A 131,782-nucleotide genomic window follows, 5' to 3' on the forward strand; every position below is an offset into this window, starting at 1 on the left:
AGAAATCAAACCAAAGGTGGATCCGTACCTCACACTGCAGATAAGCGTAAATTCCAAAAGGATCGAAGATTTGCTTGTAAATAAAGGAAACCACAAAAGTGCCATAAGAACACATGGGAAGCTTCCTTTATAAGATTGGAATGGGAAACCAAACTAACCATGACTCAAAATCGAAAAGCCATAACGAAAGATAGATACATTCATATATGTAAAAAGTCTTCTTCGAGGGGGAAGAAAAAGAAAACAAAACAAGGCAGTAGAGCAGTAGAAAGTATTTGCAACTCAAATCAGGAAGAATTTATCTCACTGACATGTAGAGAAACCAACCTAGAAAAAAGAGGGAATTCCCTAGCAGTCCAGCGGTTAGGACTCCATGCTTCCACTCCTGGGGAGGTGAGGAGGGTTGGGTTTGGGGAACTAAGATCTTGCAAGCCCTGTGGCACAGCCAGAGAGAAGGGAGAGAAAAGAAAAGTGAGCACAGGATATGACCAGACAGATCAGAAGGCTCTTAAACAATGAGAAGATGCTCAATCTCAAGCCCTAATAAGAGAAATGCAAATTGAAGCAAAACTGAGATAACTTTAAAAAAAAAAAAAAAAACTAACAGTTTAGCAAAGAGCAAAATTTGACAAGCATGCTTTGTTGATGAAGCCATGAAGACCCAGGCCATCTCATACAAGCTGGTGGGAGTGCAAGTTAGCACAACCAGGCATGGAAGCCACTTGTCAATAACTAGCAAAGTTGCAAATCTCTGTGCTCTTGGCCAGTTTCCCCTAGAAACATCAACAGGACATAGGGCTCCCCGTGTGCCTTGGTCCTACACTCAGAGATTCTGATGTAGTTCATCTGAAGTATGACTTAAGGGGTGGGATTTTTTAAATCCCCTTTCATCATTTTCATGTGCAACTGTAGCTGATGGCTGCTGCTATAGACACAGTCAAGTAATCATTGAGAAATCATCATTCAAGTAATCACTGACTCAATGGATGAGTTTGAGCAAGCTCCAGGGAGTTGGACAAGGAAGCCTGGAGTGCTGCAGTCCATGGGGTCGCAGAGTCAGACACAACTGAGCAACTGAACTGAACTGAATCATTGAGCTTTATTGTTAGTAGCAGAAGTCCCCCATCGATGGAGAGCTGGATGAAGAGATAATGATACAGGTGTGCCATGGAGAAATCTGAAGCTGGGAAAACAAAGAGAGTAGGGGGCTTCTCTCTATGCACTGTTACTGATAGGTCTACAGTCTACATTAATGATAGAACATTAATGATAGAGAGGCTACATCATGATGGAACAAAGCAAAGTCCAGAACAGTATGCCCAAAACACCTTCTTGTGCGGCTACCTTTTTAAAGTCGGGGGAGGGAGTACAGAGATATTTGTGTTCGTTCATAAATGCCTCTGGAAGAACACACAAAAGAAAAATAAAAAGAGTTGTACCTGAGATGGAGATGAGGAAGGAAGCCAGGTACAAAGGGAAGAGGAGAAGAGAGAGATTTTACCATATACCATTTTACCTCTACCTATTCTGTTCTGTTTTTGAGCATATGAATGCACTATATATTAAGAATGTTGAGCAACAACAACAAAGTGGTTTCTAGTCTGGATTTGATTCCAGAGTTCAGGGACCCTGCCTGGGTGCCTTGACGATTCCACCTTTAACTGTGTTTCTCCTATTCGTAGTTGCTGTCGCCCTCTACTGGACTGAAAGTGTAAACAAAACCTGATTTTGAGCATTGTGAGGTCAACATGCCCAGCTAAGGCAGAACAATAAACTGCACACCAGTAATAAATGCGCTGTGTGAATATTTGTTTAAATCTGAGATCCACACAATATAAAAATCAATCTAATCAAACTCACATTTCTTTAGAAAAAAATCAAATCAAAATATTTGACATATATTATGTGCTATGATATACCTAGACAGTGTAATAAAAAGCAGAGACATCATTTTGCCAAACCATCACAAAGATCCTTATAGTCAAAGCTATGGTATTTCCAGTAGTCATGTAAAAATGTGAGAGTTGGACCATAATGACAGCTGAGTGCTGAAGAATTGATGCTTTCAAACTCTGGTGCTGGAGAAGACTCTTGAGAGTCCCTTGGACAGCAAGGAGATCAAACCAGTCAATCCTAAAGGAAATCAACCTTGAATATTCATTGGAAGGACTGATGCTGAAGCTGAAGCTCCAATGCTTTGGCCAGTTGATTCGAAGAGCTGACTCATTGGAAAAGACCCAGATGCTGGGAAAGATTGAGGGCAGCCAGAGAAGAGGGTACAGAAGATGAGATGGTTGGATGACATCACTGACTTAATGGACATGCGTCTGAGCAAACTCTGGGAGATAGTGAAGGACAGGGGAGCTTGGCAGTCCAGTCTATGGGGTCACAAAGAGCTGGACGCAACTTAAGGGCTGAACAACAACAACAATGTGCTAGCTACTCTGTTAGGAATTGGGAAAGGGACTTCCCTGGTGATCAGTAGATCTGTACTTCCAGTGCAGGGGGCTTGGATTTGATCCCTGCTCGGGAAATAAAGGATTTCCCTGGTGGCTCAGATGGTAAAGCATCTGTCTACAGTGCAGGAGACCCAGGTTCGAGCCCTGGGTTGGGAAGATCCCCTGGAGAAGGAAATGGCAATCCACTCCAGTACTATTGCCTGGAAAATCCCATGGCCAGAGGAGCCTGGTAGGCTACAATCTATGGGGTTGCAAAGAGTCGGACACAACTGAGCGACTTCACTTCAGGGAAATAAAATCCCACTTGCCACATGGTGGGACCAAAAAAAAAAAAAAAAAATTGAGAGCAGGTGTAAATTCATTCATTTGTTCATTCACTTATTCCTGGCACTGGGCCCATTGTGTGTCTAAAGGGATCACAAACACACTTGCCTGTAGGGGGCAGGCACGTAATGTGAATGAGCCAAGTACACAGTCCAAGAACATTTTTTCCTGAAGGTCATTCTCCTCTGGGTGTCAGCTTCATCTTCAGAACTGCCCTTTAAAGAGGGCCGCTGGTTCTCAGATCTGTCCCAGTTGCTATGCAGGAATCTTGGCATGATGAGCCCAAGCCTTCCAGTTGTCTAAGAAGAGCAAAAAATCTGAATCTTTTTGTGAAATCTCATCTCTAGATTCTTAAACTTGAGCAGTAACAATGTTACATGTAAGAGCTGCCTGCATGCATGTTTGAACTAGACAACATGCTTGGTGCCCTCATGGGAATCACCGTCTTGGAGGGAGACAAGCCACTTTGGCGTGGATAGTCTTCTTACTTGTTAACGCGTGAGTGTTGGTCGCTCAGTCGTGTCTGATTCTTTGTGACCCCACAGACTCTACCCACCAGGCTCCTCTATCCATGGGATTCTCCAGGCAGGAATACTGGAGTGGGTAGACATTCCCTTGTCTGAGGATCTTCCTGCCCCAGGGATGCAACCCAGTTCTTCTGTATGCATTGTCTGCATTACAGAGGGATTCTTTATCCTCTGAGCCACCAGGGAAGCCCAAATGAAAACTCAGTTCAAGTAGGCCTGGACAGTGGAGAGAAAGCAATGACTCTGTGCTGGGAAAGCCCAGAGTTAGTAGAATTCAGGCAAGTTTTAATAAAAATAAAAGACAGGTAACCAAATTTAAAAATATTGAAAGGGGACCTCCCTGGTGGCTCAGTGGTAGAGAATCCGCCTGCCAGTATAGGAGACACAGGTTCGATCCCTGATCCCAGAAGATTCCCACATGCCACAGAGAAACTAAGCCTGTGGGCCACAACTACTGAGCCCGTGCTCTGGAACCCAGGAGCTGAGACTGCTGAGCCCTTGTGCCCTGGAGCCTGTGCTCCGCAACAAGAGAAGCCACCGCAGGGAGAAGCTCGCTCACCACAATTAGGGAAAAACTCACGCGGCAATGAAGACCCAGCACAGCCAAAAATAAACAAATAAAATTAGTTTTTAAAGTAATAAAAATACACAAAGAAGGGAACTTCCCTGGTGATCCAGTGGCTAACACTCTGCACTCCAAAAGCAAGGGGTCCGGATTTGATCCCTGGTTGGGGAGTTAGATCCTACATGCCACAACTAAAGATCACATGCCACACGTGTCAACCCGGCCCCAATGCAGCCAAGCAAGCAAATAAATAAATAAATAAATAAATATTTTTATAAATGGGACAAGCTAGGACCCAGCCCTGTGATATTAGGCAGGGGAGAAGAAGGGGACAGCAAGCGGTGAGGGGCAATGAGACAGTTGCTGCTGCTGCTGGTAAGTCGCTTCAGTCATGTCCGACTCTGTGCGACCCCATGGACGGCAGCCCACCAGGCTCCGCCGTCCCTGGGATTCTCCAGGCAAGAACACTGGAGTGGGTTGCCATTTCCTTCTCCAATACATGAAAGTGAAAAGGGAAAGTGAAGTCTCTCAGTCCTGTCCGACTCCCAGCGACCCCATGGACACAGCCCACCAGGCTCCTCCATCCGTGGGATTTTCCAGGCAAGAGTACTGGAGTGGGGTGCCATTGCCTTCTCTGAATGAGACAGTAGACAAATAAATTTTTAAGTCTGTTAATGACCCAGAAAATGGACAATGGTCAGAGACCAGTGCAGGCGGGTTCCCCAGCAATTCACTGGTACTGCCTCTTTTGAGTGCCACCATTAAGCCAGATGGGCAACTTATATAATTTATATAATATATTGATATATTATTAATACAGCACCTGTATACCCTATTCATGATATAGTAACTATATCATGCAGTATTAAGGATAGTAATCAGGGGGCTTCCCAGGTGGCTCCGTGGTAAAGAACCTGCCTGCCAACACAGGAGACAAGAGAGACACAGGTTCGATCCCTGGGTCAGGAAGATCCCCTGGAGAAGGGCATGACAACCCACTCCAGTATTCTTGCCTGGAGAATCCCACGGACAGAGGAGCCTGGTGGGCTACCTTCGATGGGTTGCAAAGAGTCGGACACAACTGAAGAGACTTAGCACTCATGCAGAGTAAGTAATAGCTTCCTATGGGTTGTGTTCTCCGTGCTGGCCACCATGCTAAGTGCTATACAACCATTTTCTCAAGTGATTCTCACGTCAGCCCAAGAAGACAGTGTCACTGACCACCGCAACATAAAGGAGGGAACTGAAGCGCTGAGAGGTGCCACCATCTCCCCAGGTCACACAGCAAGAACCTTACAGAAACACTGTTAGAACCCAGGCGGTGTGACGTCAGGGGTCTGAGCCTCCCCGGGAAGAGGCAGAGTCTGGACACAGTGAAACTGACCCAGAGTGACTCAGCCAGGTGTGCTCCATGCTAGAAACACTGTGCTGACTTTTTAAGACCATCATTTTTGCATGCACTTTGTTTCTGTCATTGCAAATAATAACCTACAGAATTTTGAAGGTCAGTGTCCTGGATCCCACATTTTCCTTGGGGCTCTACATTAAAAGAAGGAAAGGAAGAAAGAAATCCCATCTCAGCTGTAATTAGAGATGGAAATAAAACATAAGCCTGAAATTTGCTGTTCTCAGCAAGGTGGTTGTCTCAGCAGGTGCCTTACATGGAATAGATATTTATAGAAAATGGTATTTATAGAATCGGTGCTGAGCTCACTCATTGTCAAATCTCTGAAAAGAGGGCCCCTGAGCTTTTGGGAAGTGAAGGTGGTGAGCTATTGACAGAGGGAATGTAATACCTACCTCCTCCCAAATGGTCTTTCTCAGGAACTGTGAGTCACTCAGAGAGAACTCCGCTTGGACTCCAGCAATCCAGCAAGAAGACACTGGAAGGGCAACGTGATCTAGGATTTTATCTACCAGTGAGTAAGGGCAGGGTGGGTCCAAGCCTCTGAGTGGGGCAGTGTGGTCTAATGGCTGAAGGTTCAGAAAATTTCTCTCCCAAACCCTGGCCCTGCCATTCCCTTCCTGAGCCTCAGTCTCCTCTTCCATGAAGTGAGGACCACATGTGGAAAATCATATCAAAGGCAATAAAAGTAACTACTTAAAAAAAATTTTTTTTTTTAGTCGCACCCATGCAGCATGAGAATCTTACTTCCCTGACTAGGGATCAAACCCACGCCCCCTACATTGGGAGTAGAGTCTAAACCACTGGGCCACCAGGCAAGTCCCAAAAAGCAGCTGATATTTTAAGTGCCAGCCACCCTCCCCTTCCCCTTTCCAATCAGTATGAAATTTTAAATTGCCTTACTAGAAGTAGCACACAAAACTCCACCGGGAAACAGAAACTGTATATATAGATCTCATTCAGCAAGTGGAGGAGTATATAAGCAGGAAGAATTGAATGCAGGATATTGACTACAGCAGAGAGCAGACAAGTCCAGCAGGTTGGTGAAGCTCTCCAAGAAATCAGCCACAGCCCAGAGATGGGTGACCAGCCCTGGGTCAGAGAGACAGGGTCAGGGGACACTAGAGTAGAGCTGAGATTACCCAAGGGATTCTGCAGCTCAGAGAAGGCATGGCTACTGGAGATCTGCTCCAGAGAGGGGTAGAAATACCCCTGCCGCTTCTTCCCTCCTGCCCTCCACTCTCTCACCAGGGTCTCCCACTATCAGACCCAGCAACCTGCAAGGGGGACCCCCTTCTCCCACTCCACCACCATCCCCCTAGCCCTTCAGGGTCAAGGAGGGTAGTTAGGAGGAGGCGGAGGGTAGTTAGGAGGAGGCGTTCTAATGTCCAGAACCAGGGAAGAAGACGTGGTCGAGCTGGTCAGACCACGCCTTGAGAATTGTGTTCTGATGTGGGGATTGTGCTTAAAGGAGGACCCCAGCAGACACTGGGAGGGATGAGAAGCCACAGATGTGGTTTATCCTGTAGGAGAGCGGTTTTGTGGAGGATAAGGGAACTGCCCCTTCACTTGGGAGGAAGTCCCTCTTACAGCCGATAATAGTGTTCTTTTAAAAAAAGAAAGAAAGAAAGACTTGGCTGCACTGGGTCTTTGTGGCTGCGCACAGCCTTTGTCTAGTTGCAGCGAGCAGGGGTTCCTCTCTTTGTCTAATTGCTGTGCATGGGCTTCTCACTGTGGTGACTTTTGCTGTGGCTCGCAGGCTCCAGAGGTCAGGCTCAGTAATTGCGGCACTTGGACTTAATTGCTCTGTGGCATGTGGGATCTTCCCAGATCAGGGATCAAACCCACAACCCTTGCATTGGCAAGCAGATTCTTGACCGCTGAACCAGCAGGGAAGTCCTGAAGGTAGTCTTATATGACCCTCCTGGGAGCAGATCTAACCCAGTTACAGGAAGACAGAGTTGCAGTCAATATAAAGAAGCTCTTTCTCTTTCATAGAAATTAACACAACATTGTAAATCAACTATACTTCAATTTTCAAAATATATTGATTAAAAAAAAAAAAGGAGAAGAAGAAAACTCTTTTCTGATGGAAATGAATTTGGCTTTCCTGGGAGGTAGGGAGCTCCCCATCACAGCAAAGCATTTGTGAGAGTTATTTCTTGATCTAGTGACCGTTGCTATTTTGAACTAGCTTCTACTTTTGACATGACAAAGAAGTTTCAGTAACCCAGGGGATCTGGTATTATCAGTTAAACTTTTAAACTTGCTTTGTGAAAACCTGTTTTATTTCCCCTGGTGTGGTATGATGTGTTTAGTCGTTCACGGGCTGTAAGTTTCTCACAGACAGGAACATGTATGTAGATCCGCCTGACTTTAAGCAAATATAATATGTGAAAATTTTGGTTCTTGGTTCCACTACAAACAAACAAACAAAAAGCTATCATTTAATTCCTTTAAACAATAATTTTCCCTAGGACATTTAAAATATAATTTCAGGGTCAAATGAAATTTTTCCCAAAGTGTTTATTTTATGCTGGCTAAGGGAAACTATTATCCAGAGAAGGTCTATAGAGAGGAATAAATTAATGTGAACAACATGCAAATAAAAAGCCACAATTTTCTGTGGTATTTGTTAAAATAAGCATCTTTTTGGCTTTTAGCACCCCGTAACAGCAGCCTGCCAGAGAAGGCAATGGCAACCCACTCCGGTACTCTTGCCTGGAAAATCCCTTGGGCAGAGGAGCCTGGTAGGCTGCAGTCCATGGGGTCCCGAAAAGTCAGACACGACTGAGCAACTTCACTTTCACTTTTCACTTTCATGCATTGGAGAAGGAAATGGCAACCCACTCCAGTGTTCTTGCCTGGAGAATCCCAGGGATGGGGGAGCCTGGTGGGCTGCCATCTATGGGGTTGCACAGAGTTGGACACGACTGACGAGACTTAGCAGCAGCAGCAGCAACAAGTATATGTTTACGTTCTTCTTTGAGCACAGGCTGGCTGAAATACACTAGAGTATTTTTTTTTAAGTGAAGTATAGTTGATTTACAATATTGTGTTAGTTTCAGATGTATAGCAAAGTACTTGTTATTTTGTATCTACTCTTTTGCAGATTCTTTTCCATTGTAGATTATTATAAGATATTGAATATAGTTACCTGTACCAGATAGTAGGTTCTTGTTTACCTGTTTTATATAGTAGTGCATATCTGTAATCCTAAATCCCTAATTTATCCCTCCTCCCCCTTTGGTAATCATACATTTGCTATGCCTGAGTTTGTTTTGTAATAAGCTCACTTGTATTATTTTTTAGATTGCAGATCAGTGATATTACATGGTATTTGTCTTTCTCTGACTTAGTTCACTTAGTGTGATAATCTCTAGGTCCGTCCATGTTGCTGCAAATGGCATTATTTCACTCTTGTTTATAGCCGTGTATCTTTCTTCTTGCATGGACCTTCTGTAACTTTCTACTATGATTTCTTGTTTCCCATTCTTTATGGTGGTTAGAGAACCTAAAGAATCTTTCAAAACCATCAATGTGCAGAATGAAGCCCTTTACCTGGAGTTCACAGTCCCTTCCACCTTCTCTTCCCTGGTTTCTACAGTTCATTTGATGTCCATTTCCTTAATCAGTGGCTTCAAGTTTTCCCAAGTTTCATTTCAGTTTTCATAGAGACAATATTCTTTCTTTTTACCCTCATGTTTCCATGATTTCTGTAACATTTAACGGAATCAATAATTGATGATAATAAACACAACTGCCATACACAAGTTTGGGAGCAAACACACTGACTCTGCCTAAGGGTAGAGGAGAAAGGTGAGAAAGAAGTATGCGGGTGGAGAGTTCAGTGTGCACGTGTGTTTCACAGAAGAAATAGGACAAGTTCATTAACCTAGTGAGTCAGTTAAATGAAAGCTAGTTAAGAGAGTGTCTTAAAAAATAACTATAAAAATTAAAACTTTGAAACTCAAGTAAAGCTTTGAAAAAAATTAAAAGCTTTGAAACTCAAAGTGCCTTTTGTGTGTGTGTGTATTAGCTCATATTACTTGGTCATCCATCATGTGCTCTTTCATTCAATAAATATTCCTTCTGTGATCTCACAATACTAGACATATTGCTGGCTACAGGCTGATTGGTAGGGTCACTCTATTATACCCATTTTATTGGTGGGGAGACTGAGGCTCAGCCAGCTGACATTGCCACACACATTTAAGGATAAGTGCCAGGTCTTTTGGTTGTACATCCTCATGTACTTTCTACCATGTAAGGTGGAGGGTTCAGGTTTCTCTTCCCCTTAAACCAGAAGTTCAGGTTCTCCATGTTGACAGTATGAGGGAGAAAGCAGATTATTCTATAAGCCATTTTGGAAAACTGACAGATAAATAGATTGAAAGGCAAATTTTCCCAGTGTTTGGAGTCAAGAGTGCTGACAGCAAGCAGAAGGGACATTAGATGGATTCTGAAGAGAATTTATTTTTTGAAATAAGTGTGTATGTATATATCTATGTACTTATTTACTTATTAGGGCTTCCTGGGTGTCTCAGCTGTAAAGAATCTGCCTGCAATGCAGGAGACAGAGGAGTTGCAGGTTCAGTCCCTGAGTGGGGAAGATCCCCTGGAGGAGGAAATGGCAACCCACTCCAGTATTCTCCCCTGAAAAATCCCATGGTCAGAGAAGCCTGGTGGGCTACAGTCCACGCAATTGCAAAGAGTCGGACATGACTGTGCATGAGAATACATTTATTTATTTGGCTGCACTGGGTCTTAGGAGGGACACTCAGGGTCTTCAGTCTTCATTGCAGCATGCAGGGTCCCTTTTTAAATTAATTAATTTTAGTTTTGGTTGCACAAGGTCTTCATTGCAGCACGCGGGCTTCAGTCGCGGTGAGCAGGGGGCTATTCTGTAGTTGCAGTGCATGAGCTTCTCATTTTGATGGCTTCTCTTCTTGTGGAGCACAGACTTTCGGGTGTGCAGGCTTCAGTAGCTTAAGCACAGGGGCTCAGGAGTTGTGGCTTCATACTGTATGTAGGATCCGTTAGTTGCGCCTGTGGGATCTAGTTCCCTAACCAGGGATCTAACCCGGGGCACCTGCATCGGGAGTGCAGAGTCCTAGCCACTGTACCAGCAGGGAAGTCCCTGAAAAGAATCTAGGGACTATAGGGAGCTCCCCACCTCTCTCCTCCTGCCCTCCAGTCTCCATCTGGTGCCTCCCCCTGGTTGAACCCAATAGGAAGTCACAGGGGAGGGAGCCCAGGTGATGCTTTCCGTCAGGGTCAGACTTCTAGGACACACAGAAAGTGAAGAATTAATCTGAGCACAAGCAGATGGGTAACAACCAGAGCCCACCCCACTTGCCAATTGGCATCACTGATATAATTCTTTTTTCCTTTATGGTGTTAAGAATTCTCTGAGACTGATTCAGAAGAAAGGGGCAGGGGAAGGACATTTCAGCCAGGGCCGTATTGGTACCAGCTCACCAAGGGGGTCAGAGGGAGAGGGGAGGGGCAAGGTCCTACAGTAGACACAGGGAACTGTATTCAATATTCTGCGATAAGCCATAATGGAAAAGAATGCACATACACATATAGCTGAACTACTATGCTGTACAGCAGAAATCAATACAACATTGTAAGTCGACTATACTTCAATAAAATAATACATACATATATACACAAGTAAAGCTACTTCAACCACCCTAGCCAGGCGCCCAGCTCACTGCCAAAGGGTTTCTGTTTTCATAGAGTCCAGCTTTCCCTCCATGGACCCCTGCAAGCACCCCATGTCCAGCCAACCCGAGTTCCTCCTCAACTGTCCACTGCTTCACTCCTCCGGGTCTTTGCACGGGCTGCTTCCTCTGCCTGGGACCCCCTTCACCACTCTCATCTGCCTAGAATCTCCCACTTACCCTTTCAAACACAGCTCGGGGGTCACTGCCCCACAGTTTTGTCATGCACAGAAAAGCTTTATCTCAGGGGTGCCAGGGAAGTTTAGCATTTGAAAAAACACATTGTTCATTTCTGGAATTAACCATGCCAACAGAACAAAAAAAGAGAAAAAAAAAAAAAGTATCTGGGGACCTGAAGATGTATGTGTGAATGAAAATATCAGTGAGCCAGTATCACACACAGGTCATCATGCTAAGACCTCTCCGTGGAAGGGGAGGCAGGTAGACTCTACTGTAAACCTCATTTCTCAGAGGAGGAAAGCAAGGTACAGAGGCTGAGTAATTTGCCCAAGGTCACACAGCTGGCAAGTGGTAGAAGCAAGGGCTGAACTCTGGCATCTTCACACCACGTGTTGCAACCACGTGGCATACTGAATGAATGACTGAATGAATGCAACCACCAGAACCAGAATGATGGTCGATCCAGAGAGAGGACAGCCCTGCTGAGTCAGGGTGGGCTGTCCAGGTCAGTCCCTGCAGTGGGGGAGAACAAGGCAGGGACAGGCAGTTCAAAGATGGAGAAGGATGACACCCCTTCCCATGGAGCACCCCCTTCCCTGGGGACCTAGTGTTCCTCCTCCGCTGGGTCCCGACAACTGCAGGCCAGCCTCCAGCCTCCCCTTATCTCACTATATTACAACTGCGAGTTCATGTGTCTCTCCCCCACTTCGGATGCCAGGCCCGGTTTCACTCAAACGTTTCTGGCCAGGACTATTTGGCCACCTAGGGACAATCCACTTTTCTTGAATAAAGGAGACAAACGATATTCAAGACTGCAGGAGCCCTGGTGAGAACACAGCCGGACCCCACTCCAAGAAGCATTGGAGCAAGAAGCCAGTTGCTGACAGGAAGTCAAAGCAGGACCAGCTGCTTGGCTGACAAGGTATCAACCAGGCACTTGCTCTTTTCCCTAAGAAGGGTCAGGCTTGGGCCTGAAGTCTGAGCTTGAACTCTACAGACAGGAACTAAGGGGGCCTGCAGCTCATGGGGGAGCTTGGAAGAGGTGTTGAAAAGGATGTGTCTGAGAGTGCTGCTCCATGCTGTTCCTAGAATCCCATCAGTATCTCTGGGCTCAGTGGGAAAGTGCTGTGATCAATTAGCAATATCTGCCATGCGTACTCTACCAGACGTAGAGGTATGTGTGCTATCTGTTTACCATCAGGTGGCAGGGGTGTGGGAGAAGGGGCTGGGAAGATTAGTAGTCATAACAGAATGAACATTTCTCAAGAACTTGGAATGTGTCCTGTTAAATGCTTTGCCTGTTCTATTTTATTTAATCCTCAAGATAACTCTTAGAGATAGGGACTCTGGTCCCACCCCTATGGCAGCTCTATAAGAGTCACAATTTTACCTACTTATATACTTTTTCATATTTATTTATTTATTTGGCTTCGCTAGGTCTTCGTTGTGGCACATGGGATCTTTAGTTGGGGCATACAAACACTTAGTTGTGGCATGTAGGGTCTAGTTCCCTGACCAGGGATGGAACTCAGGCTTCCTACATTGGGAGCATGGAGTCTTGGTCACTGGACCACCAGGCAAGTCCCACCATTTTATTTATCTGTGTTCATTTTGGAGATGAGGAAACTGAGGCCCAGAGAGACAAGCAACTTCCTCAAAGTCATGCAGTTAATAAGAGCTCCTCTAGGGCAGCATCTCTGGAATGTTCTGAGAAATGGCATTGTTCTATAATCTGTGCTATGCGCTAGCTACAAGTGACTAGTCAGGACTCGACATGGAGGTAAGGCAACTGAGAAAGTGAATTTTAAATTTCGTGTAATTCTAACTAATTGAAACAGAAATGGCCCAGCACAGCTCTAGAGCTTGAGAGCTCAACCACCTTAGACCGATACCAAATACCAGGTCCAGGTTTTCCAAGTCAAATGAAAACACCGAGAGTTTTTTCAGTTATAATTCCATCAGGAAGGGCAGGGGGGTGTAGCAGTGAATGAATCACGAGTAATTGTACTACTTATGTGGTTCTCCTGGCCACACAGTTCTGCGAAGGCTTTTATCCACGCACTGGGTTTCACACGAGAGGCTTGAAGATTCCAGGGGAGATGTGGCTAGTCAGGGTTATCTGCTGACCTTGGACCACAGCCAGCTGTGCAAGCCTGAAATGCCAAGCATTTCATTTTCACAGCTGGCAAACAGGGAACCAGGGCAAACAGAGTTAAGCTGTGGGCAAGGCCAGCTTCCTTAGAAACCTCAGCAGTAAGTGACCAGCAGTTCTGATCTGACAGGTCCCAAGTCAGCATCAGCTCCAGGAGAAGCCGAGACACGCAGGAAGCTTCGGGTACATTTAGTGCCTCATATCTGCCTCCCCTCCCCTCTTCTCTCTAACCTTCTTAGGGGCTGGCTTCTTCCTTTCCCTCTAGTCATGAAACAACATGATCTTGAGAAAGCGCCTGAAGCTGATGAATGAATGCTGAGGTATCAATGACTCAGAATCCATTTTCAAATGATTTCTATTTTAACAGGAAACAAAGTCTTCAGCTAAGGAAGAGTTTTCTAACTGGTAGACAGGCATCATCAACAAAAGTTCAAATTTATGGAGCTTTGTGCATGGGGTTTTATGCTTCCTTGGTGGCTCAGATGGTAAAGAATCTGCCTGCAATGCAGAAGACCCGGGTTTGATCCCTGGGTTGGGAAAATCCCCTGGAGAAGGAAATGGCAATCCACTCTAGTATTCTTGCCTGGAAAATCCTGTGGACAGATGAGCCTAACCGTTTACAGTCCATGGGTCGCAAAGAGTCAGACACAACTGAGCGACTAACATGCACGGGGCACTGCTGGAAGTAGTCAGCATGTATTAATTCATTTATTATTCATTCATTCATTATATCATTCATTCATCATGTATTAATTTGTCAACACCACAAAAGGAACAAAGGCTACCCCATTTGGAGGTGGGAAATGGAGGCACATGGTGCAGCTGGTCCAGTTGGCACCAAGCCAGGGCCCAAATCCAGGCACAGCTGGGGAGGCAAGTTTTGTGGAGAAGGAAGCAGGAAGCAGAAATGCCAACTGAGGGAAAGAAAGTCTTTTCTCTTTTAATCTGAGATTAGGGACGACCAAGGCCTGGGCAGCAAACCTCTGTGGCTTCACCCATTTACTGGTCTGTTGCTTCTTACCCTCCAATCTAAACAGTTACAAATTTACTGGAGGGACAGAGCCAAGAATTCCACTTGCAGACGTGATCCAGGGTGGCCCCCAGGCTGGCTCACTTATGCTGGGCTGCAATTTTTCTAGATTACTCAGCCTTTGGGAGGAAAGCTGGGCCAAGGACAAACCTCTGGTGAGAAGAGTGTTTAGAGAGCCGCTTGCCTCCTCCTTCCCTCCTCCTCCAAGAGACTCAGGGACCTGGAGGCTCCCTGGGGAGGTAGGGCTGCAGCTGCAAGGAGCAGTTCTCCTAGGCCTCACCCCATTCCCAACACCACCTCCCTCCCTATCCCTCCCACCCGCCCCCCACCCCAGGCCCAGCTGTTCTTGGGACAGGGCTGGCAGTTCACTGACACCTCTCCAAAGGGCCTGCACCACACAGAATCACATGCATGCATCCGTGAAGAACACAGGCGTGCAAAAACACAGGGCTGCTCTACACTTCCGCACTGACAGCTGTTCTCCTCGACTGGGTAATGTTTTCCCTTTTGTGCTTGTCCCTTTTGATACTGAGTACTTCCTTAGTTTTTATTTATTTTTTAAATTTTGTTTGTGCTCTGCGGCTTGTGGGATCTTAGCTCCCCAACCAAGAATCGAACCTGCTCCATGGCAATGAAAGTGCCGTGTCCTAACCACTGGACTGCTGGGGAAATCCCAAATCCACCCTTTCTAACTGTACAATTCAGTGGTTTTTCATCTATTCAGAGTTGTGCAATCATCATCATGACCGAATTTCAGAATATTTTTATCACACTCCTGCCCAAAATCATCCCTTAACAGCCACACCATTTCCCTCAACATCCCAGCCCTGCTACTGCTACTAAGTCACTTCAGTTGTGTCCAACTCTGTGCGACCCCATAGATGGCAGCCCACCAGGCTCCCCTGTCCCTGGGATTCTCCAGCCAAGAACACTGGAGTGGGTGGCCATTTCCTTCTCCAATGCATGAAAGTGAAAAGTGAAAGCGAAGTTGCTCAGTCGTGTCCGACCCTCAGCAACCCCATGGACTGCAGCCTTCCAGGCTCCTCCGTCCATGGGATTTTCCAGGCAAGAGTACTGGAGTGGGGTGCCATTGCCTTCTCTGATCCCAGCCCTGAGTAACCACTAATTTCCTTTCCATCTCTATGGATTTGCCTGTTCTGGACAATTCATATAAATGGACTCATACAATACCCGTTCTTCTGTGTCTTTCACTTAGAATAATGTTTCCAAGGTTCATTCAGGCTGTAGTGTTAGTTAGACAATGATAGATCCGTAGTGGTTAAAGCTCATTTATTCCTCAAATAAGTAGTTAAGAGGCTACCAGGTGCCAGCCTTGGGGCTGGCAGCAAACCCTGCCCCGAGGGTTTCCAGGTGGGGAGAGAGAAGAGTAAGTCAAATGAACAAGGACTGATTGAGAAGAATTAGACGGAGGTAAGCACAGAGCTCAGAGAAGGCAATGGCACCCCACTCCAGTACTCTTGCCTGGAAAATCCCATGGGCGGAGGAGCCTGGAAGGCTGCAGTCCATGGGGTCGCTAGGAGTCGGACACAACTGAGAGACTTCACTTTCACTTTTCACTTTCATGCATTGGAGAAAGAAATGGCAACCCACTCCAGTATTCTTGCCTGGAGAATCGCAGGGTCGGGGGAGCCTGGTGGGCTGCCGTCTACGGGGTCGCACAGAGTCGGACACGACTGAAGCGACTTAGCAGCAGCAGCAGCAAGCACAGAGCTGTTTGGTAGTGAAGAGAGGAATGGTGACTTTAACACAGGGGGGCAGCGAAGGCCTCGGTGTAAGTGAAAGCAATGGGGCCGGCCGAAGTAAGGCTGGAAGAGGGTGAAGGTGCAAAGGTTCCCCCGCCATGCCCCCTCCCAGCACTCAGGTCCCCCAGGCCCGGGATCTCGCCTGTCTGGTCCACGCCGTGTCCCTGCGCCTGGGACGGCGGTCGACACCCAGGAAGCAGGTCGCGATGCTTGACTCTTGAGTGGCCCGCCGGGGCCGCGAGCGAGTCCCCAGGTCGAGGATGTGTGCGGGCCGAGGAGTGCGCGAGGACCCCACGCAGGCCCGGACCCGCGCAGGCCCCGCCCCCGGCGCAGGCCCCGCCCCGCGCAGGCCCCGCCCCCGCGCCGCCTGCGCCCACCCGCTCCGGGACGCCGCCATTGGCCGCGCGCGCCTCCGCCCTCGGCCTCGCACTTCCTGGCGGAGCCATGGCCGCGCTCCCGGCCGGCCCGCGGGCTCCGGCGCTCCGGCCCCGCCGCCCCGCCCGCTCGGCCCCGCCGCCGGGGGTCCCCGCGCCGCGCCAGTAGCGCGCCCTCCCAGGTGGGCCTGCGCGCGCGCCCCGCTCCTGCGCGGGCCGGGGCGGAAGCCGCGCGCCGTCCGGGGGCCGGGGCGGGAGGCGGGGGGCGGGCCTGCTTCGGGAGGGTCGCCGGCGCCGCGGTTCCGCCCGCGGGAGCCCTTTGTGCTCGGCGGAGCGCCGGTGAGGACCGCGGGGCTGGGGAGGGGGCCGCCGCCCCCGCAGGTGGGACAGGTACGGCCTGCGCGGCGGCGCGCGGCCCAGGTGGGCGAGCGTCCCCGCGTCCCGCCGCCGGCGCCCTCCCCGGGCGCCAACCCGCTCCGCGCCCTCCCCAGCCTCGAGGCCGGCGCGAGCCCGCCCGGGCGGCTGTTGTGCCGGCGGTTCCGCCTAGCGGTGTCGGGTCCGAGGAAGCCACGGCGGCGTCCGCCGAGAGCCGGGACCGGTGAGTGCGGGCGGCCGTCCGGGTCCACCTCCACCTCCACCTCCACCTCCACGACGCGGTTTCCCCCACTCCCCGAGCGCCGCGGTCCGGCAGGTTTCAGGGCTGAAACCCGGGCTCCCTGGGGACCTGCCGGCCGCCCGGACGTGGCGTTACTAAACCGTTCCGTGTTTAGTAAAAGACCTCTCAGCGCCTTACTGGGTATCGCCACCGTCCCTGCGGATGGCCTTGACCCCTCACCTGCTTGCAGAAAGCACAGGAGGCACCTGACATCCACACTCCTGGACCAGCTGGGCCCCCGAACCGCTTGCCCGCAGACAAAAGGGAGCCTCCGCACGGGGAGAACTCTCTCTAGAAAGGTTGGCCTAGAAAACAAAGCTTTTAGCACTGAAGGCAGACCTGAGACCTGGCTGGCTGCCTCGGGTGGTGGAGACCGTCTGCTGCGGGTGACCTTGGGCAGGCCCCACGGCCACCTGAGCCTGGGCATCAGGAGCGGCGCTGACACCTGTCTCGGAGGGTGAGGGTGAAACAAGGAAGTCAGGGATGAAGTGTAGGATGGATGCTGGTGTCCTTCCCTTCCGTCTCTGAGCCCCCAGCACCGTAGGGGCAGTCAGAAAGGATTGGGGGGAGGGCTACAGCTGGTCTTTGTCACAAAGTTGCTGATTTGCTGAGAGAAATCTAGTTATCCCTTCCTTCCCCCCAGGAAACTGGCAGGGTGGACTGCACCGGGATGGCCCCCACCCCCTACTCCCCCGCATCACTGGAGCCCCCTCTTGTCTTCCCTGATTATCTTAACAGCGCTGGACTCCTTGTTGCACTGTTATTTAATAGCAAAGGCTGACTCTTCTCAACTCGGATAGCAGGGGATAGATCCCTCTGTAAACCCTCTGTCCCAGTATATGACTTGTGCTCATGTTGCTGGTTTAATCCTTCCTCCGTGTGCTCCCATCCTCCGAGGTCCCGCGGAGCCCGGCTCTGTGCTCTTAGTGAGTTATTGACATTTCGAAAACTGGAAGAAGCCTGTCATGGTGTGGGTACACCAGCCCTTGCCATAGACTCCACCACGAAGTGTGTAGAAAGGTTAAATTGCTGGTTCAAGTTTATCTTGGATGTTCCAGGCAGGGCACACCCCCATCCCCTCCCCCCATTCTCTCACGGAGGTTTCCTGCCTCTGCGTGTTTGTTTAATGGCCAGGTGGAGTAGCCTAGGGGTTGAGAGCGAGCAAGCCTCCATACCTTGGAATCCTGACTCTGTTGCTGCTTCCTGAGTGTGAAGCTGAGCAAGTTCCTTCCCCTCCCTGTGACAGCTTCCTCCTCTGTAAACTGAGGGTAATAATAGTGCTGGCCTCCTGGTGATGTTGTGGGGCTTAAATCAGTGAGAAAGAAAACAAGACAGTGCCTGTGTCCAGAACATATTTTATACTTGGCAGTCATCACTGAACCATATCCTGAATGTCACGAAATTTTACAAGGATGAGACTCTCAAAGCCTAGGCCCCATTCAAGGGCCCGTGTCTGTCCAGTTTTGAAGCTGAACAGATTCAGGTTTGATTCCCAGCCATTCACTAACTTTGTGACCTTGACCTCAACATCTTCATCTGTGAAATGGGTTAAGTGACATCAGCTTGGTCAAGCCGGATGGAAGTTTAATGTGATAGCAGGTGTCAGTCCCTTAACTTAGTCCCAGGGTCATAGTCTGGGTTCTAAAATGACAACTGTTGATATTGTGGTCTTGATCTATTGGAAAGACATCCTTCTGATCAAACATCCAAAGGTAGGTGTTTGTAGGTGAGCTTAGCGACAAGACGTGGTGGGACTTCAGATGAGAAGGGAACACTTCCTACGTGTTCTGTCTGATTTTAACACCCGAATGTTTTCAGCACTCGGCATGACAGAGTGCTTGGAAGTACAGTGTTCTCTCTCTCTCCCCTCCCTTCGCTCTTGCTGTCACTGACACCTGCCAGCAGAGCCTGCGATTTGTGAATGACCTCGAGTTAATACTCCATGCTCAGAAACCCCGTTCTTGTCGTAGGGCTGCGATCTCGTTTATGATGGAGGGGAGCCGGCAGACGCGAGTGTCTCGGCCGTACAAGATCAGCGAGTCCTCAAAGGTCTGTGAACGGGTCACTGTGCCGATTGCCCCAGAAGCGTGAGGGTTTTCTAACAAGCTCATTCTCATTGTACAGGCTGATTTTCTATTCTTGGCATTGGTGTTAATCTCCTTAACGATGACTAGAGGTGGCACAGGCAAGGAGTGGAAAAATCATAAAATCAGAGAGAGTGAGGGTTGAAGGGAGTGGTGGATGTTAGAAACACAACTGGACTCCTTTATCCTGCACCTCGACCCTGAGAAGTGTACAGGACAGGGTGGATGACATGGGATTACTGTTTCCACCTGAGGCTCCAAAGATGTCTGTCAAGAAGCCAGCCCCCAGCCTTATAGTGGGGGCAGCACTTGGCATACCTGATGTGAAGGGCCAGAGCCTTTCCTGGTCGTGGCTTTCTGGGACCCTAGGAGTGAGTGAGGGTGGGCCCCCAGGGCGCTGCTACCTACCTGTGTCACGCTGACTGCATCAGACTCGTCTTGGGAAGGGGGAGGGGGCAGGTGTCTCATTGGAAGTACATGTACCCAGCCCCACCCCAGACCTGCTAAATTCAAGTCTGGGAGCAGGACCTGGTAATCTGTAACCTTTAGCAGACTCCTCAGGTGACTTGGAGTGGCCCTTGACCCCACAGCTGCTGTAGATAAGGTTCAGGGGACCAATTTGTGGGACAGTCCCCATTTATACCTGTCTCTTTATAAATATCAATAGTGTCCTTTTCTTGAAAAGTCTCCTTTTTTGACGATTAAATGTCATGGTTGGACTATATCATGCATGCTCCATGGAGCTGACATTGCTCACAAGGAACTGCAATGTGTTCTTGAGGGTGTGGAAAGAATTTACTCTTTCAAAGTACGTATAATATGTGCCCAGATATATAGACTGTATATTGTGTGTTTAAATGACATAGCAAGCTAGTAGGGAAAAAATATTTTAAAAGCAGACAAACGAAGAAAGATGAAGAAATACCATTTTAGATAAAGGGAGCTGTGAGCAAATTATAGATGAGGACAAAAAGAGGAGTGAGGTTCAACAGATGTGTGAAAAGGAAACATGGGGTGTAATTTTCAGGGGAGGCTGATCCCCCTGAGAACTCTCCTGTTTCCATTTGAGCTGACTGAGAAGGCTCTTGGCAAGCCTGGCTTTATCTGCTGTGAAAACCCAGAAAGGTCTCACTGCTGCCTCAAAGGGGCTTTGTTTTGGAGCTTGGCTGCCGAGACAGCATAGCTTTCTAAGTTCGACAGCGCCAGAAACCTTTGTCCCTTCAAGCCAGATTCTGAGCCTGTTTCTCTTTGAATTGAAGCTTTCAGGAATAGGCTTCTCTATCCCTTGGTTCGTTGTATTTATGTTCCTAACATTTCATATTTACCAAGTGCCCAAATCATAATGTGCCCTTGAGTTTCTAGACATTGATCACACCCGTGTGGCCAGAACCTGGATAAGTTAAAAAGAACATTACCAGACCCCTCCGGGTCCCTGCAGTCAGGAGAGCCACTCCCCCAGCTTTCAGCAGTTTCACCTGCCCTTGAACTTGTATGAGTGGAGTCAGGGGTGGGTGTGTGTGCTGCTTCGGAGGGTCACCCCAATTAATGCTTGTGGTGGTTCACCTTGCCTGTCTCAGATCAGTGGAGTCTTCCATTCTGTGGCCCCCACTGCTCATTTATCTACTCTAAAATGTGCCGCTCCAGTTTGATGCTGAGTTCCTTATTCGCCAATGTTTATTTGTTTATTTTGGCTGTGCCACGTGGCTGTGGGGCCTTAGTCCCCCACCCAGAGATTGAGCCCACACCCCATGCAGTGGGAGCGAGGAGTCCTAACCACTGGGCCCCCAGGGAAGTCCCTGGATTCTCTTTTAGTATCAAGTACCCCATACCTCAGACTCCCTGGAGGCTCAGCGGCAGAGAGTCCACCTCCCAGTTCAGGAGACACGGGTATGATCCCTGGGTTGGGAAGATCCCTGGAGGAGGAAATGGCAACTGTTCTAGTACTCTTGCCTGGAATATCCCATGGACAGAGGAGCCTGGCGGGCTACAGTCTATGGGGTTGCAGAGTCGGACACGACCTCACAACTAAACAGCAACAACCCCGTACCTGCTTCTGTTCACCCAGCATTAGACCCTGAGTGCCTGTGTTTCTTCACCTTGCCTTGCCTTTGATGAAGGTGCTAAAATAAATGGAGGAATGAACAGGGTTCACGTCATGGGAGAAAGTCGAAGGCCAGAGTTTCTAAGTTATGTGAAGTGCTGCAACTCTGTTACTGATGACCCTTTAAAGTCGGGAAGTCACGGTTGTCTGTTTTCAGTTCTTGTCTCTGCTGCTACACTAAACATCTGGAAACAGGCTGTGGCAGAGACCCAGGTGAAGAACTAAATGAGCCCACCTAGCCTGGAGGCCCAGCTGTAGAAGCAGTGAAGCCGTCTCTGCCCTGGCTGCCTGCCTCAGATGGCCCCATGGCGGCTCTCCTCCGGGGTTCTCCCTATCCTTGCCCCTCCCCAGGGCTATTTCCTTTTCACGCCACAGCTAGGGGCCTTTGTACCCCTATTTAACGGTGATAGTGCCAGTGCCCCCGCCAGCTTGGAAGCAACCAGGAGACCAGGGTGGGCTCAGAGCCCGCCTGAGGCCCCTCAATTGCTTCTCAAGGCCACTAACCTTCACTGTCACTTGATAGCCCACTCCTGTGGTGCCTTTTTATTTCCTCACTTCAGTCTGCACCCAAGAGGGGCCCCAAGACAGCTTATGCTGGAGCCCAGACCTTTCCTGCTCAGTTATAAGCCAAAACCAGGCTAGCCCAGCGCGCTCTGGATAACCAGAATAGGCAGAAATATCCATGTGTGGACCTCCAAGAAGCCACCCTGTAATGTTAGGCAGGAGAGCCTGGCTCTGTGGACTTGGAAGAGAAGGGAGCTGTAGGGATTGGCTGCATGGTGTCCTCAGAATGTGAGGATGTTGCCTGAGACTTATGTGGATGGAGCCATGGATGTTGGAACTGGCTGGACGGGAAGGACCATGGGGAAATAAAGTGGCCCATTACTGGTGCATTGGAGGTGGTAGAGAGCAGATTTGGAAGGGAAGGAAAAACCAAGCCCCTGCCTTAGAACACACGTTGAGAAGTAACCTCTAGGGACCTGTGTGCAAGTCAGCCAGCTGCTTGCACCTGCCCAGCCTCACCACCCCCACCTCCCACACACTAGACTTAATGCCCAGCCCTTTTTCCCAATCACCCTTGAATCACCCTGTTTCTGAATGGTCTGTTTTCTCATATGTTGAATCATCTTGTTGTTTTTATAGGAAGTAAATAGAGCAGTGTGAAATATCCTGATTACTCCATCCAGGACTTAGAAACTGTTATGTAAATTCTGAGTTTTCTTTGTATCTTTAAAAGCCCAGGGCAGGCAGACAACAGTCAGTCAGTCAATGTCCACCAACCTGAATGTATTGAATTAACTCCTATTAATTATTCCTATCAATTGATTTGTTAATTCCTGTGTAGCATGGTGATTAAAGGTTTGGGCTCTGGAATCAGATATAGGTTCAAATCCCAGCCCTGCGTCTCAGTCACTGTGGGATTTTGGACAGATGTAGTCTCTCTGAGCCTGACTTTCCCTCATCTGGAAATATAGTTGACGCTCCCTTGGAGGGTTCCCATGATGCTCGAACAAGAGCATGCAGTCATGTGTCCAGGGTGATGTGTAGCACAGTGTTCCTGCAGTTTACATACGTTTCTTTTAACCCTGGCCATGACTGCTGAGGCCGTGTTTCTGAAAGTAAGATTGCCCAGGCACGTTAGTCTCTGGGCCCCATGACCTTGCTGGATGGTCTCTGTGGCCTAGGTGTCAGCACTGCACCTCTGTGGGGACTGAGGGGCCCAGCAGGTGACTCTGCTGCCACTCCCATGGGGCCAGCTCTGTGCCAGGTTCTCTCATGACCCCCACAAACCTGGGTGATAAACACACTCAGCCTCACTTGTGAGACCCGGAACAGAGGCTCGGAGGCTGCAGAGCTGGGGCTCCACCAACTCCTGTCCCACTGGAGAGGCTCCGCCCCACATAACTTCACCCTCCCCACAGGACAGTGTTTGCAAACCTCTGCCATGACACACACTTGCTGAGAAGGACACAGAGACGGGAAAGGAGGGAACGAAGAACACTTGGGGAAATTCTGTCTATAGAGGAGGAGGGGGGCGGGAGATGAAAGGAAAAAAGGAAGATTGAGTAAATTTTATTTGTAAAGAAATGGAACTAAAACTTGCTCAGTCATGTCTGACTCTTTGCGACCCCATGGACTGTAGCCCACCAGGCTCCTCTGCCCATGGAATTCTCCAGGCAAGAATACTGAAGTGGGTTGCCATGCCCTCCTCCAGGGGATCTTCCTGACCCAGAGATCAAACCCTGGTCTCCTGCATTGCAGGCAGATTCATTACCATCTCAGCCACCAGAGAAGTCCAGTACAAATATATAGCCACACAGACACACACACACACAGAGACACACACACCCCCACCCCCACTCCAATTTCTGCGAGGTACTCTGGCACTTTATTTCCCATTCTCATTCTGCTGTGTGTTAAATGCTGGTCGGGTGGTGCTAGGTGGGTCCGGGGCCCCCTCCCCTCCTGACAGGCGCTCTCGCCACTGCAGGTGTACCGCTGGGCTGAGCACTCGGGCACGGTGCTGCAGCGGCTGAACGAGCAGCGCCTGCACGGCCTCTTCTGTGACGTGGTCCTGGTGGCCGACGAGCAGCGCCTGCCGGCCCACCGCAACCTGCTGGCCGTGTGCAGTGACTACTTCAACTCCATGTTCACCCTGGGCATGCGCGAGGCCTTCCAGAAGGAGGTGGAGCTGATCGGCGCCTCCTACATCGGGCTCAAGGCCGTGGTGGACTTCCTGTATGGCGGGGAGCTGGTGCTGGATGGTGGCAACATCGACTACGTGCTGGAGACGGCCCACCTGCTGCAGATCTGGACTGCAGTGGACTTCTGCTGCGAGTACCTGGAGCAGGAGGTGAGCGAGGACAACTACCTGTACCTGCAGGAGCTGGCCTCCATCTACAGCCTCAAGCGGCTGGACGCCTTCATCGACGGCTTCATCCTGAGCCGCTTCGGCACGCTGTCCTTCACGCCCGCCTTCCTGCAGAACATCTCCATGCAGAAGCTGTGCGCCTACCTGGGCAGCAGCGAGGTGCAACGGGAGTGCGAACACGACCTGCTGCAGGCCGCCCTGCAGTGGCTGACGCAGCAGCCTGAGCGCGAGGCCCACGCTTATCAGGTGCTGGAGAACATCCACTTCCCACTTATCCCCAAGAACGACCTGCTGCACCGTGTCAAGCCCGCCGTGTGCTCGCTGCTGCCACGCGAGGCCAACTGCGAGGGCTTCATCGAGGAGGCCGTGCGCTACCACAACAGCCTGGCGGCCCAGCCCGTCATGCAGACCAAGCGCACGGCCCTCCGCACCACCCAGGAGTGCCTGCTCTTCGTGGGCGGCGAGGTCTCCGAGCGGTGTCTGGAGCTCAGCGATGACACCTGTTACCTGGATGCCCAGAGTGAGCAGTGGGTCAAAGAAACGCCCCTGCCAGCCCGGCGGAGCCACCACTGCGTCGCCGTACTGGGGGGGTTCATCTTCATTGCCGGCGGCAGCTTCTCACGGGACAACGGAGGGGATGCGGCCTCCAATCTCCTTTATAGGTATGACCCCCGCTGTAAACAGTGGATCAAGGTGAGATTAAAGCCAGATTATTTCTTTACTCTTGAGGACTTTGGATCTTCTTAATCTTAGTCGTGACTGCCCCCTCACCCCCTTCTCTGAGGCCTGGACAGCCGTCCTGCTTCTGAACTAGGTGTGATGATAGAGTGACGAGCCCCATCACAGCCCCCTGCCTGGTTAGAGGCGGTGAGGGCTGACTGGCCACCTTCTGCAGGGATGGGCCACACCTAGAGCACCGCTGCCCCGTAGAGCTCTGCGCCCGCAGAGCAGTTCTGTGGCTCTGCCATCCCGCGGTAGCCACCGGCCATGTGTGGCAGTTGAGGGCTTGAAGTGTGGTCCATGGGACTGAAGAACTGAGTTGTCAGTTTTATTTCTTCACGGATTTAAACGTGAGTGTGAATGGCCGCGTGAGGCTAGTGGCTACCATCCTGGATGGCACTGGTCTGGATACTTGACCCATACTTCTGACAGCCTCCCCATGTCTCGGAGTCTCCACCAAGCTCCTCTTTGGGACAGGTTTGGAGGTGGTTCAGGGAGGCTGCAAAGGCTCATGCCTCGTAGGAGCCATGGCCCCTTGGAAGATGTGGTGGCTAATGCTGGGAAGGGCTTGGGTCTTGGTATCAGACCCAGGTTCACGGCTTGGCAAGTTGTAGCTGAGAGTTTCAGGCTGGTTCCACACCCGCTCCAAATCTTAGCTTCTCCCTCTGGAAACGGATCAGGGGACGTTGACCTCCCAGGGTTGTGGTTGTAGCTCACATGGTTGGGGGGTCGGGGTTGTGCTCCTTTCCTCCCCAGAACCACAGTGCCACCCACGAGAGTCTGTCCCAGTCTTTATATTCACATCTCAGTCTCCTGACCTAACTTGGCGGTTTCCTGAGCTCAAGGTTCAGAAGGGACTCAGATGACTTTTCTATTTTATTCTCAAAAATCTAAAACCAACCACTTTGCAAGTCTTGCCACAAGAAGGAGGCTCCCAGCCTTGAAGGCTGGCCTCCAGACCTTCATAGCGGTGGCAGCCTAATCATATAGGCTGCTGTGGGTCCGTGTTCATTCGAATGTCTTGCTTTTCTTTAAAAAAGAAAAAAGAAGCTTGGGTCTCCTGTTGTTAATTTCCTGCTGAGTGCCACTTTCTGCTCGCCAACACAGATGGCAATCAGTACTAATTTTTAAAATATATGATTGTGGGGGGCAAGGGGAAAGGTGAACTTCTATTTTAGGAAACTAATCCATCAGCGGCTGGGACCCGTGTGTCCTGCAGAATTCTAGTGCACGTGTGGCCAGACAGGTTTGGGGAAGTGAATTCTCCATGCCCCTCATGGGGATTCATGAGCTCTTGAGGGTCCCACCCAAAGAGCCCCCCTTTCTTCTTCCAGTTTGGCTCCCTTCCCCAGACTCAGGTGGCCGCTGCCTTACCCGGCTGTGTCTTCATGGAGCATGCTGGGGACACAGTGCTGGGTGTTGATGCTGACCCAGGTTTGGGAATGGGGAAGTACAGGTGTGTCGCCTCCACAGGTGGCCTCCATGAACCAGCGCCGTGTGGATTTCTACCTGGCCTCCATCGAGGACATGCTGGTGGCCGTCGGCGGCCGAAACGAGAACGGAGCACTCTCCTCGGTAGAGACCTACAGCCCAAAGACCGACTCCTGGTCCTACGTAGCCGGCCTGCCAAGGTGATTGGGGTGTGGGGGCAGAGCTACAGACGCTGAGGCTCCGGGGTGGCCGTTGAGCCCACCTGCCTGTCTGGGTTTCTTGGCCTCCGATTCCAGGCAGTCTCCTGGCTTGTGAATGACAGCGCGAGGGGCAGAGGGCGTAGTGCCGGCGTGTCGGGGCGCCTGTTCTGGGCTGCCCGAGTGCTCCATTGCCAAGTCTCCTCACTGCCTGGGTTCCAGGGAGTGGGTGCTGGGTTCAGGGGGTGAGAGACTCACTGAAAACCTCTCAGCTTCGGGCAGGAGGAGTTCAGAGGGTGGGGGTTGTCTGTGCTCCATCTGACTTGAACAGGTGTCCCCACCCCGTGCTGTCTCTGCTGCTTCGTCTGTGAAGGGGGCGTGATGACTGTCCCACCCTGTCCAGATGTCCGTTCACTGTGATTAGCATCACAGGCTTAGCAGAAGGGCCTGTTTATCTGACCAGCCCCCTGCGATTGAACCTGCAGATGCACCCTCTGAAGCAGGCTTGCTGTGGAACACGTCTGAGTGTCTAGGGGACTTTGTCCCTGGACGTTAGAGGAGGGCATGGGGTGAGCGTCTGGGTGTGGATCCCAGCGCCTCCACTGAGCCACCTGGGAAGCCCTACCTGGACACCTGTGAAAAGACGAGTAGACAGTCATGGTAGTAGCTACTGATGACCATGTGCCAGCCTGGGCCTCGTGCTTCACGTGATGAGTTGAGTCCCTTGATCCCCAAAATAACTAGCAGGGTGGATTGTAACCCACGTAGGACGGTGGATGAGGAAGCCGACTGTGGAAATCTTGACCTTGTCCTAGGCAAGCCCTGAGCTTCCTCTCTCCCTCTGTCCGTCCGCCCGTCCGCAGGTTTACCTATGGCCACGCGGGCACCATCTACAAGGACTTTGTGTACATCTCCGGGGGCCACGACTACCAGATCGGCCCCTACCGCAAGAACCTGCTGTGCTACGACCACCGGACGGACGTGTGGGAGGAGCGGCGGCCCATGAGCACGGCGCGCGGCTGGCACAGCATGTGCAGCCTGGGGGACAGCATCTACTCCATCGGCGGCAGCGACGACAGCCTGGAGTCCATGGAGCGCTTCGATGTGCTGGGCGTGGAGGCCTACAGCCCGCAGTGCAACCAGTGGACGCGCGTGGCGCCCCTGCTGCACGCCAACAGCGAGTCGGGCGTGGCTGTGTGGGAGGGCCGCATCTACATCCTGGGGGGCTACAGCTGGGAGAACACGGCTTTCTCCAAGACCGTGCAGGTCTATGACCGTGACAAGGACAAGTGGAGTGAGGGCACCGAGCTACCCAAGGCCATCGCCGGCGTGTCGGCCTGCGTGTGCGCCCTGAAGCCGCGGCTGGAGGACAAGAAGAAGAAGGGCAAGGGCAAGAGGCCCCAGGACCGTGGCCAGTGACCCCCGGTGTGCCGACAGACCAGCAGCCACCGGGAGAACCCCGACACCATTATGTACGACCTAGCAGCTTTTTTTTTTTTTTTTTACTTTTATGATTCTTGGTATTTCTATGGTATCACAGTAACCAATTAAATATTCTATATGACTTGACATACCATCTTGCTTGAGTAATTAACCTGGGGCCCAGGCAAGAGTGGTCCCTGCATCTGTGCGGGGCATCTTCCCAAGTTACCAACCCCTGTGGGTGCCCCCGGGTGCCCCCCACACCCCCCGGCCATCCGGCTGAGAGCAGCCAGGGCAAGAGTGACGCAGAAGTTTCTGTAGTGGAATGAAGGGCTCCGGTGCGACAGTGCAGGCCCCATAGTCCACTCCTCCCCAAACCTGGCTGAGCTTTTCAAACACCAGGTTCCTGGGCCCCACCTCAGAATTAATGATTCTGAAGGGGGCTGAGAGGGAGGCTGAAAACTACTGTCCTTGGAATGACTGAGCATCAGCCACGCTTGGGAATCACTGGCGAGGTGGTTTTTTACAGGCAGGGCACAGAGACTCCTGGAGAGTGACTGAGGGTCACCAGCAACCCAGGCAGTCAGGTGAGGCGTGGGACCTCTCACCAGGGAGGTCTCCCCACTGGGCTTTCTTCCTCAGGTGGCCGTTTCTCCCAGCTGGTCATCGTCTCAAATCCCCAAAGGGAACAGGTAGCCAAGGGAGAAAGGGAAATGGGCACGAGGCTCTTGATAAGCGTTAGTCTGTAATTTGTGCTTTGGTCTTTTTCCTGTCTCTTCTGGAAGCCACTGTCTCTTAGATTACTGATGTACTGAGCCCTGCCAATCTCCATTTATCACTCAGGAAGGAAGGGAGGTGGAACGTGCCGTTGTGTTCCGTGACCCCTGCTCTGAGACGCCCCAGGAGGCTCCCACACGAGGGAGGGCCCCGGGACCCCGACCAGAGAAGGCTGTCGGAGCATCTCCCCAACTCCGGTGCCAGATCCTACCCCGCCCTGCCGTCGCCAGGTAGCCCTGTGCTGGGGGCACACTCCAGCAAGTCTTAAGCTGCTGCCCACCTCCTCAAGGACGGATGAGACCCTGGCCAGGCCTCCTCCCAGGGGTCGAGGTCTCCCAGTCTGCATGAGTTGTGATGGTGGATTCTGCACCTCCTCCTGAGATGCGCCACCACCCCCGCTGGTCCTGCAGTTGCCAGAACTGACAGCAGCAGTATGTGCCCTTTAAGGAGCATTCGAGACTCCTGCCCAAGCCACCTGTCACGCCAGGACGATAGCTGTGGAGCGGGTTTTAATCACCAGCCAGCGGAGGCATTAGTGATCCTGCCATGGCAGAGATCTTACTGCAGAGACGAGAAGGCCTAGTGATTTATCGTTAACATTGGCATTAGAATAAGAAGCTCAGTGAACTTCTTTCTCCTTTTCCTTTTTTTCTGTCTCTTTATGGCCCTTCCTTCCCCTTCTCTTGAAGGTTCACTGTGGTTTTGGTTGGTCTGTTTCCATAGTGACCAGGAGAGCTGAGAGCCAGCTGAGAGTTGAAAACTTGGTACCCAAACGACCGCCACCTCTCAAGAGATGGGTGACCTGTCTGCATGTTTAGCCTATGGAAGTTGCTAAAGGCTTACAAACCCCTGAGAGGTTTTGCAAGGCATGCAAATAATCAAACCAAAAAACTGTCCACCTTCTTGGAGCTCCTTAATACAACATTTCAGTGTATTAAAGGCTCTGAGAAGTCCTGTGTCACCTGTTAACTCTCCATCAACCCTGCACCTCCAAACTGCATTGAAGCTGCAATCCTTCTTTCATCTCAAACTTAATCCAGCCCTCCCCGGAATCCATGTTACGGCACTCCTGCCAACTGTGGGAGAGCTTGCCTTCCTCCTATTCCAAGGCAGGTTTCATTGTTCCCTGAGAGGCACTGAACCCGTGGTCTGTTCTCCCCAGCTCAGCCCAGATCATGAGCAAAGAGGCGATCATTCAGCCAGAATCCAGGGCAGATTTGGCTGAGCACATAGAAAGACCATGTTTGCTGTGAGGAGCAGGAAGGCTTTGACCTCAGGAGGACAGCTGTGAATTTTTAGCCTAAGCTAGCTGTTGTGCTTTTGACAATAAGGTTGTACTGCTGGCTTCTATTCAGATTTTCTCGTGCCTTGATGTCTCTCTTGCCGCTATGCTATGAAGGATGTTTGTGATCTGTGCACCTTAAAATCTGATACGATTGAGGTGTGGGTGTTCCTTTAAAGGTAGGGTCGATGAGGAAAATTTCTTCTTGTAGACCCACTTCAAATAGTTAATGGTGGCTCCACTGTTCTAAGAAAGGTTTTTCCAAGCTCCTCGGGCTCCATGGAGAGGAGCTTTGTGACCTGGGGCCAGTGCCTGCCTGGGTGTGGGAGAGCGCAGTGGTGGGATCGTGGCAGGTTTCTTCTGTCTGCGCTTTTAAGGTGGAAATCAGTGTGCTGTGCAATCCAACTAAAACTAGAAGAAAACTGTCTAACCCAGGTGGGCAGAGCTTTGGGGCACACTTAGCAGGTGGCTCTTTGAACTGCAGAATCATAATAATGACTTCCAGCTGCAGTGACAATAGCTTGGGGTCTCCTGGCCACCACGTTGAGACGGCAGCTTTCCCCATCATGTCAGCACTCCCAGCTATTCGCCTTGAACTTTGACAACACCTTGATTGTCTTATTTTGATCTTTCAGAATGATGGGCTTTTATTCAGGTTCTGGTTTTTTTTTTTTTTTTTCTTTTAAAGAACTAGAGTTTTAACTTCATATGAGTGGTAGGTTTTGAATTTGATCCTCACCCAAGTTGGAATCCTGTTTGCTTAAGACGTTAGTGTAATGACAGAAAGAAAGCAGAGTAGTAAAGGTGAAGAGTCTTTGTTACTTACAGTGGTCTGTCTGCTGTTTAAAATATACAGAGATTATCTTAGCACCTTGCTTGTGTGTATGGCTCAATCTGTATTTCTAACATCCTACTGCTTTTAGAAATCTAGACTGCCAGGTGGTAGGTCTACGTCTTTCTAGGTCTTAATCTGAGCAGAAAACCTCATGTGTGTATTTCTATTCTGAATGCCCTTCCCTTTGCCCCTTAAATCATAAGTTGGCCACATGGTGACTTAGTGGGAACTGCAGAAGTCAACCCTAAAGGGTGTTTGTTCAGTGTTGGATGGCAACCCAGACGCCCAAGGGAAGTGGCGTCCCTCGCAGGTCTAGGGTCCCACTCTTGAGTTCAGGTGAGTTAAGGGCCTGGCCTCTAAGCCAGCAGGGACCTCTGGGTGACAGGCAGCCATGTGGGAAGTGAAGGACTCCACCCCCACCCCTTGTAGACCTAGCAGCCTCCTCCTCCTCTTACCCTTTCCTCCATGCATGCGCCTCGGCCAGCATCTCACTGAGCTTCTGGCTCTCAGGTCTTCTGGTTAGAATTCGAGACCCCTGTTCCCACACCTGGAGGGGCAGTTCCAGCCCTGTGACGTGGACATCCTTGCTGTCTCCATGGATTCTGAGCATCTTCAGAGGGGAAGGGGCCGTGTCCCTGGCCTCCAGGATAAGCCTCTGGAATGTTGGGCCGCTCTCCAGGTGCTCGGAGAGCCCATCCCCTGTGTCCGCCAAGCCTGGCAGTTTTTAAAGTTTTTTGAAATGTTTTGATACTTTTTGATACCATTTGCTAATAACCGTTTTGTAGTTGCCTGCTGGGGTTTTCATTTTCCATCTCCCCACCACAATCCCCCCCGAGATCAGCGCCAGAGTCTTGTCATAGCCACCTCCATGGCCATGACGCTCTGCCATAGCTGCGATCTGATCCGTGCTTTTGAGTTGTATGATGTCACACATGGCCCAGGAGTGTGACTGTCTTGGGCCCCCAGCTGAGCAAAAGGGCAGTGGTGTGTGATGAGGATGCGCCAACACCCTGAGATGTTGAACATTTCTTCCAAAGCTCCTACCGCAGCAGAGTGTGCAGAGTTGAAAAGATCCCTGAAGGTCGATCCATCTGTCACCTTTCCAGTATGGGTCATTTTTCAACACAGGGCCTGGCTGGGTCTCGAGTCACTCTTGTTTGTCCGCCCTTTCTTTTATAAAGACGCATTAACATGAAATCCAACAAAAGCTGTAACCTAAACCATCCTGCACTTTACAGAGTTTTGGAGATTGCTCATCTTTTTTTTTTTTTTTCCTTTTTACATGGGCAGAATTTGTGGCTTTGCAGGGTGTTCAGTTTGGTGGTCTCAAGAAATTGTATTTTGGTTGCCTTAGAAGAATCAATGAATGTACAGATTTGGGGGAGGGGGGCCGGAGGACAAAAACCTTCCTGTGTCAGTTTTCTTTGAGAAAAGGAACTCTACTTTTCCAAGTTACTGGAGCCGTCTTTACAGGTTTGCTTGTGATGGAAGGAAAAAGTCCTTTGGATCAACTGAAATCCATCATTACCACCGGCTCCCTTGCAGAATTAGATCTTTGATGATTAAGTATTGGTAATTCACTGGGTATGTTCTGGCTGCTAATGCTACTGAAGCTGGTTATCATGTGTGCTATTTTTTTCACTTGTTGCTTTTGTATTGTAACTGTATGACACCCAAAGCTTTTCTGTTTCTTATCTCGTTAATTTCCTGCACGTTGAATTTTTTTTCCCCTTCTGTTTGTAACTCCATAAAGTATTCAATTCTTGAAACACATTAAAAATGATTTGCCTGCTAAGGTATGGCTTATTTTATAATTAAAGCCCTAGTCTTGTGTGGTTATTGTTGTAATCTTCAGTCCTATTTTCTCTGCCCAAATGAAAAAGAGCCCCTTTGCATGTTGAGCCCAAATATAATTTGGAAATTAACCAGACTGCCTTTCGGTGTCATGGGAGGCAAGGGCATTCCCAGTCAGCTCTCACTGTGCTCCTAATTACTGTATTTTACCAGAAGTTTCATTCAGTTTCTTGATGACAGCCCTAAGTCCTGTGACCTGAAATGAAACTATTTGCTTAAATTTGTGTCAGTTCGGATAATCTGATTAGAAAAGAAAAACAAGCAATGGGTTATCTTTATCAGAAAGATACAGTAGCATTTCTGTAAGAACAGAGTTGCTTTACCGCCTTGAGGGCCCAAGAAGAGGCAGATAGATAGCTCTGATGCCCTGCAGGGGTTTCAAAGCCTCCACCAGCAAGCAGCCAAGCCAACACCGTGGTTGCCTCCTTGAACCTTTGGTAATTCAGCTTTGGGAGAATGGTGGGAAGAACCTGCCTCAGATTTGCCTCTAAGCCACTAAGCTGCCCCAGATGGAATACCAACTAACAGATGGTAAATTCTCCTGGATTCTTTAACTTCCAGAAGAATCTTAGGTTAGAAATGAGATGCCTCCCATTTTCCAGATGAAGCACCCAAAGCTCGAACTAATTATATTACCCACATTGAACTACCTCACCTCCCCAGAAGGTCCACATCCATTTGGGTCCTCTTGAACGGAAAGAGAACCTTAGACAAGGACTTGGAGGCAGGTGGCTGACCTTGGGAGCTGGTCTCATGGCCCAGGAAGCCCAGCGAGACCAGGAAGGAGGAAAAGCTGCTCACAGGGTGCTTTAACTATGGCTGAGTAGTGAGTCACCCCAAGCTGTGGCTTAAAGCCATAGCAGTTATTTTTGGTGACGAATCTGAGGGTTGACAGGGCTGATGGAAATAGCACTCTCCTGGGTCTCAGTCACAGCCAGATAGGAGCTCCCCGAGACTCACTACATGTCAGGGCCTGAGACAGCTGGGGCCCCTCCCCACTCATTTTTTTCCTTCTGCTCTGCTCCCCCGATCCCACTGGTCTCTCTCTCCCCCAAAGCAGTAGGGTTAGTCGCTCAGTCTTGCCAGACTCTTTGCAACCCCGTGGACTGTAGCCCACGAGGCTCCTCTGTCCATGAAATCCACCAGGCAAGAATCCTGGAATGGGTTGCCATTTCCTTCTTCACGGGATCTTCCCAACCCAGGGATCGAACCCGTATCTCCTGCATTGCAGGCAGATTCTTTACTATCTGAGCCACCAAAAATCTGCCTTCTCTGTCTCCAGGTCCTTCTTTACCAAGTTTCTTATATGGAAGCCAAAGTCTCCCAGAGCAAGTGTCCCAGGTGTGACTAGCAACAGCCACATGGCTGCCATATCCTGCTCCTTGAGGGCATCACAAGTGGCCCCCGTGGACTCCCCTGGTAGTCCTATGGTCAAGACTCTGAACTCCCCGTGCAGGGGTCATGGGTTTGATCCCTGGTCGGGGAATTAAGATCCTACATGGGGGCAAAAGCAAAGATGCCCTAGGTTGGAGGTTGAGGGGTGACAGGTGGCACCTTTTTCAAGGGGTATCAGTGAATTGGAAAGTCCCACAGCAGCCCGTGTGTCGTCACACATCTGCCCAAGGAAGGAGGGTGAGCCCTCCCAGAGGCCCTGGTGACGTCCATCCAGGGCTGCCCTGCTCACAGAGCCAGCTGTTCAGAGAGCTCCCACCCTCCTTCCCTGGGGCAGAAAGAAGCACCATGTGTGACGCAGGGGCATCCTGTCAGCGTGCGGCCAGCCCTGAAGCAGAATCAGAGGAGGGCAGAAGGTCCATGTTGGACCCCAGAGGCACTTGCTACTCCTGGAGCTTGATTTTAACCTAAGTTGGCCAGCTCACACCCAGCTCTTTCAACTGCTTGAAAATGGCCACCATGTACATTCCCTGCATGGGATGTTATGCCCCCAGAAGGCACTGCTGGGATGCAAATACCGGATAATGGAATATTACTCAACCACGAACAGGAATGAAGCTCGACACTGGTGACAGCACGGACGAAACCTTGAAAATACTATGCTGAGTTGGAGAAGCCAGGCACAAAGAACACCACATCGTGTGACCCGTTTACAGGCAGTGGTCAAACAGGCAAACTCAGAGACAGAAAGTGGGTTAGTGTTTGCTTAGGGCTAGGGGAGGGGTGTGATGAGAGGAGACAGGGGTGCAGGAGTTAAAGGATATGGGTTTCTTCTGTGGTGATGAAGATACCCTAAAATTGACAGTGTTTGTGGTTCCACATGTCTGTGACTGTATGAAAAGTCATTGAATTGTATGATGTATGAATTATATCTCAGCACATTTGTTTAAAATATCAAAGCAATACTTCACCCCAGAGACTTTTCTGGCAATCCAGTGGCTAAGACTCTGAGCTCCTGATGCAGGTTCAATCCCTGGTCAGGGAGCTACATCCCACAAGCTGCAGCTAAGAAGTTTGCATGCTTCAACTAAGAGTTGACATGCTGCACCAAAGACCCAGCATAGCCAAATAAATAAATAAATATTTTAATTAAAAAATGAAAATAGTAAGTAATTCACCCCATTCTCTGAGTTTTCTGTATTGGTCTCCCAGATAACTACAGGTTGAGATTCAGACTAGAAACCCCCGTCCTTGGGTTCTAAAATTGGGGTTCTAAAAAAGTAAGAATAGGACTTCCCTGGTAGGCCAGTGGTTAAGTCTCCGAGCTCCCAGTGCAGGAGATACAGTTTCTGTCTCTGATCTGGGAGGATTCCACATGCCACGGGGCCATAAGCCTGCGCGCCACAACTACTGAGCCTGCAAGCCCTAGAGCCTGAGTTCTACAATGAGGAGCTGGAGCACCACATCTGAGACTAACTCCATGGAACTAGAGAAAACCTGTGCAGCAGCGAAGACCCAGTGCAGCAAGAAATAAATAAATAATATTTTTAAAAGGGTAAGTGAAGTCGCTCAGTTGCGTCCGACTCTGCGACCCCATGGACTGTAGCCTACCAGGCTCCTCCCTCTATGGGATTCTCCAGGCAAGAGTACTGGAGTGGATTGCTATTTCCTTCTCCAGGGAATCTTCCCGACCCAGGGATCGAACCCAGGTCTCCCGCATTCCAGGCAGATGCTTTAATCTCTGAGCCACCAGGGAAGCCCCTTTATAGGGTAAGCATTCTTTTAAAAAGAATTTTTTTTAAAAGGGTAACATTAAAAAAAAAAAGTAGCCTTGATTTCAGGCCTGCCAAGAGAGCAATTCTGTGTGCACACCTTGGGGTATCCTTCAGAGGGCGTTCTAGAGCAGCAGTCCTCAAATAGTGGTTCTTGGATCAGCAGCATCTGCATCTCAGGAAACTTGGGAACGCAGATTCTCAGGCCCCACCCCAGATCCACTGACTCAGCCACTCCTGGGGTGGAGCCCAGCAATGTGTGTTTTCATGAACCCTCCTAGGAAGTCTAAGGGGCTTCCTTGTAGCTCAGTCAGTAAAGAAGAATCTGCCTGTAGTGCAGGAGACCCGGGTTCCATCCCTGGGTTGGGAAGATCCCCTGGGAGAAGGAAATGGCAACCCACTCCAATATCCTTGCCTGGAAAATCTCATGGACGGAGGATCCTGGTGGGCTGCAGTCCATGGGGTTGCAAAGAGTCAGGCGCGACTGAGCAACTAACACTTACTTAGGGAGTCTAAGGCAAGCTTGACTGAGGATCACTGCTCTCTAGATGGTTTTGTCTCCTTTCTGCCCCCGCAGGCTTTCCTGAGCTACGAGTCTGCCAGATCTCCAACAGCTGTGCCCGGTTTGCACTGACCAAACCTGAACTATGGGGTGTCCCTCTGGTTAGAGTCCAACTCAGCACAGGGGTAGCCAAAGACTTAGGCTTGAGAAGTCTGGCGAGGTCTCCGAGCAAACCTCTGCAGGGCCACATACCTGCTGCATCCCAGGGAAAGTGATCCTCGTCTGTGCACTTCCTGTTGATGGGAGGCAGGAAGTCCTAGGGTGTGGCCCGACCCTTTGAATCGTCTCCAGCATCCGCTGGTGCTGGGACTTCATGCTCGGCTTAAGTGGAATCTTTTGACCAGGCGTGCCATAGCAGTGATTCATCTTCCCAGGGGTCACCTAAAGGCACTAAAAATATCACTCTTGTCTGCAGTTTTAAGTGCCTCAATGCTGCGGGCTTTCTTTTTTTTTTTTTTTTTTTTGTTCTTTTTTTGTTCCAGACTGAAATTCAAGAGACCAGGATTCCAGTCTGATCTTCCTAACTAATTAGCCTCAGACAAGGCTGTGCTTGGTGTCTCCTGCTTTTAGAACAGGGACTGGATCTCACCTCGGCCACATGGACGGAGCGCAGGGCTGTGCTTCAGGAATGTGGTTTTTTGCTTTCACTCTGAAACACGCCACCTGGACAAGAGATTTTATCTCTTAAGTCTCAGTTCCTTATACTGTGGATGAGCTGTCCCTGAGAGCGTGACCTGCCTCACCCTTATCTCCTATGCGGCTGCCCCAGAGGAGCTCTGGTCAGGAAATGTTCAGGGAACTCTGAAGTGAGATCTTCCTCTTGGAGACTCACAGCAGGCTACATTTGTATATTATAGCCTCTGAAAGTCCCATTAAAGACACCTACCTAACTTTGGTTAGGACCCTTCCCTGGTGGCTCAGATAGTAAAGAGTCTGCCTGCAATACAGGAGACCCAGGTTCCATCCCTGAGTCAGGAAGATCCCCTGGAGAAGAGCATGGTAACCCATTCCAGTATCCTTGCCTGGAGAATCCCATGGACAGAGGAGCCCGGCAGGCTATGGTCCATGGGGTCACAAACGGTTGGACGTAGATATGCAGATGACACCACCCTTATGGCAGAAAGTGAAGAGGAACTGAAAAAACCTCTTGATGAAAGTGAAAGAGGAGAGTGAAAAAGTCGGCTTAAAGCTCAACATTTAGAAAACAAAGATCATGGCATCTGGTCCCATCACTTCATGGGAAATAGATGGGGAAACAGTAGAAACAGTGTCAGACTTTTTTGGGGGGGGGCTCCAAAATCACTGCAGATGGTGACTGCAGCCATGAAATTAAAAGACGCTTGCTCCTTGGAAGAAAAGTTATGACCAACCTAGATAGTATATTCAAAAGCAGACATTACTTTGCCAACTAAGGTCCGTCTAGTCAAGGCTATGGTTTTTCCAGTAGTCATGTATGGATGTGAGAGTTGGACTGTGAAGAAGGCTGAGCGCCAAAGAATTGATGCTTTTGAACTGTGGTGTTGGAGAAGACTCTTGAGAGTTCCTTGGACTGCAAGGAGATCCAACCAGTCCATTCTGAAGGAGATCAACCCTGGGATTTCTTTGGAAGGAATGATGCTAAAGCTGAAACTCCAATACTTTGGCCACCTCATGCGAAGAGTTGACTCATTGGAAAAGACTTTGATGCTGGGAAGGATTGGGGGCAAGAGAAGAAGGGGACGACCGAGGATGAGATGGCTGGATGGCATCACTGACTCGATGGACGCGAGTCTGAGTGAACTCTGGGAGCTGGTGATGGGCAGGGAGGCCTGGCGTGCTGGGATTCATGGGGTTGCAAAGAGTTGGACACGACTGAGCGACTCAACTGAACTGAACTGAGTAACTAACACAGCTTTGGTTAACCCGCGGTTTCTCAAGCTTGTTTGTGCCTGCCCCCCCACCCCACCCGCTCCTTGCTAATAACTATAGAGGGCTTCCGTGGTGACTCAGGGGTAAAGAATCCACCTGCCAATGTAGAAGACATGGGTTCAATCCCTAATCTGGGAAGATCCCAGATGCCTTGGAGCAACGAAGCCCAAGTACCGTTAACTATTGAGGTGTGCTCTAGAGCCCGGGAGCCACAAGCTTTGAACCCCACACACCCTAGAGCCTGCGCTCTGCAACAGGAGAAGCCATCACAAATGAGAAGCGCTTGCACCCCGAAGGAGAACAGCCCCTACTCACCGCAACTAGAGAAGAGCACATGCAGCAAAAAGACCCAGAACAGCCAAAATTAATAAAGATTGTTAAAGTAAACAAAAGTAACTGTAGAGATTTTATGTCATCATAACACCTTTTAGGAAACAGGAAGCTAAAAGATTTCTGTGTCTCATCCACTCTGACAAAGATTTGGTGATATTCCCATCACCCATTTGGAAAGATGTCACAGAGATGTCAAAGAATCCTCCATAGGGTTCCTCACGGAGGACAGTGGCATGATGTGGTTACTCTGTTTTAAGGTCTGGCTCTCAGTTTTGTGTATCTGGAATCTTGGTCTGGTTAATGCATGTGTGATGGTTAATTATAGATGTCAACTTGGCTGGGTAACAGTGCCCAGATATTTAGTCAAACATTACTCTGAGTGTTTCTGTGAAAGTGTTATTTGGATGACGTGAACACTTAAATCGGTGAACTTTGGGTATAGCATGAGGCTCTTCGTCCTGTGGGTGGGCCTTGAATGAGGTGAAGGCCCAACTAGCACAGAGACCAACCTCCCCAGAGCAAGAGGGAATTTTGCCAGCAGACCGCCTTCAAACCTGAACTGCAACACTGGCTCTTCTCAGGGTATCCAGCCTGCCAGCCAATCCTGCGGATTCGGGGCTTGCCAGCCTCTGTAATTGCATGAGCCAATTTCTTAAGATAAATGTCTCTCTATATCTATATCTCTATCTACACACACTTTCTATTCGTTCCATTCTCTAGAGAAGGCTAACATAACAGCCCCAAGAAAACAGACTCAGGGAACTGACTACCTGAGCCAAATTCTGAACGAGTTCAGCCTAGGGTCCCGTGTGTGCTGTCTATCCTTTCCCCTTTTTAAAACATCTTAATATAAAATATATTCAAGCCTGCAGGTGGCCAGGGCTCTGCATACAAAGCTTTCTTTAGTCTTTATCAAACTTGCTTTGCTACCACCGGTAAAACGGCAGTGGTTTTGGAAAAGCAGCATTTTTTTTTGTTTTCTTTTTTGTCTGCCTGGCATAGCATGTGGGAGGTCTTAGTTCCCCGACCAGGGATTAAACCCTTACCCCTGCAGTGGAAGTTCAGAGTCCCAGTCCCTGGACCACCTGCAGTGGGGGCAATGTGGTCAGGTGCCCCTCTTCTTTCCTGCCCTCCCCAGAACCTGCATATGCTGATAGATTAAAAAATTATTGTATAACTAATATATCAATACTTCTAATAGTGGCAACACTAACTTATATGCAAAACACTTTTATTTAATCATAGAGCAAGCACAGCATAGTAATTACCTACCCAATGGTAATTACCCTTTTATTATTTTTTAAACTTCTGTGAAAAGAAAGCATCTTAAATTGGAAAGAAACAATCCATGTCACAAGCCAGTTAGTCAAAAAATGTTTGTCTCTTTGGAGAACCCAGAATGATCATGGTAATTTCCACCCCTTATAAAGCGCTTATCATGCACCAGGCATCATGCAGAACCCTTGGGCTTTGATGTGTCTTCACGGCCTTGATGGAGATGCATCTCATAAATCATGATTCGAGATGAAGAAACAGAGATAGAAAAACTAAATCTCTTGTTGAGGGTGGGGGCAGAACTGAAATTTAAGCCTTGGAGCATTCAACTCAGAAGTAGAGCAATGTGAGCCAGCATGTGGCCTAGTCAGTACGGGTGTGTTCTTCACAAAGCCCTGTTGATGAAAATAAAGAAAAAGATGAGGCACTGTGCCTCTGAACGAGAACTGTGAATCCTTTGGTTTGTGTTTCTCTCTCTCACCAGACCAAGCAACCAGAGGGGTTCTATTACCGAAGGCAAGTTCGCGCGCCCCACACAGTGAGGTCAAGCAAACCAGAATGTCAGAGTTTGAAGCAGAGAAAGATGAATTGTAGGGCCAAGCAAGGAGAATAGGTGGCTCATGCTCAGAGAAACCCGGACTCACTGATGGTTGTTAGGAGAATTCTCATAGGCAAAATTTAGGTGAGGGTTGCAGGAGTCATGACTTTCTTCTGATTGGTTGGTAGTGAGGTAACAGGGTGATGCTCCAGGAATCTTGTGTCCAGCCTGAAGTTATCCACCTGGGTGGGGGCCTTAGTTTCTGCAGAAGAACCCAGAGACATTGTTTGAGGGGGAACCAGGACCCTACCCCAAGTCTACACTACTGCTTCTTGGCTGCTCCTTGCTTGTTTCTGTATCCCCTGGGCTTCCCTGGTGGCTCAGATGGTAAAGAATCTGCCTACAATGCAGGAGACCCAGGTTCAATCCCTGCGTCAGGAAGATCTTCTGGAGAAGGGAATGGCTACCCATTCCAGCATTCTTGCCTGGAGAATTCCATGAACAGAAGGGCCTGGCAACGCACTTTCTTTCCCTTCCCGGATAGGCAACTATCTAAATCTTCCCTTTGGAACTCAGGGAAGGTCAAGAGGGCTGAATGAAGCCTATTTCTTACAAATAAGAAATGATACAGAAAGGATGTGTACCATGGAGGGCGCCACTGGGTCCTACTCCGTTTCAGTTCTAATTATAGTTAAACACCTCATCTTAGACTGTTTCCTCTACCCCTTAAAACAAATCAGAAATCCATATGGCATTAGGATCACATTGCCTCTCTTACCTGTGACATCAGCTAACAGATTCCATCACATCAATGTCTTTCCATTATTTCCCCTGTTAACTAGCTCCTCTGTAGCATCCTGTTCAGGATGGCTTAATTGGGAAGGCTATGAGCTTTCTCTAGCTTCAGGCATGGCTGTATCCAGGAGCTCACAAAGTGTCTCTGGGGGACTCAGTTCATGTGGAAACCTGAGTTGTCTGGAGTTTCAAGCTGCTGTATCCAGGGGCTCAAGAAACGCTGTCAGCTGTCTCTTACCCCTGTCTTTGTCTCTATCTCGCTATCTCTCCATCTTTTATCTCTGCTGAAATCTGCTTTTTTTTAATTGACGTGTAGTTGATTTACAATATTGTGTTAGTTTCAGGTGTACAACAACGTGTTCAGTTATACATACGTACACATTCTTCTTTATATTCTTCTGTATTATGGTTTATTGTAGGACGAGCTTCCCGGGTGACTCAGTGGTAAAGAATCCACCTGCCAATGCAGGAGATGCAGGAGACGAGAGTTCAGTCTCTGGGTTGGGAAGATCCCCTGGAGCAGGAAATGGCAACCCGCTCCAGTGTTCTTGCCTGGAATAATCTTGTGGACAGAGGAGCCTGGCAGATTACAGTCCATGGGGCTGCAAAGAGTCAGACATGACTGAGCGAGTAAGCACGCACGCTATTATAGGATGTTGGTTATAGTTCCTGTTTGGCTTCTTCTAAACACAAGCTGCCCACCCATTAGAACCTTGGTGTGCCGTGTGTGGCTGCATTACAAGGCTGTCTTTCTCACTGGGCTCTGATCTATCTTGGTGTTGCTGAGTCTAAGCTCATACTGCTTACCACATGACAGGTCAGCAATGAAGAGATGAGTTTTTGGGACAAAGAATAGCAACTTTACTTGGAAAGATGGCAAACCAAGAAGAAGGTGGGCCCACTTGTGCACCGAAGAACCATTTTGCCTGAGTTAGAATTCAGACTTCTTTTACACTAAAAGGGGAGGGAATAAAGTCAGACACTTCCTGGTTCTGGGCTGTCTCCGGAGGGGTGTGTTAATTTCTTCCTGCAATCATTCACAGGTGGGCCTGATCAGGATGTTTCCTATGGGCTAAACAAAGGTATTAAAAATATATATTTGTGACATGCTTAATCTTTAGACTTGGCATGCAAACTTTTAGTTGAGGCATGTGGGATCTAAGTTCCCTGACCAGGGATCGAACCCAGGTCCCCTGCATTGGAAGTGCAGATTCTTAGCCACTGGACTACCAGGCAAGTCCCCCCAAAACTCTTGCATTACAGTAATCAATCTTCACTTGACAGTAGAAAGGATACTTATTTTTCTTGGCTAAAGAAGACTGAAAGAAAGCTATCCTATCTCTCCTCCAGCACCAGCTGTCTGTTTTGCAGAAAAAAAAAAAGTTAGATGAATATCAATGAAAAATAAGAATTTCTTGGATGAACAGGAAAGGTTGGTAGGGGTGACTGGATCAAGAAACATGAAAGGGTATGAAATAGTGCTGTCACCACTCTAACTCAGTGGTAACATGAACGCGTGGCAGCTAATGGATTAGTCTACACGATATAAGCTTCCTTTCATCATGCCAGTCCATTTCAGTATCTATCCTGTAAGGCTGGCAGGACACATTGGACTCTCCTCCTATATGAGAACTGAGTTATAGAAAATCAATGATTCCTCAGAGATTCAGAGTCAATCCAGACCCTTGGTACTTCTTACCTTGGCTTACTCCTCTTCTTGAGCACTTTCCCCCTGGCCAAGGTCCTTTAAGATAGCAGCACCTGTTCTGTGGTCTGGAGACAGTGCCCAACCCTGGGTAGGGCAGAGATGAGGAAATAAGTACGACAGAGGAGAGAGGAAATACATTGTGTGGGTGTTCTGCTCCAGAAGAGACTTCAACTACATGAGTTCTGCCACTCAGAAGAAAAGGGCAAAAGGAGAAGAAGTAAACGCATGAACACGCCCTTTGAGGAGCTGATGAGAGGCAGCAACCTGCATTTCCTGGTCCATCTGCTCCCTTCCTTCCTCAGGCAGGTTGCTGGGCTGAATCTGATGTCAATGTTTAAAGATTAAACATACTTGAGATAACATGCCCTGCAGAGCAAGCCATGATTAGGGGAGCTCCAGGGGGACAACCTGAGGCTCCATTCTGTTCTAGGGTGAAAAACCCCCAGAGCTGATTTTATTAAATGACACAGAGGGAAGAAGGCCACGTGACAACGCAGGCAGAGCCTGGACTGCTGAAGCGCTAGGCCGAGGATCCGCGGCAGCACCAGAAGCTGCAGAGAGGCCTGAAATAGATGCTCCCTCAGAACATCTGCTTGTCACAGCAGCCTTAGGAAACTCATACAGACACTAGGCAGATTCTTTCCTTGCCTGGAACAGGAGAATGAGATTACTCGGATGCACAAATTTGGCTCAAGGGCTTTTACCCAGCCCTTCCCCATCCCCACTCCTGCCCAGGGGACAGCCCTGCCAGGCACCTGTCCAACTCTCTCCCCGCTGCCCCCAGCCCCTTCCCACTTTCCCTCTTGCTTCTCAGAGGACCTAACCAGATACTCCCGTATCTTAGATTTAATGGCTCTCAAGATTTCATCTTGTTTGCTTCACTTACTCCTTTTTCCTCCCTGGTTTTTTTTTTTTTTTTTTGCCTTAAACATTTTTCAAGCAAACCCTATACATCCTGTCATTTCACCTGGATATATTTCAGCACGTGTTAGTCGCTCAGTAGTGTCCAAGTCTTTGTGACCCCGTGGACTGTAGCCTGCCAGGCTCCTCTGTCCATGGAATTCTCCCAGCAAGAGTGCTGGAATGGGTAGCCATTCCTTTCTCCAGGGTATTTTCCTGACTCAGGGATCAAACTCAGGTCTCCTGCAGTGTAGGCAGATTCTTTACCATCTGAGCCATCAGGGAAGCCCATATCTCAGCAACATCCCTTGAAACAGGATGTGGGGTTTTCTAGAACAGCCCCAATTTCACTGGCACACCCAATACATTTGTTGGCAGTTAATTCCCTGGTCTCCAGGCCTTACCCACACTACTAGATTGTCTCAACAATGTCTTTTTGTGTGAAATAATGCCATTTCCAGCAACATGGATGGACCTAGAGATGATCACACTAAGGGAAGTTAGAAAGGGAAACAAACATTATATAATGTCGCTTTTATGTGGAATCTAAAATATGACACAAATCACCTTATCTACGAAACAGAAACAGACCCTCAGACATAGAGAACAGACTTGCAGTTGCGGGGGCGGGGTGGGGGAGGGGCAACTAGAGGCTTGGGGTTAGGAGACACAAGCTGGTGTATAGAGAATCGATAAATAACGAGTCCCCAGTATAGAACACAGGGAGCTATATCCAGCATCCTGAATCAACCACAGTGGGAAAGAATATGAAAAAAGACTCAGCTATATGTATAGCGGAATCCCTTTGCTGTACAGCAGAAATTAACACAACATTTTAAATCAATTATACTTCAACAAAATAAAATTTTTAAAAAGAGAGAGAGGGAAAAAAAGGATTTTCCTGGTGGTCTAGTGGTCAACATTTCATACTTCTGCTGCAGGGGGCACAGATTCAATCCCTGGTCAGGGAAGTTCTGTGTGCCACATGGTGGGACCAAAAAAAAGAAAAAATGTGAATGTCTTTTTATGGTTTGACTCAATTTCCAAATCAGATCCCAAGCAGTCTTTTGGCAAACCTATTTTTTTTTTTTTCATCAAAATCCACCCCACTTAGAAGTGGTGATTTGAAAAAAAAGAAAAAAGAAGTGGTGGTTTGGGCTTCCCTGGTGGTCCAGTGGTTAAGGATCTGCCTGCAAATGAAGAGACATGGGTTTGATCCCTGGTCCAGGAAGATCTCGTATGCCATGTGACACTAAGCGCATGTGACAACTGCTAAGCCTGAAGGCTGGAGAGCCCTTTCCCTGAAACGCAGAATAGCCCCCCTTGCCACTACTAGAGAAAGTCTGCCCGCAGCAAGGGAAGACCCAGTGCAGCCATAAATAAATCTACCTTAAAAAGCAAAACCATAGTTCTATCTCATGAAACTGCTTTAAAAACCAAAGTGGTGGCTTGACTTCTTTCAGCTTTCAATACTGGACTGGGTGGCCTATCCCTTCTCCAGTGGATCTTCCTGACCCAGGAATCAAACTGGGGTCTCATGCATTGCAGGCGGATTCTTTACAACTGAGCTATCAGGGAAGCCCCTCTTTCAGCTTCCTCAGCCCCCACATGGGGAAACCAATAATCTTCATTTCACTGGGCTTTGTGAGAATTAAAAATGGTCACTTCTTCATTCATTCATTCATTCAAAAAATATATATTGCAAGGTTGCCAAACATCTGGAAGGGTTACAGGTGTGTAAAAATATCAGGGAATAAAGGTAAGCTTCCTGGAGCTTAGAGTCTAGTGGAGGAGATGGATAATCCACACCTAAAATAAATATTCTGCACACTGTCATTTAGTGAGAAGTGCTGTGGAGGGGAAAAACAAAGAACAGGAGAGACTGTGGTTGGGCAGAGAAGAGGTCCTTTCAGAAAAGTCCTTTGGGGGCTGGTGGCCATCAGAACCAAAGATCTGAGGAAGTAAGTAAGGGGAAAGGAAGTTCCAGGCAGGCAGAGGGGCATGTGAAAAGTGAAGTGGGAGACTTGCCTGGTGCCGAGTTGTCCTTCTCAAAACTCTTGTTTTTTGTTTTTTGTTTTTTTTTCCTGCATTGGTTTGTCACTGTTTTTCGAGGGCTTTCTCTAGTTGCAGTGAGCAGGGGCTACTCTTTGTTGCGGAGTGAAGCCTTCTTATCGTGGTGACTTCTCTTGTTGTGGAGCACAGGCTCTAGGTAATTGGGCTTCAGTAGTTGGAGCATGTGGGCTCAGCATCTGTGGCTCATGGGCTCTAGAGCAGAGGCTGGATACTGTGACGCCTGGGCTTAGTTTGCTCTGGATCATGTAGAATCTTCCCAAACCCAGGATTGAACCTGTGTCCCCTTGAATTGGCAGTCAGATTCTTATCCTCTGTGCCATCAGGGAAGTCCTCAGATTTCTTTTCATTTTACAAAATTATTGCTGATCCCCAAAACTTTTGTTTTTGTGAATTCTATCTTATTGCCATTTACCAGTTAGGAATGAAAACCAAACTATTTATAAAAATGTACGACAATTTATTTCTCATAAATTCATTGTGTATCAGTGTAAAAAATAAAATATTTTTAATGAAATATAACTTTTCAAAACGACAACAACAGAATGGTGTTGAGAAGAGTAACATTGTTTTGTATCTTGCAGCTGCATTCTCATACCTGCTTGTGACTAGTTAGTTGTGATATGTCGCTTTGAATTGAAGTGTGAAGAAAATCCAGCCTCACACAGGGCATGCAGCTGGGAAGGCAGAAAGGAGTTTTTTCCTAAAAAGTATAGTTCTCAAAAAGGAATGGCCCTTTTTTTTTTTTTTTTAAAGAAAAAAATTAGAAAGGGCCTTTTTCAGTAATTGTGTATATTTTTATTTGTTGCTTGTGAAAAGCAAATTTCTTAAAGGAAAACTGCAAAGTGGAATGTGAAATCATCTCAATGAACTTTTCAAACTCTGTTAGATTAAAACCCACTGGTCTATCTTAGTACTTTGAATGGATCTTTTATTCATGCGTGATTTTATAACATCCTACATGGGTCATTTGGAAAATACTGATTCAGTGAGTTATGCACACCTTTCAAATGTTGAAATGTTCCATTAGTATTAAAAAAAAAATCGACAACCCTCATTTGTTACTATCACCATTAATCTCGTCAGAAAAGTCTCTAAATGTCGGGAAGCTGCTCAGCTCACAACGGTGGATATCTTTCCAATTTTTCTTAGAAAGCTTGAATTTTATTACTGGCAATAACATCCTGTCAAATGCACTGAGCCCTTGCTAACATTATCTCCCTTTCCAAAAAGTCTGGATAATGATAATTTCCATCATTTATTGAGTTCTTGCTCTAGGCTGAACATCTTATTAAGCAATTTACATATGTTTTCTTGTTATTGTATTCATTTCCACTACATTCCTGAAAGGTATCATCCCTCCTGTTTTACAGAGGAGGAAACTGAGGTCTAGAGAGGTAGGTACTTGCCCAAGGTCACACAGCTACTGGTACTCTTCTATACTATCAGAGCTCCAGAAAAGAATTTTCCAGGTAGGATAGGTCTAACTGAAATAGTCTAACCCCTTGGACCCAAGAATTAACTCCTGCTTGTCAGACCATGTAGCCATTGGTTTAGATAGGAAAATATGGAACCCCTTTCAAGACGTAGCTATCAAGGCTTAGCTCAAATGTTACCTCCTTGGAGAAAACTTATACCTTCCCTGGGATATAACAAAAAGTCCCTTATCACTAATTGATTGGTAGTTAAAAAGTGCTAGGCACCATATTCCATGAGCTAGATACATTAGTTTCTTCCTGGCAACATGCTTGCAAAGTAGATTGTATTATCCCTCTGTGTTAATTTCCTGTTGTTGCTGTAACAAGTGGCCACAAATTTACTGGTTTACAAATTATTTTGCAGTTCTATAGGTCAGAAGATTCACTGGGCTGAAGACAAATTGTAGGCAAGGCTGTCTTCTTTCTGGAGGCTTTAGGAGAAAATCTGTGTCTTTTCTAGCTTCTAGAACTGCATGCCTCCATCTTCAAAGCCAGCAACCTAACATCTTGAAATTTCTCTTACTCTCTCTGTCTTCCCTCCTCACTTAGTTGTTAACTTCTCTGATTGTCTGACTCTCTGGCTTCCTCCTTCTTTCTTTTTTTAAGGATCTTTGTGTTTACATGGGTCCCACCCATTTACTCCAGAATAATCTCTTTATCTCAAAGTCTTCAATTTAACCCCATCTGCAAAGTCCTTTTAGCAATGTAAAGTCACATCTGTACAGGTTCTGGAGATAGGGAAGTGGACATTTTGGGGATGGGATGACTCTGCTTACCACACCTCCTTTTACAAAAAATTCACAGAAAGTTTAAGAAAGTTTACCTGCTGAAATTCACGCAGCCCAGAGAGTGCGGGTGTTGGGATTTTACTTTAGGCTTTCTCTGGGGGGGGGGGGGGGGGGCGCTGTACTAGAACTTTATTCCAGAGTGCGGGCTCCCTAGCTGTGGGACGAAGGCCCATATGGGACCTTAGTTTCCCAACCAGGGATTAAACCTGTGTCCCTGCATTGGAAGGTGGCTTCTTAACCACTGGACCACCAGGGAAGTCCCCTTCAGGTCTTTCTTGACCGTGCTTTCCTCCCCTGGCTCTCATTGCAAGCATAGTAGTGAAGGTAGTGAAGTCGCTCAGTCCTGTCCGACTCTTTGCGACCCCATGGACTGTAGCCTGCCAGGCTCCTCAGTCCATGGAACTTTCCAGGCAAGAGTACTGGAGTGGGTTGCCATTTCCTTCTCCAGGGGATCTTCCCAACCCAGGGACTGAACCCAGGTCTCCTGCACTGCAAAGAGTTGGACACGACAGAGCCACTGAACTGAACTGAACTCCCGCACTGCAGGCAGACGCTTTACTGTCTGAGCCACCAGGGAAGGGCCTGCTAAGGACTGCAGGGCCTACAATGATGTGTTAGTCGCTCAGTCATGTCTGACTCTGCAATCCCATGGACTGTAGCCGGCCAGGCTCCTTTGTCCATGGAGTTCTCCAGGCAAGAATACTGGAGTGAGTTGCCATTTCCTACTCCAGGGGATCTTCCCAACCCAGGGGTCAAACCTGGGTCTCTTGCATTGCAGGCAGATGCTTTACCATCTGAGCCACCAGGGAAGCCCAGGGCCCCACAATGCTTGCTCATATTTCCCTTTTCACATGCATCTCCTTGTATTGAAATCAAGTGGTGCCACCATTAAAACAAACAAACAAAACATGCTGTTAAAAACCAGATGTAAACCACTATGTCATCAATGGGTTTTCATATCCCTCCCTGTCTTTATATATAGGTAGATTTTTTTCCTGTGGTTTTAATCACAGATTGGATACAGTATTATTGTTTCCCTAGCTTTTTAAAGTTTTTTTTTTTTTTTTTGCCAGTGTGTTCACACTCATTTAATTTGCTCCTCACATAAACCTTGTGAGTTAAGAAATTTAATTAACCTCATTCACGGGTGACGAACCCAAAGACTCTGCTGGAGGGGCCGAAGCAGGTGGTACCCTGCATGGTCAGGTGGGGCTCACTGTTCCTGGAACTAATGACCCGAAAACTGGTCTGTCTGCACACATGCATGTAGGTGTGTGATAGGTAACACTGGATGCTTACCATTTGCCAGGCCCCAATCCTAAACGCTTTACGGGTGCGTTTTTATTTTTTAAAAATATTCTCCGATGCCTAGTTAAAGGCGTGGCACAGTGCAGGCGCGCAGTGTGTTTGTGGAATGAATGAAAAGTGAACAAATATGAATGGGTGGATGCGACCTCCATAAACGCGGCTGCTCTGAGATCTTCAGTTCGGACTTCGGAGACCCCGGCCCAAGGGTTCGGCGGAGCCGGCCGACCTCAGGCCGCAGCTCCCGGCCCGGACTTCCCGAGTCCCGCCAAGCACCGCCCAGGTGGCCTCCAGGGTGGTGAGAAGCTCGGGCCGACCAGGCGCTCCGGCGTTATCACCTCAGTCCCCCGTGCTTTCCCTCGGGGCCCGGGAGCTCGGGTCTGCAGCGGGCGGGGCCGTATCCGCCTAGGGGCGCGGGCTCAGGGTCCACCCCTGGCCGGCTCCCGCCGCGCACGCCCACCTGTCGGCCGCGCATGCGCAGCGCACGCCCGGCGCGCCCGGCCTCCCCACGCCCCGCGGCGCGCTGCCAGTGCGCAGGCGCGGCGGCCGATGCGAGTGTGTATGTGCGGGCGAGAAGATGGCGGCGGCGGGGGAAGCAGCGTGAGGAGCCGGACGAGCGCCGAGGCTCATTGAAACGGGCCGCCATGGCCCTCCGCAGCCCGCAGGTAGCCGCCAGCCGGCGCCCTCGGCAGGAAGAGATCCCGGGCCCCGGGCCGGCGGGCGCCGGGGTGGACGGGCGGGCGGGCGCACCCCGGCCCTGAGCGAGCGTGTGGGAGTGGGGGAGGGCGCCGGGACACGCTGCCCGGGACTAGGCCCCGAGCCTCCCGCTGCCTCCGCGCCTCGGCCGCCCTCAGCCCAGCCCGGCCCGGCCCGCGCCCGAGCCCGCCGGGCCCCGCCTCGTGGGGGCGGCAGAGGGGGGGTGCCCGGGCCGGCCTGGAGAGGGTATGGGGCGGGGGGCGCGAAGGGGTTAACCTCAGGGCTGGACCGCGGGGCGAGCCGGCGGTAAGGATGGGGCCCTGGCCGTCCCGGGAGGCGGCCGAGGGGCTTCGGGAGGCCCGGGAGCGGCAGAGCCTTCCACGCCCTCCGGTTGCCTCTCTGCCCGCAGCGAACCAAGATTTGGGGGTGCACCGTTTTCCCCGTGGCAGTAAAGGTTGCTTTCGCAGTTTGATTGACCCCGTTGGGGGCGGGGTGGGGTGGGGTGGGGTGGGGTGGGGTGGGGTGAGTGAGATTGCTGGTTTTCCGGCTTTTAGATTCGAGTGACTGAGGAGTAGCTTAAGGTTACTGTTGCAAAAGGGACTCGGAATAACTCGCCAGGACCGTACTTTTATTAATACCTGCCTTTGAGTGACATCCTTTGCTTGAATCCGTCTCAGCCGGTCTGACACTATACTAACGCACACTGTCAGAGCGGTCTCTCAGGCTTAGGGGCCACTTAAGATAATCCCGCAGTGGGAAGAAAGAGGAACGGGCACGCTTTTAGGGAGATAGTTTAGAGTTGAACTGAGTCCTCCCCACTCTCCCAAATACAGTTGCTCTCTTTGAAAATCAGCATGTGGTCTTATTTGTCGGGCTTGCTGTGTAGACCACTGATTTGTTGACTTCCAATCCCTAGAAGTTGTGGCACTTTTTTGTATCAACTCTGTGTGCTGTAGTATTAACTTTGTATCAAATATAGGGAAATGGAACAAAGTAGCTATTGGAAAACTGGCGACCGGTAAATCATAACCCTCACTGTAAGCAGTTGGTTTTTGTTGCCCTTTTGGGAATGGAGTAGGTTTTAATAACTTGTAATTAACGCGTGTTGCGGAATTTAAGACGCGATAATTTTAAAAAATGAGATCTTACAGGAAGCTGCAATTTTGTTAAATTTTTGGCGCTTCAGTTTGCTCGACAACTTTCCGCCTTTAACTTTTTGTTCACTAGTACGTCTGCTTTTGAAAGTAACTCAGTAAAGTTATATGCACACAAAAAAAGGGCTTAGTGGTTGAATAAGTTTTACAAGTGTGTAATTCAAAGATTTCTTTCCTTAAGAGATTTAGTATTTGCCTTTTTCTCAACTTAAATTTTAAGATGATTAGCTACAAAATAGGTACAAGGTTCATTGTGAACGAATGGGTCATAGTCGTAGCGATTTTGAAATGAAAGAAGCATGTTTAGGCATAATTCACTTCATTATCGTAAGCACCAGTCGCAGGGCAAAATTGAACTGTTAATGAGCAGTGATAATATGTAAACGTGATTGTAATTTCGTTTGCTTTCCTTGTCCTAGTGTTTGTTTTATACAGCATAACTGCCTGCATGTTGTACATCTTTTGAAAATTAAGGTGGCAACAGTTAGCTGAACATAAATGTTAGCAACACTTTGGGTTTATTCTTTTAAAGTATGATTGAAATGCTTTTAAGTTCTAGCATAGAGAAGGTAGGAAAGGAAATGGTATGATTTCTCATACTTCAAATATTTTTCTTTTTAGAAGAGTAGTAATGAAAACAGGTAATGAAATCATGTATGTGACAGGATTTAATGGTTGGATCCTGCTTAAGTCAGGCCAAGCATTTTAATAATTTAGTTTTATTCCGTTACCTCCTGTCCTAAGGGTACTGCCTTGGTCATTGCCATTCATTAATTAAAAAAATATTGATCGATCGATCACCCTGTGCTAAAGCACGATGATGCATATTACGTGTTTACTGTGGGGGTTAACAACCACAGATTAGCAGTAGGGGCTCTATTTTATTTTGTTTTCTTCTTAGGTTTTTTTAAGGGTCCTATTTTAAAATTGGATTTTTAAGGTTACAGTTTAAAACATTTATAGATTATATCTTATTTCCATAGTATTGATTGAACCCTTTCCCCTGGATTGACGTGAAACTGAAAAACTTGGAAACATTTCTAATGTGGATAGCTTTCAACACATTTTAACAAACCCACATAATGAACTTTGACAATTGAGGTCAAAGTACATCTCTAATTAATATTGTTGTCAGGAGGGAACTGATGAAATGCTTGGGGATAATTAATTTGAACTGACCAGTGCTGTCTTAAACCAGAAGAAGCGTTTGTGATCATTGCAGTTGTTGTTAGTGAAATCTCTACAGTAACGCTTCTTACCCTATTTGAATATCATGTGGCTGCTCCTGTCCTGGTCCCCTGCAGCGGGCTCACCTCAGTCTTTTCCTTACCTAGGATAAAATAAAGTGGCCCCTCGTTTTACACTGTGGGATTTCTTGGATCCAACTTAGAGCATATGGTAGAGTGTTACTGAAGCATTGAATATCTTTATAACTGACAGCTGTGTTAGTAGTTCTCCAAAGAGAAGCATTTTTATTGGTGTTCCATAGTGAGCAGCTGAAGTAAATAAAATTATTTGAAGTGTAGGATATTTGGAGATACCAGTGTTCGTTTGTAGAGTGACAGCAAAACCTTGAAACAGGTCCTCACACCAGATACGCTGTTTCAAGTTTGAGCTGATGATCTCCTCCGTGGTTCCTGCAGACCAGCAACAGAGGTGAGAGCCCCATCTAGGGCCTCCCCTCACGCTCTGGAGCCCATCTTGTGGGGACCAAGTGATGAAGTGATGGCAAGTAATAAGTGGACCCGCCTCACTCTAAATTCCTCTCCAGAGCAAAAGTTAGGACGTTTATTTCAGATTTTTTTGAATGTAGAACTAACACGACTTGAATCGTGGGTCACATAGGAAAACTTAAGGAAGAAAAAAAATTCCGAAGCTTAATGATTATTTAATGTCAGGCCTAGTGGCACATTTACTTTCTGCTGTGCTCAGACTATAATATTCAAGTAATTGAGAAAAGTTGTATCATTTCAACCTGAAGTAGTTACATCAAGATTTGTTTGTTTGTGCTTTTACAAATTTCAGACATGCAAGCACTTGCTGTTAAGAGATCTGGCTTTTCAAGTGGCACATTGAAGGTGGTTGCTGAGGACACTTCTTCCTGACAATACACTAAGTATGAAAACCAGTGGGAAGCACTTGCTTTTGAATTTGTAATTACGCTGTCACAGTTCTCTTTATTACCACACAGGCAAGAATTGCTGTGGCACAAAACAGATAAATCTGTTTGCAGTGGCATTTCCTGGCCTTGGGCCATTGGATTACTGTCATTTGTCACTTTAGTGCTACTTCAGCAGTGTAGATGTTCAATTCCAAAGACTTGCATGTGCATGGACTGCAGTTTCCCTGTTTTTGACGTGATCTCCCAATAGGTCTTTCTGTGATCTTTTCTGTCAGTGCAGGCGGGGCGAAGAACTGAGTGTAGGCAAAATAAAGATAGCCCTTCGGGTAGGTTTATAGTACTATTTGTTTCAAGGATCAGACATTGTAGAATCTGTCATAAACCTCAAGGTGGAGTCTTCAGAGCGTAGACTTTTCATGAGTGGGCCACTTTCTGACTGTTTGAAAGCTCCTCAGTCGTGACCCCATTTTCAGCAGAGGACCAGAGAAACCAATAGCTCCATGTTGCCCCTGTCTGGAAAGACCCTGTGCTCGGGTTGCCCTCTCCCGGGAGTAGGCTTGGTGAGGTGGAAGTGTGGTTTGGGGTGGGGAGGACACAGCCAGTCTTCCTGGGCATGCCCTTTCTGGCTGCCTTGAGAGCTGAGATGACGAGGTGCCCGGACCATGTGCTAGCCCAGGGCTGCTCCTCTGCTCTCCCCTTTCAGGCCTCTCCCTCCTGGGCTTCGTCTGCAGCTTTTTCTGGTTGTCATTCTTCAGGTCAGTTCTCACTTTATTTTTCTGGTTATCAGCTCAAGGACCATCTCACCGTCTCATAAGCCTACACTCTCTGATTTAAGAGTCTCACATGTAGTGCCTTGAAAATAAAAATACCTCCTAGTAGAAAAACTGGTGCTCCACTCTTGTGCCTTTGGTATCCAAGTTTTACACCTAGCTGCCTGCCTTTCTCTCTCTCTCTTTTCTTATGGTGGTACAGTTTTGTTTCCCCACTTGTACTTGTTTTATGGAGAAATGCTGCTTTTTACCTGTGTGTATTACATGCACACAGTTGGCGTATCAGTGCTCTTTTCTAGCAAAGTAGTCTTTAAAATTTCAAAAGATTCAGCGTGATAGCTGCAAACTTATATTGTCATTGGAGCTACTGTGGAAAAAAAATTAAATGTAACTTGAATAATATTAGAGATCTCAAGCATGCTCTGCTGTAAGACACTGAATGTAGGGAAAAAAACCTTGCATTTAAGACTGAACAAAATAGAGGGCTTCATGTTACAGACCTGTTATTGTGGACGAGCTGGCTGGGGAGGGAAGGGAGGAGTCCCAGGAATAGCCCCCTCACCCCCACATTCTCACCCCTCTTCTGGAGCTGTAGTTCCATGAGAGCCATCGGATGCACTGGAAGTAGTGGGGATGGTTTTTTGGACCATTTTCTCAATTTACTTTCCTCACTGTTCAGAAAAATAGATGTTTATCATTATTGTGAGTAAAAGTAAAATGTATAATTTGTTTTAAAATATGTTGACTAAAGCTAGATCTCTGTATAAATTGCTGCAAGCCATGGACCTTGTGAACTACAACCAGAACCGCCCAAGAACATTGAATACATGGCTGTGTGTGGGGAATTTTGATTTGGCTTCTGGGCTAATGAGTTAGTCTGCATTGTTTAATTATTCTCATATAAAGATAGTATCCTTTTCTCTGGATATAAGTGATGCATTTTAAACTTTATTATACTCATTTAAATTTAGTTAGGGCCAGTCAGCTTGTGAATTTATTTGGTATTCTGGTAACCATCAAGAGCATTTCTAGTTTTCCTCTTATGTGTGTCTCCTATTTTAGACAGTTTATAACTCCAGAGGAGTGAAGCAATGCCTCTTGAGAGAATTTCATCATTAAAGTATGTACTCTCTATTTTTTTCTGAAAATATCAGTCTTTTTACTTTTAATAGCACTTGGGAGGATATAAAAGAGAATTTGAAAATGACGTTTAATTCTTGAGTTTTTGGAGATTCCTGCCTGATGTTGTAGAAAACTTATGTCTCTTAGTATTTAAGTGGTAATTCTCCTTGGATGGTTACCAAGATGTGTGTGTTTATTTGAGACCTGGAGAGTAGGCCTTTCGGGTAGATCTGCTGATTGGACAAGGAGGAGCATATTTATTATGAAATGAAACATTACAGCGATCAGCATGTGGAGCAGTTGTGTAGTTTATAAGCTGCATGGTTTGTGAAGTGCTGTGGCTGGCATGATCCTTAAGCAACCCTGTAATGTATTCCTATTATCACCATTTTACAGATGGGTAAAGTGAGACTCTGGAGGTTGTGATTGAAGTCATGTGGCCGTGAAAGGCACTATCGGGGACTTAAGAGCAGATTTTGGACTTCTAGCCTCTGCCGTTTAGACTTCTAGCCTCTGCTGTTTCACAGTGCAATTTCCTCATGATAGTTCTCAGAGAAGGTTTATGGAATGACCGAATGAATGAAATAAAGGTTTACATGTTTAAGTAATTATTTAGGGCTGGAAAAGGAAATGGCAACCCACTCTAGTATTCTTGCTTGGAAAACCCTGTGGACAGAAGAGCCTGGCAACCTACAGTCCACGGGGTCGCAAAGAGTTGGGTACAACTTAGCAACTAAACAGCAACACCCAGTCTGTTACTAATTATTAATTGCTAGATTCTGTGTAGAGTGCATTTTGGTAAAATTTGTTCATTGATTTTATTTTTAAATACAAAATAAAGACTTGAATTTCTTTTTTTTTTTTTTTTTAAGACTTGAATTTCTGAAACAGACATGTTTAAAGTAAAAAGTCACTCCCCGCCTCCCTGATCTTGGTCCCGTTGGTCTGTCTTGTGTGCCTTTCCTATTCAGACACTGATTTTGTTCCCTTGTCTCATAATGCAGTCTTCTAACCAGATGGTTGGGCTTCCCTTGTGGCTCAGCTGGTAAAGAATCCACCTGCACTGCGGGAGACCTGGGTTTGATCCCTAGGTTGAGAAGGAACAGCTGCCCACTCCAGGATTCTGGCCTGGAGAAGTCCATGGACTGGATATGGGTAGCCCATGGGGTCGCAAAAAGTCGGACCCTGAGCGACACTGAGTGACTTTCGCATGCACACGACCAGATAGTCAGTGAGCTGGACTTTTTGGAGCACCTCTTGCTTCTAAAATTATTGAAGCTGTGTATTCAGGTAGAATAGACTTTTTCTTATTTTTATTGGATTTTGCCAGGGTATGAGCAGATGTTCTGGAGGTTAAAGTGGTTCTCTGTGACCTACTATACTGAGAACTGTGGAAGTGCTGTAGAAATTTGTGACTATTAAAATGCCTGAACAATTTTTTTTTTTTAAGAAATGGTATTTTGAAGACATTCAACCTCTTAATTATAGCAGTCATGGTGTCCAGTTTCTATATTGTAAAAAAAAAGGTCTGATTCAGATTCAAATTCTTATCTGTTGGTCAACTCTGCATTAAAGAAGACCCCTGAGAGGACAAACCTTTGCTTAGTTTGAGAGGTTAGTAGGTTATCAACCTTGGTGACTAGTGGGAAATTGGGTAATGAACCTGGACTTTCTCCTGTCTTATCCAAAATCAGACTTTCCTCACTTACCCCTTTGTTTCTTTCTTTCTTTCTTTTTGGCCACGCTGCAATCTTTTTTCCCTGATCAGGGAGTAAACCTGTGCCCCATGCAGTGACCTGTGGAGTCCTAACCACTGGACCACCAGGAAATTCTCTAAAACATGAGCATCTTTAATTCATTAGTTATTTGGAGGCATAGTAGGAGATACATTTTGCTTAGTAACATTAAGAAAATAGTAGTAAATTAAAACATGAAGTAATTTTGTTAAAAAAACTTAAAAGTACATATTAATTTGATTAAAAAGCAAGTTAGACTGTGAAATATTTGAAAAAGATTGAGAAAGACTTTCATAAATATCTGTCAATAAGCTGATTCGTGTTTGGTCTCCCCCCTTTGTATTTATTGAAATACTGCAGTGGCAGGAAAAGAAGCAAATCATGAAGAACTGTCCCACTGCGCATGTCTGCTTCCTCTCCCCAGAAATCATATTCCACCACTTCCAATAAAATGCAAAGTCAGGTCTTCCAAGGGTAGTATTCTGTGTCTTTGGAATTAATTTGAAGTATACCGGGCACTTTTATTCAGAACTGCATATAAAGAACTTTATATTTTTTGTGATTGCTCAAAGAATTTTGGTGGCCAGGCGTTAGCAGGATAGAGTTGAAAAGAAATCTGTGCTTTGGGAGTTGACAGCGTAGGAGGAGAGGGAAACAGGCCAATTGGTGATCCCCTTTTTAGGGTGATAATTCCTGTAACAGAAGTGTGAACAATATAGTGAGAAACTTTCATTCATTCATTCAGCAAGTAGTCATTGAGTGGCTGCTGTGTACCAGGCACTGAGGATGGAGTGATAAGCAGAGATGGGCATTGTCCCTCTTACTAGAGAGCTTACTGTCAGAGAGAGACACACACACTACTCAGATGGTCGCAGGAATGCAGAGGGCCATTCCACACTGAAGACGCGTCTGAAGGAAGGGCAGGGGAGGCAGGGGACCGGCTCCCAGAAGCAGGGCCTTGGCTGATACCCAACCTGAGATGGCTCTGCGACTGCAGGGCCTGCGGAGCCCCTGAGAACTCAGAACTGGGTGCCAAGGCGGCGGGGAGGCTGCCAGTCTTACCCTGGGGAGAGCGTGGGAAGAGGGTGACGCACTCATGCTGCCTGCCCTGCAGAACCATCCTGCAGGCTCATGGCGGCCACGAGCTTGAGCTTGGGGAGGGTGCAGTGGAGGTGGGGGGAGTGGCAGCGCCATGTGGATTGAAAAGGGGAGCCTCAGGGGAAGCTGACTCTCCTAGAAAGGCGACATTTGAGCAGAGAAGCTCAGGGATGGGGTTTTGGGGGGAGCGCATGCAGAAGACCAGAGTCTGTTTGGGCACCTGTGCTCGGTGGGTGACTACCTGGTGTGTAGGGTGGGATGCTGGGACGGTGTTGGGGGATTGGAGGATGAAGGACTTTGGTAGTCCAGCCTTGGTGATGGTGTCTGTCTGAAAGCACAGGCTCTGTGAGGGTTGCTGACGGAGGTGGTTGTTCTAGGCCTGGTTGGGGTCCTCCCCAGGGTGGCAAAGGTGTCTTCTGCTGGCTCTCCTCTAGATCTCAGAATGTTCGCTCTGCTCATCTCAGCACCTTAAACCCTAAAGCTTTGAGGAGGGAAAATGTAGGACATTTGTTTGGGGATATCTGAGGCAGATTAGTGCAAGGCAAATAGCCCTTGAGTGTCCTCAGTGATAATTGGATAGAGTCGTTAGGGAAGTCATATGGGGACATCAGGTAGTTCAGTTCAGTCACTCAGTTGTGTCTGACTCTTTGCGACCCCAAGGACTGCAGCACCCCAGGCTTTCCTGTCCATCACCAACTCCCAGAGCTTGCTCAAACTCATGTTCATCGAGTCAATGATGCCATCCAGCCATCTCATCCTCTGTCATCCCCTTCTCCTCCTGCCTTCAGTCTTTCCCAGCATCAGAGTCGTTTCCAGTGAGTCCGTTCTTTGCATCAGGTGGCCAAAGTATTGGGGTTTCAGCTTCAGCATCAGCCCTTCCAATGAATTTTTAGGACTGATTTCCTTTAGAATGGACTGGTTGGATCTCCTTGCAGTCCAAGGGACTCTCAAAAGTCTCCTCTGACACCACAGTTCAAAAGCATCAATTCTTCAGCCCTCAGCTTTCTTTATAGTCCAACTCTCACATCTATACATGACCACTGGAAAAAACAAAGCTTTGACTAGACAGACCTTTGTTGACTAATGTCTCTGCTTTTCAATATGCTATCTAGGTTGGTCATAGCTTTTCTTCCAAGGAACAGGCGTCTTTTAATTTCATGGCTGCAATCACCATCTGCAGTGATTTTGGAACCCAAGAAAATAATGTCTCTCACTGTTTCCATTGTTTCTCCATCTGTTTGCCATGGAGTGATGGGACTGGATGCCATGGTCTTAGTTTTTTGAATGTTGAGTTTTAAGCCAACTTTTTCACTCTTTTCTTTCACCTTCATCAAGAGGCTCTTTAGTTTCTCTTCACTTTCTGCCCATATTCTCTTTAATTTTTTTGGGAGGGGGGCAACTTTAGAAACCAGCATTTATTCCTTGATTGTAAAGAAAATATATCACCCATATGTCATGACTCTGAGATGACTTCTGTTAATATTTTTAAATGCTTCCCTTTAAATTTTAGACATTTGAGCTCATTTTACATAATGTGCTGTGCTTTGCTTAGTCACTCTTTGCGACCCCATGGACTATACAGTCCATGGAATTCTCCAGGCGGCGATTCTTTACCAGCTGAGCCACAAGGGAAGCCCAAGAATGCTGGAGTGGGTAGCTTATCCCTTCTCCAGTGGATCTTCCCGACCCAGGAATCGAACCAGGGTCTCCTGCATTGCAGGAGGATCTTCAGCAGCTGAGCTATCAGGGAAACCCCATTTTATATAGTAGTATTTCTTAAGTCATGATTCTTGGTCGTGGTCTTCTCAGTTGAACCACCTGGCATCCTGGTGGCCATCCAGACCCCCTGACTAGGGACCCCTGACTAGGCCCCCAGCTGTGTCCCCTCAGCCCCTAGGGCCTCAGCCTGACACACCGGTCAGAGCCTCTGCATGCCTTTGTTTGCCACCTTTCCCCTTAAGCTGCCGAGCCCTTTGCCTTGAATAGAATTAACTGAGTCATATTTTGGACATCTAAAAACATTTTCAGTTTAGGTTAGGTATGAACAACAACAAAAGACGCCAGCTTGTGGCCCTCTGAGAGGTAATGTTAGTAATTTTAGCCCTGAATCGAGTGACTTGTGGAAACAGAACCAACTGAGGAGCCTGACACGTTGCCACTTTGAAGACCTGCCACCCTGGGTCTTGAGCATGAGAGTTCAGTTTTGTTTGAAGTTCAGCAGCTAACTGATTGACAAATTCCTCTCCGCAAACATTTATCCAACTCTTGCTCTATATTGTATTATATTCCCCAAAGCCGTGAGAAACTGCTGGGTGCCATGTGGTGAGATAGGACTCTCGGTGTGGGGGCAGCTCGGGCTTCGCCCCAGCTCCGTTTAACTGTGACTGTCTGCCATCTTTGAGGATTGGGGCATAGCATTAAGCCAGTTGGCCATTGGAAATTCTTGCAGCCTTTTTTTTCTGCTGTTGTTGCTGGTCATGGATTTGTCAGCTTAGAAGTTCTTGTCTCCAGTTTTTCACAAATTGGTGCTAAAATAACACTCTTGGTTCCATCTTGGTTCTTACTGAATTCTTGGCTTTTCCATGCCACACTACTTAACTCACACTTAGTGAGTTAAGTGCCAGGAGCGCAAACTTTCTTTTTCATGTGTGACTGGAGTTCTATTCCATGAGAATGAGATAAGAGATTGCTTTGAAAAAAAAAATCTTGAGCAGTCTCTTTAGTTTTGGCTGGAAGCTTCTCTGGCTGTAACTTGAACTTCACTCACAATGACACTGTAGCAATATCCTAGCCATGACTGGACTTGGACACAGAGTTGCCACAGCTCAGTTTGGAAAAACTTGGCCTCTCACCCCCTGACACATGTTGAACAAATGAGTTTCTTTTCAAGATGGACAGAAAGTAAAATATGTTGCCATTTTGTTTCTTTGCCATTGATTTCTTTTTGGTTGAAAGCATAGATCTGAGTTAGCTTCCTCCCTTCCCTATGAAGAAGGGGAGGACTCCCAAGCTGTCCTGCACGGGAGCCTGGAGGGCCCTGTGGACTTTGGTGCTGGAGATGCCCTGTCCTTCCTCCCAGTCAGTCAGCTCTTCCCGGAGGCCTGCAGGCTGCCGGCTCCGAATGGGCCGAGTGCCCGAGCAGTGGAAGGAAGGCATGGCCCTGCCTGGCGGAGGGCACAGCACACAGATGTTGTCTGGCAGAACCTACTTCCAGTCCTAGGAGTGAAGGTCAGAACCACAGGGTGCAGGAACCACAAGGTACAGATTGGCCCTCCCTAGACTTACAGTAACGAGAGCTGCTGCAAAAGAGGTGGGCTGCTCCTGAGGTTTTCAGATGGATTGCAGGTCTTGCGTTAAGAATGCAGATGACCTCTAGGCTTTCTTGAAGGGTTTCGTGACTCTCCTTATTCCTGTTGTATAGTTTCTTGAATCCAGGCGACTCATCTGTATATCAGCTAATCTGTTTTGTTTCATTCTTTGGGCTGTTTCTCAACAGGTTTAGCTGAGATCAGAGGACCGTTACTGATGCAATAAATACCTTCATGGTAGCTTTCCCTACAGTGGTCCAGAGCATTGATCCTTTGTTGACCCAGTCTGAGCAAATGCCGTTATTTCCAAATTCCAGAGCCACAGAGCTGTCTACCTTCCCAGGTGGAGAGCCTGAGTACGTCATTGGTGAGTGTGGAAAGAGAGCTTTTCCACTGGCTTACTGCCTCAGTTATGTTTTGTGTTTCCTACCTTTGTCATCTTAGATACCTCAGCCAGTGTCATCGTTCGTCCACTGGTTATTTTTTGAACTCAGCTATGTGCCAACAAAAATGAGCACAGATAAGTTGTCTCTGCTACAGCACGCTACCCCCTCTGTCCACGCGCTTGCTCCCTGGCCCCGGGCCACTTGGAGTGGGTGAGTCTTCTCAGGCAGGCCTGCCTCCCTGCCCTCTTTATTTATTTTAGTTTTTCAAAGTGGACAGCTTGATTTTGCATTTTTTCTAGGACCAGACCTTATAGATGGCATTGTTGTTTACTTGCTAAGTTGTGTCTGACTCTTTTGTGACCCCTGGACTGATGGGGTACAAATGGTAATATTTTCAAGTTATTGTCTCTTTTCTGTTGTATATTATTTTTCAGTTGGCAGGATCATAATTGAAACTGAGAGTATGCTCTAAAATACCATACTTAGAAGTAACCTTAAAGTTGTTCATTCACTAAATCATGTTCGACTTTTTTCCAATCCCATGGACTGCAGCACACTGGGCTCCCCCTGTCCTTCACTGTCTCCAGGAGTTGGCTAGAATTCATGTCCACTGAGTCAGTGAAGTTAAATTGTTTTATGTCTGACAATAGCAGATGACGTTCCACCATTTACTTCTGTTTATGTTCAGGGAAAAAGACTTTCTGACCTAATTGGAGATTGCCAGCTCTAATGCCTCCATGAGTTAAGCTTCAGCTAATATAGTGAAAGAATGAAATGTTAGCTTCATTTTTGAATTTCTTTTCTGCCCTTTTAAAAATCGCAGCCTCCTGCACCCCCGCCACCTTGCCTTGCTTTCTCTTCAGAGCACTTAACACCTTCTGATCCCCTTCATCTGATATCCTAGCAGTTATTTGGTTCATTTTCTCTCTAACTTTACTAGAGTGGAAGACTAGTGAGTGGAAGGAGTTCTCTCACTGTTACATTCCCTGAGCCTGGAATGTAATAAGTGCTCAAAAATATATTTATTGATGAATAATTAATGGAAGATATAACACAGTCTGTACATTTAGGAAATCCCTGGTTGACTGTGGGAATGAGGCTAATCACCTGTTAAAATCCAGAGTAACTCAGGTTTGTTAGGAAAGTAGTTTGCAAAGAGGAGACTCGAACTGAGTTCTGCAGTGTGAGAAGCCAGCCGGGCCAGCTTTGTTAGCTGCTGCTTGTAGCTGCTCAGGAAGGCACCTAAAGTGTTCTTACCCTGTGTAGGTAGCAGGCGACTCAGCAGGTGACTAGGCATAGGAAACCATTGGGGCAGGTTCTGAGATGTGCAGTGTGCTGAACTCTGTGGTGCACATGGCAGGTTCTGCAGGGGAATTCAGGAGTGAAGGAGGTGGGTAATGAGTGGCCCTGAGAATGAATGGGTTTTGGGCACATGGAGAGAAAGGGGGAGGGCATTGACGTGGGCCAGTGCCTCCAGCTTGGGTGGTAAACGGTCACCCAGCCTGAGAGAGGAGTTGGGAGCCCTGCGGTAGTGTCCGGGATACAAGGCTCAGGTTGCCGTAAGGAGGACCCTGGGACGCTGTGCTGCATCCCCTGTGTCTCAGGCTGACATACGTTAAAAGTCAGTGGGGGATCCTGTTCATGGCATGTTTGGCTTGTGTAGGTCTGGGCTGGGGTCTGAGCGCGGCAGAGACTCCCAGGTCGTGTCTCTGCTGCGGGGCCGGGCCCCACACTCTGAGTAGCAGGGTGGTGTAGGACGTGGGGAGCGTGGGCGCGTCTGCACACCCTGGCACCGTGGGCCGGAATGTGTGCCGGTGCATTTCTGAGGTGGTGGGCCTCATTTGCCTACATCACCTCCTTACCACCGCCAAAAAGGCTAGGGGAATCACTGTCTCACAGAAGTGATATGCCGGTTAAACAGGGTCCTAGCTCCCTGATGCTCCCTGACCGGGCATCAATTAATTGGGATGCTTATTTATTTATTTATTTTTTTAAAAGGCTGTGTTTTTATTTTAGAAAAAGGTGAAACATGAAAATTTCAAGACCAATCAAAACACGCTTAGATATGGCTTAAATCTAAGCTGTCATACCTGACTGTCCTTGGAGAAACGCCACAAATATACATCCACCATCAATGACCATAACCTCAAATTCCACTTTTTCCATTAGAATAATCAAGGAACGCCATTCAGAAATAATATTACATCCTGCATTTTATTCAGTACCATATGACAAAAATAGGAACCTAGACTAAGACATCCATTTCAATCGGTAGATGTGTCAAGCCACAGATTTCATCATAAAAAACATTGGATCTGGGCAACAACTCCGCACTGGCTCAGGGAGGCCCGGCCCTGCACAGTGCTGCAGTGGCAAAACAGTGTCTCTCCACCGTGCGGAGCGGGGTGCTTACTTTAATTCATGCAGTTGCTGCTGTTTTTACCAAATGAAATCTTTTGAGCATTTTGATGTTTTGATGAGATTGTCCCAGGAACTGGGGTATATAAATATAATTCAAGATAATCTTCCAAGTTTCTCATCCAAGAGTTTGGAAAAACAGTGAAGTTTGCTATTGGCATAAGTGCAAAACCTGGTTTTGAGGAAATAGTGGACCTTTTAAGGTTAAGCCAGAACATAACAGTGAATGAATCTAGGGCTTGGCAGCTTGAAATGTGGAACTGGAATATAACTGAGCAGTCCAAGTTGAAAGTGTGAGTTTGGAATTCATCTGCCTAGTTGAAGCTGTGAGAGTAGGTGGAAGAATGCTTAGTGGGAGAATGAACGTCCAGTTGTCAACCCAGAGGAGAGAGAATGGTTAAGAGCCAGAACCAACTCCTGAAGAAGGTACAGAGTCCCCTCCAGGAAAGATTATGAAAAGTGTGTGTGAGAGAGGTCTTATTATTAATCAAGTGCTTGATAGGTTGATGAGCTTAAGGATGTAAAATGATTTGGTTTGAATTGGGTTATTTTTGGAAAACCAGAATGTTGGAGGCAAAAGATTTCATTGAGTCAAAAGAGCAAATGGGAAATGAGTTCCATTACAAAGCAGTGTCTCTGTGGAGAAGACATTTCTGAAAAGTTGCATTGCAGTGGAATGTTTCTCTCAAATTATTTCTAGTTTAGTTGTGTTACAGATTTTCTTCTCATTGTTGGGCTTTAACTTGTTAATGACCAATAAACCCTTAAAAGCACTAAAAGAGTTCCCATTTTACAAACATCTGCTCTGGAGAAAGAAAAAAGCGTCTTCTCTGGATGTCCATCGAGCAGTGGGTGCTCTTAGGCAGTGAACAGTCATCTCCGATCGCTGTGTAGTTTCTTCTGTCTGGTTTAGAGCCCTAACTGAGTATGGGAGTGGTTATGCTGCCCCTACCCCAGCTGTCTGCTTAGTTTCTTCCATTCCTGAATCGTTGGGTCCTGGTAGTGCCCCTGTGTTCAGTGATTCTGAACCCTGACTGCACATCAGATTCATAGGAAGCATTTGAAATGCTAAGTGAAGCCTTGCCTCCCACCATGGAACCCAGAATTGTGGCCTGAGAATGCTCAGTTGGTCCTCAGGTGTTAGTCAGGGCTGAGAAGCACCGCCTGATGCCCTTGTCCTGTGCAGCTGACCCTGTTCCCCTGCTTGGTGACCTCCACCTTTGTAGGAAAAACAGTGTTGTGAGCTGACTGGGGTAAAATTTCGTTTCAGATTTCTGATCTCCACTTGTTTACCATACAAGAGACTTTCTGAAGTCTTGAGTTTCATTTTTCTAATAAAATACTTTTAATCATAACAGAATTTACATATGTAATTCAAGAATGGAGTTCAATCTATTGTTTTGGCTGGTCAGGTAAACTATACCTCCACAATGAGAATCTCTGGAGGCTGTTTTTCAGCAGGTCATTAGGTGAAGGTTAAACTGAGAAAGTAAACAGTGGACTACTTCCTCAGTAGGCTGGGCTGATCCTTAAGCTCTCAGTACCTGTTCTTGCATTCTTTTATTTTCAGCAGATAGTAATTTTGCAGCTTTTACTATTTTCACCAACTCTTCTAACTTCGGTCTTCATTAACAACCAAAGCAGTTCATGAAAGGGAACATTGTATATACTTTCTCCTTAAAATTGGAAGGAGAGGGGTGTGAGTACCAGCTAAGATGAGTCCTGTTTCTTAACGCGCTTCTCTGTTTTTCAGGGTGTTTGAAGAGACCATTGGCAGTGACCAACAGAGGAAAATAATCTATGTAGTCACACCTCTTTTGTTCCAAAATGTCTTTTAACATGGAGCTCTGACTTAGTGATGCACTTTCCTTTCTGGCAGGTGGCCTTCAGTAGTCAAGCTTTCGTTGGTTTGGTTCCAGCATATTTCGTTAAGTGAAAAATCCTGTAGAACAGATGGATTTACAAGTTTCTGCTCATGTAGCATTTTGTTTAATGCAGCCCTAGTTTTGATTCAGCGTTGTTGGCACTAATTGTCTCTGTGTAGTGTGGGGTTTGGGTATGTCAGGGGATCTAGGCAGTTGTAAAGGCCAAGCCAGGCATGAACAGTCTGAGGTTGGAGGCTTAGAGAGGCTGGTTACAGTGGTCACAGGCAGCGGAATAGATGCACCCACTATAGTTTAGGTCGTGTTGTCTACCACTAATTTGGGTCTTTGAGCTAAGGAACATGAAATCTTAAAGAGCCCTCGTGTGTGAGTATTTATAGAGTGCTTAAGAATTCTGCCTGTGTGAACGGAAAATCCGTATCGTGGTCCTTGATCTTCAAGAGCTGTTTTTATAATACAGCTGCCTCATCTATTTATTGATAGATGTGTGTCTAGTTAAAAACGTCAACCATATTGAGGTATAATTTAATGCAATAAATGTGCCAATTTTAAGCTAGCGCTTTGAGTTTCGACAAATGTATATACGGGGATAACTGTCCCCACAGTCAGGATAGAGAACATTTTCATTGCCTGTAAGTTTCCCTCATGACCCTTCACCACGAATCCTCATCCCTCTCCCAGACAATGACTGATCTGCTTTTTCTGTCACTGTTATAGGCTAAGTTCCCATTTGCTAGAATTTTCGTTATGTGGAATTTTATGGAGTGCTTGGCATAGCGTTTTTGGCATTTGCCTAGGTGGTATAGGATTCCTTCCTTTTCAGTGCTGGGTAATAGTCCATTGTAGGGATGGGCCACAGGTTATCTCTTCACCTCTTGATGGGCATTTGTTGTTCCAGCATTTGGCTGATATGAATGAAGCCGTTGACCACATTCACGTGGAGGTCTTTGTATGAACATACATTTTCATTTCTCATGGATAAAATACCTAGAAATAGAATTTTTCTATGTCTTATGGTGGGTGTATGTTTGATTTTGTAAGAGGCTGCTAAGTTTTTAGAAAGCGGTGGTCACCTTTCACATCTGCAACAGGAGTGCCTCGTTCCCCTTTTGTGTCCTCACGCACTTGATAGCGTTCCTAGGAACACGAGCCATATCTGTGACAGAAAAGTGAATCTGCCTGCAAGCGGGGAGTTCTTAAGGAAATAGGCTTTAGTAAAGCAGTTTAAGTAGAAGTGAGTGGGGGCAAGAAAAACTGGGTGAATGCCCCCAACATGCTAGACACAGGGAACTCATATGGTGGTCAACAATGGGGGAGGGAGAAAAAAATGTACTTTTACAAGGTTGATCTGACTTGATGCACATCCACGGTTTGCCAGTGCCTCCCATTTTTCCCCTTTAAGGTGTAACATTTTGGAGGTTGACTTTTCTCTAGTTTGGGAGACCATGTGATTATCGTGAATGATTTTCCTCTAGGTCAGAATAGGTATTCTCTTATTAAAGTTTTCAATAAGGCTTTAATACACTTTTGTTGATTATGAAGTGAAAGTGAAGTAGCTCAGTCGTGTCCGACTCTTTGCCACCCCCGTGGACTGTAGCCTACCAGGTTCCTCCGTCCACGGAATTTTCCAGGCAAGAGTACGGGAGTGGGTTGCCATTTCCTTCTCCAGGGATCTTCCCGACTCAGGGATCGAACCCGGGTCTCCCGCATTGCAGGCAGACGCTTTACCGTCTGAGCCAAAATGTTATACTTAAAAATTGCATGTTATGTCTTGACTATGTTAAAAGTTTATATTTAGAAATGAAAAGTGTGCCCCTGCTCGCCCACCTCTGGTGATCGTAAAAGCGGGAGCATAAGAGACAGTGAGAGCAGTTGGGCTGGAGCTCTTCAGCCTGCCGGCCTCTGGAGTTGGAGCTGTTGCTGTGGGGAGGGCGTCCGCCCTCAGCCCTGGAATGTGTATAGGCTGTGGGCTTTGCTTTTCTTCCTCCTTTTCCTGAACTCATTTGTTGAGCAGAGCTCTTGAGCACCTGCTGTATGCCAAGCACTGATGCAGGCAATGGAAAAGATGAGTTGACTTGGTGTCTGTCCTTTCCAAAGAACAAGACATAGATGTATGATATACATGCAGTGAATTTAATTCATTTAATGTATATAGTTTGATGAATTCTGACTGAAATGGTTCTTTTTCATTGATGTTCCACTTTCCCCTTCCCATCCCTTCCCTTTCCTTCCTAGATTAGCACCAAGGTGATTGAAATGAAAATAGGTGGAATTTTGAACTTCTTTCTACTAGGGGTATCCCAGATAACAAGTACTAAATTGACTCCCTAATTTATCAGCTCTTTTCCATGTGATAAAAAGTCTATATAGCAAGTTATTATATAATGAGGGCTGTTTAGTAATAGTTTAGAGCAAAGCAAGTTAAAATTTAACTGACATTGTGTAATGTACAGTAGGCCTGGAAAGTTGGTAAAAGTGGATTTCTGTTAAGTGAATCATGTTTTCTGATTTGGAGAGTGCAGTCTGTGGAAACAAGTTTCAGCTTAGACTCCCCTTAAAAGCACGTAAGTAAATCCAGTCTATTAAAAATCTTGGAAAAGTGAAGGGATAACTTTTAAAAAATTATTTTTTTGCCATGCCATATGGGATCCTAGTTTTTGGCCACACCGTGCAGCATTTGAGATCTAGTTCCCTGACTCGGGGTCAACCCCATGCCTCCTGCATTGGGAGTGAGGAGTCCTGACCACTGGAGTACCAGGGAAATTGCTGAGAGGATAGCTTTTGATAGGACTTTAATAGTCAAAATAAAATGCACAAACCGCATGAAACCAACACTTGATATTTGAATCTTAAGGGGGGGCGTGGCTTTGTCACACTTTTTTGTCCATTTTTTCCCTTCTCGGGACTCTCAGCCCCAAGAAAGTGAGGAGAATCCTGCTGCAACCCTGGGTGGTCAGTCGAGGCATGAGCCTTCCTCTGCCCCCGGCCCCGGTCCCCCCGCTTCTGCCTGTGTAGTACTGTCAGCAATGCGCAGTTCACGCACACGGTGACAAAATTATAAATATCATGGTGTCCCAAACTTTGTCTTGTTCAGAATTTGTTCTGACAGTCAAGCACAGTTCAGCATGGATCGTTGGTGCTCAATACATGCTATTAAATCAATGAAATTCCTGCTGTGTATTGAACATTGTCGCCTCCAGGTGTTCCCTAGGCCACCCACACCAATTTCCAAAGTTAAGACTGAGCAGTAACTGTTCAGTAGATGTCACCATCCATCAGGTACTGGGTCCTGGTGAAAAAAAAAAAAAAGAAATTTGAATGGTTCTTTTTATGCAAGTACTGATCTGATTTTTTTTTTAACTTCATTTGTTAATAGTTCTCCCATTTCAATACCTGTACATTTTGGTGGTTTTTAGTATATTCACAGAGTTGTGCAGCTACCCCCACAGTCCATTTTAGAACACCTCATCATTCCAGAAAGAGGCTTCATACCCATAACAGGGACTCCCTTATCCCTCCCCACCCAGCCGCTGGCAGCCACCCTCTTTCTCCTTGCTGTCTCTGGGGATCTGCCTCTTCTGGATATCACCCAGTTCATGTGAATGGACTCTTGCAATGCGTGGCCCTTGAGTCTGGCCTCTTCCACTCAGCATGATGTGTTCAGGTGCCAGCCACCTGGTAGCCGTGTCAGTCTGAGAACATTCCCAAAGCTGTGTTTTTCCGGGTTAGATCCAGGAGATCCTTTTGGAGCTGGGAAGAACTGTGGAGATGGATTTCGTCTGGCATACCCTGATTTTAGAGATGAAGTTAAAGCGTTTATCACTCAGAGCAGTGTTCTTTAGTCATTAAGTCTTGCCAGACTCTTTCAACCCCACGGACTGTGGCCCACCAGGCTCCTCTGTCCATGGTATTCTCCAGGCAAGAATACTGGAGTGGGCAGCCATTCCTTTCTCCAGAGGATCTTCTTGACCCAGGGATTGAACCCATGTCTCCTGTGTTGCAAGAGGATTCTTTACTGCTGAGCCACCAGTGTATTAGTCCTTAACATCTTCTCCTACCTCCCAAATTCACTTTTGTGTTGGGAAAGAGGGAGGAGGGAGGAGAAGACTCTGCCTCCTGTGCTTGTTTCTGGCATTTGACCCTGAAGGCCTGGGCTTTGAGTGTTCTTGGGACACTGTGCCTGGGTCTGGCTCACAGATGCCTGACTGCCGTGGAATCTGTGAAGTGCAGTACACATGCAGCAGAGTGTTTGTTGATCACGCCTTTGTAGCCTAAGTTTTTACCTCAGGCTGACCTCCTATGTCCCTGAGTCCTTTTGAAGGCGGAGGACACTAATTTGGTGGTAGCCTGCACAAAGACTTGTTTCTAGAGTGCAAACCTTGGAAGCTGTATTCCAGCGCCCCCTAGTGCCTGCTCTGGGGGTTGTCCTCCGGGTCCCTGCTTCCTGCAGGAGGTGCTGTTTCCTGTGGCTGCATTGGATCCCTGGAGAGCCAGCAGTGCACCACGCAGGTGACTGGCAAACGCCTTTCCTTCTCCTCACCTCTCCTGGGCTGAGGCTGTGTCTTTGCTTTTCCTTTAGCAGGAACACTGGTATTTCCAGTTCGGCCTGTGCCTTTAGCAGGCTGTACAGCCCTAGGCCCTAGAGGGCCTTCTGGAGTCTGCTCTGGCAACTCAGAGTGCCACGCCCTGGAGCTTGGCTGCAGTGAAGTGTCTTGCATCCACCCTAGCTGTGCCGAGGGCTTGCCCCTTTTCCTGATGTGTTTCTTGTGTATATATTTTTCATGTTCTCTCTAGAAAAGATCGGAAAATAATCAGACGGTAACAGTAGGAGTTCTGAAGGCCTGAGCTGGGGTCAGTGGAAGGGAGGGGAAGTGGAGCTTTATTCTGGTTGAGAGGACCCCTCTACCCCTAGGCCCCTTCCCAGAGTGGGGATGGGGCGGCTCAGCACCCTGTGCTGTGTCCTGACCCTCATGGCCTCCCCCGGCCCCCCCCCCCCGCCCCCCTGGCCCAGCACCACAGCTGGGAGAAGAGCATATGTGGTTGCTTTCTTGTTCCTCCTCTTGACTCCAGTATTCATTCAACTCTGGTGGGCCTGGCTTTAACCTCAGGGATCTGCCTCACTTGATGACAGTGCCAACATTTCTGTAGTGCTCTGTGGTCCATGGAGGGCTCGCAGTGGCTGTTGCCTGGGTGCCTGGGCATGCCGGCCCCTGCAGGCTTGGCAGGGACAGGGAAAGTGGGATTGCACTTCCTCCCTTGCCAGCCTCACAGTCATGAGTTTCAGCTCTCGCTGCTCCTGCAGGACAAACGAATGCATATTGCCAGTGCCATTTTCTTCCCCACTAGATTGTAAATCCTGTGAAATCAGGCATTGACTCATTTTTATCTTTTTTTTTAACACCAAAACTTTTTCTTTAAAAACAGACTTTATATTTATTAATTCTCCAGAGGAAGGAAAATGTTTCATACATGTATAAGAAGAGGGTAGGTAAAAATTTTCCTCACAGCTGAGTGTTTTCAGTTTTAGTTTAAAAACAGCCCCAGCAAGCTCTTTATTTGGAAATAATTTTAAATTTATAAAAATTGCAGAAGTACAAAGAGCCCCCATTTTATTTTTTATTCATATTGACTGGTTAGGGTTGAACCTCACTTAATCATTGGGGTGTGTTTAAGTTCTCTCCCTCTTTATACAGATACCTGTACAAACTCAAAAACACATGAAAATACAGACACGTTTTCTCTTACCCTTTGAGGTTTGAGGGTGGGTTACATGCACTGGGACCCTTTAGCCTCCTTGTCTGCTTGAATGTGTATTTCCCATGAATATTCTCTTAAAGTAACCACAGTTGGACAGCTATCACTTCCATACGTTGACATGGACGCAGTGTCTTTTTCTGACCCACTGTTCGTATTCTGGACTTGTCAGTTGGCCCTATGCTCTCCTTTTATAGCACTTCCTCTCCAGGGGAGGATCCAGCATAGGGTCAGATGTTGCATTCAGTTGTACTGTCTCTTTAGCTTCCTGTCATCTGGAACTGTTCCACAGCCTTTTGTGACATTGAGTTTTTGGAAGAGCACAGTCCTGCCCCTGCTTTTTGGTAACATTCTTCATTTTGCCAGACATCTAAAACAGTTTGTGATTGAAGATTAGGAAGACTTTTGGGGATGGTGAGACTGGAACATTTTAATGGAAGCTGGCTGTCCTGAGTTTCTGTGATAAACTCTTTGGTGTCATAAGACTTGTGATGCTTCAGTCAGATACATAAGTCTTCAGTCAGATATAGTTTTAGTTAAACAATTGTCACTAAAATTCAGGGCAGTGTAATTTATGTCCACTCACTGGGGTTTGCAGTTGAATAAATACTTGGGTTTTTCTATGCTTTTATAGTCTTAACTTCATAATTTAACTTCTCTTCCTAATTTATTTAAGCTAAATTCTACTTTACAACAATACTTCTATTTGCCTTTTTGGAACAGTGTGGATAAAAAACACTTCTTCATAGTGATGCTTCCTGTGATTATTTATAACTGATGTAGATGATTTTGAAAAGCACTCAAATGATAGCCTCTAAATTTATGTGGGATATTATATTTTATTATATCACTTCGCTTCAGTGTTTTTGAGTGGTTACAAAAGAGACATTAGTTTCTCTGCCCATGAAAGAAATACTTACTGTTTTTTCACATGTATTGTGATGGCAGGAAATTGTCTTTTATTCTGAAGTCTCCCTTACTTGAGGCTTGAGTGACTTTGTGCAACTCAGATTGGAACTTGGCGCTAGCCTCTTAGCAGCCCCTTCTGTAAGCTCAGTTGCAAAACTGACATGACTGTTCTTTAGATTCTTGCAAGTGTTAACTGCTTACTTTCAAAAACTCATGCATTTTAAGGATTGAAAATAGATCCTGTTAGGGCAGAGAAGGTGAAAATTCATGTGTATTTTTATGGAGTTGTCTATTGATATATGTGAGCTAGTGTTAAGGGGATTATGTTAAAGTTCAGAGCAGCTCTGGCTAGCCATTTGTCAGGTGTTAAATGATACTTTAGCATTGCATAGTTGATAGTTAGCAGTTGCTTATGGTGTCATTTTTGGATTAAATGTTTTCATCAAGTCCTAATCTGTTGTCAAGGAGATCATGAAACATAGGTGCAAACACAGCTTCTGGAAAATGGGTATATGAATAGTTGTACAGTGATTTGATAACATTGCCTTTACAGTTAATCTTTTGAATAAAATATTTTTGCATGGTTCAGAACTAAGAACTCTGAAAAGATATATCCTAAAACATCTCAACTCTCCGTTCCATGATTTCCACTGACTTTCCCTCCTTCCAGTATCTATTGCTTTTTAAAAATCAGTTTTTGGCTGCGCTGGGTCTTTGTTGCTGTGTGCGGACTTTTCTCTAGCTGCAGTGAGCAGGCTCTAGAGTGCTGGCTCAGTAGTTGTGATGTCTGGGCTTAGTTGCTTCTCGGCATGTGGAATCTTCCTGGGCCAGGGATTGAACTTGTGTCCCCTGCATTGGTGGGTGGACTTCTCACCACCAAGCTACCAGGTTTGTCCTGGTATTGATCTGTCTTTGGTTGGTGGTTTAGTCATGAAGTCATATCTGACTCTTTGCGACCCCATGGACTGTAGCCTGCCAGGCTCCTCTGTCCATGGAATTTTCCTGACAGAACATTTACTTCTCCAGGGGATCTTCCTGATCCAGGGATTGAACCTGAGTCTCCTGCATTGCTGACGAATTCTTTACTGCTGAGCCACCAGGGAAGCCCCTATCTTTATGCAAATACAAATCAGTATTTCTATTTTTCTGCCTCCCAGTCCCCCCCCCCCTTTTTTTAACCGAAATAATGTTTTCTTAATTTAACAGTGTTGGAGATTTCACCCTGTACACTCTCCTTCCATCTGGAAGGCTGCAACAGGAGCTCTTAGTTCCCAGTGGAGGAGCAGAGTTCTAACCCCAGGACTGCCAGGAAATCTTCCTGCCCTTCCTGTTGCCCTCACCAGTGAGTTGTGTAATCAGGTTAAAGGTGTGGATCTGTGGAGAAATTACTGACATGAAGTTGTAATGAGAAAGCACACTTAAAATCTGTAGCAGATTTTACCAAATAATACTTTAAAAACAAAGACTTGAGTAAAACGGAAAATAATAGGAGAAATTGTCTCTCCCTGGAGTCTAAGCACTTACTCGCCTTCTGCGGTGGCCCACACTCTTGTCTGTGGAGTGTGCTTCTCTCTGGATCTGAATCAATCCACTTCTTACCTATCACTGTCTCTCACTGAGTCCTTTCTGTGATGAGACATCAAGAGTGCGAGCTTCATTAGATCCTGAAACCAGCTAATCCCCAGCTTGTCATCAACACTGTTGCAGACGTCTTCATGCTGTTTCTTTGCGACAACTTTTGGGCATTAACAACTGGTTGGGAAACTCCCTTGGGAGGGATAGCATCTAAAATCAAGGACGTGCGCTCATCTTCTGCGAGAACTCCAAAATTAAAACTTGCTGCTGAACAACCATCAACAGGAGAATATTGGATCCCACCAAAAAAAGATATCCCACGTCCAGGGGCAAAGGAGAATCTCCGGCAAGACGGTAGGAGGGGCGAAATCATGTTTAGAATCAAACTCCATACCTGCCAGCGATGCTCGGAGGGCTCAAACAAAACCTTGTGCACACCAGAAGACCCTACAGAGACTGAGCCAGACCTGCCTTGAGTGTTTGAGTGTCTCCTGTGGAGGTACGGGTCATCAGTGGCCTGCCACAGGGGCAGGGGCTCTGGGTGCAGCAGTCCTGGGTGTGGCATAAGCCCTCTTGTAGAAGGTTGCCATTAACCCCACCTTAGAGGTGTTGAGCAGATGACCCACAAACTGCAGAACAGTTATACCAAATAAATTCTTGTATGGTGAAGAAGTTCTGGGATCCACAACAGATTTCCCAACCTGGGGATTTGGCAAAGGGATTGAGAATCCCCAGGGAATTTGACTTTGGAGGCCAGTGGGATTTGACTACAGAACTTAGACAGGATTGGGGAAACAGACTCTTGGAAGGCACAGACAAAACCTTGTGCGCAACAGGACCCAGGAGAAAGGAGCAGTGACCCCATAAGAGACTGACCCAGACTTGCCTGTGAGTATCCAGGAGTCTCCAGAGGTGAGGTGTTGTTTGGGGGCAAACACAGCCCCGCCCATCAACAGAAAATTGGATTAAAGATTTACTGAGCATGGCCCCGCACATCAGAACAAGACCCGAGTTTCCCCCACAGTCAGTCTGTCCCATCAGGAAGTTTCCATAAGCCTCTAGAGGGCAGACAGAATGAAAGCCACAATCACAGAAAACTAGCCAAACTGATCACATGGACCACAGCCTTGTCTAACTCTACGAAACTGAGCCGTGCTGTGTAGGGCCACCCAAGATGGATGGATAATGGTGGAGAGTTCTGATAAAACGTGATCCACTGGAGAAGGGAATGGCAAACTACTTCAGTATTCTTGCCTTGAGAACCCCATGAACAGTATGAAAAGGCAAAAAGATACAACACTGAAAGATGTCTCCAAATCGGTAGATGCCCAATATGCTACTAGAGAAGAGTGGAGAAATAACACCAGAAAGAATGAAGAGACAGAGCCAAAATGAAAGCAGTGCCATATTGTGGACGTGACTGGTGATGGAAGTAAAGTCCGATGGTGTAAAGAACGATGTTGCATAGGAACCTGGAGGTCAGGCCCATGAATCAAGGTAAATTGGAAGTGGTCAAACAGGAGATGGCAAGAGTGAACATTGACATTTTAGGAATCAGAGAACTAAAATGGACTGGAATTGGTGAATTTAACTCAGATGACCATAATCTACCACTGTGCGCAGGAATCCCTTAGAAGAAATGGAGTAGCCATTATAGTCAGCAAGAGGGTCTGAAATGCAGTCAGTACTTGGGTACAATCTCAAAAATGACAGAATGATCTCTGTTTCCAAGGCAGACCATTCAATATCACAGTAATCCAGGTAATCCCCACTAATGTTGAAGAAGCTGAAGTTGAATGGTTCTATGAAGACCTACAAGACCTTCTAGAACTAACACCCAGAAAAGATGTCCTTTTTATTATAGGGGACTGGAATGCCAAAGTAGGAAGTAAGGAGATACCCGGAGTAACAGGCAAATTTGACCTTGGAGTACAAAATGAAGCCGGGCAAAGTTTGCCAAGAGAACGCACTGGTCATAGCAAACACCCTCTTCCCAACAATTCAAGAGAAGACTATGCATGGATATCCCCAGATGGTCAGCACCAAAATCAGATTGATTATATTCTTCGCAGCCAGAGATGTAGACAGTCTATACAGTTAGCAAAAACAACACCAGGACCTGACTGTGGCTCAGATCATGAACTCCTTATTGCCAAATTCAGACTTAAATTGAAGAAAGTAGGGAAAACCACTAGACCATTCAGGTATGACCTAAGTCAAATCCCTTACCATTATACGGGCAGTGACAAATAGATTCAAGGGATTAGATCTGATAGAGTACCTGAACTATGGACGGTTTGTGACACTGTACAGGAGGCAGTGATCAAGACCATGCCCAAGAAAAAGAATTGGAAAAAGGCAAAATGGCCGAGGAGGCCTACGGATAGCTGAGAAAAGAAGAGACGCGAAAGGCAAAGGCGAAAAGGAAACATACCCATTTGAATGCAGAGTTCCCAAGAATAGCAAGGAGAGATAAGAAAGCCTTACTTAGTGATCAGTGCAGAGAAGTAGAGGAAAACAATAGAATGAGAAAGACTAGAGATCTCTTTAAGAAAATTAGAGATACCAAGGGAACATTTCATGCAAAGATGGGCACAGTAAAGGACAGAAATAGTATGGACCTAATAGAAGCAGAAGGTGTTAAGAGGAGGTGGCAAGAACACACAGAAAAACTATACAGAAAAGATCTTCATGACCCAGATAACCACAATGGTGTGATCACTCACCTAGAGCCAGATATCCTGGAATGTGAAGTCAAGTGGGCCTCAGGAAGCATCACTACAAACAAAGCTCGTGGAGATTGTAATGGGAATTCCAGTTGAGCTATTTCAAATCCTAAAAGATGATGCTGTGAAAGTGCTGTACTCAATATGCCAGCAAATTTGGAAAACTCATCAATGGCTACAGGACTGGAAAAGGTCAGTTTTCATTCCAGTCCCAAAGAAAGGCAATGCCACAGAATGCTCGAACTACCACACAATTGCACTCATCTCACATTCTAGCAAAGTAATGCTCAAAATTTTCCAAGCCAGGCTTCAACAGTATGTGAACTGTGAGCTTCCAGATGTTCAAGCTGGTTTTAGAAAAGGCAGAAGAACCAGAGATCAAATTGCCAACATCTGCTGGGTCATTGAAAAAGCAACAGAGTTCCAGAAGAACATCTACCTCTGGTTTATTGACTATGCAAAGCCTTTGACTGTGTGGATCACAACAAACTGTGGAAAATTCTTAAAGAGATGGGAATACCAGACCACCTTAACTGCCTCCTGAGAAATCTGTATGCAGGTCAAGAAGCAACAGTTAGAACTGGACATGTAACAACAGACTGGTTCCAAATAAGGAAAGGAATATGTCAAGGTTGTATATTGTCACCCTGCTTATTTAACTGACATGTAGAGTACATCATGAAAAACGCTGGGCTGGATGAAGCACAAGCTGGAATCAAGATTGCTGGGAGAAATATCAATAACCTCAGATATGCAGATGATACCACCCTTATGGCAGAAAGCGAAGAAAAACTAAAGAGCCTCTTGAGAGTGAAAAAGTTTGCTTAAAACTCAACTTTCAGAAAACTGAGATCATGGCATCTGGTCCCATCACTTCATGGCAAATAGATGGGAAAACAGTGGAAAAGGTGACAGACGTTATTTTCTTGGGCTCCAAAATCACTGCTGCCATGAAATTAAAAGATGCTTGCTCCTAGGAAGAAAAGTTATGACCAACCTAGATAGCATATTAAAAAGTAAAGACATTACTTTGCCAGCAAAGGTCCGTCTAGTCAAGGCTATGGTTTTTCCAGTAGTCATGTATAGATGTGAGAGTTGGGCTATAAAGAAAGCTGAGTGCCAGAGAATTGATTCTTTTGACCTGTGGTGTTGGAGAAGACTCTTGGGAATCCCTTGGACTGCAAGGTGAGCCAACCAGTCCATCCTAAAGGAAATCAGTCCTGAGTATTCATTGGGAGGACTGATGCTGAAGCTGAAACTCCAATACTTTGGCCACCTGATGGGAAGAAATGACTCATTGGAAAAGACCCTGATGCTGAAAAAGATTGAAGATGGGAGGAGAAAGGAATGACAGAGGATGAGATGGTTAGATAGCATCACTGACTAGATGGACATGAGTTTGAGCAAACTCTGGGAGTTGGTGATGGACAGGGAAGCCTGGCATGCTGCAGTCCTCGGGTCTCAAAGAGTCAGACACAGCTGAGCGACTGAACTGAAGTGTTCTGATGATTGACCATGAGGTTTGTTCCAGCAGACTGGTAGAAGGCTTGCTGGGTCACGATTCCTCCCCTTCCTCTTCATTGACATGAATCATTTGAAATTTTAGTTCTCTTACTGGATTGACCAATTTCTGTTTTTTTAAAAATACTTTAGATTGTATGGAAACTCAAATAAGAAAGTGTACTTAGACATGTGATTTCAAAGAGTATTTAATTTATTTTTATCTTTCCAAGAGAAATCCAGCCTGAAGAGAAAAACTTAGCAATCCTGTAAGAACATTCACTTCCTATCCTAATGTGTCTTCCCCACATTGTGAATTAAAGTAGCCGCTTAGAAGGTAGAGTGGCTCTCTTTTATGTGGACAGCATTCCTGTTGTCGGTATTAAATAAAGCCACGTGAGTCTTCCTTCATGTTTGCGTTGGGCTTCACGTCCACAGTATTGATCATCTTTTGGGTCCTGCTTGTTTGTTACTGCTCTTGTATCCCATGAATGCATTTTCTGGAATTCTTAAGCAGCCCACCTCCACCTGTCCCAAGTGTGTATGAGAGTCAAGAATTATTTTGCCTTTTGCACTTGAGTAGTAACTATAGAATAGAATTCTATGAAAACAAAAAGAAACGCTTTTTTCCTTGGAACTTTCAAAGCATTGCTGTCTTGCTGTATTGATTTTGGTTCTTTAAGATCTTCTGTTGAGTTTGTAAATTTAGTAATTTAAATTTAATAATCCTTTGATTTCTTTGAATACTTCCTTGTTCTCTCCTTTTTTTTTTCTGGACATTCTGCTTACTTTACCTGCTAGAATTTCTTTCAGGATACAGATTAGAATTTTAACTTCTTTTCTGTTTCCCGTGTTTTGTTTACACAGATTCATTTCCCCTGTTTTAATAGTAACCCTCTTGCTGTTTATTGCCCCCTCTCATGTCTTTGGTTTTTTGTTGTCCATCCATATTCAAGAACTGAAATCATTAATATATTGGTGGATGTGTTTCCTAGGCACATCGGAAGTTTACTATTTCTCTAACAGGCTTTCCCTGTGAAGCAAAGTTCCCTTGTGCTTTTTTGTAATCCGTGACCTGGAAGCCACGGATCTGTTTTCTGTCCGTAGCGCTTGTGGCCTTGTAAGTCTGATGCTTCACTTAGGGTGATGCTTTAGAGAGTCATTGATTAGCAGATCATCACGTTCATGCATCATGTCCACCTGTTGATGCACATTGGGATTCTTTTCAGTTTCTGGTGGTTATGAGTACAGTTGCTGTAAACTTCAGCATGCAGGTTTTTTTTTTTTTTTTTTTTTTTGTGGACATTGTTCTTCATTTCTCTTTGGTAAGTGCTTAGGAGTAGGCTTGCTGGGTTGTGTGGTTAGTAAACTTTATAAGGAACTGCCGAACTCTTTTTTTTTCCCTGAGTTGCTGTGCCTTTCTGCATCTCTAGTTGCTTCACATCCTTGCTGGCAGTTGGTATTGTCTGGAACGTTTTCTCCCATCATTTTGATTTTCTTCCATAAAACCCTAAGGTTTTATCTAGACTTAAAGACCTCTCTGCAGTGGGACTGAAGGAGCTCCAGACAGCACTGTCTGTTTCCTGGAGAGGGTCTTGGGGGCTCCTGGCGGATTCTTTATAGGGTCCATGTAACACTGTTTTCTGAAACTGAGTGATTTGTATATTTTATGTGATCTGTGATTCTTTTTTTTTTTCCCCAGTATATTTTTGGAGATTTTAGCCCTGATGAATTCAATCAGTTCTTTGTGACTCCTCGTGCTTCAGTTGAGGTAAGACAAAATTTTGTTTTATTGAGTGCATGCATAGATTTAATTGATGGTTATATTTTAGATCGGGTTTTGTTTTGTTTTGTTTTGTTTTGATTTATGCCTTTTAATTAGGAATTCCAAAGTACAGAAAAGTGTGGAGGCTAACATGAAAAAAGGAGCGGACCCATCCATTGGATTTGACTACTGTTAACATTTTGCTATACTTGTAAATAGCAAAACATTACAGAGACAGTTGAAGCTTCTGTTGTATCCTTGCGTTCGCCTTATTCCCCAGAAATACTGAAACTCTGCCAAAAATGCACAGTACATTTTGTTTCCTGGCTGTGATCTTCACCTCTTACTGTGCAAGTATATGCTGTTTATTGTTTTGTGCGGTTAAAATGTCTCATCAGGGGCTTCCCCAGGGGCTCAGTAGTAAAGAATCTACCTGCAATGCAGGAGAAGTGGGTTTGATCCCTGGGTCAGGAAGATTCCCCTGGAGAAGGAAATGGCAACCCACTCTAGTATTTTTGCCTGAGAAATCCGATTGACAGAGGAGCCTAGTGGGCTACAGTCCATGGGGTCGCAAAAGAGACCTGCCTTGTGACTAAACAACAACAAAGTGGTTTCATACTGCATTCATCATTTTGTAGTTTGTTTATTTTAAGCTAAATACTCCTTAGATTTATTTGGACATTTTGTTCTTGTTCTTTGATTTTAATTGTTAAATTTTATTTTTGGCTGTGTCCTGTGGATCTTAGTTCCCTGAGCAGGGAATGAACTTGTGTGCCCACAGGAGTGAAAGCGCAGAGTCCTAACCACTGAATTGCCAGAAAATTCCCCGTTAACTGTTAAATATTGAACTTAGCTGTTTTCATGTTGAGGGGGACTGTCTAGGTCTTCAGTTCTTCCATTAGTACAGAAATGTGGCAGTAATCGTGTTTTGTCATGTCTCCTCATGCTCCTCTCTGGGTTTCTCCAAGAAGTATTCCTAGGAATGGAACTTTGGCGCCCTACAAGGAATAAGCATCTTTAGTGCATCTGCTTTCTAAGTGGTTTTAACAGTCTGCATTTCCATCATTAGTGCATGAGAGTCTTTGCTGTTGTCAGTCATGTCATACTGTTTGCGACCCCATGGACTACAGCACACCAGGCCTCCCTGTCCCTTACCATCTCCTTGCCCAAGTTCATGTCCATTGCATTGGTGATGCCATCCAACCACTCACTCTCTGATGCCCTCTTCTCCTTCTGCCCTTGATCTTTCCCAGCATTAGGGACTTTTCTACTTTTCTGTTGAATCAGCTGGTTTCATCAGATGACCAAAATACTGGAGCTTCAACTTCAGCATCAGCCCTTCCAACCAGTATTCAGGGTTGATTTTCCTTAAGATTGATTGGTTTGATCTTCTTGCTGTCCAAGGGACTTTCAGGACCTTCTCTTCTCCAGCACCACAGTTTGAAGGCATCAGTTCTTTGGTGTTCTGCCTTCTTTATGGTCCAGCTCTCACAACTCTACATGACTGCTGGGAAGACCATAGCCATAACTATAGGGATCTTTTAGACCCCATTAAAAAGAAAAATTTTTGATAATTCCCAGTCTGTCCATGAGATCTCCCAGGCAAGAATACTGGAGTGGGCTGCCATTTCCTTCTCCAGGGAATCGTCTCAACCCAGGGATTAAACCCACGTCTCTTGTATTGACACTTGGATTCTTTACCACTAGTATCTCCTGGAAAGCCCCATTCTCAGTATAGACATACTTAAAATTTTTGTTAATCTGATGGAGTAAGTAGATTTTTGTCGTTTTAATTTAAATCTCCCAGATTATAAACACTTGAGCACCATTACATTACTTTCATATGTCCATTGGCAGAGTAGATTTCTATTTCTGTTAATTACCTGTTCTGTATCTTTTGTCCGTATTTTTATCAAATGGCTTGTTTTTTTCTTACTGTTTTATAGGGTTAGTAATCTTTGGGAGTACATTTTAAAGTTTTAATGTCTTGTATTTCTTTTCCTCATAGTTTGTGGATTTTTAAAATATTAAGAATTTTTTTTCCTTCCCTGAAGTCATAAAAACATTTAAAAAGTTTTTAAAGTTTTTGTTTTCACTTCTGTATGTAATACAACTTGAGATTGTGGTGTTGAGTGTGTATGGGTGTGGGTGGTGGGGCTCTACCCCTCACCCCATAGCAATAGCAAAAAGATTTAAAAATACTACCTTCTTATTATTGACGGTCCTGAGTATTGACCTCACAATATGGTAGCACTGTTTTCAGAGTAAGTTGGTTTGGTTTTGTATCTAATTCAAATAAATTTCAGCTTTTTCTGTTGCTCAGTTTCCTTTTGTGTGTGAGATTATATATTTTTGCTTAGAAAATTCTCTGTTCTTATGAGTAACTGTATAGTTAAAGAGAGAACTTTGAACAATTCTTGCAGTTTTATTCTGCATTTTTATTATACCCAGTTACCATAAAGGGGTTTCTCAGAGCTGATGGAGGTTTGCTGCATCACAGGCACCACATGCGGTGTATGGAGTAAAAAAAAAAAAAAAAAAAATACACACACGTTTTCTGTGCTTGAACTCATTCTGGCATTCTAGTAATGCCCAGTTATGCTCTTACCAAGTTAGTAAACCAAAGTAAGTGTTTTAAACACACTTAGCAGAAAACAGCAGCATTGCCCTGGGGCATGCCAGGGGCTCTGTTTGCACGTCCTGGCTCTCCTACTCCCTAGATTGTGAGTACAGTCTGATTCCAAAAAACAAGACTTTGAGTGCCTTACAAGTTAGATTTTTATCACCAGGGGGCACCCTAGTGTCATCAGTGGAATAAAGGCTGTGTCTGGGAGTTTGCTGTCTTCTGTGACTGCAGAGGGACGTCATCGTGATTTGTGGCTTTCCGAGACACACTGAATTGCTCTGTGTGTCCACGCCAGTGATAAAGGCTGGGACACCAGATGGGAGTGTTGGAGTCGTGTGTGGAATGGCCTTGCACTTTAGGCTCAAGTGCAGCCCGCCTGGGGACACAGTGCTTTGCCGTGATGAGTGCTGGAGTGCCCCTGTGTGGTGGAAATATGCACTCCTCTCAAGTCCAGAAAGTGGTCAGTTCCTTTTGTTTTCTTGGGCTTCTCTGGCGTCTCAGACCGTGAAGAATCTGCTGGCAATGCAGGAGACCTGGGTTCGATCCCTGGGTCGGGAATATCCTCTGGAGAAGGAAATGGCAACCCACTCTAGTACTCTTGCCTGGAGAATCCCATGGACAGAGGAACTTGGTGGGGTACAGTCCACGGGGTCGCAAAGAGTCTGACACGACTGAGCGACTTCACTTTCACTTCACTTTCCTAAGTATTATGGAATAGCTAGGAGGGAAAGAAATTGGCATATTCATGATACCTTCCTGCATTTTGCAGAGAGCCCAGGCACTGGCCATTTTGCTGTCTCTTTTCCAAACAAGGAATGTGGTTGCCAGCTGTTAAGCCGGTTATTTAAGGCACCCTGTTAAAAGAGAGCCGTGATTCTCAGGCTTGTCTTTCCCAGCTGCTTTGTTCACTGTCCCCAGGCGTGGTTCCCGCCTGTGGCTGAGTGGACTTGCAGTGATGGTGAGCAATATGTGCAGATGGTCACGAAGACTCTGTGCTGGTCAGTGGACAAAGACAAGTGTTTATAGTATTCGATGTGCACTCTGCAACTCCTGTGAAACAGAGGGTGTGTCATGAGCCTTTTGTAGCTGACTGACATGTCCATTGGAGCCCATTTTTAATTTTTTACCTCATTTTTGGATCTGTTTAATAGCAATCAGTATTGGAAAGCTTTCTAATGGTGTTTTAAAATGAAGATATTTAATCTTACTGTCTCCCCATCTGTGTTATTTTGTTAAAAATAGTGTTATGAGAAGTTGCATGGATAAATAGCCTTTTAATGAGGGTTGCTTTAATGAAATAGCATGTGTTGAACTTTAACAGTTTTTTGAGTTAAACTCTGTTTTCCACTTCCCTGGGCAGCTTCCTCCGTACGGCGGGACAGTTCTGTGTGGCGCACAGGCTGCTGGTGACCTCCCCGACGGTAAGCACGCGCCATGGGGGCAGGCTTCCTTCCTTTCCCTTTCTGCTTGACGTTTTTGCTGTAAACTCCAGTAGCTTTAATCACCAAACCACTTTGGCTAATGAATTAAAGTTTATTCTGTGCTTCAGAGTGTCAGACCTCCAAGGTGAGTTTTGGAAATAATTGCTCATTACTGTTTGTTTCCTAAGGATCCTCTGGCACAGGTGTACCCATCACAGCCAAGGCTTTCTGTGCAGGTTCTGGAGTGGGCTCTCTGTCGAGTGCACCAGCTGTTGGGCCCAGAGCTGGCAAGTCTCTGAGTACGTGCTTTCCACCCGGCTCAGTGGCAGCTTGTTTCTCTTGTCCTGAGTTTGCGGTTATGTCCACGCCTGTCATCAAGGCTCTTGGGAATTCAGGTGACCTCTTCACCTCCTGTCCTGTTATGACTGAGTAGCTGGCTGTCTCTGTCCCAGACACTGAGCTGATCACTGGAGGTGATGCTTACTCAGTTGCAGCCCTCTCATATGTGTTACATGTCACTAACAGTAGGGTCCTCTCATCTTGCCGGCTGCCACTGCCCGTGTCAAACCTGTCTAGACCGCTTTCCAGTTTGCATCACGCTCAAGGTCCTCACTGGCCTTGGAGAAGCTGGAAGCTGAACCTTTTCTTTGAGAGCAGTGATTTGGTTCCCTGTTTCTATAGCATTGTCAGAAAGGACTTTATTATAATTTAGATTTAAGTATAAACCTTGCAGAGACCATGTAAACTTTTTATCTGCAGACAAATGAGAAAATGATTTTATCTAAAATTATTAGCAGCTTTATAAGAAACATAAGGTAGAGAAGAGTTCTAATGATGACTTAAGATGAGGATAAAATAAGAGATGTCAGAGGGACCCAGACACCCTTGCCGGGCCCTCCCAGCCTCAGGAGCCCCCTTGTTGTCTACGGGTTGAGGTGCTCCCTGACTTCCAGTACTTGGCACATAGCCGCTGTGCTGCCAGTGTTTGCTTGGGCTCCAGATGTCTCGCCGTCTTCCCTATTGTCAGAGCCCTGGTCCAGGTCGTGCCTTACCATCCTCCCAGGGGCTTCGGCTGCAGATGAAGGCTCCGCCTCCCTCAGACCCCCAGTGTCTCAGCACTTCTCCCCTCTGCTCCACTCCCTCCTCCTCGCTCTCAAGACGTCCCCCACCCCCTCCAGGCTGGAATCCCTGCTCAGTTACGCTTCTTGGCTCTTTTTCTCCCTTCTCCCCTCTCTCCTCTCAAGTCCATCTTTTAATCTGCCGAAAACACAGCTGCTCACATTGAGAGAGGCCAGCTTAAAGGCCCCTGTTCCCCAAGGCCTCTTCTGTCCTACTCTGTTATTTTTATTTCTGCTACAGTGCCAGCTCACTGTCCAGTATCCAGTGAACCTGCCTCCCTGTTTAGGCTGAGTTCAGCTGTGGGTGGCAGAGACCGCAGCTCATCCGTTTCAGTGTGCAGCAGCTGCACAGGACAGTGTCTGCAGTGTTGTAAACCCTGAGGATGGTTTTGGATGAGCGCTTTAGAGTGATTTGTTCTGGCACTTCCCACCACAGCACACACTAGGTGGGGGCTCCTAATGTGGCCTTTTTAAATTAGTCCCCAAAGCGGAAAGTAGCCTTGTCCCTCCTCCCCTCCCATCCCCTCCCCCATCTGGTTATCCTGCCAGCTCCTCTGACCTCTCTGTAGTTTCTAATCCAGATAGATCTCTTTGTGTGTGTGTTGAGGAGCATTTTGTTTTGTAAATTTATTTATTTTTATTTGAAGGATAATTACAGTATTGTGTTGGTTTCTGCCATATATCAACATGAACCTCCCTCCCACCTCTCACCCCATCCCACCCCTCTAGGTTGTCACAGGGTCCCTGTTTAAGCTCCCTGAGTCATACAAAGAATTCTTGTAAAGCTGTAAGGCTTTATCTCACCCACCCTCTGCTTCCATCATTTCCGTCTTTGATGTCTGTCTCCCTATAGATGTAATCCCCTGAGGCAGGGACCTTGCCTTACTAATCTCTGTACCCCTCCCCCTTGATAATAAACATTTTGCACATGGCTGAAAGCTCCATGATTATTGACTTGAGTCACTATGAACTGATTGGAGAAGTCAGCTGAGGAAGCCACTTAAGCAGTGATTCTCAGACAGATGTGGGCATGAGCATCTCCTGGGTGCCTCTGAGCATCTCGGACTTCAGGACCCCATCTGGGCACCCCAGGCTACTGTACTGTAAGTGCTGCAGTGCACAGGCTTTGAGAGTGCCATGTTAGGGTGTGATTGTTGGTTTGAGCTAATTTTCCTTTCCCCAACAAATCCCCTACCTGATGATCCAGGTGCTCCTGAGCTTGCAGGCCTTCCACCACTTTCCTGCCTGACAGGTTGGGCCTGTCCTGACTTCTCTGCCCTGGAGTGCATGCATGGTGTGTCCACAACCCGTGTTCTTGCGTAAGAACAGGAACCGAACTGTTCTGGGCAGGATGTGGTCACACTGTCCACAGTCTGGTATATTTTGGTAACAGCTGTAGCATATCAGAATGCTTCCGTTAATATCACATCACATTCTGGAGTGTTGTATGTTACGATAAGATTAATGATTGCGATGTGGAACGCACTGGGTTGTGAATAACCAAACTGCACAGGCTGCATGGTACAGCACATACTAACTTCACCGTGACTCCCGACGCACATCCCAGTCTCTGAACGGCGGCCTCCCTGCTTCAGCGACACCCGTCTTGGTCCACAGAGCAGCTCTGCATCCTTGCAGCCTCACTGGATGGAGCTCCCTGGAAGCAAACTGGACAGTTCACTTTTAGGGATAATGGAAAAATATATTTCCTTTGGTGATTGTTTTCAAAATAAGGAAACCACGAATCAGTGCTCAGGGACCAGAGGATTGAAATTGTCCTCTCGATCTCTATAGATGGTTAGCTGTAACCATCATCATGTTCTTTTTTCAGGAGTGTTTTGCTGTTGGGCTGGTGTATTCTCCCCACTCCCAGGGTGTGTGATATCAAACCAAATGGAGAATTAGAAAACTATTTAGGGCCCTGGCCCCTCTGTGGGGCTGTTTTTTCTCCTCTAAAAATACTTCCAAAGTAAAATATATTCAGTTTTCTGAGTAGAATATGATTATTTTGGTACTGTGATTTTTTTTTTTTTGCTTGAAATAAACGCCTTGAGAAAAAGTGGGCCCCTTGTACTAGACTTGAGAAGTCTTCAGTAGTGCATGAAAAATAAATTAAAAAACACATCCTTTCCTCGCTTGAAAATGTGTCACTATTTCATCAGATATAAGATGACATCGGTGTTTAGTTTCTCTTGAGAAACTCAGTTGATTCTGAAACTCACCCTAATTTTGAGATGTGATCTGTGAAAAAAAAGTCCATCTTAAATGGATAGAATATGTGGATTGTTGTCAGTGGGGAAGAGGTATTAAAGGATTTCAAGGAGATTTTTAAAGGTTTGCAGTCCTAACTTTATCTTTGGGATTTTTGGAAGCACCTTCCTTATCCATGGGGTTAATCCAATATGAATTAATTTAGGAGAAGTCACAGGCACTCATGAAAGACCATTTTGGGGCTTCAGTTAAAGTTGTTAATAGAAGAGTCTGGGAAATGGATAATTTGAAAGAGTGCTTTTGTATAATTCATGCTTTTTGAATTATTAAATTGGCACAAATTAGAGAAACTATATATATAATATATATATAGAGAGAGAGCGCGAGCAAGCAGTGGTTTTCAAGTCCCCAAGTTGGTCATGTTGATTTTTAAAAATTAAGTTTTCCAAAATATATATGCCGTAGTCTTAGGTATAAAATAAACTAATAAAATCAGATTGCATTGAGAGACATGTTCAGACAGGCAGAATAGCATTTGTTTCCTATTCAAAGTTTCATTTTAATTTCTACCTTAACTACTATGAGTGAAAAATGGATACCAGCTTCTGTATTTCATATCTCCAAATTAAATATAATTTTGTGGTTATTATTTATTTCAGCAAATTGCTTATTTAGCACAGAAATGTTTTAGCTTTGTTAATTACTGCAAGATTTTAAGGTTTCAGTTTCAAAAAGAAATAATTACTGAGACTTTATAAGTTGTATAGCTGTGTTCTTAGCTAGTGGGATATTTACTGATTATTTTCTTTCTAAACAGGACACGACTATCAGAGAATTGAATTTGGTGTTAATGAAGTAATTGAACCGAGTGACACTTTGCCGAGAACTCCCAACTACAGTATTTCAAGCACATTGAATCCTCAGGCCCCTGAATTTATCCTTAGCTGCACAACTTCCAAAAAGCTCCCCGATGACATTGATAAAGAAGTGAACTACAGCTCCGCCAATTGCCAGTACCCGGGCCCTGCCCTTGCCCTGGATGGTGGCTCTCATGCCGAGGCGGAAGCTTTAGAGAACGATGGTGTTTCAGGTGGTCTTGGACAAAGGGAGCGTAAAAAGAAGAAAAAACGTCCCCCTGGATATTACAGTTACTTGAAAGATGGTGGTGAGGGTGGACCTTCGGCGGAAGCCCTGGTCAATGGCCATGCTGGCCCAGCAGTCCCCAACAGCGTAGGCGCCGAGGACGTGGACTTGATGGGGGATGTACCCACGGCAGGGACCCCCCGGACTTGGGGCAGCCCTCAGGATGCCACGGACTTTGTCAGCGACGCTGGGCCTGCCGGGGCTTTCCTCGGAGCCCTGGATGGCGGGGCCAGGACTGCAGGGCAGCCCGAGGGCTGCCCCGGGGCCGACTCAGAGGCCTCCTGCCTCCCTGCCGAGGCTGGCAGGGACACCCTGTTGAGGACAGCTGTGGCTCAGCCCTCCGTGGGGACTGATACTACTGAGAACCTTGGAGTCACTAATGGACAAATACTTGAATCCTTGGGTGAGGGCACAGCTGCCAACGGGGTGGAGTTGCACACTGTGGAGAGCGCAGACTCGGACCCCGCCAAGGCCGAGAGCGCCCCACCTTCTGCGGATGCCCCGGCCTCCGCAGTGGGCACTGTGCCCGCCAGTCAGCCCGCCAAGTCGTGGGCCAGTCTTTTTCATGATTCTAAGCCCTCTTCCTCGCCTGTGGTTTCTGTGGAAACTAAGTATTCCCCTCCCGCCACGTCTCCCCTGGTCTCTGAAAAGCAGGCGGAAGTCAAGGAAGGGCTGGTTCCAGTTTCAGAGGATCCTGTAGCCATAAAGATTGCAGGTATAGTTCCAAAGATACAGGTCTGAGGCCGAGATGGGGGCAGACAAGTCTGCACTGTTATCAGCGATAGCAGGTTACCTGTGTGTTCAGACGAATTTCTGAACAACACCTGTGCCTTATGTGTCACTAAAAGTAAAAGGACGTATGAGCAGAATTGGTCGGGGAGGGATATCTTTTTCATTAAGTGGAAAATCCATGTCCGTTATCAGTCATTTGACAGATTACATTTCCATGCCTTGCCTTCTGACTGAGTAGTTGTGCTCCCTTGTGTGACTGATGGGTAGTCCTGTCTGTGTTCCAGTTATTACGGCCTCGGGGTTGTAATCCCTGAGGATTCCACTCACTTTAGAGTTATTTCGTAGGATATAAGAAAGTACTGTTTTTTTTTTTTCTTTTTAATGCCTATTTTAGGTTGAGTAAATGGATTTTATTCAGTTTTAGCACACCAAGGCCAATTCTTGACTGGAAAAGAAAAGCTGCAACAGTTTGGCCTGAACTTAATGTTTCATTTGATATTCTAAGGCTCAAAAAGTAAGGCCAGTTCACAATAAAACTGTAAAGCCTCATGGCTTGTGTTTCTAAAGTTAAGGTGGGAAGTCAGAAGCAGGAGTGCTTATGTTTTTACACATGCCTAAGAAGCTGGGGCTGTTCTTCAGGACTCATTATCCAAGGAGTTTACCAGTAGCCAGTACTTCAGGTTCTTACCCCATTGGCCCAGTTAAAATGAACTGTCTTTTTTTTTTGAGTTTATTGGCCGCACCGGGTGTTAGTTGCTGCCTGAGACTTTTCTAGTTGCAGCGAGCAGGGGCTGCTGTCTGAATGTGGTGACTGTGCTGCTTGTTTTGGTGGCCTCCCGTTGCGGAACACAGGCTCTTAAGTGAGGGCCTGGTGGGTCAGACGGTGAAGCATCTGCCTGCAGTGAGGGAGAGCCAGGTTCGATCCCTGGTTTGGGGTGATCCCTTGGAGAAGGAATTGGCAACCTGCTCCAGTACTCTTGCCTGGAAAATTCCATGGATGAGAAGCCTGGTAGGCTGCATTCCATGGGGTCACACAGCCGGACATGACTGAGCGACTTCACTTTCTTCTTCCTTTCTTTTAGTAGTTGTGATGTATGAATTTAGTTGCCCCGAGGCGTGTGGAACCTTCCTGCATTGGGTATTAAACCCGTGTACTCTGCATTGGCAGGCAGATTCTTAACCACTGGATCACCAGGGAAGTTCTGAACTGTCTTTATTTAGGCTTTAATGTTTGCTGGTTTAACATTTTGGCGTACCTGACAGCATTTGGCACCAAATGATGAGGGTGAAAGCAGTAACGAGATGCAGAGTGTGTGCTCTCTTATGAACGGCCAGGATTGCAGCAAAGGTAAAGCACATCCTTCTGTTGATAGTAAGATGACAGCAAACAACACTTGAAAAAGTTTTTAAATGAGCATTTTATTCCTTAGACAAAATATATTATTTTGAGTAATCTAGGTGTTGGATTTCTCTTAAAATGAGAAGTTAATTGATAGACGCATCAGCATTTTGGACTTTCAAAACAAATAACTTTTAGGTTATTTGGGTGAATTTTTTATTGTAACTTTTTAAAACGTGTTCATTGCAAGGGAAAGCTGTAAGAGTGAGGGGAGAACAGTAATAGCCTTTGTGTAGATCATTAAGTTAAATGTCATCTTAACCTGTAGTGGGAGATGCATGATCTGATGCTTTTAAAAGCGGACATTCTAAGTTTAAAGTCAGGATGAAAGTGAAAGTCACTCAGTTGTGTCCGACTCTTTGTGACCCCAGGCCAGAATACTGGAGTGGATAGTCATTCCCTTCATTCCCTTCTCCAGGAGATGTTCCCAACCCATGGATTGAACCCAGGTCTCCCCATTGCAGGCGGATTCTTTACCAGCTGAGCCACCAGGGAAGCCCTTTAAGTCAGAAGGCATTGTCATTTTGTTTGTATTCCTAAAATTGCTTCACAGAGGGTGGTGGTGGTTTAGTTACTAAGTTGTGTCCAACTCTTTTGTGACCCCATGGACCATAGCCTGCTAGGCTCTTCTGTCCATGGGATTTCCCAGACAAGAATACTGAAGGTGGTTGCTATTTCCTTCTCCAGCGGACCTTCCCAACCCAGGGATCCAACGAGGGAGTCCTGCATTGTAGGTGGTCTCCTGCATTGCAGGCAGATGCTTTATTGCCCAGCCACGGGGAAGCCCATTTCACAAGGAAAACCTTCATTCCTGGGAAATTTCCTCAATCTATTTAAAAGAAGAAAGAAAAGATTCATTTTAAACGTTTTAAAGGCTTCTAGTCAAATAACTTTAAATGTGGTTTGATACATAGTTTGCTGTGTGTGTTAAAATGTAGTTGACTTGCTAAAATCTGATGGTAAACTACTCTCTAGAACATTGTGAGGAAATTCCCTGGTGGTCCGGTGGTTAGCACTTTCACTGGGCCAGGGCCTAGTTTCAAGTCCTGGTTGGGAAACAAGTGATGCGGCTCCTCCAAAAGAGAAATAAAATAGAGCAACACTGGGGGCTCTTAGTTATTTGTATTCGTGCAGAGTATTGCTACAGTCTAATCACTTTTGAATTGATGGTCCTCATTACCTCCCCCCAAGATTTATTTTTTTAACCTTTTTTTTTGATTAAGTCAGTTATAAAAAATGTTTTCATTATCTGAGCAAAAGTGTGGTTCCTTTTAAAACGTTTCATTCTTTTGAGCCTGGTTATTGAACCTTAGAAATACAGAATGTAGTTGCTGACACTTTTCAGTATTTCTTGAAAAATAATGCAGTGATAGTCACACTGAGTAACTGTTGGAATCACACTGAGCTTAGGTAAAGTAGATTGTTCAGAATTTTTTTCCCCCTTTGTCATATTCCCCTCCTGAGAGGTTTACCTGATAAAAATGAAAAGGTATATTGAAGTGGTTGTAGGTCAGATCCCTACCACAGACGTAGCTTAAATGGTAGGCCCTCTTACTTTCAGCAGCATTTAACTGTGTGAAATTCTAGCTACATTAAAAGATCTGTTGATGTTGGCTGTCAGAATTTGACTTGCATTAACGTTTAAGCGGTTCTGCTGAGAATAATTTTTATGTGTATCATTTTATTTATTAAATTTGGGAAAGAAACAGGAAGGAATAGCAGTTTGAATAAGTTTATTCTCTCTGAGTTCTTAGAAGGATATCAGCATCCACAGGCCAGTTTTTGGCCCCAGGGTCATTTATTTTGGGTGTCCGCATTTCTGGATCATCTCTCTGCCCTGTCATTATGTCTGTGCTTAATGAATGCTGGCTAGTTTTGTATAACCACGAATGAAATGTAACTCAGATCAACTGTAAACAGAAAGTAATAGTCATACACAGCATTTTGGAGTGAAATATAGCCAGATTTCAGTTACTCATGGTCTGTTTATCCATTACTGCATTGCATTCTGCTCTTACGTTCTTTGGTGGCAAGACCATCTTCATGGTGTCGTTTGTCAACATTTTGTTCTCTTCGCCGTTTTTCTTAAGTGTAAACTCTAATTTAAGCAGGAGACGGAAGGGAAAAGCGCTTCCCCAACCTGGTGGGAAGCATGGACCTGCACAGGAGGCCTGCAGAGGCTTGGGGAGGCTTCCGTGTTTCAGGAAGTGGTTTATGTCAGTCTGAGAGGGAGTATATGCCATTTTTCAGTAGGAATAACTGAGCCAGGAGATGAGCAAAAGGAACGTGAAAATCTTAATTCTTATAGCTTGTGTTGAAACTAAGTGCAGAACCTGAGGCACACACCCATGTTGAGAGTAAGTGTGACAGATACAAGCAGCGGGGACAGCCTCAGCTGGTGCTGCCTCCAGAGCCTGGAATGGAACATACCCTGGTGAGTGATGAACACTAAAATCTTCCTGGGCTTCTACTGGGGATCACTTGTACTCTCCCAAACCTGAATTATAGCAAATGCTTTCAGATCACACACACAGTTATTTTGTTCTTTATGTTTTGCTTTCAAAACTATGCACCAGTGTATTCTGTTTTAAAGGTGTGTAAATAATGGTGGCAAGGAGCAAGACCAGGCCAAATGCCCAAATAGGAGCAAGAATTCTAGTCTCAGAGAACTATATAAACTGAGGTCTTAGACCGCTGAAAAACATTCTGTTCTGTGGGGTATTGAGGCTCTAGTCACGCCATTTATTATGAATTTTAGTAAAACGCACTTAATAGATGATCTTACACTGTTCTGGACCTAAAAAATTGTCGCTGGAGAGAGCAATAAAGTCACTACAAATTGGATCTGTATTTCTTTTAAACAGTATACCCGAATTGAGCTTTGCTTTGGTGGTTTATAAATCATATCTATATTTCTCCTGTCCTTGGGAAATAATTTCTCCAGTGTTTTTCATTCTCTTCAGATTCTCCCAAGCAGTCCAGACAGTGAGCATGCACAGGCCCTGAGTGGAGGAGGTCCACCACCTGTGTGTAGACTCACGTGGGCTGAGAGTTCAGTCCACATCTGACTTGACAGGTGTATGTCCTTGCAGGTATTTCTGTTCTGTATCCTTTATAGACCTCCCTATATGGGATTCCCTTTCCCACCAGGAGGAAATGTAAGTTGATTTGCCGCCAGTGGGTAAGGGCACATTCCGGTCACTTCACTGTCCTCCCCTTGCTCAGATAGCCAGGGCAGTGTGTGCTCTTCCACAGTGATGCAGTGAGGAGGGAAGCACTTGGAGAATGCTCTGAACACTTAGGGAGATGACAGAAAGGCGGGTCAGCAGCAGCAGGGTGTCAGCGACAAGCCAACTGTGGAGCCTTCAGAGTCAGTGAGAGTTCTTGCCCTGCATTTTCATGGATTTTAAACGGGAATATGACCTCTAGGTGCTGACTTTAGGAAAACAAAATTTGATACATAAAATATGTAAGAATAATCATGGCTTATGAACTTATACGTTTGACAGTGTTAGTATTGCCATTGAGTTTATAAATCATTTCATTTGAGTGATTTGTGGTAAGGTATGTGGTTTACTATATATGTCTTGAATTGTAAGAAAGGCTCTTAAGCACTCAATGTTTTTGCCTGTCAGCAGATTTCATAAGGTTGAACTTTAATTCAGCCATTTAAATGTTTGAAAATAACGGTTTCAATTTTGTATCTTCTGTGTGGTATGGAGTCAGTGCTGGCATTTTATGCCGTTCCTGTAACACCATTCCTCCGCAGACCTGCCAGCTCCTGTGGAAAAGATAGCTTGAAGAGAGCACCCTCCTAAAGTTACTGTCTAAACAGATCCAAGTAGTAAACTACACCAACAATGATGGATTGAAGAGAAGGCTTTTCAGGGGGAAACTTGTTACTATAGTCAACTTCTGATAATTTGCCCTGAAAGAAGGTAAAATAGATAACCAACACTGATGACTTGGGACCATAAGTCAGATTTAAAGTTTCAACCCCAGGAAATACCCTGCTCTCCCTCTCCTCTTTGGCTGCCCTTCGTGGTTTTGATTTTTTTGACCTCCATAATTACAGTGCTTATTGGACTTTAGCAAAATAGTAAACGGAAACAGTGATGTTGTTATAAAAGGAACTTAATTAAATAGTGGTGATATAAAAAAATTGAAAGTGATATTCATACTTGCTTGTCTGTAAATCGTGAATATTGACTTCTGAATTAGAGCAGTAACATTCATTCATTTTAGGAGGATTCACTAAACAGGATGATGACTGTTAGGATTAGCCTTGTCTTTGCGCCTGTGCTGTTTGGGCCGGAGGAGAGGAGCAGCACACGGCAGGCCCTGTCAGGTGTTAGCATCTGGATCAGTGTGTGGCCATCAGTTGTTCTGGGGGAGAAACACTCAATGCACAGTGTGTTATAAAACTGAACATTAAGAGGAAAATCTCAAGACAGTAAGATATTTAATCTTAATTTTTTCTACAGCCTTTCTTTCCTTTCAAAATGTGACTTTGTTAATGTGCACAGAAAGTATTCAAGACTTAACTTGAAGGAATTGAAGCAAACATTTCCATTTGAAGAACTGAAAAGTGTTGGTCCTCTCAGACTTCCATCCTTTAGTCCCCTTCCTTCTCTCTCGCTTGTTTCAGCCCTTTATTTTCTGAGCAGGATTAAAGGACCCTCTATGAGGAACTGACTGTGTGAGACATCATCCAGACCCTCCCCATTTCCCTGCAGGGGCTGCGCTGTCTGCCCCAGGTTACAGGGTAAATGAAGTGGTGGAATCGGGTGGCAGACCCTTGTTTCCTGGCTTGTCTTCCTGGACTTTTGCCCTTAGTCCACTTCTCTGTTGGAATTCCCACTCCTGCAGGGTTTCAAGGTTTCCCAGGTGGCTCAGTGGTAAAGAATCTACCTGCCGTTGCAGGAGCCACAGGAGACATGGGTTTGATCCCTGGATTGAGAACATCCCCTGGAGGAGGAAACGGCAACCCACTCCACCATTTTTACCTGGAAACAGTCAGAAGAGTCTGGTGGGCTACAGTCCCGGGGGTCAGAGTCAGGCGTGACTGAGTGACTAACACTTTTCACTTCAACTCCACAGGTCGTTCCACACAAACTTATGTGGAGTCGTTTGCCATAATCCGTAGCTATTAATCTCCAGCTTACTTCATCCCACGTGGCTGGTGAACACTGTGCTATCCATGGTCTAGGTCAGCGAGTCACGGTCGGCCTTGGAACACAGTAGGAGAGGAACAGCTGGAGGCTCTTAGCAGAGAGAGAAGCAGTGGGGAAGGAGGCGAGGAGACCTGATGGAGCCAATATGTGTCTGCTTGGAAGTTCTGTCGTTTAATCGAGTAGTTGCGTCTGACTGCGACCCCTTAGGAAGTTCTGTTAACCTGCAGTTACTGAACAAACCACTAGGTGATGCTAAGAGACTTAGCGTTGGGGAAGAAAGAGTGAAGCTTTTTTTTTTCTGTTTGTTTTTTTTTAACCTGCCTGCTCCTTAAAGTAAGCAACCCTGGGATTGGTTCAGGGGAAGGGTTGATGTAGAACTAAAGGTTCTGTCCAATCAGCACACACCATTGTCCAGATAAATGTTGGAAAGGAATCAGCTAGTAGTCAGTTTTAAATTGGCTGTGAAAAATAAATAAATAAATAAACTGGCTGTGTTCACAGATTCCATAGGGCTAGGATGTTTCCACCTGCAGGTGTTGAGATTATTCTGGGCATGTAGCTCAGTGAGAAACACGAGAGGAGAGGTGTATTCCAGCCTAGAGCAGTTAGTTCCTGACACTTTTTGCACCTGCTTCCCCTTTGAGCGTGGAGTTGGCCTTGTCATAAATGATTTTTTTTAACCTAACAAAATACACATCCAAAGCACTTTTGACCATGTGTAAATGTATTTTTTTTTTTGCTTGCTTGTTCAATAAGTTTATTGTTGTCTTATCTGAAAAGTCTTGATAGAAAATTGTGGTTTGGTTTAACTCTCAGCAGCTTGTTCCTGAGCTCTAAGGAAGCTTGCCTTCTTCTGAGCTACCCGATCTTTCTTCTGGGCAAGTGACATTTTGGGATGGTTCCACCTCTTCTTTTTAACTTCTTTCTTAGGCTGCTTCTTATACACTGGATTCTCTTGTATTGCAGCATGAGCTGTCTTATATATCTCCTCCACCATGTCTGGAGTTACGTTGTTCTTTATGTACTGAGAGAACTGTTTCTTGTAAGCATCTTCATCTTCTTCAGTCAGGTAACGCATGTAATCTGCAACGTTTTGCCCCATGATGTGCTTTCGGTGTACCTCAGCATTGAATTCTTTGCTTTCTGAATCATAACCGGGGAACCGTTCGGTACTGTGAGGGATAGACAGGCCTCCATCGACAGCTCCCTTCAGGGCCCCAAAAACCTTATTCCCAGTAGTAGTTCTGGCAAGTCTTGCATCCAAGTAACAGGTGAAGGCACCGGGTTGACCATCAGTGCTTTCCACATTGTACTCATTGCCAGTCATCTCAACTTGGCCTTCATAAATTTTGTCCATACCAAACCTATTAAGAAGCCTGCGGGCCAGCAGCAGGCCAGAACAATATGCTGCAGGATAATGTGTCAGGCCAACCTTCACACCATATTTTGGGAGTTCGTGAGCATAAGCTGCACAGACTATCATATCTCCTTCTATACGGGCATAAGCAATCTGACAAATGATATCTCTGTTCGTTACATGAACAATCATTCTGTATTTAGGTGCGTTGTACTTATTTTTATCTTGGATTACCAATCGTTTCCGAGCATAGTCAGTTTTGCCCTCTTGCCTTCTTCTGAATTTCACTTGGTATCTCTTGAAGTAGGCCTTGTTCTTGACAACTTTAACAAACCCCATCCTGCGGAACAGAACCCCGACTCCGCAGCTTGCCACAGAGCTGCAGAACCAGCATGGCTCTGGGGGGGGGGGGTGGGGAGCCTGTAAATGTATTTTTGAGGCCAGTAAAACAGTTGTGTGGAAGAGAAGTTTCAGATAAGGCCTTGCATGCATGTCCCTGGTCCTTTGCTTTCTGTTTCCTTCAGTGTCTGTATTGAATGGGAATTGATGCTGTCAAGCCCCTTCCCCTCGTAGCCCACCCCCACCTTGGGACGCTTTGCTTCCAGCATCATCAAGGAAGTTGATATTGCTATTTCGTCCCCCCGCGGCCCCCGTAAACCGTGATGAGTCTGCCCTTCCCCTCCCTCCTGCCATCCCGGGATCTCCTGAGCCCCTGCCGTCCCTGTGTGTGTTTCCTCTTGGTGGAAGGCACCACACTCAGCTGGAGAGATTTCTTCTGGTGCCATTTGCTGTCACGCCTCTTGTCTCCCTCCTCAGCCAGGCTTCCTGCCCCAGTGCCCTCCACTCTCGCTTTCCCCTCCTGAGGCCCTCCAGCCTGCGTCTGCCTCCACTGCTGGGTCCAGCTGCCCTGTCCTCCTTGATCACCGTGGTGGTTTCTCCTCAGCCTGTCACTTGGACGGGGGTGGTCCAGGGGCTCCATTCCCCACCCATTGCTCTCAGGACGTACGGCCCTGAGCTGCGGGGTCCCGTGTGCGTGTGAGTGGAGATGTGCCACTGGCTGGTCTGTGAGGCTCAGTGTACTGTTCAGTGGTGTCGTCCGGGCGCCCTTATTCGAGCCTCTGAAACTCAAACCAAGCCTCTCATCTTGTCATGGTCCCCCAGAGCCAGCAAAGAGCCTGCTTGTCTCCATGCATGCCTCCTCTGGGCGCAAGGCAGCCCGCTCAGCTAGAGACATTTTCAAATTTCTGGTGCCATTTGATGTCGCACGCCCTGGCTACCCTGGTTTCTCCAGTCCTTGGATCGGGTGGCGCGTCCCCTCCCCTACCCCCAACCCCCCAGTGGAGCCCTCACTGTGTCATGCCTCCCCGCCTGGTCTGCAGGCTCTGACACGGCAGGGCCACCGCTCGGTTGTCTCTGGGCCTGCAGGTCCTGGTGCCCAGGCAAGGCTTAATCTGCAGCAGCATGGCGTTTATCAGAGGTCCTTATGTTCGGAAGCTGGTTTTGAGGTTTATGACTGTGCCCCGTATGGAGAGCAGGGGTGGGAGGAGAGGACCTTGGCAAACTTAGTCTTAACTGAACAGATTCCATGGCCTCTCTTTTGAGTTGGTCACGTTTCACTTTTTGATAAATGGGAAAATTATTTTCTGTGCTTCCTCAATTAGAGGACAGAGGGCATTTTATCCTCAGAGGAGAGAGGGAGGAAGTGGGTGTGTTTGACATTAGAACCTTGCGAATTAATTTCTTCATTTAATAAGTGTGGGACCTGCCAGTGCAGCTGTGTGTTTGGGAAAGAAAGGCTTCTTTTGTTCTGAGTGTTGCCTTGGGGTCGGTGCCGATATCAAATTCGTGCTCCCTTGTTACATGTTCACGAGTCATTGGAGGCAGTGTCATGTGGCTGCAGGTTATGAATTTTGGGTACTGACTGCGCCTCCTGGCTCCTTTGAGGTCACAGGCACGCAAGTTAACCTGCAGCCCCGGTTTCCTTTTGGTGAAAGGGTATGGTAGCGCTACCCTGGGATCTCTGAGGATTAAGCACAGTGAGTTAACACCGTGAGCTGGAATGCACTTGCCGAGAAAAATTGTGGCTGTCACTGTAAAGGATTTGTAAGGGGACACAGGGGACCTTGTTGTAAAGCATTTCTATTGAAAGCATAAAACATTCTTTTATTGCTATTTTAAGACTGGGGAAAAGTGATATCAAAGATGAATCTGAGGATAACAAAGCTTGCTCCAAGTCTATTCCCTAATACTGTTAATACTGTTTTTTAAGCCTTTTCTGTTTCTCATTAAAACAGTTCTTGTGCTTCCTAGTTGATAAATGTCAGTGTTCAGGGAGGGGGGGCCAAATACCTTTGAAAATTCTAATCATTCAGTAATCACATGATAACGAGCTGAACGAAGCTTTGATGGAGCCTGCCTTCCCTGTGGGTGTGGCTGTGCTCTGGAGTAGGCAGTCAGCTCCCAGAGCAGGAGAATTGCTCCTGAGACGCCGTTAACAGCTTCACTGTGCTCCCATCTTTCAGAGTTACTGGAGAATGTCACCCTGATTCATAAACCGGTGTCATTGCAACCCCGCGGGCTGATCAACAAAGGAAACTGGTGCTACATCAATGCTGTATCCTTCTCAGATGCTGTCCCCAAGGCTGGCTTTCTGCAGCATCCTCTTCCCGGGGCACGTTTGACTTAGTTCAGCTTCTGTGGGGCGTCCACCCCACATTTTGAATCCAAAACTTTGGTTCCTTACCACCCCCCACAAAAGATGATGACTGTCAAAATCAAGCAAGTTTAGTTCTCTAAAATGGTCCTGAAAAAAAAAAGGGTGGGGGTTCCTGAATAGTAGGGTAGAGTGACCACTTACACTGGAAATGTTGTGCTAATTGACTTAATCTTGGTTAAGTCAAGATCTTGTTTATAAATTCCTTGGATATCACAAGGCAGTTATCTCAGGGATTATTTGGTTTGGTTCCTTTTGTGTTTACATATTTCAGTTGTTCAGTGTTCTTGGTTTATTTAGTTTTTTATACTCTTTCCACACTCTGGAGCATCAATTTCATTTCCTTTACGCTTCCTTACTGCTGTTATGTAGACACTGCAAGCCTTGGTGGCTTGCCCACCGATGTATCACCTGATGAAGTTCATTCCTCTGTATTCAAAAGTGCAAAGGCCTTGTACATCCACACCCATGATAGACAGCTTGTAAGTAAGCTGCTGAGAGCAAGTCAAGGAGTGGGCTTCCCCCTCTGATAATTAGATTCAGATAGCAAAGTTTTTGATTTCCTATAAATCAATCCTGTTAGTTCTTTTTTTTTTTTTAATTTACTGTTCATGATTTTGTATGGAAGTTAACCAGAAATGTAATTGTAACATTGTTTTATCTGTGTTCTTTAGTGTCAGTTGAATAAATTTTAATGTTTAGTAATTTGTATCACTCAAAGATTTAAGAATTCACTAGCCTTTATAGCATTGGTTACCTAAAGTTTGCTATCTTCATACAAGCTAATACTCTATTTAGCCATCAGGTCTCTTTAGTGATAGTATATCTTTTTTGAAAAATGTGCTGACTAAATTCATTCATGTCTTCTATTTTTGCTTTATATATCTAAACTGTCATTATTTACGCAGTATAAATTATGATATTGATGTTGATGTTGGAAAAAAGTGTACTAAACATTTTTCCCCCTGTTTAGTGTTCGGCTAATGAATGAGTTTACTAATATGCCAGTACCTCCAAAACCCAGACAAGGTAAGTGGAAACAAGGGTTTCTTATACCATTACATATGGGGAGCTATGAAGTCAGATGACTGAGACTGAGAAATTCAGTCTTGCTGGGGAAAAAAAGTCTTTTTACATGCAGCTTGCTATACCTAAGCCCTTCTTAAGTTTGGGCGGCAGTGGGGGGAATTTTGGTGATCATGCTTTTTGTCATTTCAAGACTTCGTTGGGTTGTGAAAATCTGTGTCCTGTTTCTGTTGCAGCTCTTGGGGATAAAATCGTGAGGGATATCCGCCCTGGAGCTGCCTTCGAACCCACGTATATTTATAGACTCCTGACAGTGATCAAGTCGAGCCTGTCTGAGAAGGTGGGAACTAACGTTCCATAGCAGGCATGAAGCTCGTGCCATACCCGTTGTGTGTTCGCTGCTTGCCCTCTGCTTTCAAGTGTGCGATGAAGCGGGGGTTCAGTGGATCTGGGCTTGCTCTGGAGGCAGTTGCTAGGATGGGTTAGAGTATGGAATGACAGTCATGGGGGTCAGACAACTCGTGTATCATTTACTGTGACCACTACTGCTGTGTGTTTGTTCCATAGATTAACTTACTTCCCCCTGTGAAGATAGATAGTGTGATAATTGTTTGCTTGTTACATTTGAGGAAAGTGAAGTCACTGTCCAGGGTCCCAGTTAGGAAGTGGTGGAGCCTGGCAGCCAAGCCAGCTCCTTGCCCTCTCAGGGACTGCCTTGCCACTGCGGGGCCGGGGGCCCTGCGCCACGCTGGCATTCGGGAGGGCTGCCGTCTTCCTCATGCTCCTGCTGCAGCAGCTCCTGGGCCTGTGACTTTCTGATGACCGATGTTCTTAATCATACACTGTACTGCTGAAGGTGTGGGGCTCAAGGCCGTGGAGGTCTTGTCCAGGGCCCTGACACATGGCCTTGAAAGGAAATCAGGGCACCCACAGCACAGTGAACTGGAGCATTTCCTTCCTCCCTGATAGAGTTTGTGATGAGTCAAGATGAGCAATGAAATGATGGTCACGGAAATGCTTTAGGAAACAGTGAAGGATATTCTGTTAAAACTAAGTGAAGTAACACTGTTTGAAACCCCGTGGTTTGAAAGAAGAGTGGATACTCTGGGCAGTCCAGCAGGATACCACCAGGGCCTCTTCCTGTGCTCGAAGCAGAGCCTTGAGCATTAAGTTCAGAATTTAGGGATGTTTCTGTGTTGGAAATGCACACATGGAGTCAGTGTGCCCTCTCCTCTCAAGGAGCTCATCCTCCAATAAGGGAGTTAGATCGATAATTTAAGAAAACAGGCAAGACAAGCTCTAAGGTAGATGCGTGTCCAGATGCTTTAGAAGCCATAGGATGCCCCCAGCTCGGGGTGGGGGGCAGAGGTAAAGCCGGGGGCTTCCTGTCGCTGAGCAGCGCTGCGATCCTGCAGCTGTTACATCACTGTTGGCTTGTTGGGGTCCCTGTGACCCCCCCCTCAGGGTTGATGCTTAGCTGGAAGATCTCACAGGACTCTGGAGCTGGTCCTTCAGTGGGTTCAGCATAGCCTGAGGACTCGGGCAGTGTCTGCAGGAACCCTTGAGACTCCCGTTCGGTGCAGCCACACAGTCCTCACTTAGGTCCTCCCATGCCACACTGGGACAGCGTGTGGGATGTGGTCCACCCAGGACGCCCCTTGGAGTCTCAGTGCTCAGGGGTTGTGTTAGGGGCCAGTCACATAGGCACCGGCTGCCTCGCACAGACTGAAATTCCAGACCCCCAGAAGGAAAGCTAGCACTCAGCTGAAACCACACTGAGCGATTTGGGCACGCTCCCTTCCTAGTTCCTGGAATGGTGGGAGCCCTCCCGAAACCCAAGTTCCCAGATGCCAGCTGAGGCCCAGCCCAGAGAGCAGCCCTTTCCCAGCACTGTTTGCTCTTCTCTGTGTCTTGGGCTGTGCCAGCCTTCGCCGTTTCCCACAGACACATACCAGAAGCCCCCATCCACAGCTTCAGTTACACGAGAGTAAGCAGATCTGCTCAGAGACCGCAAGCAGAAGAGCTTGCAGATCCTTGAAACACGCACATGGTTATGCTCCAAAGAGTGAAGTGTGAAGCGATCATGATAAATTCCATAATCAGACGAAACCATGTGAGATGACGTCTCTGTATGACGGTCTTGTGTGATTCATATACCACTGATTATACTGATGTGTGAAACAGGCAGCTGAGTCTTTAAATGAGTAGTTTTTCACATACAACATCTTTTCTACCTTGGTTGCCCATTGTCAAAAATGGAAGGAGACATACAGGGGCTACTAATTTCACAGCTTACAGCGTGCATGGTGACCCCTGGGATTGTGCAGTGGGGTGGCCTAGACATTGAGTTCATGTTTTTATCTCATTTTAATAAAAAAGCAACTTTTAAAATAACTTATCATGAAGGTAGTATCTATTTATTATAGGGAATTTCAGAAGTACAGAAAAGCAAAAATGAAAAAAGCAAACAAAACACCCTTTTTATTGCTTAGAGATAAATGTTTAATCTCCCTCCCTCTCCTCTTCTTCACCATCTTAATTGTCAAGAAAAAATCCATATGGTTTTGGGGGAACTCTTTATGTTAAATCTTATTGAACATTCAGGAGAAGGCTAGTTTGTATATGCAGATAATATACTCTGTGCAGGCCTTGGAGAGTAATCTGTTAAAATTAACACTATCCTATTTGACCTTCTCAGGGTCGACAAGAAGATGCCGAAGAGTACTTAGGCTTCATTCTGAATGGACTCCATGAGGAAATGCTGAACCTAAAGAAACTTCTCTCACCAAATAATGAAAGTAGGTTTCAGTGTGTTTACTACAGAAGTGTATAGAACATTTTTTAAAAAATCTTTCTTAAACAGATGCTATATATAATCTTTATATAATAAGTTGCCTTCCCCATAACAGTCATTCACCCTTCAAGAGTTACTTGTTTACTCATTAAGATAACTAATTACTTTGACATTACTTATTATGTACCACTGAGAATGTTATATTTTGTATATTAAAGAATTTGTCCAGAGCCTTTGCTTTTTCCCTTACAACTTGTAATTAAGAAAATGATTAAACATAAAGAAAAGCTGAAAGAATAGTTTGGCAATTACCTGTATGACTGATGGAGTCTACAGTTGTTACCACACTCTCCTTACTAATCCGTTTCTATCCCTGTTGCCCCACCAGAGGAGTTTTTCCCCTGAAAGTGATTCAAAATCAAGTTACAGATGGTGGTTTAGTTCACTTCTGCTAAAGCATGTGTCCCCTGAGGTAGGGGTGACTTTCTTGGTACCCTGAGTCTCCTCACAAGTGGAGGAGGCTGACTGCGACACAGCAGCAGAGTGTGCTCCTCCTTCCCACCCGTGTGCCCCAGGTGTCCCCTGGTGTCATCCACCCCTGGTCAGCCAGCAGGGACACGGGGCATCGTACCATTGCGTTTGTCCCCAGTGTACCACCCTGAGTTCACTCTGACGCTGCAGTTGACAGATCTGTGTAGGTGGCTCACGTAGAACCGTCTTTTATTTTTGTTCTTTGTGTAAATGTGTATAGTAGCCTAAGCAGATGGTCTGCTTTTCAGAACTAACTATTTCCAATGGACCCAAAAGCCACTCAGTGAATGAAGATGAGCAGGAAGAACCAGGAGAAGGAAGTGAGGACGAATGGGAGCAAGTGGGTCCCCGAAACAAGACCTCAGTCACTCGCCAGGCGGACTTTGTTCAGACCCCCATCACTGGCATTTTTGGTGGACACATCAGGTTTTACGCTTTTCTTTTTCAAAAATACTTGTTTATTTGACTGAGCTGGGTCTTATTTGTGGCATGTAGAACTTCCATCTTTAGTAGCAGCATGTGGGATCTAGTCCCTGACCAAGGACCAAACCCAGGCTCCCCGCATTGGGAGTGTGGAGTTTTAGCCGCTGGACTGCTCTGGAAATCCTGGTTTTATGCTTTTTCTGGAATAATTTAGCATTTGCATTTTTTAGGGTTTTGCCATTTTGCTGGAGGCGGTGGTGTAAGATTTGTCCTGAGAAATTTTGGACGGGATGCGCTGCCTCTGCACCGTGTGCCTGCTCTGTTCTTGGGCCTCCTGGCACCTTGCTGGCCCCACAGGACCCATGGTGGCACTCCTGTGGGAGACACCACCCCACCGGTCCGCCGGTGGCTCCTGGCCCCCAGCCCCCTCAACTCTGAACACACTGACATTCCCTCCGTCAGCTGCTCACAGCCTGGAAGGAAGAGAAAGACAAGTTAATGGAAATACATGTTTTGTTAAGACATTCGTGTATCTGATTGGAGGGGTTTTAGGCCCTGGAGCCAGCTGAGCTAGGAAGTTGAGGGAGAAGCTTTTCACATTCAGGAAGACGTGTGGCACCTCCTTGCCCCAGCGCCCTCAGGCCAGCTGCCCTTTGCTCATTCACGAAGTCCTAGAAGGAAAGTTTTTGCTTATTTAGTTACATTGGAGCTGTTCAGTACCACGTGATGTGGAGTTCAGTAGAACTTGCGCTGACTACAAGGACCTCCTTGCTCCTCCAGAGTCCTCAGGGACCTCATTACAGTTCAGTCTTCTGATCGCCTTCAGGAGTGGTTTTTTTTTTTTTTTTTTTTTAAAGTGAGGCTCTTAGCTCTCTGTTGTCCTAAATCAAGAAGTAATGCCCTTTTCAAGGCATTGGAAGTTCGGTCCCTCTGCTAAAACAGCTTAGGTCGAGTGCCTTTTAGCAGGCTGATGAGAACCTCATCAACTGATGATCAGGGCTCCCGGGCTGGTCCTTCGACCTTGAACGTGTGGTTCTTGTGCCCTCACTGTGGACTGGACTCTGCAGGCCCCATCCTGTTTTGGAGTCTGTTGTGTCAGTCTCCAACTGAAAGGTTTTCTCCTAAAATCCACCCCCTTCTGGGAGCTTTTCAGTTTCCCAAGGAGACCAGCACCTTTCTCCACCTTTCGCACCCTCCTGACAGAGTCCAGGCCCGTTATGCTTTGGGATCAAGGGAATAGCCGCTGCTCTCTGGGCCGCCTCCTCACGGGGGCCTGGAGGTGCTGCCGTGCTGTGTGTCGGGGAAGTGGCAGGAGAGAAGAAAACCGTGGAGGCTGCTGACCTGCCCTCCGCAGCAGTTCCTCGAGAAGTCTGACCACTGTCCACCCCTTTATTTCTGTGTAAACTGGGGAACTTGTGCTGCAGAGTCAGAGTTCCGTGTTGAGCTCCTTGCTGAGGCTCGGTGAGACATGGACGCAGCACACACTTTTACTCAGAAAAACTTAGACAAAGGAAAATGAAATGGAAAACCAGCTAAGGAAGCAAGGCTGAGCTGAGGCCGCCTCCCTGTCACACACACCCTGCTCTCCTTCCTTTATGGAGTCGTTTTCAGGGGTGAATGCTACCCAAGACATTCTGTTTATACCTTGGAGTTCACTCTTATTAAAACAGCCTGCGGGGACTCGCCTGCTGGTGCAGTGGATAAGAAGCTGCCTGCCAATGCAGGGGACACCAGTTCAGTCCCTAATCTGGGAGGATTCCACATGTCACAGAGCAACTAAGCCCGAGCGCCATGCCTCTGAGCCTGTGCTCTAGAGCCTGTGCTCAGCAACGAAGAGTAGCCCCTGCTTGCTACAACTAGAGAAAGCCCGCGCAGAGCAACAAAGACCCAGCACAGCCAGAAATAAAATAATAAAAATTTTAAAATCAGTCAATCAATAAAACAGCCTGCGAGACTTTGAGAGGATACAAAGAGAGCCAGCGCTTTGACTGTGGCAAGATCATTACCTTTGCTAACTGGTGCATTAAATAAAGTAGAGAAGGCCTTTGGAAGCCTTCCAGATTTCCACCTGGTGGATTGAGTTGCTAGAAATTCTTTCGAGGTAGTATTGAGCAGAGGTATATTAAAATTCAGCATAGTTTTGGCATTTCTGTCCTCTCCTGTCAGGTGACAGAGATGCTGGGAAATCTTGCTTGTGGCACCATATCTCGTTTGTTTTTCCTGTCCTGTTGCACAGCCTCCAGGGGAGCGGGAAGGCGGGCTCTTAGGTGTGCTGTGCTTTCACCCCAGGTCCGTGGTTTACCAGCAGAGTTCAAAAGAGTCTGCCACCCTGCAGCCATTCTTCACCCTGCAGCTGGACATCCAGTCTGACAAGATACGCACCGTGCAGGATGCGCTGGAGAGCCTGGTGGCCAGAGAGTCTGTCCAGGGTTACACCACCAAAACCAAACAAGAGGTATGTTCGCTGTCTGTCTGGGACGTTTGTCCTGGGGCCCTCTGTGGGGCGACAGGGGGAGCACGGGTCTGGAATGAGGAAAAGTGGGTTTCACCTCTGCTCCTCAGATCAGTTGTTGAGCATGTTTTGGACTGAAAGCTTCTACGTTTGTGAATGAAATGGCTGAAACATCATGGTCTCTGGTTCTGACTGTGGAACTGTAGTCATGTTTTTATTCATTCACCATTCGTGTAGTGTGTGAGACACTCAACTCTAGGTGCTCCATGGGAATGTAGAGACAGCAGGGCCATTTCCACCCTTGGGATCTCCGTCCAAATGGAAGTACAGGCGAGAAGGCGTCTGGAAACCAAAAAAAGCTGGGTGGTGGTGGCCACTAGGCTTGCTTCCCTAAAGCCTGACCCCCTTCACACACCGTCATCCAGACAGGTGGGCACTTCTCCGAAAGTTTGCTGGGTGTTTTTTCTGTGCTGCTATCTTTTGGACTGTGACTTGAACAAGTATTTTCTACTAAAAGTATTCTCCATAGAAACACAGGGAGCATCAACACGTTTGAAGGTACAGAACAGTACATAAAGAGGTTAAATTTGCTTCTGAAGATCATTTTAATAAGAAACAGCATTCAGTAGACACTTGAAAGTGCTTAAGGGCATTTCACATGGGTAAAACTGGAACTGTTATAAAACCAGTGGTTAGACCAAACGGCTTTAAGGTCATTTAAAGTGTCTAATGCAAGAAACACACTGGCCTCAGCTTTCTCCGTATTGTGAGAATTACTAAAAAATGAGTCAATATGTATGTAATTGAAGGTATTACTAAGTTAGCCTTTGGATTTTTATGCCAGTTTAATGCCCTAGGACAGAAGTTCTTAACTTGGCCTAGGGCCCCAAGCTGCGTCTGTAGGGTTGTCAGCATGTACTGAGGGAGGTCAGTGGCGCTCAGAAAGAGCCTCAGGAAGATGTGAGACGCGCCGCCCCGGAACGCTGAGTCCTGGCCTAGGCAGTGGCCCCGCATCTGCCTCTCGAAGTGCCACGGTGTGTCCGCTGTGCTCTGTCTCAGGTGGAGATCAGCCGGAGAGTGACTCTGGAAAAGCTCCCTCCTGTGCTCGTGCTGCACCTCAAACGGTTTGTCTACGAGAAGACCGGTGGCTGTCAGAAGCTCATCAAAAATATCGAATATCCTGTGGACTTGGAAATTAGTAAAGGTAACAGCTGTGTAAGGCAGAAGCGTTCACGGTGACACTCTGGTGATGCTGGAAACCAGCCAGCTTCTTGAAGCTTAAGCTTTTCCGTCCCCTGTCAGGATTCAGAAGGGCTCGCTCCTGATTTTTTTTGTTTTACGTATCTTGACTCCTTAATAGAGTTCTAGGTTAAAAGTCTCATGAAAATGGGTTTTTAAAGACAAAGTAAAAAAATGAATAAACCATATGAACATATTACTAGGTGAGAAAAATACCAAAATATATAAGAACTTTATGGATCAGTGGTAATAAATATTTTTACTTACACCGAATATTAGCAACTGTGGGAGCAGCCTGCTTAATTGGGCTTTCTAGAGGATGGGGAGCATTGTCCTCTGGCACCAGTGGCTCTGCTCAGAGCTGCGGCCCAGCCCCAGGTCTCCGCCAGGTCACTGGGGCTCCAGCTTGGGCACTTCGTGGTCCAAGCACCCCGTTGTCCTGCTGAGAGTGAGCTTGAAGGAAAACTTCCCTGGAAAGCTTCAAAATTTATGAGAGATGTTATGTGTGAAACTGCAGTTCCCTCAGGAGCATAACAAGGTAGAGGTGATGCTCAGAGTGTCCAGGTGCCTAGAGACAGAGGACATGGGTGCGGTCCGTGGGCTCCTGGAGGACCGGGCCTGCTGTCCTCCTTCCCTGCCTGCCCCGCCCCGGCCCGGCGACCTGCTGGGCAGCGGGCCTGGGGCCACCTGCTGCCCACGGGCCTCGTGCTTCCTCTCCCTCCAGTGGGCTCTGCTTTCAGTCCTGTTCTCGGGAGTGGCCGCCTTCTGCCTGTAGGTGTGCTTCCAGTGCCAGTTCACGGTCTGCTTGAGGACCAGAGAAGGGAAGAAATGCCAGCCGAAAGTCGTCTTACTGTGTGTTGGAGTTTTGTGATCTGGTGCACGTGGACAATGTTTCCCATCTTAGGCTTTCCAGGGCTGCTTTGTTTTTATCTTGCTTCTCTACTTTTTAGAACCCCTGCTTGTAAGGAGTTTCTAGCATGAGCTTGAGGCTCACTGCCCATGCCCTGACGGGTGGGTTCTGGTGACGTGGTTACTGCCTCTCTGCTCAGTTGTCCTCAGACAAAGGGCTGGAGTGCTGGCGGGTCTCCCTGGTCCACGGGGTGGTGACTTGTATGCAGGCCGCCGTCTGCCCCTTTTTCTGAGACCCTGATATGTCAGCCCTTTTATAGACTGAAATTGTTGATATTTTGTTTTTCAGAACTGCTCTCTCCAGGGGTTAAAAGTAAGAACTTTAAATGCCACAGAACCTATAGGCTGTTTGCAGGTAAGTAAACTTTGTACGACATGATATTTCCCTATTAAAGTGATGATTAAAAGGTTTTACACTCAGGCACAATTTTATATTGTTATAATTACCATTTAACGTAGAGAAAAATTGTTGATATCCCTCTGGACTTTATTAGTCTGGAAATCATTTGAAAATGTGTGTTTTACCTAAAATTTGGTGTATTTACAATTTGACAGAATGTCCTCCTGGCTCGCTCTAAAGCTCAATCCAGTGTAGGACCTCATTTCACGTGGTGTTTCTGTCTTGGAGCCAGAGGAGTGAGGTGGTCAGGCTGGGAACCCTCCCTACTGGGGATGAGGTGCCCATGGCCAATTGTGTTTGCTTTCTTGGCCATCTCTATTAGAATTTTCTAGCTTCTCTCCCACCCTCCTTTTGTGTTGCCTTCTGTGAGCCTGTTTGTAATGACTGCTGTTTACCGGCCCTCACCAGTTCGTTGACCTTTCCACCAGATACTTCTTATGTAGAACCCCATTTAGTTAACAGTTTCCCGAGAGGAACGCAGCGCTGTCCCCCTTTTGTAGAAGAACACACTGAAGCTGTGGAGGAGCACTCACCGCTCCATGCCCTTTCGTGGCAGAGTAGAGCTTGGCACTCCTGCCCTGGGTCCGCCCCCAGTGCTCGGAATGTGGGTGTGGGCCCTGGTCAGTGGTGGTTCAGGGGCCCTGTGAGAACATGTTGGGCCCGGTCAGCCTTTTCTTCCCAGTGGGTCCTGCTCCCTTTGACTTGTTCTTCTCCCCAGGGTGGCTCATCACAGCCTGGCCCCAGCCTGCTGGGAGCTGGTGGGCACTGCATTCCCCCGGCCTGCTATAGGCTAGGCGCTTGGAGGCCTCTCTGCGGCCTGCCTGTGAGACCAGAGGCCCCCAGGGTGCAGCCTGGCCCCTGAGGTTTGTGAGGTCCCAGGGCATGAACATGTTTCCCTGAGTCCCCGGCAGTTCTCCCTTGGGGTCCTTGCAGAGGGGGTGATGTCACAGGCAGGATTAGGAGGTCTCATCTCTTGGTCAAGGGGACCATGGTGAGAGCATGGACTCCACCTGCCTGCACCCCTGAGTCCCCATCATGAGCCTTCTGACCTCAGAAATAAGGTCACTGGATGGGTTGCAATTCTCTGTACAATGTGAGTAAAGAGGTACTTATTTAAAAATGGTTTTGACTGTGGGACAAAGAAAACGAGTTAGTACAGTGCATAAGCTTTTGAAAATCTCTGGTTCTCAGCTCTGCTTCTGTGACAGCTTGCTGGGTATCCATGACACGTCACCACGTTAGCTATGGGGTTATTGTTTAAGAAGCCCGAATACAGGTAGAGGCTTCTCTTCTGAATATTTAGAATGAAGTGTCTCAAAGGAAATGCAAATCAGTTAAATCCACAGGTCCTTTCAGTCCCAGTGTCCTGGTCACTAAAAAAAAAATGCCCAAAACTCTTTCCCAAGTCAGGTAGGCCTCAGAGGTAAAGTGCGGCAGCCTCTCCACTGGGGACCTGCGGGACAAGATGAAGCTGCCTCCTGGTGTTGGTCCCTTGGCTGGTTTCCCACCCGATGGCCCTACAGTCTTGCTCTCCTCATGTGACCAGTCACGTTTGTCACTGGTGGGCCAGTGCCCAGTGCCCTCTGAGCCCCAGCAGAGCCCAGGTCCCTGGCTCAGGGTGGGTTCGGGTTCCCTTACAAGGGGAGAGTGCACTGACGTTCAGGTGTATTTACTGCTGAATTCCATGCCAGACCGTGCCTCTCTGCCTGAGAGACTGTCCTTCCCGCCACTCACGGTAGCACACAGCTCCCCCTGGCCACACTGCCGTCCCCTTCCCCAAATGTCACCGGAGGCTGCTTCCTTCATGCAGGCTTGGTCTGCTGCCGGGCAGGCCATTCCTGGGCCCTCCTCTTCATGGAAAGGGGCAGTGCCTTTCCGAAGAAAAACAGAGCAGTGGCCAGCATGCCGTGTCTGCTGGGTGGTTCCACAGGTGCCCACTCAGCCCAGCTACCTGCCCAGGCAACCCTCCTGGGGCACTGCTGTCCTTGTCATGGGTGACAGTCCTCAGCAAACCTCAGATTCTTGGTTTTTTCATGTAGTGTAAGCCTATTTCTAAACCACCAAACAAACAGTCCTAATCTGTCCTATGAAAAAATTCATCTTGTTGTAATGTGCTTGGCATTCCTCCTAGTGGGTTAGGCTTTTCCACGTTTCCATGCTGTCCAGGATTCAGACACTCTGCTGAGAACAGTCTGGACATGGGGTTGGCTGGATCAGGGCCTAGGGTTTGGGTCTCAGTGTGCGGTCCCCCAGGGCGCCTGGCTGACGGCTCTGCAGGCAGTGTCTCCTGTGCATCCTGCTTCCCAGGGGGCTGGCTTCAGCCCCAAGTCCCCACAGGGCTCACAGGATGGGACGGCCCCATCATAAATTGGCATTTCTTCTGCGGTGTGGGAGGTCTTGAACGTGTTATTACAGTTTAGGTGTGTGACTCTGTGTTGTCACTTGTTGAGAGTTGTGAGTTTAGACAGCCTCGCTGTGTGTGTCGTGTTTCTCTGTCCCACCTGGCTTGGTGTTGGGTTTCGCAAGACTGGGGGGTGCCGTAGGCACTGGTGTGTGAAGCCGCTCTCACGGCGCCCGGCCCTCTTTTGCAGTGGTCTACCACCACGGCAGCAGCGCCACGGGCGGCCACTACACCACGGACGTCTTCCAGATCGGGCTCAACGGCTGGCTGCGCATCGACGACCAGACGGTCAAGGTGGTCAGCCAGCAGCAGGTGGTGAGGCCCGCCGCCGAGCGCACAGCCTACCTCCTGTACTACCGCCGCGTGGACCTGCTGTAGCTGCGCCTGCGCCGCGCGCAGACTCGGCACGCACCGCCTCCCCTCTTCTCTTTAGTGGCTCTTTAGAGAGAAGCTCTTTCTCCCTGTCGCAAAAATGGGCTAGAATGAAAGGAGACGCCTTGGGGTTTGTGCACAACATAGCTTCTGTTGACTTCTGACTTCCAAATCAAAATCATCTGGTGAAACAGACTGTCGCTTGATTCAAGAAAATACATGAGAAACACATTTCTGAAATAATGCTGATTCCTGAGTAAGAAGGGGAACTTGCGTTTGATTCCCGGTCTAATTGCATAGTAGAGTAAGTCCTGCACCAGCAACAACACTTGTAAATTTGTGAAAATGAATTTTATCTTTCCTTAAAAAGGATAAATTTTTTAATCCATCACACTTTTGCCCCTCACCCTTTAGTTTTTGATAAATGATAAAAACGAGCCAGTTACCAGAGAAGAAATAGTTCTTCAAAAGATAAACACAAAAAAAGTTGCTGGTTCCTAACAGGAAAAATACATTTTAATAATTGTGCGATGAGAAGCTGCTTACGTACACATTGCAGATCAAATATCTGGAGTTACGATGCCAGTCACATAGAAGGGTGATTGTAACTTTATTGCCATTAAAAGATTTCAAAACGCATTCATGCTTCTGTGTACACATAATGAAAAAGGAGCAAAATAGCGAAGATTGGTATTTCCCTCCGTCTGCTGTCTAATTCTGCTGTCTGCTCTTCTACAATGCCGCGTCTCTAATTGTACACAGTTAGTGATAGCTAGGAGTATACAGTTGTCGCCCATCAATAAAAATCACAAAGTTGGTTTAAAGCTGCATGTGTGGTGTTTCTTTGACAGCGAGTGCCTTTTCCAGTAACTGGAGTTCAAGCAGGCAGGACTGCACTGCCGGAATTAGAGTAAGCCCTTGGTGCAGCCTGCCGTGTTTGTGAACGCCAACCCAGCCCTCAGATGGTCGTTGTTCACTGTTCCCAGAGTTGCTAATGCTAGTGATTTGGATAGGTGGATTTTTTTAAGATCTTCAAATAGCAGAAATGGGGGGCTGGTGAGTGCTCTCCCCATTGTGTTGTCCCCTGCGTTGCTCATTTCACAGAGGTGGGGGGTGTGGGTCTTGCCCAAGCATCCCCGTCGTTGCCCACCACCAAGCCTCCTGACTGCGCCATGGACACCACCTCTGGACGTGGAAAGAAAGCCTTTCGAGATGGAAGAGATGGAGAGACGTCATGCATGTCAGGCATTCCCTGGCCCATGGCACCCTGGTTCTGGAAGGCCCTCCACAGGCCCCTCACAGCAGTGAGCTGGGGTCCCCAGAGAAGCGGATTTACGTGGTCCAAGCTCTTGCTTTTAGCACCCGCTGCTCATAGCCATGTGTCACTGTGAGCTTACTTTTGAACTACAGTGCTGTTAGAGCACAGGGAGCCGTACCCAGTATTGTGTACAGGACAAGTGTGTGTACATGTACGTAACTGAGTCACCATGCTGTACACCGGAAATGCAACATCGTAAATCAGCTGTATTTCAATAAAATATGTGCACATTAAAAAATTGTAGCACTAACATTGTCCTCTGGGCCTGCTTGCTATGTCGTTACTCTGCTCTGATTTGCTTAGCTTCTTAATGAGTCATAATCAGCTTCTCATCAAAATTATGTACGATTGTTGTGGAACATGTGGAGTCCAGAGTAAGTTTGGGGAAAGCAGCCTGCACAGCAGTACCCCCACCACATGGTAGGAGCCTCTTCCAGAGCCTGGCACTGTTGGTTCTACACTGTGATCTGCGAACAGGGGCAGGGCGTCCTCTGTGAGCGGCTTGCCTGTCTGAGGTTTAGCCTCTATAACTGGCGTTGGTTACAGTGTCCCCGTGAGTCAGCAAGCGTCCTGTCCAGAACAAGGCCTCCCAGTCGGGAGGCGCCATTCCCAGGAATCTGAAACAGGCCAGGACAGAACGCTGCTGTTGTTAGCATACTGCCTGCTTCCAGATCTTAGCACCCACCCTGTGTATTTCAGTATTTTCCCTCGGATGTCATTCAGGGATCTCTTCATGGTTTTCAAATTGCTAAGTCACCTATTTTGTCAAGCCCAAAGTATGTTGGAAATGACTGAAATATCAAGAAGCTTCCTTCAAAAGATCTTGTCTCTCTCAGAAGTGGTTGGAGATTAATTCAGTCCAGCAGCCCCTTGGGCGTCTCGGCCACCCTGTCCCCTGTGGAGGTGCTGCATTCAGTCTTGAGCGCTGCTGTCCCTTCTGGCACGTCAGACTCATAGATTCTGTGTCGTGTCTGGCAGGCAGCAGAGGGCTCCTCTGTTACCCTGTATACGAGTGTGTTGTCTGAAAGACCACCCATGGCCCCTACTCACTGACAGCTCTGGTCGTGTTTATGACACAGACACAGCTTTCCAGTTTTCTTGTGCTTATGCAGGATCAGCATGCCCGGCTGCAGACGAGCAAAGCTCAGGAAGGGGCCGACTGTATAGTGAGGAGATGCCAGCCTGGAATTCACAACTCTCTGCCTTTGGTCCCTGGAGGGACTGATTGGCCCTTGGGAAGATGAGATCATTCTAGCAAGTCCAATGCTTTCTAGGGTCCCACATGAACTGTGGGCCTCTCCATGTCCTTGAGATTTTGGACTAATGTTCAGTATGATGTGCTGCAGATTTTAGTATTTTTTAGAAGTCTGATAGACTTGTTTCCTTGGGTTTAAGGTCATTTACACTCGGACCGTGAACCTTGTTGTTCGGGTGGAAAATTGAGTGATTTGACGTGTCTTTGTCACTGGCTTTTAAAGCACTGTGTATGCTAGGCTGACGTTAGAAGCATTTCACTGGGGGTTTTTTCCTTACTGTGTGAAATAGGTGAACAAGACCCGGAAGTCTTCCAGGAAGAGTAAAACCGGGTGTATCTGGTTGGTGTGTTGTGTGCCCAAAGCCAGGGAAGTGCACGTGCCGCTTTTCCTGGTGGAAAATGGGCTCCATTCTGAGTGGAACGATGGTAGTCTTCCTTTCTCTTGCTTGTACGGCCGCGTTCAGCTGCCCGGCCCGGTGGCTCAGAGCAGCCGTGTCTCTTAAGTTCTCAGGTAGTCAGTCAGTAGTCATGGTCTACTTTCTGTAGTCAGGTAGTCACAAACAGTAAGTTTGTAGTCAGCAGATGCATCATTGTCTGTCTTTCCCTTTGTGGAAATTTCTAGAGATGGCTGTCATTGGCTGCTTGTACTCGACTGGGCCAACTAGTGAGAAAGCCAAGATTGCAGTCAGAGTCCGTTGCTTTGAGTTAACCCAGTAAGCCAGTGAGCTTGGTGCTGCCCAGCTCTCAGCTCACCTGCAGGAGTCGGTGCCTTGTCAGTGTGGCTGCCTCAGTCTCATGGTTTGTGACGCTTGCCTTGGGAAGCGCTTCCTGCATCAGGAGAGACCGAAGACTTTTCTATACTTCTCTGTCTCGGGAAGGAAAGAAACCTTGTTGACTGGCCCCAGCGAAGGCAATACCTTCGAAGGTAACAACCACAATTTCCTGAGGGTCATTGGGTTCAAAAGCATTTTGAGAAAAGTCTTAGTGTTTATAAAAAATCAACCACATCTAGTAAGGCCATGTGTGAACAGCCTTTCTGTACACACAATGCTGTGTTCTTTCTTTCAGTCATAGCAGATTGCCAAGCAGGCATGCTTTTTCCTCATTAAACTTTTGCTCTTGCTTCCTAGCATTTTTTTAAAATCTGTTTTTATTCATCTTTTGAAGTGACCGTTGCCATCTTATTTATATACCTTTTGGAGATGAATGTATTTCAAGATGAATGCTTGAAAAATGAGATTTACTTCATGGCTTGACTTCACCCTTTGGTGATGTTTGTTTTATTCAGGGATAAGCAAATGAACCATTGAACAATTGCTTGGTCCCCGATCCACTTTGCTGTACACCTGAGAACATTGTAAATCAGCTATACCCCAATATAAAATAAAAATTAAAAAAAAAAATCTGAGTTTTGTTTTCTTTCTCCTTGAGGGGAATGTACCTAGCTGCTGTGTGATTCAGGAAGTGTTGTTTTGACTCGGACTTCATGTGCATCGAGTGATATCGTTCAAGATGTCTTCATCTTTCATGAACTCCGTTTCCTCCTGGATTCCATTTCAGTGTCTGCTTTAATCTGACATATGTTGGATGGATTTACTGTTGGTTTCCTAGCAAGTCAATACGAGGGTAGCTTTGTTTATTCTCTGGCATCAAAGTACTCAGACCTGAGTGTGTTTGAAGCACTCCTGGGGCCCTTCCCGAGAAACCCCGTGTCCGTGTCGGCACAGTTGGAAATTAGGTGGACCTTGGCCCCAAGGTGTGTCTTGTCCTGTTTTGAAATCGTAACTGGCTTCTGTTTCTTTAGACACCTTAACGGACGCAGAGTGTTTCTGGTCTCAGCTGTCAGGCCTTCCTTGAGGCTTTGCCGAGCTCAGGGCGGCTCTGGGACTCTGGGGTGGGGTCAGGTGAGCCTGACCTTGAGCTCTCATCTGTCCTCCAAAGAAAGTCAACCTCCTCACGGATTTGCTGAGCATTGGAGATTCTGTACTTGACTGAAGAAAACAATATTTCCTCTGCTGTAGAAAAAAAGATTGCAGGTCTTTTACATGAGTATGGATTTCCTGACCAACCTGAGAGCGGACTCACTCCCTGTGGTCAGTAGTGGGCCCAGCTCTGGGCTCTGATGCCTGCAGGTGGATTGCTTTCTCCTCATCTTATCACCCGGAGAAGGCAATGGCACCCCACTCCAGTCCTCTTGCCTGGAAAATCCCATGGACAGTGGAGCCTGGTGGGCTATAGTCCATGGGGTCACTAAGAGTCAGACACGACTCAGCGACTTCTCTTTCACTGTTCACTTGCATGCATTGGAGAAGGAAATGGCAACCCACTCCAGTGTTCTTGCCTGGAGAATCCCAGGAACGGCAGAGCCTTGTGGGCTGCCGTCTATGGGGTCGCACAGAGTCAGACACAACTGACTCAACCAGCAGCATCTTATCACCTACAGCTGAAAGCAGTGTCCTCCTGTGCTGGGCGGAGAGTTCGATCAGTCAGCTCCGCCCTGTGGCTTCACCTTCCTGACTTTGCAGCGACCATCCACCCTTCACATCCCAGGCCAGCGAGGGGGTCCTCCTGGGGGGCATGCAGTGACATGAAATCCGTTATGTTTTTGTCAAGGTGTGAATTAACTTTGCAGTAGTAACACTCCCTTTCTAGGGAGCTCTCTTCTGTTTCTTAGTTCAGAGCCTCCAGGTGCACCGAGACCACGCCTCCCGGTGCCAGACGAGCTGTCCCTTGGGGCTCGTGACCTGGAGCAGGTCCGGGGTGTTGGGACCTGTGGTCGCTCCTGGGGCGCTCCTGTTTGCCGCCCCCCTCCCCGTCCCTTTCCCCTCTCTGGGCAGCCTTTCTCCTTTGGCACCTTCTCTTGGGGTGCTCACAGTAGCTGAGAGGACGTGGGGCTTCCTAGGGGCCAGGCCCAGCCATGGGGACTTCCGGGCACTCGGCCCTCTGACGTCTGGCAGGATTTCGTGCCTGTGCTGTGCGGCTGGGGAGTGGGCACCATCCTGAGTCTGCTTGGAACCCTGTGCTGTGCCGTGTGCCGGCGCCCACCCCTCCATCCCCAAGGCTTGCCCAGCTTGGTCCTGGCACTCGGGGGTGAACTGGAGTGGCCACCGGAGCCTGGTGATACAGCAGAGAAGCAGAAGGGTAATCCGGAGGAATGCTGCATGCTTATGGTACTAAAAGGAAAGAAGGGATTAGAAATTGGGGTGCAGAAGCACCCAGCCTGTGCTCTGAACTCCCCAGCTATGACCTTGGGGAGGTGGCCTGGTGTCTGAAGTGCCCAGGGGTGGCACTGCCACATGGGGCCAGGGACAAGGTTAGGCCAGGTAACAGGTGACATCTGTAAGCAGAGCCTCGGAGCTCAGCAAGCCTTGGTCACCTGAGTCCCTTCTGGTGTCATCACAGGGTCAGGTCTCATAACTTGCCTTTCAAACTTTCTGCCTTCTCCCTGCCTCGACCTTTGACCCTGCTTGCCTGTCCCCTCAATTGAATTCTGCTGTCCTGTCAGTTCTGGATGCTTCTGTTGAAGCCAGGCTTTTAATTTTTTGTTCAATTCACCACCACACAGAAAAAGGAAACCAAAAACTGGTCCCATGTAAGATTTGCATCTAACCTAAGTATTTTGGTCCTGTTAGTCCTAATGGTGACAGTATGTAATATGATTCAAAAGTCAGAAAATTAAAATTGACGTTCACCGCAAAAAAACAGTACACGAACAGTGGCAGCCCCAGCAGGACAGCCTCGCAGGGTCCAGCCAAGGTCCACCCTTCAGCCCCTCCTTGCTGTGGGCAGGACCTGTGACCTCACGGCTCATCCCAGCCCTGGGATCTGACCCCTTGGCCCACTGAGCAGCTGACTCACTGGGTCTTTGCAGGCCCCCAGTGCTAACAACCCAGGCAGGTTTGTGGCTTATGGAGCAGGAAGGGCTGGGCCAGATCCTGCCCCCTTTTCACGGAAATGAGAATAAAAACCTGGAGCGAGGGCAGGGATGGAGGGGGAGGGAGACGTTTGTTCTCTGCTGGCGTCAGTGGTGGTGGTTTGGAAAATCTTGTGAAAGGGAACCAAGTGGCAACCATGAGTCTGCATTTTCATATGGTTTGTGTTTGACTTGGAACGCCCGCAACAAAATCCTTTAATTTCACTCTAGTAAAAGTGATGCGTTGACTAAACCATCCTGTCTACCGAAGCTGGTGCTGAGGGGAGGGTGCTGGTGTCACATGGGGGTGGCAGGGCTGGGTTGGAGGTGTGACTTGCACACAGCCCAGGGCACATAGCATATTCACACTCCTGTGCAAATGTGTTGAGCGTTTCCAGCACCTGGGACCTCTACCAGTGGAGGTCTCACCGCTGGTATCACCTGTTTCACCAGTGCCCGACGTCCGTCATACGTTGCTTCTCACCCTCGGCGCCGTGGCCATCTGTGTGTGGGTGGCTGCCCTGTGCGTGGTGGGGTGTTAGCAGCCTCCTGGCCTCTCACGGTGGGCACCAGCTGTACTTCTCTTCCAGTTGTGACAACCAGAAACCTCACCATACGTGGCTGAATGTCCCCTGGGGCCCACATCACCCCTGGGTGGGAACCACTGCCGTAGGGAGTTTGTTTAGGATTTCATAGAAACATCACACAGCCTGTACCCTGTGCCTGCTTTTACCCAAAGTTATCTGCAGTTGTAATCACCCCAGTGTGGCAGGGTCAACGGTCTCTTGGTGTTGAAATCCCCAGAGGGGTGGGAGGAGGGCTTAAGCTCACAGAAACCTTGTATGCAGAACATGCCCGTTTTAGTAACAGGGTGTCCACTGATAAATAATTCTCAAAATGGTAAACTCTTCATAGTCCAGATAGAAAACCCTTTTCGTCCCGGTTACCAAATGATTCTCAAAATGATAAACTCTTCATAGTCCAGATGGAAAACCCTTTTCGTCCCGGTTACCGATTGAATGCTCACCTGATGGCAGATGCCAGGCTAACCAGGTGCCATGGATTCTTTGCACAATATCTTCCTTATCTACACCGAAATCTCAAGAAGGGGGCCAGACCAGTCTGTCAATGAAGGAGGGAGCAAGTTTAACTGGTTGGTGGCTTGCAGAGTCGCCTCGTTTCATCGACCATGGATGTTCCCCTCCCGCTTAGCCTCGGAGAGGGGCAGAAACTGGCGTCCCTGTTTTTTGGAGGAAGTTTGTGTGAGTGACAGATGCAGCCAGTGTCTGGATCCTGCTTCCTGGTCCTAGGCTGGCTACCCCTGCTGCCCACAGGAGGGCAACCAGGGCCGATGGCTGGTTCATCACAGTTCTGCCCCCTTCATCTCAGCCATGCATTTGCCACCTTGAAAGTCAGCTCCTACAGCTCAGTGCCATACCAAAACAGAACAACTCCCCCACAAAAAGACTGAAAGCAAATACCCTCATCCAGACATCACCAATGCTTGTCTCTGTATTTTGTCCCCCACCCCTGCAGTCTTTTTGTGTATTCCAGTTTCTCTACAGTGGGTATTTTTTTCCTGTGTAAGTTTTAGAAATTTTTTTTCCTTTGTGTTTGCAAGCCAGCCCAGGTAGCTGCTGGAGGTGCCTCTCTCATCCCCCACCTCTCTAAGGGTTCTAAGGTCTGAAGTTTGGCCGTGTTGCAACCTCAGAGGCTTATCTTGATGCCAGCTGTTGAGGAAGCATGTGTGTCCAGTCCATACCCTCTTGGAATTCAAGCACTGGTTTGAGAATTCATGTGAAGCTAAATTGTGTGCTCTGGAATGCAAGCATCTAGAACACAGGCCGTCTGGGCACCGTGGGCCATTCCACTGGGATGAGCTCAGCACAAACACCCTCAACCTAAGGGTTAAACTCTTACTTAAATGCTTAAGGGTTTCCAACTTCTGGGGAAATACGCCTGGGAAGAATGTCTTTGGGGTTTCATCAAACACTTGGAAAACAATCTGAAAACATTTTTCCAAACCCTAGATGGTTCCAGCCCTAATTGATCCTAAATAACTATGTCTACACAGGCTTCCTCCATTCTCGTCTGCATTCTTAACGCTGTAAATGCCCAGGAGACCTCCGTGCTGAGTATGGGACTGGTGCCAGTATGCTCTGCGAATCATGGTGCTCTGGCCAGTCTCTCTACCATCACAAAGGAGCCTCCCCCACCCCAGAAAGAGCCAAGCCTGCTGTTAACTGTTATGAGAATCAGAGCTTGGGGAATTTCAAGTGAATTTAATTCACCCATCATATTGTTAGTGGGTACCGAGTTGATGCCACGTTTTTCTTGTAGGTGCAGGGAGATAAAAAATGAAAGGAGATGGGAAGTTTGACAGCTCCCATTTTGACGGGCTCACAGTCTGAGGGAGAAAGCGGGACCCAGGCTCTGGGGAGGATGAAGTGATGAGTGTTGGTCAGAGAACAGGAGTCGGGCCTGGGAGAGCCCAGACGAGGGGATGTCTGGTCAGGTTGAGTTCAATTCTCAGTTCAGTCTCTCAGTTGTGTCTGACTCTGCGACCCCATGAATTGCAGCACGCCAGGCTTCCCTGTCCACCAACTCCCGGAGTTTACCCAGACTCATGTCCATTGAGTCGGTGATGCCATCCAGCCATCTCATCCTCTGTCATTCCCTTCTCCTCCTGCCCCCAATCCCTCCCAGCATCAAAGTATTTTCCAGTGAGTCAGCTCTTCACATGAGGTGGCCAAAGTATTAGAGTTTCAGCTTTAGCATCGGTCCTTCCGAAGAACACTCAGGACTGGTCTCCTTTAGAATGGACTGGTTGGATCTCCTTGCAGTCCAAGGGACTCTCAAGAGTCTTCTCCAACACCACAGTTCAAAAGCATCAATTCTTTGTCGCTCAGCTTTCTTCACAGTCCAACTATCACATCCATACATGACCACTGGAAAAACCATAGCCTTGACTAAACGGGCCTTTGTTGGTCATAACTTTCCTTCCAAGGAGTAAGCGTCTTTTAATTTCATGGCTGCAGTCACCATCTGCAGTGATTTTGGAGCCCAAAAAATAAAGTCTGGCACTGTTTCCACTGTTTCCCCATCTATTTCCCATGAAGTGATGGAACCAGATGCCATGATCTTCGTTTTCTGAATGTTGAGCTTTAAGCCAACTTTTTCACTCTCCTCTTTCACTTTGATCAAGAGGCTTTTTAGTTCCTCTTCACTTTCTGCCATAAGGGTGGTGTCATCTGCATATCTGAGGTTATTGATATTTCTCCCAGCACCCAGCTAGTGCTTCTTCCAGCCCAGTGTTTCTCATGATGTACTCTGCATATGAGTTAAATAAGCAGGGTGACAATATACAGCCTTGATGTACTCCTTTTCCTATTTGGAACCAGTCTGTTGTTCCATGTCCAGTTCTAACTGGTGCTTCCTGACCTGCATACCAGTTTTTCAAGAGGCAGGTCAGTTGGTGTGGGATTCCCATCTCTTTCAGAATTTTCCACAGTTTATTGTGACCCACACAGTCAAAGGCTTTGGCATAGTCAATAAAGTAGAAATAGATGCTTTTCTGGAACTCTCTTGCTTTTTCCATGATCCAGAGGATGTTGGCCATTTGATCTCTGATTCCTCTGCTTTTCTAAAACCAGCTTGAACATCAGGAAGTTCACGGTTCACGTATTGCTGAAGCCTGGCTTGGAGAATTTTGAGCATTACTTTACTAGCATGTGAGATGAGTGCAGTTGTGCAGTAGTTTGAGCATTTTTTGGCATTGCCTTTCTTTGCGACTGGAATGAAAACTGACCTTTTCCAGTCGTGTGGCCACTGCTGAGTTTTCCAAATTTGCTGGCATATTGAGTGCTGCACTTTCACAGCGTCATCTTTCAGGATTTGAAATAGCTCAACTGGAATTCCATCACCTCCACTAGCTTTGTTCATAGTGATGCTTCCTTCCTAAGGCCCACTTGACTTCACATTCCAGGACATCTGGCTCTAGGTGAGTGATCACACCATCATAATTATCTGGGTCATGAAGATCTTTTTTGTATAGTATTTCTGTGTATTCTTGCCACCGCTTCTTAATATCTTTTGCTTCTGTTGGATCACTACTATTTCTGTCTTTTATTGTGCCCGTATTTGCATGAAATATTCCCTTGGTATCTCTAATTTTCTTGAAGAGATCTCTAGTCTTTCCCATCCAGGGGGCTTAGTTTTCCAGTTGGTATGTCGTTTCCATAGGTACTGGGCATATAGCTCAAAGTCCACAGTCCGCCCCAAGATGGAGTCCTGCTTTCAAGATGGAGCCTGTTCTGTTTCCTCCTTCATTCCCCACTCTTGATGCTCTTAACTCATAGTATGAGCATCATTCATAGGGATATATTGCACCCTGACTCTCTGACCTTTAATTTGGGACAACGACATCAACCTTTGGGTTGCAAAGTTCATGATACATTGTAAAATAAAGGGTCCACAAAGCAGAACTATCAAGGCAACTATAACAACGGTAAATATAGTTTTCCACCAGTCACCCTTCACCCAAGATAGGACCAAAGTCCAAAAAGGAAGATTATCATCAGCCATGAAATTTACCTGACATTTCATGTCATCTAGGTTGGCTGATACATAGCCAGATGAATCAGGAATATATACACAACATTCAACTTTAATTATAGCACAGGTCCCTCTTTGTATTGAAACTGTGGTTAGTCTCAAGATGATACCAGCAAGTCCTTGTGGCAGCAGTTGATTGTAGAGCTTCCCCTCTTTTTCTTCTTTATGATGATCTTGGTTCCACGGGGCTCAGTGGTCCTTTTACATAGTCAGCTCGGCGTCCTCCGGGTCTCTGTGGTATGCTCTCTTCACCCTCATGTGGTGGATCCATACCTGCAACTTTCACTGCAGGAGGGCTGGTTAGAACCACAGTATATGGACCCTTCTAATGTGGGGCCAGGAGTCGTGTTCCCAGTCTTTGAGCACACCTGATCCCCGGGCACAAATTCGTGAATCTGTTCCCCAAGGGGGAATGGCACCCTTTCTTGTACAAACTTAGTTACCTGATTTATTACCTTACCCAGTTGCTCCATCTGCTGTGAAATCTCATCTCCCCTTACCTGAGGCAAATTTGTTGACACCTGTTTTATTACGGGATGGGGCCCCCCATACACAGTCTTGTACGGAGAAGAGCCGTGGGACTGTGGGGTCATCCCAAGTCTGAGCAGAGCCGTCGGAAACAAGTCCACCCAGGAACAGTCAGTCCCTTAAGATCTACTTGGAGAGTGTTGCTTTAAGTGTCCAGTTGGTTCCCTCTACCATCCCAGGACTCTGGGGCCTATATGTTGTATGTAATTTACACTTGATGTTTAAAGAGTTGCTTACTTGCTATACTAAATCAGTTACGAAAGATGGGCCATTGTCCAATCCAATGCTGGTAGGAAATCCAAACCTGGGAACTATCTCCCTAAGCAGGCACCAGGCTACTTTTGATGCTGTTTCAGTCCGGGTAGGAAAAGCTTCTACCCATCCCGAGAATGTACATATTATGACCAGCAGGTAATGGTAGTGTCGATGAGGTTTCATTTCAGTGAAGTCCACTTCCAGGTGTTCAAAGGGCAGCATGCCTTTTAGCTGAGTCCCTGGAGGTTTCTGTGCCAAGAGGCAACATTGACCTGTGAACAGGCAGTGTAGTTCTGAGATTTTGTCCTGCATAGGGAAGAGGCAGGGAACCAAGAAATACTTTCAAATTAGCTCTTCCAGTTTATCATCGCCTAGATGGGTCACTTGGTGTGTTTGGCTTACTAGAGTGGGTGCCAGCTCCTTCGGTACCAATAATTTGCCACTGGGCAATTCCCGCCCTCTCTTTTTAGTCTTGACGGCTCCTTCTGCTTTGGCTAGTTGGGTTTGGGCTTCAGTGTATTTTGGAGAGTCTAGCTCCGAATATGAGAGTCAGTTAGCTCCGCCAATATGAGAGCTTTAATCGGGGCTTCACTTGTCACCCTCAAGCCCTCGGCTGCTTGTTTAACAGTCTTATCTGTCAGTCTGTTCCCTGAGCTCAGAGGGTATCCTCTTTCTGACGTCCTCAGCAGTGTATAACTGTAACCCTTTCTGGTTCCTAGGCAGCATCTAATAGGGTCTTAATTTCTTTATTATTCTTAATATCTTTTTCAGTAGCTGTCAAAGGCCTCTCTCCTTATACAGAGCCCTGTAGTGTGGCAAAAGCATACCTGGAGTCTGTGTAAATGTTTGTCTTCTTACCTTTTGACAGCTGGAGGGCCTGGATTAGAGCATATAATTCGGCCTGTTGAGTGGACCAGTGTGATGGCAGAGAGCTATCCTCAATGATGATTTCTCCCATGACTATTGCATATCTCAACAGTCATTGTCCTTATTTCACCAGGCTGGTGCCGTTGGTGTATAGGACCAAATCTGGGTCCGGGATTGGCTGGTCTCTCAAGTCAGGGCTGCTGGCCTATTTCCTTGCAATCATGTGAGGGCCCACCTTCTCCCACAAGAAAGAGAGCGGCCAGATTCAGGGCCTGACAAGGCTTAGCAGTAACATGGGGTTCTCACATAACAGTCCCTGGTAATTGAGTAATCTGGGATGTCGACAACCATTTATGGGGGTCCCCTCGCAGGAGAGTGTTGACCTCATGCGGGACTTTTACAAACAAACATTGGCCCAAAGTCAGCTTGGTTGCCTCCTGAACCAGTAAGGCAACTGCAGCACCTGCCCATAAGCATCCCAGCCACCCAGTGGCAACATTGCCCAGCTGATTAGAGATAAGTCACTGGTCTGTCCTGTGTCCCCATAGTCTGGGACAACATTCCCATAGCCACCTTGTCCTTTTCAGCCACGTGAAGAGTAAACGGCTTAGCAAGGTCTGGCAGGCCCAAGGCGGGTGCTGCCATCATTGTACCGGGTTTGAGTTCTATTACCAGTGGGACTTGTTTTGCAACCCTGGGCTGGGTTGTCATCCGCCCAGACCTCAGGGAATTGTTGAGTTAACTTTCTCTCTCGACTGTTTAGCCTGTCCAGTTTCCCTTCTGGGAGATCGTGCAACCTCCATTCGTCTTGAGGGGTTGCTGAGAGGAAGAGTAAATAGGTGGTTGAGCCCACTCGAACAGTGGGTCTTTCGTGGGGGGAAAGGTCACTTGTGTCCCCAGTTTAGACAGCGAGTCTCTTTCTAACAAAGGTACTGGGTATTCAGGGATGTATAAAAATTCATGAGTCACTTGGTGTCCCCCCATCTGACATTTTCAGGGTAGGCTAGAGACACAAAGGCTGCATTTATCACCATCTGAGACCCAGCAGCCTCTGGGTCTATTGGCGTCTAAAGTCTGTAGGCCTCGCACAGTCTTTCGCAGAACGCAGAGGGTGATTCGCTTTCCTTTGAATCACTTCGGAGGGTTTTGCAATACTCATAGCTTTTCGGGTCCCCCTCTTGAGACCTTGTGAAATAGTCACCTGATATCTCTCTAGGTGGCCCCTCCCTTCCGCTGTGTTACAGTCCCAGTTAGGCCTCTCATCGGGGGTGACTACTTCTGCCCACCGCTGCGGGTTTGCAGTACCCTGAGGTGCTATTTCTCTTAACCATTTTCTGGCCTCAGGTAGGATCCTGTGTCTTTCCTCAGTACTGAAAAGGGAGACTAGTAGTTGGATTATGTCATCCTATGCGGGGTCGTGGGTTCAAAAAATAGCCTCGATTAGCCTAATCATGGCTTGTGGCTCCCCTGAGTATGGTGGAGCGTGTCTCTGCCAGTTTAATATATCCTTAGAGGAAAATGGCTGGTAATACTAGGCTACAGGGGCAGATGGTAGTGCCCCATGCGTCCTGAACTGGAGGCTGTTATAGCTCTCTGAGGGGCATCTGTAGTGGGGGTCTTTCCCCCTGTTCCTTGGCAGAGCGCAGCCTCTGTCTAATTGCTGCGTTTTCTTCTCCCTTCCCATAAGTACTCACCAGGAGAGGTGGATACAATCTAGGAGATCCAGCTGAGGTGGAATTCTGGGGGCACTGACCAGAGGTCTCCATTGCTGGGATTGGAGCCTGCTGAAACGGCGGCTCTACAAACTCCGGGAGAGCTGGTAGAAGAGCAGTGGCTGCTGCAGGAACTTCACCTGGTGCTGGATTGCACAGTAAGGCAGCCTCTGGTCCTGGTGGAGCACTGGGAGGCAGGTGTGTCATTAGCCAGTATGGGGAGGCGTCAGGTCAGTTCAGTTCAGTTGCTCAGTCCTGTCTGACTCTTTGCAACCCCAAGAATTGCAGCATGCCAGGCCTCCCTGTCCGTCACCAACTCCTGGAGTTTACTCAAACTCATGTCCATCGAGTTGGTGATGCCATGCAGTCATCTCATCCTCTGTAATCCCCTTCTCCTCCTGCCCCCAATCCCTCCCAGCATCAGGGTCTTTTCCATTGAGTTAACTCTTTGCATGAGGTGGCCAAAGTATTGGAGTTTCAGCTTAAGCATCAGTCCTTCCAATGAATACCCAGGACTGATCTCCTTTAGAATGGACTGGTTGGATCTTCTTGCAGTCCAAGGGACTCTCAAGAGTCTTCTCCAACACCACAGTGCAAAAGCATCAACTCTTCGGAGCTCAGCTTTCTTCAAGTCCAACTCTCACATCCATACATGACCACTGGAAAAACCATAGCCTTGACTAGATGGAGGAACTTTGTTGGCAAAGTAATGTCTCTGCTTTTGAATATGCTATCTAGGTTGGTCATAACTTTCCTTCCAAGGAGTAAGCGTCTTTTTATTTCATGGCTGCAGTCACCATCTGCAGTGATTTTGGAGCCCCCCAAAATAAAGTCTGACACTGTTTCCACTGTTTCCCCATCTATTTCCCATGAAGTGATGGGACCAGATACCATGATCTTCGTTTTCTGAATGTTGAGTTTTAAGCCAACTTTTTCACTCTCCTCTTTCACTTTCATCAAGAGGCTCTTCAGTTCCTCTTCACTTTCTGCCATAAGGGTGGTGTCATCTGCATATCTGAGGTTATTGATAATTTTCCTGGCAATCTTGATTCCAGCTTGTGCTTCATCCAGGCCAGAGTTTCTCATGATGTACTCTGCATATAAGTTAAATAAGCAGGGTGACAATATACAGCCTTGACGTACTCCTTTTCCTATTTGGAACCAGTCTGTTGTTCCATGTCCAATTCTAACTCTTGCTTCCTGACCTGCATATAGGTTTCTCAAGAGGCAGGTCAGGTGGTCTGGTATTCCCATCTCTTTCAGAATTTTCCACAGTTTATTGTGATCCACACAGTCAAAGGCTTTGCATAGTCAATAAAGCAGAAACAGATGGTTTTCTGGAACTCTCTTGCTTTTTTCTGATCCAGCGGATGTTGGCAATTTGATCTCTGGTTCCTCTGCCTTTTCTAAAACCAGCTTGAACATCAGGGAGTTCACGGTTCACATATTGCTGAAGCCTGGCTTGGAGAATTTTGAGCATTAATTTACTAGCATGTGAGATGAGTGCAATTGTGTGGTAGTTTGAGCATTCTTGCATTGCCTTTCTTTGGAATTGGAATGAAAACTGATCTATTCCAGTCCTGTGGCCACTGCTGAGTTTTCCAAATTTGCTGGCATATTGAGTGCAGCACTTTCACAGCATCATCTTTCAGGATTTGAAACAGCTCAACTGGTATTCCATCACCTCCACTAGCTTTGTTCGTAGTGATGCTCTCTCTGAGGCCCACTTGACTTCACATTCCAAGATGTCTGGCTCTAGATTAGTGATCACATCATCATGATTATCTGGGTCGTGAAGTTCTTTTTTGTACAGTTCTTCCATGTATTCGTGCCACCTCTTCTTAATATCTTCTGCTTCTGTTAGGTCCATACCATTTCTGTCCTTTATCGAGCCCATCTTTGCATGAAATGTTCCCTTGGTATCTCTAATCTTCTTGAAGAGATCTGTAGTCTTTCCCATTCTGTTGTTTTCCTCTATTTCTTTGCATTGATCGCAGAGGAAGGCTTTCTTATCTCTTCTTGCTATTCTTTGGAACTTTGCATTCAGATGCTTATATCTTTCCTTTTCTCCTTTGCTTTTCGCTTCTCTTCTTTTCACAGCTATTTGTAAGGCCTCCCCAGACAGCCATTTTGCTTTTTTGCATTTCTTTTTCTTGGGGATGGTCTTGATCGCTGTCTCCTGTACAGTGTCACAGACCTCATTCCATAGTTCATCAGGCACTCTATCAGATCTAAGATCTAGTCCCTTAAATCTATTTCTCACTTCCACTGTACAATCATAAGGGATTTGATTTAGGTCATACCTGAATGGTCTAGTGGTTTTCCCTACTTTCTTCAATTTAAGTCTGAATTTGGCAATAAGGAGTTCATGATCTGAGCCACAGTCAGCTCCCGGTCTTGTTTTTGCTGACTGTATAGAGCTTCTCCATCTTTGGCTGCAAAGAATATAGTCAATCTGATTTCGGTGTTGAGCGTCTGGTGATGTCCATGTGTAGAGTATTCTGTTGTGTTGTTGGAAGAGGGTGTTTACTTTGACCTGTGCGTTCTCTTGGCAAAACTCTATTAGCTTTTGTCCTTCTCCATTCCATACTCCAAGGCCAAATTTGCTTGTTACTCCAGGTGTTTCTTGACTTCCTACTTTTGTATTCCAGTCCCCTATAATGAACAGGACATATTTTTTTGGGTGTTAGTTCTAAAAGGTCTGTAGGTCTTCATAGAACCATTGAACCTCAGCTTCTTCAGCGTTACTGGTTGGGGCATAGGCTTGGATTACCATGATACTGAATGGCTTGCCTTGGAAACGAACAGAGATCATTCTGTCGTTTTTGAGATTGCTTCCAAGTACTGCATTTCAGACTCTTTTGTTGACCATGATGGCCACTCCATTTCTTCTAAGGGATTCCCACAGTAGTAGATATAATGGTCATCTGAGTTAAATTCACCCATTCCAGTCCATTTTAGTCCGCTGATTCCTAGAATGTCGGCATTCACTCTTGCCGTCTCCTGTTTGACCACTTCCAATTTGCCTTGATTCATGGACCTACCGTTCCAGGTTCCTAGGCAATATTGCTGTTTATAGCATCGGACCTTGCTTCTATCACCAGTCACATCCAAAGCTGGGTATTGTTTTTGCTTTGGCTCCATCCCTTCATTCTTTCTGGAGTTATTTCTCCACTGTTCTCCAGTAGCACCCAGGGAGTTCCTCTCTCGGTATCCTATCATTTTGCCTTTTCATACTGTTCATGGGGTTCTCAAGAGGTCAGGTCATCCCCGTCCAAATCCCGTAGAATTTACTTTTTTATCATTAGTCAATTTTCGTGCCATTAATATTTTTCCCTTTCCCTTCTGGATACAGACGTTTGTCCACGTAGGAGGGTCTTGGCTAACCCTAGCCATGAGTCAGTCTATGGATATTGATCCAGGTGTCCTGGCTCTCCTGTGACTGCTAGATGGACTGCTTACACTATTTTTAAGTTCGTGGTGTTCTCTGGTGGCCATCCTCCTCCCACAGGGGGCCATTCGACCTCCCAGAGTAGGTGGAGGTGGCTAGGCTTCATCGTCACCTCATAGTCTCCTCCAAATCCCTTCTTAAAATTTTTAATCATGTACTCTAATACAGTTGCCTTAGATTCACTTCCCCCCATCTTGTTTACCTTCTTGGACCTTCTACTTTTCCTTTTCGTTCTGTCTACGAAGTTCTCATTACCGTATGTACTTCTGATATTTCCACTCAATGACACTTAAATTGCCATTCTGCCTACTTCTTAATTGGGGTGAGAAGAGCCTAACCTGCCAGATCCCAGAGGGAGAAGGGGGATCAGCGTGTCTTCACCTGCCAGTCAGCACAGCCGAACCAGAACACCACGTGATCCAAGACTCTTTCTTCCTTAACTTTTAAAGTCCATTCTGTCTTGGTGGGCTTGATCAGGTGCGGATGAAAATACAGATGGGTTAAATATCCCACGTCCCAGGCCGTCTCCGGAAAAGCCAGTTTGTACTCACTTATGTATCCCCCTCCTTCTAGCCTGACAATTCTGAGGGGGTCAAGAATTTCATAGCAGATGGGACACCTCCTTGGGAAGGGAAGAATATGAGCACACAAAAACCAAGTTTCTTCTCCTAAAAATCCCCTGGTAATTGCTTGGTAATAATTTTCCCCAAGACGGCGTGGACACCACCTCCTAAGTGACCTTCACAAACTTCCTTTCTAAGCCCTAACATGCTCGTCAACCTGTGTACCAAGCAATCATTGCCACCTGCCTATTCCAGGCTCCTGTGGGTATGTACCCCTTCTAATCCCTCCCAGGGGGGTTATCAGGCCCCTCTTCCACCCTACCGGGTGGGTTCCTCCTCACCTGAGCGCTCAGTTCCCCTGCTGCCGTCCACTACCTGCTA

General features: G+C 47.0%; 2 protein-coding genes and 1 pseudogene across 4 annotated transcripts; 2 read left to right on the top strand and 1 right to left on the bottom strand.

The window, feature by feature from the left end:
• On the top strand, positions 16,564-28,141 carry KLHL36 (kelch like family member 36). Of its 3 annotated transcripts, none has more exons than XM_018061797.1 (5): positions 16,564-16,690; positions 19,134-19,212; positions 23,840-24,913; positions 26,414-26,571; positions 27,432-28,141. In XM_018061797.1, exons 2-5 carry the CDS (start codon positions 19,150-19,152, stop codon positions 27,985-27,987), a joined length of 1,851 nt encoding a protein of 616 aa, XP_017917286.1. In that variant the 5' UTR covers positions 16,564-16,690; positions 19,134-19,149; the 3' UTR covers positions 27,988-28,141. The 3 variants fall into 3 exon arrangements, with proteins under 3 accessions (XP_017917286.1, XP_017917285.1, XP_017917288.1); XM_018061796.1 differs by lacking the exon at positions 16,564-16,690 and adding an exon at positions 16,871-17,106; XM_018061799.1 differs by lacking the exons at positions 16,564-16,690; positions 19,134-19,212 and adding an exon at positions 16,890-17,106.
• USP10 (ubiquitin specific peptidase 10) lies at positions 50,071-113,753 on the top strand. The gene is made up of 14 exons (XM_018061800.1): positions 50,071-50,227; positions 80,422-80,490; positions 84,471-84,531; positions 88,678-89,718; positions 100,188-100,279; positions 100,751-100,860; positions 101,352-101,407; positions 101,641-101,744; positions 104,103-104,202; positions 104,978-105,155; positions 107,442-107,607; positions 108,664-108,808; positions 110,042-110,107; positions 112,744-113,753. The coding sequence occupies exons 1-14, from the start codon at positions 50,207-50,209 to the stop codon at positions 112,929-112,931; spliced, it is 2,397 nt and encodes a 798-aa protein (XP_017917289.1). The 5' UTR covers positions 50,071-50,206; the 3' UTR covers positions 112,932-113,753.
• On the bottom strand, positions 96,625-98,047 carry LOC102171453 (annotated as a pseudogene).

Source organism: Capra hircus, chromosome 18, assembly GCF_001704415.2.
Source record: "Capra hircus breed San Clemente chromosome 18, ASM170441v1, whole genome shotgun sequence".
Classification (NCBI taxonomy): Eukaryota; Metazoa; Chordata; class Mammalia; order Artiodactyla; family Bovidae; genus Capra; species Capra hircus.

Excerpts from the sequence above, each read along its gene's own strand:
- KLHL36 (XM_018061797.1), top strand. The coding sequence starts at position 19,150 with ATGATGGAGGGGAGCCGGCAGACGCGAGTGTCTCGGCCGTACAAGATC. Across the intron at positions 19,213-23,839 it reads AGATCAGCGAGTCCTCAAAG|GTGTACCGCTGGGCTGAGCA; the intron begins GTCTGTGAACGG and ends TCGCCACTGCAG. Across the intron at positions 24,914-26,413 it reads GCTGTAAACAGTGGATCAAG|GTGGCCTCCATGAACCAGCG; the intron begins GTGAGATTAAAG and ends TCGCCTCCACAG.
- USP10 (XM_018061800.1), top strand. The coding sequence starts at position 50,207 with ATGGCCCTCCGCAGCCCGCAG. Across the intron at positions 101,745-104,102 it reads AGTCGAGCCTGTCTGAGAAG|GGTCGACAAGAAGATGCCGA; the intron begins GTGGGAACTAAC and ends TGACCTTCTCAG. Across the intron at positions 105,156-107,441 it reads ATTTTTGGTGGACACATCAG|GTCCGTGGTTTACCAGCAGA; the intron begins GTTTTACGCTTT and ends CTTTCACCCCAG.